Source organism: Phoenix dactylifera, chromosome 10 (genome assembly GCF_009389715.1).
Source record: "Phoenix dactylifera cultivar Barhee BC4 chromosome 10, palm_55x_up_171113_PBpolish2nd_filt_p, whole genome shotgun sequence".
Taxonomy (NCBI): Eukaryota; Viridiplantae; Streptophyta; class Magnoliopsida; order Arecales; family Arecaceae; genus Phoenix; species Phoenix dactylifera.
In genome coordinates, this window is record NC_052401.1 from 4333187 (window position 1) to 4470915 (window position 137729).

General features: G+C 39.3%; 9 protein-coding genes and 1 long non-coding RNA gene across 24 annotated transcripts; 4 read left to right on the forward strand and 6 right to left on the reverse strand.

Annotated features, from left to right (window-relative positions):
* Positions 1-9524: 9524 nt before the first annotated feature.
* Positions 9525-10706, forward strand: LOC120112228 (putative clathrin assembly protein At1g33340). Its single transcript, XM_039131090.1, has one exon. The coding sequence runs from the start codon at positions 9525-9527 to the stop codon at positions 10704-10706; it is 1182 nt and encodes a 393-aa protein (XP_038987018.1).
* Positions 10707-13625: 2919 nt separating this feature from the next.
* On the reverse strand, positions 13626-25891 carry LOC103701610 (PHD finger protein ALFIN-LIKE 8-like). The gene is made up of 5 exons (XM_008783745.3): positions 25489-25891; positions 25331-25363; positions 24367-24595; positions 14302-14422; positions 13626-14201 (listed from the first exon to the last, which is right to left on the reverse strand). Exons 1-5 carry the CDS (start codon positions 25586-25588, stop codon positions 13923-13925), a joined length of 762 nt encoding a protein of 253 aa, XP_008781967.1. The 5' UTR covers positions 25589-25891; the 3' UTR covers positions 13626-13922.
* Positions 25892-27676: 1785 nt separating this feature from the next.
* Positions 27677-32129, reverse strand: LOC120112151. 4 transcript variants are annotated; one of them, XR_005513649.1, is made up of 3 exons: positions 31530-32129; positions 28891-30913; positions 27677-28712 (listed from the first exon to the last, which is right to left on the reverse strand). It is a non-coding gene; the product is annotated as an uncharacterized LOC120112151 (long non-coding RNA). The 4 variants fall into 4 exon arrangements; XR_005513651.1 differs by having other exon boundaries at positions 28891-28951; positions 31530-32096; XR_005513650.1 differs by lacking the exon at positions 31530-32129 and having other exon boundaries at positions 28891-28951; positions 30787-31523.
* A 5323-nt stretch (positions 32130-37452) lies between these two features.
* On the forward strand, positions 37453-43925 carry LOC103701608 (E3 ubiquitin-protein ligase CHIP-like). 2 transcript variants are annotated; one of them, XR_003384592.2, is made up of 9 exons: positions 37453-37738; positions 39631-39698; positions 39797-39860; positions 40647-40718; positions 41910-42043; positions 42166-42319; positions 42398-42508; positions 42599-42808; positions 43424-43925. XR_003384592.2 is itself a non-coding variant. In XM_008783744.4 (8 exons), the coding sequence occupies exons 1-8, from the start codon at positions 37622-37624 to the stop codon at positions 42722-42724; spliced, it is 846 nt and encodes a 281-aa protein (XP_008781966.1). In that variant the 5' UTR covers positions 37453-37621; the 3' UTR covers positions 42725-42988. The 2 variants fall into 2 exon arrangements, 1 of the variants encoding a protein (XP_008781966.1); XM_008783744.4 differs by lacking the exon at positions 43424-43925 and having other exon boundaries at positions 42599-42988.
* Positions 37745-48248, reverse strand: LOC103701607 (START domain-containing protein 10-like). Of its 4 annotated transcripts, none has more exons than XM_026802433.2 (5): positions 47736-48248; positions 47384-47636; positions 46351-46509; positions 46105-46251; positions 37745-38706 (listed from the first exon to the last, which is right to left on the reverse strand). In XM_026802433.2, the coding sequence occupies exons 1-5, from the start codon at positions 47777-47779 to the stop codon at positions 38683-38685; spliced, it is 627 nt and encodes a 208-aa protein (XP_026658234.1). In that variant the 5' UTR covers positions 47780-48248; the 3' UTR covers positions 37745-38682. The 4 variants fall into 4 exon arrangements, with proteins under 4 accessions (XP_026658234.1, XP_038986750.1, XP_038986751.1 ...); XM_039130822.1 differs by lacking the exon at positions 37745-38706 and adding an exon at positions 42822-43529; XM_039130823.1 differs by lacking the exon at positions 37745-38706 and adding an exon at positions 43875-44176.
* LOC120103856 (cinnamoyl-CoA reductase 1-like) lies at positions 44715-54518 on the reverse strand. Of its 2 annotated transcripts, XR_005513652.1 has the most exons (8): positions 53876-54518; positions 50968-51130; positions 50696-50882; positions 48729-48896; positions 47384-47636; positions 46351-46509; positions 46105-46266; positions 44715-44931 (listed from the first exon to the last, which is right to left on the reverse strand). XR_005513652.1 is itself a non-coding variant. In XM_039130820.1 (4 exons), the coding sequence occupies exons 1-4, from the start codon at positions 54503-54505 to the stop codon at positions 48734-48736; spliced, it is 1143 nt and encodes a 380-aa protein (XP_038986748.1). In that variant the 5' UTR covers positions 54506-54516; the 3' UTR covers positions 48573-48733. The 2 variants fall into 2 exon arrangements, 1 of the variants encoding a protein (XP_038986748.1); XM_039130820.1 differs by lacking the exons at positions 44715-44931; positions 46105-46266; positions 46351-46509; positions 47384-47636 and having other exon boundaries at positions 48573-48896; positions 53876-54516.
* Positions 54519-70403: 15885 nt separating this feature from the next.
* On the forward strand, positions 70404-72517 carry LOC103701605 (NAC domain-containing protein 35-like). Its single transcript, XM_017841469.3, has 3 exons — positions 70404-70813; positions 70920-71188; positions 71819-72517. Exons 1-3 carry the CDS (start codon positions 70606-70608, stop codon positions 72350-72352), a joined length of 1011 nt encoding a protein of 336 aa, XP_017696958.1. The 5' UTR covers positions 70404-70605; the 3' UTR covers positions 72353-72517.
* A 6290-nt stretch (positions 72518-78807) lies between these two features.
* On the reverse strand, positions 78808-84528 carry LOC120112152 (heparan-alpha-glucosaminide N-acetyltransferase-like). Of its 6 annotated transcripts, none has more exons than XM_039130827.1 (14): positions 83817-84528; positions 82591-82815; positions 82378-82515; positions 81961-82042; positions 81456-81532; positions 81240-81355; positions 80628-80745; positions 80365-80481; positions 80179-80270; positions 80000-80066; positions 79705-79786; positions 79524-79615; positions 79209-79352; positions 78808-79120 (listed from the first exon to the last, which is right to left on the reverse strand). In XM_039130827.1, the coding sequence occupies exons 2-14, from the start codon at positions 82795-82797 to the stop codon at positions 78974-78976; spliced, it is 1479 nt and encodes a 492-aa protein (XP_038986755.1). In that variant the 5' UTR covers positions 82798-82815; positions 83817-84528; the 3' UTR covers positions 78808-78973. The 6 variants fall into 6 exon arrangements, with proteins under 6 accessions (XP_038986755.1, XP_038986752.1, XP_038986753.1 ...); XM_039130824.1 differs by having other exon boundaries at positions 82591-83135; XM_039130825.1 differs by having other exon boundaries at positions 82591-83141.
* A 6687-nt stretch (positions 84529-91215) lies between these two features.
* Positions 91216-99337, reverse strand: LOC103701602 (probable phosphoribosylformylglycinamidine synthase, chloroplastic/mitochondrial). The gene is made up of 5 exons (XM_008783733.4): positions 99148-99337; positions 96011-96065; positions 91642-95840; positions 91478-91527; positions 91216-91395 (listed from the first exon to the last, which is right to left on the reverse strand). Exons 2-3 carry the CDS (start codon positions 96056-96058, stop codon positions 91647-91649), a joined length of 4242 nt encoding a protein of 1413 aa, XP_008781955.1. The 5' UTR covers positions 96059-96065; positions 99148-99337; the 3' UTR covers positions 91216-91395; positions 91478-91527; positions 91642-91646.
* A 24095-nt stretch (positions 99338-123432) lies between these two features.
* LOC120112153 lies at positions 123433-131004 on the forward strand. 2 transcript variants are annotated; one of them, XM_039130830.1, is made up of 6 exons: positions 123433-123542; positions 124110-124531; positions 126678-126988; positions 127078-127134; positions 129298-129749; positions 130328-131004. In XM_039130830.1, the coding sequence occupies exons 2-6, from the start codon at positions 124113-124115 to the stop codon at positions 130664-130666; spliced, it is 1578 nt and encodes a 525-aa protein (XP_038986758.1). In that variant the 5' UTR covers positions 123433-123542; positions 124110-124112; the 3' UTR covers positions 130667-131004. The 2 variants fall into 2 exon arrangements, with proteins under 2 accessions (XP_038986758.1, XP_038986759.1); XM_039130831.1 differs by having other exon boundaries at positions 129301-129749; positions 130328-130798.
* The last annotated feature ends 6725 nt before the right edge of the window (positions 131005-137729 follow it).

Consider the following 137729-nt stretch of genomic DNA (forward strand, 5'->3'; position numbering starts at 1 on the left):
AGAATTCCCGCGAGGTGCCGTTTAGTATGTAGATGTGAGATGGATTTCTGTTCTGGATACTGGCCAGCATTTATATGATCAGTGTGGTGTCTTATCCTCCATATGCATGTGACAGTAGGGAGTTGTTGCTGGTTCGCCTGGGGCGTAAAACCCACCTCCCGATAGCTGTCTAGCATTTATGTTATCGGTATGGTGTCTTATCCTGCATATGCATGTGACAGTAGGGAGTTGTTGCTGGTTCGCTTGGGGCGTAAAACCCACCTCCCGACAGCTGTCTAGTGATGATTTACATATTTGTGTGGTGTCATATTCGATGTATGCATATGGCAGTAGGGAGTTGTTGCTGGTTCGCCTGGGGCGTAAAACCCACCTCCCGATAGCTGTCTTGTTGATAATTCAGCCTATTGACACCTGATTTATATGATTCAGTACTATGACCTGTTGAGCATATTCATGAGTAGCATATATGTTGACTTGATTATTCCATATATGCTTCAGATGAGTTGATATTGATTGTGGTGATATTGATGACTTACTCCATATTCTCTATGTTGAGATCATGTTCATCTTATTATTGATCTTGAGATTTCACCTCGAGCCATGATTATATCTGGTCTCATGTGCATAGTACTCTCTACTCCACTCACTGAGTATTTATATACTCACTCCCCAGTTTTGTGTTTTTGATTGCAGGAAAGGTATTGTATAGAGAGGAGCAGGATTAGTGGTTGCCTGCTAGCTGTGCCGCTCCATAGTATAGTATAGTATAATGTAGATAGAGGTTTATCCCCTTTTGGTGTATTATAAACCTTCTATTATATATAGTGCATAGTTACAGTCATAGATCCTGTTGTGGATATGGGTTTGACCATGGATGGATTGGGAAGCAGGTATATATATGTGTGCAGATCAGTTGTGTGCCTGTGATAATGTATTGCTATATATTGTCCAGGTTTATATGTGACAGATTATGTGATTGCTGCTCTGACAGGTAGTGTGTTGTATGTATTGAGATAATCCTGACAGGTCACTATAGGAAAAGTGATCATTTTGTGCATGCATCATGCCAAATTTTTCAAGATTTATTGATGATTGATAGGTAGTAGGGTTCTACGCGGTGGCTGGTGGCCTTATGCCTACCCGCACCCTAGGACCGTCGCGGCGGCCCGCCGGGAACGGGGCGGGGGTCGTGACAAAGCTTGGTATCAGAGCAAAGGTTAAGAAGAGTCCTGTCAGAGCAATAGGGTGAGTCAGGATTAAGTATAGGATTATACTATGGAGCATAGGATTTTTCTATATGTTATTTTATGAGTTATTTACAACTCAGTAAAATATATCATGACTCAGTGTGTAACGACTGTCCTCTCTTTTTGACTCTTTTAGAGACATATAAAGAATACTTCCAAGGAGAATGGAGCCAGATATAGCATTGGATGCGGGTTCCGCACATGTCGAGCCCCAAAGAGAAAAATCTCCTCCTGCTGATAGACGGAGGGTTGATGATCAAGGAGATGTAGGAAGTAGAGATGCATTGATGGAACAGTTACTGGCGGAGAATCAGGCTCTGAGGGAGCAGATTGCTCGGGGGAAATCTCCTGCCCCGTCAGTAGTATCTATCCCACCTCCTGTACCTGTGCCAAGAAGTTTGGCCAGGCGGGCTCTAGATAATGAGGGGATTACTGTACAGGAGTTTCTGAGGCTCAGAACCCCGGAGTTTAAGGGGGAAGAAGGTGAAGATCCTCAGAGATTTCTGAAGGAGACTGAAAAGATGATACGGAGACTGCCCTGTTCTGATGCAAGAGCTATAGAACTTGTAGGGCTTACAATGAAGGAAGATGCCTGGGACTGGTACCAGAGGCATATGGAAGATAGATTGTACAGTAGGAATCCTCCAACCTGGGAAGAGTTCAGGCAAGCAGTGATGGATGAGTTCTTGTCTCCGGCTGAGAGGCAGAATTGGGCTCTTCAGTTTGAGAGGCTGAAGCAGATGCCCGGAATGAGCGTATCTGAGTACGCTCGTGAGTTCACTAGATTGGGGAAGTATGCTCCTTACATCATCCCCACTGAAGCTGTCAGGATAGAAAGGTTCAGACGAGGTCTGATTTCCCCGCTTTATAATGCAGTACTGGCAGTAGAGGTCCCCACCTTGTCTAGGCTGATAGATAAAGCAAAACAGTGGGAGACCAGAAATAAAGAGGAAAGAGCTGAAAGAGAACAGAGGAAAATGAGTGTGGGGAAGGAGCAAAACAGTAGAGGTAGATCTGAGGGAGTAGATCTCTCGGAGGGCCCGACGGAGCAGTCTGTATGCTCAGCTCCACCTGCCCCACGTAAGAGGAAATGGAGGGAAAGAGGTCAATCACAAGATACTTTTCTACCATCAGTACCTCGTCCTCCAGTCACTATAGCCAGAACTGAATCTGGGTTCCAATCATGGCCAGTGTGTGGCATATGTGGGAAGCAGCACCCTGGCAGATGCAGAATGGGCCAGGGAGTGTGCTACAGATGTGGACAGCCGGGTCATTTTGCCAGAGAATGCCTGCAGGGTGCCACCCAGCAGTTTGTGCCTTTGGCATCCTACCCTTCTGTGCAGATGGACAGGCCTAGTAGTAGGGGGCCTGTAGGCAGAGGCAGAGGTCAGACACCAGCATCACAGCAGAGTGTTGGACCATCTCAGCCATCAGCTCCAGTAGGTAGAGGGCAAGGAAGGGTGTTCACGGTAAATCCACAAGAGGCACAGGCATTAAATGTAGCTGTGACAGGTATGCTCCTCATTGATAAGATTAAAGCTAGAGTATTATTTAATTCTGGAGCTACCCATTCATTTGTGTCCCCTTATTTTGCTAAAAAGTTAGCTAAGGATAAGATATTAATGCGTATTCCCTTAGCTATTAATACACCTGTAGGGGATAGTATAAAAGCGAAGTATGTATATCCTACCTATGTGGTAGAGATAGAAGGTAAAACACTCCTAATTTATTTGATTTCCAATACCACACTGAGCAGAATATGAAGAGCAGATACACTCACCCCTTTGAGTAATCAGGTAATTTACTCTTTTAAATTCGAGGACGAATTTTATATAAGGGGGGAGGATGTAATAACCCCAAAATATTTTTTTATATAAAAAAGGATAGAATAGTCCTTTAAAATTGATATGAGGGGTAAAATTGGAAGGAATGAAAAGATAATGGCATAGTTGTAGATGCATTGAAGTGGTAAGGGTAAAATTGGAAGGAATCAAAAGTTAATGGCATAACGGTAGATATGTTGAAGTGTTAGGGGCAAAATGGGAATTTAATAATATTAAACAAAGGGTGAATAGTGTTTTGATGTGATTTAATTGGAGGGTTTGAGCTGGTGAAACCGAGAGAAAGAGGGAGGGGGTTCTCAGGCGTGAAACAGAGGAAAGAAAGAAAGAAAAAGAGAAGAAGAAGAAGAAGAAAGAAAAAGAGGAAGGGGATTCGAGGAGGAAAGAGATCCCGGTTGCACTTCCAGCTGAAGGGAAAAACGTAGATCTCCTTCCCCTCTACGCAAGGACCTCGATTTCCAAAAAGAAAAAGGTAAATATCCATCCCTATCTAGTCTTTTGATGACATTAGGCTATACAAAGGGTGGATATAGTCTAGAGGGGTCGGATAAGGGTTGTAGAGGCGGTTAAAAGAGGAAGAATCGGATTTTGACAAATTTTTCCGGCACTACGGAAAAACTGTGTCGAAGTCCCAACTTCGGCGAATTATTTAGGGGGTCAAACGGCCTCCGATGATGATGCATGTTATCTCTTTGGAATTCTCTATGAGTGTAGAATGTTAGGTAAAAATTTCATCAAATTTGGAGTCCTGAAAGTGGATCAAAACCGGGATGAAGTAACCCACTGTCAGTTCGGATTACTGTTCATCCGGGTGGAAAATAGGGGATTTCATGCTATAATAGATATTAAGCCCAGATTAAGCTAAGGGGACCTTGTACTCGTGCAAGGGAGTCCCTAATACACATAAATGATGAGTTAATTAATAGAAAAAGAAAAAGAGAAAGAAAAGAAAAGATTTAGGGAACGGGGGAGTTGAATTAATTAAAGTTCTCTATATTATAATTGGCACGTAGATTATAGCCCTTGATACAAAACTAAATGTATTGTAAATGCATGTCACAGTTGGGCAAGAAGCTAGGGAACAAGAGGAAGAAGTTTCCTACTGCCAGCTGTAGATTTTTGGAGGCATATCAGGGCTGTGCCAGATTGACAGGTGAGTGGGAGTCATGTACTTTGCACTATGAGCATCCTTAATTCATTTTCATGAATGTCGCCAAGTGTGAATTGATTCCACTTGAGCATATTGATTGATATTGTAGTAGATTCCTCTATAATCTTGATTCTCCATGCTTGATTATTCTGTACATGCATTTGAGGGAACATTGAGAGGAATTACGAGGGGTTGATGAGTAATCAAATTGATTCCGAATTGTGAAATGATTTCTTTTGTAAATTGATTTCATTTCCTCTATTTCAAAGATTTGTAGAGCCCATTTCAGTGGTATATTGAGTTGCATTGTACATCCTTGACCCCTCACTCCCAACCCTGATGTTAGTTTATGATTGGGTCGGAGTCGAGTGAGCGGTAGTCTTGATCATACTCCTTTTTAGTAGAGTATTGGGAGGGTGCATTATGGCATTTATGCATGGCTTGGCAGTATCTGCAGGACACCTATAGTCGATGGGGGTTGAACATCGGCCTTTGTGCACATAGTAGCCTTCTAGGTGGGCGGAGCCCAGTCCCTTCCTAGGGGGGGACACGGCCCTAGGCGTAGGATCGGCCGGTCCTACGACTTATATTCTGCTTGCCGCCGGGCATAGTAAGACCCCGCGAGGTGCAGTATGGCTTTCCGCGGATGTAGAATTCCCGCGAGGTGCCGTTTAGTATGTAGATGTGAGATGGATTTCTGTTCTGGATACTGGCCAGCATTTATATGATCAGTGTGGTGTCTTATCCTCCATATGCATGTGACAGTAGGGAGTTGTTGCTGGTTCGCCTGGGGCGTAAAACCCACCTCCCGATAGCTGTCTAGCATTTATGTTATCGGTATGGTGTCTTATCCTGCATATGCATGTGACAGTAGGGAGTTGTTGCTGGTTCGCTTGGGGCGTAAAACCCACCTCCCGACAGCTGTCTAGTGATGATTTACATATTTGTGTGGTGTCATATTCGATGTATGCATATGGCAGTAGGGAGTTGTTGCTGGTTCGCCTGGGGCGTAAAACCCACCTCTCGATAGCTGTCTTGTTGATAATTCAGCCTATTGACACCTGATTTATATGATTCAGTACTATGACCTGTTGAGCATATTCATGAGTAGCATATATGTTGACTTGATTATTCCATATATGCTTCAGATGAGTTGATATTGATTGTGGTGATATTGATGACTTACTCCATATTCTCTATGTTGAGATCATGTTCATCTTATTATTGATCTTGAGATTTCACCTCGAGCCATGATTATATCTGGTCTCATGTGCATAGTACTCTCTACTCCACTCACTGAGTATTTATATACTCACTCCCCAGTTTTGTGTTTTTGATTGCAGGAAAGGTATTGTATAGAGAGGAGCAGGATTAGTGGTTGCCTGCTAGCTGTGCCGCTCCATAGTATAGTATAGTATAATGTAGATAGAGGTTTATCCCCTTTTGGTGTATTATAAACCTTCTATTATATATAGTGCATAGTTACAGTCATAGATCCTGTTGTGGATATGGGTTTGACCATGGATGGATTGGGAAGCAGGTATATATATGTGTGCAGATCAGTTGTGTGCCTGTGATAATGTATTGCTATATATTGTCCAGGTTTATATGTGACAGATTATGTGATTGCTGCTCTGACAGGTAGTGTGTTGTATGTATTGAGATAATCCTGACAGGTCACTATAGGAAAAGTGATCATTTTGTGCATGCATCATGCCAAATTTTTCAAGATTTATTGATGATTGATAGGTAGTAGGGTTCTACGCGGTGGCTGGTGGCCTTATGCCTACCCGCACCCTAGGACCGTCGCGGCGGCCCGCCGGGAACGGGGCGGGGGTCGTGACAGTGAGGCCCTCTAATGAAGCCTAATCTAGTATTGATGATGCTTAACTTTGCTGTGAGTATCTTAAAGATAGAATTGCAATATGGTTAATGGGTTTTATCCATCTGAATTTCCGCTGTTGCAGGTGATCATATGCCAACTTAAGTATGATTTGCATTATTTATCTAGCCAAACTGTGAGGATCCGTGGGGATGTATGTTTAGTCGAACATCGATTGTTCACTAGAAAGATCTTAAGTGCTTATACAGGACTAAGGAATCCAAAAAATAACTTCTGGCTAGCTTTATAGAGTAAGATTTTGGATTTTGTGATAATGGTATTAGAGCAGACTCGGCCCATAGTCCATGTAGACTAGAGGACACTGCAATACAGACTCATTAAAGTTGGCCATGGGCCGATCACGTTACTTATGATTAGATTTAAATGGATTTGGACCCTTAGTCTGACGAAGACGCCATGGCTTAAAAAAGGGGTATGTGAGGATCCATGCGAGCCTGTATTTAGTCCTATATCGGTTATTTGCTAGAGATATTTTGCATACTTTTGCAAGACTAAGAAACTGAAAATATATCTTTCAACTAGCCATTTTGGATGGGGTCCTTGGTTGTGACACAAACAATCATGTGTGATATATTCTTAGGACATCTCATTTGATGTCTATCCACTTATAATAATTTAGGGGGGGGGGAAGGAGGTGAACCATAGGCTAAGTGGACCGATAGTGGGGATGCACTATGTTGAATGATAAGAAACTTATGTCTTTTAACAATTTGACATCACAAATACTCTCAAGGAGATTGATCTAAGGACAGTGTGCTTATTTTTCTATTACTAGGGGCCTTCTTGAAATACATCAGATGACCAACCCAACCTTTATACAACCAGCATATATAATGTTTGTTACTCAATTGGCTTTGGTGACTCTTAGTACATTTAAACCCCAAAGAGACCTTCAACATATTAATATGATGTGGTATAGTGACGAAGTGGGTGTCCCTCAACTTCTATGGATTCACCTCAGTGCTCATTTGAGTGGGCCCTCAGAGCGTTCTCAGCCTCGAACGTTGTCCTATGCTCTTTTGGTGGATAGCATGCGTTTAGATGTCATGTCTAATGCTCCAAGAACATTCGAAGCAGTTACAAGAAATATGATTGACACGACCAAAAGCAGGAAGTTTCTATGTATGCGAGAACTCTAGAGCATCATTGGCATTGAAGCCATTTTTAACACCATCCTCCATTCCACTTAATATCCCCTCTCCATTACCTTGATGTATATACAATTACCCACAAGGAAGAACAAATTCTATCATCAGGACCCATCTACACGTCTCAATTGATGCAACCTAGCTTCTCATGGGTATAATACTTCAGGTTGATGCCACTTTTCTCGAGCATCTGATTCAAAGATAGCTGAAGTTTTACAAAATCCCTTTGAGCTATTAAGAAAAGAAGTATGTCCCTTTTTTGGCCTCAAGAGATGAATCAAAGATCACCATGGACATTTGAAATGGCTGAGGATAAACATATTTTTCTTTCTGTAGTTTTTTGTTTCCTTAGGTTAACAAAGGTGACTGAAAGTGTGACATTTCAAATCAATATTCTTTTTTTTTTTTTTTTTTTGGAGCAATCCACTGAAAATTTAATGCTGCAATGGCTTTTATTCTTATATCTTGCGTCATGACCCAAGATCTCATCTAAAAAGTCTAACCGGAAGGTATTATATGTGGGTTTCTTGATCTATGAGCTCATATTGAAATGTCTTGTAGTCCACATAGGATATGGGTCGAGTTCGTTCTGATACTATTTGTCACAACGTAAGACCTCACTCAAAAAGGCTAGCCGGAAGGTATTATTTGAATTTCTTGATCATGTATAAGTACCTAAAATTTTCTCAACGAATAACCGATATAGGACAAAACACACGCCCGCATGGTCCGCACGCCTTGCACCTCCCTACAGTTTATTTTTGATATTTCTCTTACATTTTTCATATTTTTCTCTTCTCAACGGTCCTTCTTGACTTCTCATGAACTCACACATTCTCCACTTGACAACTCAAGGATAGACAGCAGGCTTCAGGGAGAAAAACAAGTGAAGTACATAGAAGAAGAATCTGTCAAGAGGACAAGAAAAGAAGGAATTTTACTTGAACGATAAGCTACATTATAAGTGCAAAAGTTGTTTTTGCTTGCATACTAATGTGTTGAATGCATTCGGTCCTTCATACAAACTTAATCTCTCTCAGACTCCTTCAGGTTCCATATCAATCAACACCCGTTATCCTTTACCTAGCACATAACACATTGTGAAGAGCATGTCAGTCTTAATATGAGGAGCAACCGCACAAGCTGCAAAGGTGTTGTTTAATGGCAGGCATCCTACAACTTCCTCCTTTTCATCCCAACACCTTTTTAATTGAATCATTTGCTCAGACTGTTCAATATTTATATTCATATCCCACTTTTCGCTCCATTCAACAAAAAACAAAAAAGAAGTCCCAGTTTTCGCAATTCAATTGGTTCATCCATCCATATATAATGGACTTTGTTATGGCACCATGAGACAATGGAAAAGAAGAAAGAGAAAATGCATTAGTTATTCTTAAGCATCTTGTTAGAATATGTCGACATGATGCATTCTAAGCTAGTTATCAAGCTCGATCGTATCCCCCTCAAATGCTCTTCTTAAGCTGTCAGGGGATAAAGTTTGACAAGTTCTACGGGTCATAGTGTTATAGAAGCTCCCATGGCAGATGTCTGTGTGCGTATGTGTGCATGTGTTTGTGTGTCAATGAGAGAGAGAGGGAGGAAGAGAGGGGGAGGGATGGAGGGAAGAGAGAGAGAGAGAGAGAGAGAGAAAGGGAGAGAGCTAGTTAAGGATATTGTGGTATGGAATACCATGACCACCTTTGTTTCTACTTCTATTCAAGTGGGAACTAAACAACATCAAGTTTATTCTCTTTTCGTTCCCTACAAGATGCTGTCGATGTTGATGTAGGAATCCAGGGAGAGAAAGGGCAATAAGTCAAACCCATTGTGAGGTTGCCAATCGGGCAAGGGTTTGATGCATGGGAATCCTATTCGCAGAGGATGGGATTCTCCCACCAAGGTCACAAAAGCGTTGACCCAAGAATATATAACAAATAGCTAATTGGATACTTTTCGGCTCGGCGCCATCTTTTCTCTAGTCATAAGACACCACCATAGATTTCTTGGTCAGGAGAAAGAATTCATTCAAATTTCCTGTGAGGACGACATGAGTGTTTACTCCATAGAGTCAAGCGAGCATCAAAGGCCTTTGTGGTATATATGGGTGATATCCAAGTCTTCCTGTCAAAATCTCTCCTTCTCCATCCCTGTAAACTCTCTCTCCCCTATGAGTGCATGTATGTATAAATCTCCTGCAACTTCTTCCCACCTTTGGACACTGGCAAGATAGTGATGAAAGTGAAGGACAAGCTTTGGGCAGTTCTCGGGTCACTCAGAGACCATTGCACCAGTAATAGAGCTGTGATCTCTAATCAGAAGATTCTCTCCGACATAGAGGCTGCCATTGTACGGTGCACCGACCACCACGACGTACCCATCGATGAGAAGTATGTACATGAGATTCTCTTCATAGTCTCAAATGCTCCTGGGTCGATCACCTTCCTTGCAAGAAGGATGTCTATGAAGCTCGAGACTGCGCGAGACCCAGTGGAAGCTCTCAAGACCCTTGTTCTACTCCATCGTCTCCTTCGCGGGGGTGACCGCTACTTCGAGCAAGATTTACGCAGCTCATGGTCTTCCAGAGACCTCCGACTGGATTTATCATGGTGTGCAGGAGCTCCAGACTTCTCTCACACCTTTCTCCTTAACTACTCGTTGTTTCTCGAAGAAAGGTTGGGATGGATCATAAACCAAGCTGGTATGCTGGAGCCAGTTAGACCATCACGCTCCAGCTTCCAGTCTTATGAGGAGGAGGCAGCTGAATCGGTCTTGCGTAGATTGATGAAATGCCAAGTGTTTCTCGACCGGGTCATGGCCTGTTTGCCGGTGGACATTTCATGCATAAGCCGTGTGACGCAGTCAGCTGTCTGCATAATCTTGAGAGAGAGCTTCCGAGTCTATGACAGCTTCTGTGAGGGGGTACAGATTGTGGTGAGCTCCTTCTTTGATCTTGAGGAATCCGTAAGAGTCTTAGCTCTTGACATCCTTAAGAAAGCTTGCAGCCAAACCCCCCAACTTCATGAATTCTACGATAACTGCAAGAGAGCCATAGTGGGCAAGAACTTGGACTACCCTTCTGTTCGAATTATTACGGCCGCGCAGATTTCATCAATGGAAGAGTTCTTGCCCGCCAAGCACAATAAAACAGTTTCGGTTGCATTTGAGGATGCTAAGTTGACGGGAAGGAGCAGAGAAGAAGAGTGCGCAGTGCAAGAAACTAAGTTGCCTCTATTTTCTCAAAAACTAGAAACAAAGATAAGCACGGTGTGGGTCGAATTCGACGAAGAAGACTCGCAAGCTTCTTCTACCTTCTCCTTTGTGGGGCCTGACAACCGGTCAGCAACTGTCGCTGATGATTTGCCAACTGAAGGGGAGAGTTCGACAACAGGAAAGCCATGCATCTACTATAATTAACCTTATTGGATTCTTGGTCTAAACACGGCTATTTCATGAGGAGTAGGAAATTATGTAAATGGATACCTAAAAATGGTTTCCTGTTCCTCTTTAGCTTGTTTGGTTAATGGGCTAGCTATTGTGTCTTGCGAGTGGAAAGGTGGCTTTTGTTTAACTGATATTGTTATTGTTGCTGTTATTAATTTTCATTTTAACATAGCTAAGGAACTACTAGCTTCAGTTTGGATGGTTAGTGAGTACAACTTGTTTCTTCACCTGTCTGTAAATTGGGAACTTTTGATTAAAACAGATGAGGACACTTGAAACTTGGCTAATGACCTACTAATCTAGTTGGTTAATGCTTCTAATGAGGACAATAACGTAAACAAGGTGTGGTGCAGTTTTGTAGTAAGATAAAAGTCACCAGAATGAGTCATGGGAAGTGACTAGTGAGAGACCAAGAGAGATCAAGATTTATGTCATGCTGTCTGTGTCAATTGCTTGAAAAGTTTCCACCAGAGCTGCTAGAAACTTTTTTTTTTTTTTTGGTAAATGGGTGGCTCACACACAAAGGATGTAAGTAGGACCCAAAGAGTAGAAACATTTCTTCAAACAAGCATTGTACTAATAGACTAGGCTGTTTTAGGAGCCTTATTTGCCACTGCCTTCAGCAGTAGGTTTTAAGCTAAAGGGATTCAAGGAGGTCGACATTGGGGATCTAAGCTTCTTTGTTTTGAGGAGAGATAACAGGGACAATTGTCCTTGACTAGATGCACATCAAAGAGCTTGGAATGCAGCTTATTTATGAACAGAATCGCACCTTATGCTGAAATCATTTATACTGCATTGTACCCTAGCCATTCCTACTGTACTGCTCGATATTTTGTTTTCCAATTTTATTGGATGTATTTATACTAGGCATATATGATACATTCGCCTTATTAAAAAAAGGAAAAAGAGCTTGGAATGAAGCTTATCTATGAACTGAATCCCACCTTGTGCTGAAATCAGTTAAGCTTCATTTCAAAAGTCTGAACCATCTTCTGACTTCCATCATGCATCCACCAATTAGCAGATTGTTTAGCCCTATTGGCGAGAACTCATTTCCTCTGGTGGTACAAATTTTCAGGGAAGCAAAGAGCCTACTTTGTGCGAGCCAACATTCTAATTCCAAGGGCTCAAACCATACTTGAATTTGATTGGACTTCGGCCCTACCCAAGTAAGAATGGTTCCTAATCTCTTCTTTTGGTGACCTGACCAGGGGCCAGACCATCCATCAAATCAATTAAATTATTCTTGGTGGTAACTCAGGGACAGATGATAGAATTAGATGAAGGTAAGAACCAGGACAGACAACACTCAACTGTAAAGCTTTGTCCAACCATTTTGGCAGGGCTAGGCCATGCGAGGCCATATTCCATGCTTTAAGAGGGGACTCTAAAATCCAAATAAATAGCATGCTGAGGGTTGGGTCTCTTCCACATGTACAAATAAAACTCAATTCTACATTATCCAAGAAACGATGGAAAAAGAAAATCCTACTCGGAGTCTATTCGGATAATCTAACAGAATTAGACTGGATTTCCTACTGAATTCAAACATCGAGAAGCCTATTTGGTTGTGGCGCATGTTGAATCTTGTGGGAGTAATGATTCCTCCTGCAGACTTGGTCCACCGAACTGAGATTTAGATTGTGATCTGAGGATGGATGGTCTTTGGAAGATTGCAGGCTAAGTAGGCTTGCAGATCCGGTTTGTGCAGAATATTTCTGCAAGAATACGCAAACAACTGCTAGATGGATCAATTTTTCTGTTCAACCTTCCACTCAATCGATCTCAAAAGGTTAATAAAAGATGTTCATCGTTAAATTTCCTGTTGGTAATTGAGTCTAGTAGATGGATAAAGAGGCCAAATTAATATACCTGGTCCAACCCGAATTAGCTCGAGAGTCAAACAAATGCTTGCGCAGCAGCGTCTCAGATGGCAATCACTGGAGCATTCATGGCGGATTGGAAATTCTATAACTGCAAGAATTTATTACAATATAATTGCGCAAAGGAGGGGTGGCCTGATGCTGCAAACATGCTAAGTAACTCTCAGCGAGCAGGTGAGCGGAGGGGATGTAGAAAGGGGAACCAATTGGGTAAAGTAACTAATCTGAGGAGAATCTTGAAAGCCATATGCAATAAAAGTACTAACCATACATACATTGCTCTTTGAATTAAAGACCTACTTTTCAAGGTTCTCATTATTTTGATGGTGGTCTTGTGGCTTCTTTCTACCTTTAAAGAAAAAAGCACCTTCAATCAATTTGAAGAAACACATTCCATGCACGTTAAATAGATCGTTAATCAGCCGCGACATAGCATTGATAAAACTCGAACAGAAGTCAACATCTAGAGAAGCAAAAGCGAATACTATATCCTACATCGAAAATTACATTCTCAAAAATTTCAATCTGTCACAGTTGCATCCGGATGCCTTCATTCATCATGTGCCATACGCATGCCATCCTAGAACATTTTGCAATTAATTAAGTAGCAAATTTGCTTTTCATAATTTGTCACCTATTTTATTGGCTTGCATGAAGCTTATGAAAGGAAAAGCCTCATAAAGTTGTGCATGCTGATAAAAACTGGCTTAAAAGGCAATAGAACCAGTCTTGAAATTCGTCCACAATGAATTTCATTGGAAACAAATCTTGCAATACCTGGAGGTGATTAGTCGTACTCAACGATGAGAAGAAAAGAAACAACTTTTGAAACTCTCTAATAGTTTAAAGAATCATAGTAAAGGAGCGATCATTTATACAAACTTTACAGATTTAAGCTGGCCAACTCGGAGGCTGTCCCACCACATTGACTAAGATGCATTCCTTGGAACTCCTGATAACTGATGATTTTCCTTCCAAAAAAGCATGCAAAAGACTACTGATCAAATAGCCAAGAAAGAAATCAGAGGTCCTGAAGCAGTAGAAAAGGTCTGCCAAAGGAAGCACTCTACTAGATTAGCTAAGAAAGTGTTCGGTCATAAAAGAAACATCACCAATTACCGGCTGTTGACACTAAATAGACACCAATTATCAACAAGAACATGTCCAATATGACTAAATCAAGTCTAAACTGAGATCAAGACTCAAGCACGCAGGTTTGTTCACTGCTGCATCCAAAATGGTTCCCCCCCTTTGTATTTCTACCGCCCCTATCTCTAAAACAACCACAAGCTTTCCAGTTCCATCATGCTCTGGCCCTCTTATTGCTGCAAGCAGGGCATTTGTACTGCTTGATGTGTTCAGCCCTAGCAGGAGTGATCCTGACACACTTGCCATGAAACCATCTCTCGCAAATGTCACAGCAAATCCAGAATTCATCATTGGCATAGTTGTCCCCACATGCACCACACAACGTGTTCCCATGCTCTTCTTCATCCTCCTCATCTTCTCCTTCACTCTCGTCCTCGTCTTTTGGTGGAGGCATCTTTGGGGCCTTTGTATGGGGCTCAGACTGACGTGATGGCTGAAAGTAGAATAAAGAACCAATATGCCAAAAAGGAGGAAAAATAAATTGTGATGGTTTTGAGAAATGGACAACAATGATGCGAGACATTCATATTCACCTTTGAGCCAGACTTGCTCTTGCTGCTGCTGTTGGGCTTTTCTTTTGATTGCTTCTTGGCAGTTCCTGTCACAACCTCATATATAGTGGGGAGACCATTTATCATTTGGAAGAGTCGCTTCCTGTAATTTCAGCCCCGAAAGAAAAATATGTCAACTACCAGCAGTTTCCATCATAATTTGGAGTAGAAGTGTTTAGAATAGATACACCGTTTTTTTATTTAAATATCATCACATGAAGCTGGGTATAACAGAATTTCCTTCAGCAGACAATGCTATCTTCTAGAAGCAAGCATAGTACTTTCTATACAAGATCTAAATCTCCTATCAGCAGAGCCCTTGTGCACTCATTCCATGAGCTCATGAATAGTCAGACTTTAAGAAAAGTAACACCTAGAAATTAGAATGATGCGAGGCCATGGGCAAAATGGCTGTTTGGAGGTCAGTGTGGAGGGAAAATCCAACACCTTCATAGAGACTTCTATATACCTGTCTATATAGCTTAGTTGTCCAGCAGTCTAATATATATTAGAAACCAACTATATCCTATGCAAGTCGTAACAGAGAACTCCTCTAGTAGTTCATATACCGTGAAGCAATACTATTAGATGCAACAGTTAAAACAGAATTTCATCAGTCCACCCTAATGATATAAACAAATAAAATGCACCAAGACATGACAAGCAAAATAACAGGGTATAAAAAAAGAATTAGATTATATAAGAAGACCAAGAAATTATAAATGCTGTTCGCCAACATAAAAGTCAGTGTGGGAAGCTGAAGACTACTTCAAGATAAAAGATGAACAAAAAGGTAAAAGGACTATAGCAAGATTTAAAAGGTATAATCCACATGGCGATTTATGCTTGGAGCAACAATAGGAAGTGGGTCCACTAGCATGGTAAGGAGGATAGGGTGTAGAAAGTACAAGGATACCTAACATGCCATAAATTTGCACCTATAAATCTCCAACTAGAGACAACCTAGAATCTTTTTTTGGAAGGAAAATGAATATCACATCTCAGAAACTTTGATTTAATTTTCCCATCTTGTGAGCATGTTGCAATTGAGAATGAAGGTGGGCAAAAAAGCAATTGGGAAATACAAAAAAGGGGCATCATTTGTCAGATCAGACACCTTTATAATAAATCTCAGAAATGCGGGAGTCAAGGAGACAAGAAACTTACCAATCTAATTAGCAGATGGAACTGTATAGACAATTTCATCTAAAACATTTTTTAACCCATGAAATGTGTAATTCAATTAACCTGGCCTTGCACTTGAAGTCCAGAGTGGTGCAACTTAGGTGGCCCTTGAAATGAAACTGAAGGATTATAGGGCATCTAGGGCATTGAGAACTTTGGGTTAAGGGCAGATGAAAGGTTTCAATGTTTGCTGTTCTGCAACATATATAAAATTTGATTTTACATCACATAGCTAAGCTTCGAGGTTCCTGTGCTTAGACAGCACTCTCAAACATCGGATTATTGCGCCAAATATTTGAGCAATAACAGAAACAGAAAGGAAAACAAAGCAGTTGCTTCCTTAACTCTCTCTTTCCTTTTTCCTTTCCTCATTTTTCGTACGGACAGGTGGAATTGAGCCCTAAAAAATATATGACCTAAATAATGAGACAGCAAATCTGGAATCACTTCTTCCTTCTCCTTTAGGTATACTAACGATAAATAAGGCACTTAAATCCTCCACCACTTCAAGTATGCTCTTGAAAAGAGTAATTAGTAATCCTTCAAATTACTGAAAAGTCCTTTCATGTTTTGCTCCTATAAGAATCTTGCGATCTCATTTTCAAATTACAACAATCCTAAGTATGACACTACGTAGCTGCCTCCTTCCCTCTAGTAAAGAGCTCTTTGAGAAGCCCACCATATCCTGTCTTGTAGTACCATAATGAAATCAAGATTCAATTGGAGAGGATGCATGATGAAAGCGATCAGCATATTAAACAGAGACAAAGGTTGACTGAGGGCACGGTATTTCGGAGAAAAAGAAGATAATAAAAAGGTAAGGAATGGCAGATTACTCCTTGAGAAGGAAACTGTGTATACGGAATGTGAATCATGGAGGTAAAAAGTAAGAAAACTTATCAGAAAGATCTTTAATAGTTTGGTGTAGAGGAAGACTTGATGATATGGAGAAATTCTATTAGGGAATTTGACATCCATAGAAGAAAAATGGTTTCTGTAGTGTACCATAAGGACAGTGGAACGTAGGACACAAAAGCCTCATTCCATAAAAAGTCATATAAGAAGCCAATTTCATGACCATGTGTCTTAAAAGTCGTGTAGACTTCTTATCTGGCAGAGAAATACACAAACACATGCAAATATATATGTACATATAACGTACATATGTACGTTTATGGGGGATGCATACAAAATATATTAGTCTTATAAAGCCAATTTGGTTCTCAACATCATAACCACCTTTTGTATTGAAAAATCTGACAATGTTTAGTCAAATATTAAGGAATAGATGTTAATCAAATGTTTTACATTTCCAAAACATTGATTGTATGAAAGATCTTAAAATAGAAAATGAGCCCTCTAATAAAATTTTAGCTTGGAAGGAAGACATATAGTTTGCATGTCAGATTTCTCATAAGATTCAAGAAGGCACATAAGATATGAAGATAGATTTTATACAAGCAGAGGGTTAAGCATGGCAAGTCACACAAGAGTTTGTCATGAGCGCTGCAACCTCCCACGACCCCACCAGTGTTTTAAAATCTAATTAGATTAAGCTTTTAGTTCTCATATCACACATTCATTTAAACCTAACCCTTTCACTGTATGCACAATCAAATAAATAAAAAATCCAATCCTCTGCAGCCCCATAAAATCTACAAACACATTAAAAATCAAAGACTGTATTAAGCACCACATTACCACCAGATTCATTGACCATGATTTACTATATAGACTCAGCATCATCCATAACTTTGATAGATTGATCAGGAAAGCAGATTTATTTGCTTTGCAGAATCCAAAGTCTTGCGCCCTGCAACACTTTAAATGCCTCAACATTTCTAATATAATCCATAGACTTTCACTGGAACCTTCTAGCGTTCATCCAAGCCTAAATTTGCATAAGCATACTATGAAGTTGTATCTAATATCCACTGGAAAAGTCTCATCTCCTAACTTCTACTTCTGCTGGTATGTAAGATCTCATCATCTCTCTTATCAACTCTTTTCCATACACAAATATTATGCTACAAGGATCCCAACAATCCAAACTTCCTCACATTGTGGTAGGCTGCATCTTATCCAGTGCCCTAGTGCCAAAGCTCAACGCAGACAGTTGCAACATCTATTTTCAAAAGCCTGTCTCAAGCAATTATAGCTCCAACCATCAAAGTAGCTATACTGGAATTGTCTTTTTTTTTTTGAAGGTAATAGAGGAAGCAAATTGCTTCCATACTGAGATTATCAGTAACTCCTACATCATCATATTCCAAATAATGGCCTCCACACCTTCCATCACAAAAATTTCTTACTGTATACTGGGAACTCTTAAGCAACCATCAGTCGTCCGTTGGACATTCCATGGTTTCCTCAAGTGATAAGCATGAGGAAGAAAAATTCTCTCTTCAATTTCTTTCTTAGAGGACCAAGTTAGCAACAAAAGTTACTGCATGCTGAAGCCTAATGGGCATTTTTTATTTTTGGGGAAAAAAAGTTACTGCATGCATCTCCCAAATCCCCATACGGGTTAGAAGTCAAATCTCAGCAGCCACTTCCTCTCTTACCCTCTCATAAAATATGTATTTTCAAAAATAAATAAAAGAATTTTGATCATAGCTCTCCACGTGCATTGCACATGTCATTATCTATTATCCTAAACCCAAGCCGTTGTGCATCATAGTGAAACAAAGATTGCTAGAAAAGATGTACAGCAGTTGCAACATCATAAACAATGTCGTAAAAGGCACTTTGGCAATCGCCTAGGTGCTGCAGGAGGCAAATAGACCTTTGAGTGCCTCGACAATCCTTGGTCAAGGTGATTTTTGGTAAGGTGACACCTAGGTGAGCACAAGGGACAAAGTGAGAGGTGTCCAGGCGATGCAAATGCAATGTCCGGCATTATACTTCTTTTCCCTTTTTGCCTATTCTTTCTATTAGAGCCCTTATAAATAAAAGGTTACTCTAGGATGCTCTATGGTTTACTTTTTTATTTTGGTTATGTTTTGTTTAAAAACATCAAAAATGGTTTGGGAAGTGGTATTTTGTTGTCATATTTGAATTTTTAAGCTATTTTAGGATCTCCGGTAATCTATATTTGATACCTTTCGCTCAAAAGCATGGTATGGAAAGTGGTTTTTTGATGTGATGTCTTGAAAGATGTGGACCATTATATCCAATGTTACTTATGATTTAGATGTTGAAATAATGTTTGTGTTGCTTTGGATACAAATAGCAGGTACTTCTGGTGCACTTATTTAACTTTTCATGAACCGGTGTGCTACTTTCTTTAGGCAGGCGCCTTTTGGGCACCTTGTGCCTCAGGCAATATGGGTTCTATCACCTTAAGGGCGCCTTTTCCTTACCCTGATCATACAACAAAGAAATTGGTAATTCACCAAGATCACAGTACTAAAAATTTTACAAGGAGGAATCTTATCCATTTAATTACAAAGATCAATCACATGATGATTCAATCATTTGATCGATGCCTGTATTTCTATCTAATAATTCCACCCCCGCACAAGTTTTCAAGAATCTAAAAGCAGGTCATATTTTGTAAAATTTCTTATTTATTGTACTTCTTACATTGGCTAATAGGGTTAATAAAGTAGCCAACCAGCAGGAGTTTTCAAGCGATTATGCAACTCTTATAGGGAATAAGATCATGATCGTGTAAGTTATTTAGATTGTATGACTCCCATTTTGACTAGGTATAATGCCAAAAAGTTCATTTCAGTTACAAGTCCCAGAATTATGACCAATTACAGAGTGGTTTAAGTGCCTCAACATGTAAGGTTGCATGGGAATCTAAACTGCTACCAAAAACATTTTCTAGATTAGGCACCAGCTAAGCTTACTAGAGGTCACCAAAGCAATCAAACCTTTTTCTTTTCATTCTTCAAAATAAAGGATACATACTTATTATTGGATTCCAACAGGTTGGTGCCATGCAGGCCTGCATATATGAGGCCATTATTGTGAATCATATGAAACAATCAATTTTGCAAACAGATTTCTCAAGGGTTTCCACCTTTCTAAGTAAGGTGAAGATTTACTCCTCTCTTAATGATGACTCATAAGAGCCCTTGAGTGATGGCTTTCAAGATATGACAGAAGTAGCAACCCCTCTGATGTCCACAATCCTATTCTTTTGTTTTACATATTATTCTTTTTGTTTTACATACTTTTTTGAGTCTTCCCTAAAGCCAGTGAAAACCTGATCCAAGATATGTCTCAAAACCTTAATCATCCTCCTATCATACCCTACCAGAACTTCTAGGGCTTCTTCTGCTTTACAGTTCAAACTCTATTAATTTACAAGTATCCAAATTAAAAAAAACCTAAAAACGACATATTAGTCTCTTTCTTAAAGTCCTACTTATCCCAATGATCACCTGATAATCATCCCTTTCCCCATATCATATCCCAAAATCAACAAATCGATGACCTTCCTGTCATGGTTTTTTTTTAAAGCATTAGCCGTCAAACCTCTTCTCCAGAATCAAATCTACAGAAATCCATATCCATCCACTTCACCAGAATCAAATCATTAGAAATCCATATTCACTAACTTATCAATAAGATCAAGAATTAACACAATAAAGTTACAAAAAACCTCTCATGACCAGCATGAAACCTTTAAAAGCACAGAATGAAAACTCCCTATTTTAACATCTTAATAAATCTAAAAGAAGCCATAACTGAAGCATACAGAAATTATATGGTCTAAACCCATTAAATTAACTTACATGAAAAGGTAACTACACATCCATTATATATTATATGTACTTTCACTTTATAGTTTATACACAATAGCAAGAGGAGAGAAACTTAGCAAGTCTATCCAAATCATGCAATCATAAATGATATGTTTAACTTATAGTATAACATAACAAGTATATACATCTAAAATATGCCACACAAAAGATATGACACGGCGAGATTTTATATAATACGATTAAAGAAGGTAACATGAACTTGATATTTTAACATTTATTTAAGACATATATGTAAGGGATCAATATTACGGATTTGGCTTATGTTCTTCTCTTGGAAACAATGATTCGAAACAACATTTATATCAGGTGTGTGGATTGAAAGTTTGAAAGAAATGTGTCTATAATATGTAATAATACAATGGCCACATGAAATTTATACCAAAAACACATTACGTCAAACCTGATCAGTATCTTAAACTTGACCAATATCTCTAGAGATCAGGGGCATCATAACATTGGAAATATCCTTACGGAACATGGAGATTGTCACACATAAGGAATATTTTTTCACAATGAACACCATACATACAAAGCATCAAACCTGTCAATATTAGAATATTTGATAGTCATGCATGCAAACTTCATGCGTCATTTGCCAAGAAATTTATAAAAGTACATCCTGTGATCATGTTGATAGAGGACTCTTAAAGACAAGCTAGCATCATGTTGATAGTCATGCATGCAAACTTCATGTGTCATTTGCCAAGAAATTTATAAAAGTACATCCTGTGATCATGTTGATAGAGGACTCTTAAAGACAAGCTAGCATCAATGAGGTGAGTAGTGACATGTAGAAACTAAATACTCAATACATCAACAACAGAAAAAAAAAAAATCAAATGAGGCATTTAATAGGTGAAGAAATTATTGGCTGTGAAAGAAGAGCACATATGCATAAACAAATAAACAGTTCAACATGACTCATTGAATCTAAGCCTAAAGGGGCAACAAAAAATGCGATTGCATAAAGATTTACATACTGAGATTTCCTAGCCAAAAGCTATTGCATCAAGCATAAGGTCTTATAAGCAAAGGAAAAAAGAAAAGAAAGAAGATGTAATTTAGTCATGACTCAATAGGAAGTAGGAACTTTAGTCACCAGTAGTGAAACTAACCAATGTCAATGTGCTATCAACTACTGGCAATTCTAGTTACCAAGTCCTCACAGAAAATTACTATTTTTCCTATAAAATCAATTCCAACAACAAATGAAAATGTCAAACAATTTCTTCATGCGTAAGTTCAAAATGCTTCCCTACTAGTTTCCAAGTTAGAAGTAGTAGAAGAAAAAACCTTGCAGGACGTCAATAAAAGATAAATTATTGAAGAGATGTAGTAAAATGATATCCCTATTCAGCATAGATCAAGTCACCCATCACTTGCACATCAAAGTTAAGCAAAGTTTCAAGTTACTAGACAAGCAAAATGCACAAAAAAAAGGAAGCTAATGAAGGAGATATAAAGCATATGACTGAAAACCAACAGGATACAGAAAGGCATTACGTGCCACAAATTATTAATAGATACTCCAACCCAAAGGTCATTGCTAGAAGACCCAGCCATAGCCAACATATTTAACAGCTCCATTGCTTTACATCCAATGTGTTAAGATATCCATAACATCCATCAATCTCCATATTCCACTAAAGCAACTACTGCATGCAAGGAAATCTGTCTATCATTTTTTCTCTACAAAGATACTCCCTTGCTAGTGAATGAATGCCAGTTTCTGTTTATTGCTCAGAAGAGAACCTTTCTCGGTCTCATCTGGTCCATTTTTTTTTAAGAGTTAGAAGGAAGAATTCCTTCAAGTTATTCCAAAAAGTAAGAAGCCATCCCTGTAGATCAGGATAACAGGCATATGATTCTCACAAAACAATAAGCAAGGACTCCTTAACATTATGTCCAAAAAATGCAATTTTTCCATCTGCCACTGATCTGTCTTATTTCCTTCACCTACTACTGAAGATTCCAAGGGTTTCTCCGTTATTTCATCGCTTATATCAATTTCAAATGGTCTTCTTCCACACAGTTACCGTCACAGTCGAGTCCCATCTGATTGGCAAACGTTAATGCCTAAAGCATCTCTACAGACACAATTGTAAGAGAAGTGATTACTTAAATAGCCTCTACAGAAAAGATTTGATGGATGAACCCTGTCTCCCTTATGGCTACTCACACACCAGCAGATGCCAATTAAGCATCACAGAATTATAGAACCATTAGTATTAGTTTCACCCATCGCTTGACAAGCAAATCCCACTCAAACTGCAATTTTTCCTAGTCCCTTTCAACTTAAATCTGTAATTTTCTGTCATATAGACATTTCCAATCAGATTCCATGGAGATTACTGTCTTTACCATTTTCCCTTCTTTTAAAGACAGCAAACTTGCCTTTTTCACTGCATAGTCTACAACTTCACAGCTAATCCAGCCATCCTACTAGCCCTTTTTTTGCATGCCATTAAACTGGAAACCAATCTGATTTTTCGTAGTATCCAGCCACTGTATGCAAAAGCTGTCTAATTCCTTAATTATTCCTTCTCTAAAACCTTCTCCCATCAACCACTTAACCAAAGTTACTTATTTCTTGATTCTAAATTACTCCATCTTTTCATATAATTCCCAGACCTTGGATTATCAGAATATTTATCCCGAATTTACCAAAAAATATATAAAAACAACCCAAAATTAAAATGAGGCTTCCTAACATTTATGAGGCTATAGAACTCTCTAAACACAATATGTAACTAAAACAAGAGGCCACGCTACATAAAAGCAAAACTTACTAGACACATTCAAAGAGGCTCCAAATAATTCCAACAACAAGAGACCTTCTACAAAGCCAGTCATAGTCCTTCAACAAATCACAGTTGCCAGCTAATCAAAAAAGTAGATGGCTCCTACTTTGACTCAAACATCTAACTAAATCTTTAGTACAAGAACATATAAACATATACAGAACTCAAATCTAAATATATAATGAATTTAGATTCAAAATTTGCAGGCTCCCAATCATAACTGAGAAGAATGCTTTGGGACCCAAATTATTAGACTTCCACCATGAAGCCCTCTTTGGCACGTGGTTCATAATATGCCAATTAATTAACCAAATATATTATTGGTCAGAAATTGTTGTGAAATTTAATATCTACATCTGAATATGCTAAACATAAAAAGAGAACGAGGCTGCGAACAGGCAATAAAAATGTAACTTCACACAATGTTAAGACAATTTAGCAAGTTCAGACCAAAATGACAAATAATTACAAATAATCAAATTTCAAAAGTAGTATACCACAAAGAGGAAAGACAATGTAATCAAAAACTAAATACATAACAAATCAAGAATACCCAAAGAGAACACATGAAGGAATGCTTCATTTTCTACTTAAAATCAGTAAAAAAACATTAAGCATGGTGTCTAGGCTGCCAAGATGCTTATCTTTTTTTTTTGGTCTTCTATAACAGTTCATTTCTCACGAAAGTATCAATTAAAACTCTATATCAAATTAAGCATGGTTTTGGCTGCTGAAGTTTTTTCAGCTAGATGAACGATATCTATTACTTCATCCAAAAAAGGTCTCTTATTGGTAGGTAGCAAAACCAGTAGTCAATATATTAGCTGCACAAGGTGAATGTAGTGCAATCTCTATTGTAATACTTGCATATATAAGCAATTCTATGAAACATGAAGATCATTTAATCAAAAGTCAGCTATATCCAAATAAGTAGGATGAAGAAATGCAAATACAAAATTCCATAATCCAAAACATGAAAACATGATCAGATCAACAAAGAAACAAGAAAACTATTGGAAAATGATAAATATTAGTAATTATTCTGAAATATCTAGATCTTATGCATCATATCAATGTACTGGAAACAAGAGAACTAGGTTTAGCTACTAAAATTCTCTATTGAATGTACCCTAGAACTAGAAAATTCTCCTACTTCATGCACCTTTACATAAATCATTGATGCATAAATGTAGCAAGAACCAGGAAGGTACTATCTCCAAGAGTGAACAACTTAAAACAATCAAAACAGATACAAGAAAAAGATATGAAAACAAAATAATTACCTGGATTCTTTATCAAACCCAAAACGCGCACCAAAATAGAAGGCAACAGCCAATAACCATGAATCACTGTGGACTGCAACAAGTGACAACCAATCCTTCTCATCCATTCCATCTCGAGCAAAATTAATTCCTAATGCTGGTTCTGGAAGTTCAGGAGGAACTTCCTCGGCAGGCAAGGTTACTTCCCATGTTTCATTTGGAAGTCCATATAAGCATAAGTTTTCCTTTTCTGTACCCACAATATTATCATGGCATTAGCATGAAACATTCATCCCAAATAAATATCCACGAAACCCAATAGATTGAACCTTGTTCAACAATTTATATAACAACCCTTTTCTTTTAGTGTATAACCAACCAACCACCTGCCCACCCACCCCACCCCCCCACCCCCCAACAAAAAAAAAGATTCTGAATTCACAAATTACTTAAAAATTGGGAAGAGTTATGAAATTGTTCATTATACAGCAAAAAATAGCTTGCCAAAAAGAATAAAAAATAACGAGCGCTCAATTTGTTTGCTTTGAACAAACTTGATGCGCAAAAAGAACGAAGTCTTTAACTTAAAACTATATAAAAAAAAAGTAGTCCATTTAAGGGCAAGCCTCCTAAGTTATCAACAATACTGGAAGTTGTCCAACTGTTACCTAGTAAAGAACTCAGAGGCATAAGACATCAATATATAGAAAAATATCCTTCTGAAATTCATGGGAACACCAAAAACGAAACGAAATCCAAAAACAAAAAGCGTCGAACAAAAGCAACCAAGGGGGATGCTGGCGGTGCTTTCAAAAAATCTTTAATTTTCTTTTCCGGTCCAACAAATCTCCACAAAAACAAATACAAAGGGAAAAAAAGGCAGGCAAAGCCTTTTAAATGCCAAAACGGAACAACTCGAACAACACAACCCTAAAAGCCGGAAACCCTAGCGTGAGCGAATCAAAAATAGAAGTTGGAACCTCACCGGGGTCGCACTGCTGGTAGAACTTCTCAACGTCTGCAACACGTGAAAAAGAAACAAAAATTCGCAATAATCAACATACAGAACAAGAATCAGCTAATCAAGAAAACACCAAATCCTGCCAAGAATCGAAGGAGAGAGTGAGAGAGGGGTGGGGGGACCGGTGGTGAGAGCTTTAATCATTCCAGCCCGGCGGCCTCGGAAATCCCGGAAGACCTCCTCCGGCGTCCGCGGATTGTACGCCCCCGCGCCCCCTTCCATTTCGAGCAGACAAAGAGACCTTGCGAGTTCTTTAATGGCGATAACGATGAGGGATTTCGCCCAACAAATCCCGTAGACCGGAGCAAAGAGAGCGATAAAGAAGTCAGACAGAACAATTAGGGTTAGGGTTTCTAGTGGAGAGAGAGGGGGTTCAAATCCCTCCAATAAAGAGGGAAAGTGGAAAGAGCGGAGAAGAAGAGAGCGAAGAGAGGAGAAAAGGCGAGAGGGTTTTGAAGGGCTTTCTTCGTTGGCTTTGGTGTTGATTTGCTTTCTTTTTTTTTAGGGGGGGGGGGGGTTCCTGCATTCGTTCCCTCTCCTTCTACGAGCTGTTCTGGTTTTTTTATCGGTAGTGGTGGGGTGGGGTCAAGGCGTGGATGGTTTCTTAAGTTACCGGGAGGTTATGTGACCCACGGGTGTAACGTTTGGGTCCAGCGCGGACTCCAAAAAGTTTGAAATAACGGATAATTTCGATGAAATTAATATACGGATAATTTTAATCATTAAAATTTCTTAAATCTATGTGGCTTCTATGATGCAATTCAGTTTTTATAAGTTAGAGTTTTTTTCCCCTTTCGGAGAAGAGCAAGTCTATTTATTGAAAGGAGCGGCAATAGAGAGGCAAATGATACCGGAGCATCATAACTGTTAGAAGAACTATTTATTTGTATTTATAAATCTTCTCTCATAAATGATAATAGTATTTTTTTCATTAATTTCTAAAAATAACTTTACATTATCAAATTTTTATAGAAGATAATACGATAAAAATGAAAAGTCTGGTTTTGTTGGACTTCTTTTGTTGTCTCGTTTTTGTTCTCCTTCATTCTAATGATATCTTCTAATCATGGGAGATAAGGAGAAATTTGATAGAAAGAGCGGTGATATAAGTAAAAATTGATGAAGAATAAAAAAACATATATATATATATATAACCAAAATATTTTCTTTTCCAATCAAATTATTAGAATTTTATAATTATTTTTTATTTTTATGGTGATTGAAAATTTTAATTTTTATATTTTAGATAAGATTTCTCGTAAAAAGGCATCACTAGTGAATGCATCTATAGTAAATAATGCGTTCTTTCTTCTTGAGTCAACTCTTGATAAAAAAGTGTATCAAGTTGGATGGAAGAATATTTTTTTTAACATCAAACCTCTCAACTTGCACCTTTTTGGAATCTATATATTTTTAAACTATCACTTAACGGCACGTGATACAATTTTTTAACTCTTAGTTAATGGTTGTTTTACATCAAAAAACCTAAGATGAACGATTTGATTGCAAATTTGAAAGCAGAAGGGGCCACAGGAAAAGATAATGAACCTTGAAGGCCACAAAAAATTTCTACCCCTTATTAATTTATATAATTTATCAAATTATTATTAGAATTTGAGTTCAAATGAAAGTCTACTAAGATTGAAATCCAAAAGGAAACATCAATAAAAGCATGACACATATTGGGCCCCATGGATGGGGGACCACTCACCGGATGCAGAAGGGTTAAAACTTATTTCTTGGGATTGAAGTCAAACAAAACTTGAGGGCTTGTGAAAGGTTAAAAAATATAATAGTAATAATTATAAGAGAGGTTGAGGATAAATAATGACAACTATGTGGAAAGTATGATAAAATAAACATCACAATTATGTTAACTCTTGCTTCTGAGTTCTTTAGAAGGACTGGAGGAAGCATTCGAGGTTTCCCCCATCTTGCCAAGATTGATAAAGAAAATATATATCCTGCCACAAATATAGTTTGAATGAAATTCGAGTGAAGATAAGATTATATATACTTATTTCTTGTTTACAAAAATTAAATATTAAGAGTGGACTATTTGGATGTCTAGCTACACTGTTCTTGAGATATCATATACCAAATCAATGCCTTTCCACAACCACATTCGCCCAATATTAGTTTATCTAAAGATGATTTGTGTTATCTAAATATCCACAACATTGGAATACAGGATATCAAAATTTAGAGATGACTTATGATCTCATAAAGATTATAAGATGTCTATGACTTCTTACTAGTTAATATTATTTTCTATTTAGCAATCTTCATAATACCATACAAATAAGGATGTTATCCAGGCATCCTGAGAGGGAGTGCATGAAATTAACTGGGGAAATGCTGGGTAATGTTTTGTGCACATAAAAATTTCTCTTACCATGTGACATAAGAAAATTTTGATACAATTTGTAAGAGAAAATTTCTCTTACCATGGGATAGGTTGAATATAGACTCCCTAACCCAGCATTTGTTAGCTCAAAATCCTTCTGTGCCCAATAATCAGGATTAGCCTTTTTTTTATTTTTTTTGGGCAGAAGGCCTTGCTCTAAACCAAAATACCATGCAGGCAGTTAATATGGCGCTACCATATTTTGCTACATCAGCTCATCCAAGAACAATACCTAACTGAAATGCCATCTTCATACCATCAGCTGACCAGTAGATTTCCAAATCTCCGTGCGCGCGCAGAGAGAGAGAGAGAGAGAGGAGATTTATATGAGACTCTTTTAGTAAATCCAAGAAATTATATCATATACCATATGCACCACATGGCCATGCACCATGTCAATCACCACATCTTCTTCCTCTGGGCCAATTACTGAGAGGAGCGCATGATGAATGGAGCCCATAAGAAGGATGTGGGTGATTGGCGTGGTGCACAACCATATTGGTGCATGCTGTGTAGGGTATCATTTCTCACTAAATCTTCCAACTTCCTTGACCAAGTGTGGCACCAGCTCGGTCTACAGCATAGGTGGCGGCAAAATATTCGGTTCTTGTGCCTGTTCAAGCCAATGTGATTCAGTGCTGAGAGGCTTTGAATCTGTGTTGTCTCAACCTGCATTGCCTTGTTACCACAAACAAGCAAGCCAAAATGGATATAATAAAATGAAGCAGCAGCTTTACACTAAATGAATAAATTACAAGAAGAGAATTGTTCAAATAACACACACTCCAAACAAAAAAATTACATAGACAATGTGTAACTTTATTTTTGCTCCACTGTCAGATTCTGGAGGAAAGATTGAGACTTACCTGCCAGATTAGGCTTCCCAGGAAAAATTGTCAGGATTTTGCAGGAGACATGACCTAAATTTGCAATCTTAGCCTGTCCCATTTGCAGCATAAGCATAAAACAAATTTAGGGAGAAAACGTTTTCCAGTAGGACACATGAACGAAAAATAAATATTGAATTGTAACGCCATCCTAGTTCGAAGGTACATTAGCATAGAATATCAAGAAGCAACTAACAGAAATTTGGGAAAAGCTTTTCAATTAACAGTACCAGATATCTTATCCACACGGAAGTCCTGCGTATCCTACATTCTTGCATTACCAGATAGACCCTGCATCCAGAGAGCTAGGAGGCTCCTTAATTGAAACACAATAATATTCTTTGCCAATGAGCTTCATCACCACAAAAATCTGACCAAATCTATTATTTAAATCAAGAGAAATCTTACACAAAACCAGTCTATCAAGCCTGTAGAAGTTCATAGCAAAATTGAAATTCAACAAACAAAATGATTAATAGAATGAAACACTATTCCCTGGTTATATGTTATATTAGGGCACATACTATACCCTTTAACATCTCCATTAGACACGAAAAACATACAGCTACTGCTTCTTGATATGAGACAGTTATTTTGCCAGTTCACTGGCATCCTTCAGCAGTTGCATGAAACTTTAATCTTTCAATAGAAGAATGTTAGGCCAGTGCTTGAAGCTGAAGGAGTATGATGTGATCAATATCGAGGTTTGAAAGGTTTGCTAATTCTTCTATGCCCCCAAACGAGGAGCGATATCAAAATAGGCACCAAGGTCCTTAAGCAAAATGCAGAGACATCAATGAATAACCCTCAGATGCTCCCAAATTAAGTCAAAAGATGCTGTAGTACTAAGGCAAATTTAGCCAACACATCCTGATTGATATAAACTCAAAGAGAGGTTTTGCATTATTATGATAGACTGACTTTGTAACACAGATGCAAGATGCACTGGGATAAGTACAGTCATCATTGTTTAATATGTCAAACTATGGAATGAAGTCATGAAGATGCTTTCGTCAAGGAAAAATGAGTAGTCCTAATTCACTACCCAGCTACTGCTGAACAAAGACCACCATCTTCCAGACATTACAGCCTCTGCTGCCACTAATAGTAGGGGTATAGTTGCATCAAGTAGTAATGCATGAGTATACATGCAAATTTCAAGTGTACAAGGTTATCCAATGCAAAGAAGAGACGTATCTCGGAGTCTATATGAAATACTTCCATGTTTTAACAGTTTTAGTTGCAACCATGATGATGCATTGTGGTTTCCTAACTTACCAAGTAAACGTGACGCATGCTATAAGACAATAGAGACAAAAATTGTGATTGAAAATATATTACTGGGAAACCATATATAAAGATAATACCATGTAGCATACCTTGCATATGTTTATCAAATACTGGACATAGACTATAAGATTAAGGGTACAGATACTGAGATACATAAAAACTATTATAAGAAGATTTGATATAAAAAATGACAAATAATTCAAACTATTTATTTTAAAAATAGATTCCAACCAGCAACCTTTTTGACCCTTATGGATTGAGTAGCATCATTTTTTATCATCTCTGCAACTTGCACGATATGTATACAAACACCTTACCAAATACTATATAATTAAAATTTTCAAACTCCACGATACTAAAAAAATTTAAACATTAGTTGTTAACATAAGTTTTTGCTTGTCCCTTATCTCTGATTTTTTCACATCTGGCCATTACTAATGCTCGGATAAGCATTCAAGTCCAGCTCTATTGTCTATGCCCATGCAGCATTGTATTGACTACTGACATGTTTCAAAATGGTCATAAATCAAAACAATTCTAGCTCTAACCTAGCTGTTATGAGTTGATTGCTGTCGTTGATAAGTACCAAAATGATCGAATATAAAGCTGTAACCCTCTAGCTGAAAAGTAAGTATTTCATTGTTCAACGACTTTAGGAAGTGTAATAATGATTCCTGTAGTCATAAATTCAACTTTTCAAAATCATACATCAATTTTTTCTTCATGTCTCTAACACATTTTAGGTAGTAAAGAAAATACCAGCAGTCAAACTAATTGCAACTTATATTTTACCAAGAACTGTTAAACACAGAATACTTCAAAGAATTTGATCTTACCAATTTCCTGTATCCTGATGCACCTCTTGTCCTGTCTCTTGTAAATCTTCCTCCACCACATCTAGTATGACTTGAAAATATCTTTGGTGATCAGTCCAGTGTGTCACAGCTTAAAGGCTTTCAATATCTGATTATTCGTCCCCATCAATTGTTCTCAGCACCCAAACAACCAGCTAAATAATTTACAGAATGCCTCAAGATTTAAACAGGAGTCATCAAATCGTGTGATACATATTAGTTCAATGCCAGCTTCCCTGTACCTAGCACTAATAACTTCTCAAGTGCACCCTTCAGAACAAACAATATTTTGAATTCAACCATGTACATAACAAGTTTTTCAAAGCTATATGCACTGCAGCAAAGTGCATATAAAGCTTCCTATGGTTCAATGATCACCTCAACAGGATCCGAGTCCATCTATAAGTTGCATATGAGCCGAGCACTATTCTAACTGTAAACTTAATTGGTTTTGCTTCCTTTCTTTCAATTGAAGCATACAATTCTGCATGTGCAATACTTGGAGCCATATACAAATATGGTTGCCTATTCATCAGGATATGTTTACGACTTCAGAACATGCATAACTATTTACAGCTACATGCATTATCTCCCATAAATTAGCGTCCTCACAAATCAACAAAAAGCAATAAAGGATAAGTTGAATTCAATGACAACTTATCAGATGTTAACAAAAACAAAGAACAGAATATGATCTGGAATTGATCAAGCTGTTGATACTTTACCTTGTTCCATTAAATGATGTTCCCTTCTTTGCAGCAAAACTTCTAAAAAGGTCTTCTGCAATGTCCCTTTGCGACTTTATATATCACCATGGATGGAGGCATGTAGCCCCCTCTTCTGCAAATATAATGGCATCACGGCAGAAATCATTGCAACACCATGTCAAAGCTTTGTGACAGTTACTTTGAAGCAGACCACAATGATCATAAGACAAGATGTTACTCCCGGCATTCCTCCCTTCTCTTCCCACCGGGCTCTCCGGCGGGACGGGGAGAAGCACGGCATCGGAGCTGGGGACCTCAACAAATCTTACGAAAGAACCCTTTTATTTTGAAAAACTATTCCCCAAGGTCAGAAAAATGGATTCATTACCTCCCAAACCAGAATCGTAAGCAAAATACAACCGAAAAAAGGAGAAAAATATGGCAACAATGGTATCGATCGAGAGAGGAGAAACCCTAAAAATCGAATCTTGCTTCGTCTCCGTCTCTAAGTCTGTTCTTCTCGACCTTTCCTCCAATAATTTTGGTAAAGAGATTCCATCTTATATCTCTCCGGTTGGGCGGCGAGGCCTAAGGTCCTGTCTGGGGAGCTTTTGGAGGGCCAGAAAGCACTTTCTGGCCCTCCAAAAGTACTTTTAGATGAAAAACTGTGTTTGGTAAATTTTTTAGAAAACTGTTTCAGTTTTTGCGGGAAGCTGAAAACGGCTTTTGGAAGGAAGCTCCAATTTGGAGCTTTTGGGAGGAAGCTGTTTCAGATTTTTCGGAAAGCTGTATTTTTGACAAAAATGCCCATATTAAAATAACATAATTACATAGTTTGTCCTTTTATAAACCTAAAAATCTGCTGGAGCCAAGAACCCTAGTCGTCAGACTCCCTTCCATAAGAAAAGGTATTTTTCTTTTCAATTTTTGTATGCATCTCTGGAACCACATTTTAGAAGAAAAAAATTTTAATCCTTTTCCATACCTTCCAAAATCAATCTATTGTTTTTTTTTATCATCAACTTCGCGGCCTACGCTGAGGTCCTCCTCGAGCGTGGACCACGAAGAAGAGCCCCTGGACCACGGAAAATTATTTTATGAGAAATTATTTTATACTAATAATTATAATATTTTATACCTTTATTTTTGTGTTATACTATAAATATAATATCATATTATATTATATCATAATACATTAATATGTTATGTTAAATAATTTAATATTATGTTATATTATGAAAAATTATTTTATACTAATAATTATAATATTTTATACCTTTATTTTTGTGTTATACTATAAATATAATATTATATTATATTTTATCATAATACATTAATATGTTATGTTAAATAATTTAATATTATGTTATATTATGAAAAATTAATTTATACTAATAATTATAATATTTTATACCTTTATTTTTGTATTATACTATAAATATAATATCATATTATATTATATCATAATACATTAATATGTTATTTTAAATAATTTAATATTATGTTATATTAAGAAAAATTAATTTATAATAATAATTATAATATTTTATACCTTTATTATTGTATTATACTATAAATATTGTATTATATTACATTACATTAATACATTAATATGTTATTTTAAATAATTTAATATTATGTTATATTATGAGAAATTAATTTATACTAATAATTATAATATTTTATACTTTTATTATTATATTATACTATAAATATAATATATATCACATTATATCATAATACATTAATATGTTATGTTACATAATTTAATATTATGTTGTATTACCAAATATTAATTTACTCTAATAATTATATTACTATTATGCTATATCAACACAATATTATTTTATATTACAATAATATTATACTATATAGTATATTTATGTATTAATTTATGTTATGTTTTATTATGTTCTGTTGTATAATACTATGCAATGTCTTTTATGGTAATTTTGTCATACAAAAGTACTTTCTCAGTTTGTTTACCAAACACAAAACAAAGTAGCACAGCACTTTACGAATGTGGTTACCAAACAGCAAACGGCTTTTTATAACAGCTCTACTTCAGACAGCTCTATTTCCAACAGCTCTACTTCTAACAGCTCTACTGCCAACAGCTCCCCCAAACAGGGCCTAACCCTACTTTGTTCGCTCGCAGAGGCCGCCGCTGTTCCCTCACCACGTGATCCGCCCCCTGGAGTTAACTATCCAGCTCCGGCAACCAGGGGCCCACCCGATCTATCGATATTCACCGTCCAATTGATAAGCCCAACGTCAGACGTTCCTGATTAGTGACAAGGGTTTCATACGGCAGTAGCTGGCCAGTTTGCAGACTTGTTAGAAGACCATCAGATCGGCTTGTACAGCACATCAGATCTTGCTGGCAAGGAATACTTATACTTTCGACGAGCGCAGGGTATCACCAAGATTTGTTGCAGAGTTTGTTCGAGCACAGACCATGGAGATTAAGCCCACCTCCTCCTCAGATAGACCTTTGACAGCTCGGAACACCTGGAGTTCTCTCTCTGCCCGGGCAGCTCCTCAGACGGTATCTTTTACCTGGGAGCCCCCATCCCCGAACTTCCTCAAGGTCAATACTTCGATGGGTCGGTGTTGAATGGCGGTACGCGGGGCGGTGCAGACTTTATCATACGGGGCCCGCACTTTAGGATGGTGGCTGCCAGCTATTTGACACGTCGGTTCCAGGGGCAGAGCTGCGAGCTACCTGGGTGGGTCTTCAACATGCGCGGGTGGTGCTGTAAGCCAGTTCGATCATTCTGGAAGACGACTCGATCATGATTAACGGATAAATTCAAAGGGGTCAAGGGATGAGAGCACGGACCACTTCTTGATCCGCAACATAAGGATGATGATGAGAGATGGGGGGCCTTCTAAGCCAAGCATGTATTTAGAGAAGCTAATAGGGCGACCGATTGGGTGGCTGCCTACGCGGCCCACCACTCAGGGTACACCCTTTGGTCAGGGGAGGGGGAGCTGCCACTGGCACTCCGCGAGGTGTTATATGTTGACTTTATTGGGTGTATTCGTACATGCACTGTATGAAGCACCCGTTTTAAGCAAAAAAAAAAACAAGTAGCGTCGCCCGCCGGATCGCGCCATGCACAGATCAAGGAACTCCGAATATTTCCATTCATCCATCTGCACATATCTCGAAGTAACTATTGGACAATCCAACAGCAGATTTACAGAAAGATTAAGTGAATCTTTAGTTCACGCGAAAGGTACAACCCAATCCAATTTGGCAGCAACCAGAAGGTGTTGTTGCTGGGAGAAAGAGACCATCGATTTCGAAATATTTGGATAATGGTGAGTGACGGAATGATCTTTTGAGCTAAACATATATTTAGAGAGGCCAACAGAATTGCAGATTGAGTAGCTTCTTATGTGGCCTGCCACTTCGGAAGCATCCTGTGGATTAGAAAAGAAGAGTTGCCTAGAGCGCTCGTAATGTATGGAATGCTCGTTGTAGCGGAAAGAAAGAAAAAAAGGTCTATCCATCATACAGCTAAAGGGGAGGAAGAAGAGCAAGGGGCTGTTGAATCTAGAGGGGAAGATGCATCCTGATACTAGTTTATTTTATGAAGGAAAAAAAATATGTTAGCAGTAATTAAAAAAATAAAGTTTTGCTTCTGAATATATGTTCATGCCTAAAAGGGATCGATATGCACACAAAGTACTGCAAAAATGGCTGCAAATGACATTACTGAGGTCACTGCTTCTACACTGATTTGGCAGCATAATCATATGGAAGTTTTGTACCACAGGGACAAAACAGGTAGACAGGCAGCTGGTTTTGTTTTCATTGTTGAAATACATTAATTGGGAATAAACTGCTAAGGAGTAGTAGGAAACAAATGAATCAACAACAATAAAATAAATTATATCAATAAGATTATTTGGTGCTTATCAAGCTCTAGCTCTCAGAATATTTGTAATACCAAGCATAAAGCTTTTATCCTTTTTTATTATAAGAAAAATAAAGCTTTCATCTTTAAAGTAAATTTAAGGGAGTGCATGTAATGTAGATATGAAGATTTTCCAACATCCCAAGTAGAAACTCTAGTCATTAGTACCAACATTCATATGGCGAATGAAGAACTACATACAAGCTAAGACTCCATGCATGAACTCTCTTACATGTTGCGCAGCATACATTTTTTCCTCTTTTTTAATTATTTTTGAAATGTAATATGACAATAAAATAAATTACAATAATAGAAAGTTTCAATAGCTAAACTTTTGTTCCATATTAAACAATAAACTTTAATGATGATCAAGCATATTAACAACAATATTCTTACTATTTGTTGTATATTAAGCAACAAACTTTAATGATGGCCTAATTATTTTCTAAAATAAAATAAATAAATATAATAGAACTGATAAAATAAATAGAAAAGAATATAACACATGTAAGGGCCTACTTACTTTCTAAAATAAAATTTGATATTAATATTACGATACACTATCAGTATTCAAAATTTTAACATTTTATGTATATATCTATAATAAAATAATAAGATAATGATCGAAATTGTATGTAATAGGAAATAGAAAAGTATTGTATCTAGGAGATTTTTAAATACAATATAGTGAAATCATTAGTAATTGTACTTTCAGTTTTAAGTAAAATTATGATCATATAATTGTAATAGACATTAATAAAATATTAGTGTAATCAAACAACCTGTGTGGGATATATATAGGGTACAAAACTAATAAAAAATATTCTTACTAATATCAACATATATTAAGCAAACATGGTTATTAAAAGTATCAATAATTTTGTATTAATTTAGTAGTATTAGTGAAAAGTTTGTTGTTTAACATGGTTTAATAAGCTAATAAGCTTCTGACTAGTGATATCATATTATTAATTATGAACTCCGTTAAATAAGAGCCCTAGTTATTATCCAAATAAGAAGTATTAATAATAATATTATTAATATGGATATCTACATGACAAATCGAGAGCTTTGTGCAAGCAAAACCTTTATTTTATATATGTATATTAAGGTAGCATATAACCCGTGTGATGCAAGAGTTTGGAGTATGATTTTTTTTTTTCTCTTTACAGTTATTCTTAAAGGACAATATGGCAATGTAAAAGCTTATAAATAGAGGGCATCAATATCCAATTTTGTGTAAGCTTTAATAACAGCCAAATAGAAACTGTCATCATCAATACCACTCTTCACATGGTGAACAAAGAATGCTGCACAAGTTGAACTTCTGCTCAAGAACTCCTCTCACTAATACCAGCATTATTAATACCAATCCCCTATGATGCATAGAGAATGGCCTTTTCCCTCTTAAAATGCAATATTATAATGTAACAAATTGTAATAATCAGAAAGATTTAATAGCTAAATTTTTATTAAATATTAAGTAATGAACTTTAATGGTAACCGAGGGTATTAATATTAGCATTATTAATAAATATTACATTATTAAACATTAAACTTTAATAATAGCTGAACATATTAATACCGACATCTATATGGTAAATAGAACATTTTGTACCAGTTTAATCTCCATTTTTGATATATATATATATATATATATATATATATATATATATATATATATATATATATATATATATATATATATATATATATAATAGATAAGATAGTAGAAAATAGATAATACTATTCAGAATGTGCTCTGAGGTAGACCTTGCCCTTTTTTTAATTTTAGAACGAAATCTATGATTCTCTTTTCATCTATGTGTATTTTTTTTTTAAAATGTACTTCATATTATTTATGCAAAAATAACAAAGAAAATACAAAAAAAAAATTGCGGAGCATATTTATCAAATCTATGACGGATCATGGCCATTCATCAAGGTGTCATCTCTAATGAACAAGCACGTGCATGACACGTGCTCCTTTCTCTATTGATATGTGCCGGACATGACTCAAACCGTCCTCGCTCGGTTTGTAAGAAGAGGGAATACTTTTCCCTCTCCATCTCTCCTCTTTTCTTCGTTCCGTTAATACTTCCCAAAATTTCGACAACTATCCCTCCAAGAAGAAGAGGAGAGGGCGAGTAAATTAGAAAAAGAAGGAGAAGAGGGAGAAGGGAGATGGAGCTGAGACCGGTGCCGGCGAGCGTCGCCAAGCAAGCGGAGCTCCGGAGACTCGACGGCAACGCCTTCTTCAAGAAAGAACGCATCGGCGCCGCCATCGACGCCTACACCGAGGTATCCCTCAATTCCCCAACCGCTTCTTTCCTTCACTCTTCCAGTTTTCAATGATCCAGTTTTTGGTTCCTCTCGAACGGCCTTTTGATGCGATTTCGATGGCCTTGGGTCAAGTCAAAGGGAGTCAACCCCTTTGTTTCTTGGCAGGTGACGATTCAAATCACGGTCTCGAGCATCAAGATTGTCCCTCAATTCCCCAACCGCTTCTTCCTTCTCTCTTCCAGCTTTCAATGATCCAGTTCTTGGTTCCTCTCGAACGGCCTTTTGATTCGATTTCGGTGGCCTTGGGTCAAGTCAAAGGGAGTCGATCCCTTTGTTTCTTGGCAGGTGACGATTCAAATCACAGTCTCGAGCATCAAGATTGTCCATCAATTCCCCAACCGCTTCTTTACTTCTCTCTTCCAGTTTTCAATGACCCAGTTCTTGGTTCCTCTCGAACGGCCTTTTGATTCGATTTCGATGGCCTTGGGTCAAGTCAAAGGGAGTCAATCCCTTCGTTTCTTGGCAGGCGACGATTCAAATCATGGCCTCGAGCATCCAGATTCTATGTTTCTTTCCAAATCGAGTTCTTGATCTCGTTTTCCTTCAAAGTTTCGATGTTTATTTGTTCCCTGTTCTATTTCATTGATATTTCGTTGCAGAGATGTAACTGTTCCCCATCAGGCTAGTTAACACTTCACCTTTTAAAGTTTTTATGATCTCAAACTCAAACCTTGTTTCTTGTTTTGTGCCTGTAGTTATAGAAGTTGCACTATCTAGACAATTCCATTCATCTGCCAACTAATCAATAGTCGATGCTATGATTCTAGATGGGGATAGGCAAGTCTAGATTGCTGGAGGGATTGGGATTGGGGCAACCAACTTGGTTTCTTCTGGCTTTAAAATCTCCCTATGAGTACTGAAAAGTTCATGAACCTTCCCTTGGGCAAGCTGCAAGGCTTCTTCTAAATAAGGAAATGAAGGAAAAGCTGCAGTTGAAAAGAAAAGGTAAATGGCAATAAGGATAATTAATAGTGCTTGAATGAATGAATGATTGAAACATGAAAGTATTTATTTGAAAAGTGACTAGAGACAAGAAAGTTCATCCTCTGTTTTTATAACTTATATATAAATATCTAGAAATTTAGTGATTTTCTATAAATATCATGTATGCATGATCATTGTCATGTCTCGATCTAATTGCACGAGCCAGGTAGGTTGCAGACAACCGCACATTCCTTGGGTTTTATCCCATGCAACACCTACCCTTTTTAAATACATTTAACATATCAAAAATTCAGGCAGTGGTACAGCAACAATAATGCTAATTTAACATAATAATTCAAATTATTCTAACAATCTCATGAAACAAAAAAAACCTTACGAATGTCTTATCAATTCGTTATTTAAACAAGATACATAGAAAGAAAGTGGAAGAGAGAAAAGAGAAGGTGGGGAGGGTGATGGCATTGGTGCTGTGCCATCGAGAAAGCTAAGCTTCGGAGGCTTGATGGTAATGCCTTCTTCAAGAAAGAATGCATTGAAGCCGTCATCTACGCCAACACAGAGGAATCTGTAAACCTTGGTCACTTCTTTCCTTTCATCTTCTAAAATTCTAATGATTAGTTTCTTAATTGACTATGGTCTTTTGATTTGATTCAAAATGTCTTGGTTCGCTCTCCAACTCAAATGGAGTCAAATCCTTGAATTCTTGTTAGGTTATAACTCAAATCACATTTTTCTTTCTGATACCTTGGTCTTGATTATTACTATACGATTTTTCTCCCCACTTGGGGTTCTTGATGTTGCTTCTTCTAAAGTCCTTCTAAGGTTCTGTCTTTCTTTATTCCTACTAACCTGTTTTATTTCTTTGGTATCTCTTTATTTCTTCATTCAATTATTTGGGTTTTCAGGCAATTACTTTGTGCCCAAACATCGTGGTGTATCGGACAAACCGGGCACTCTGCTATCAGAAGCGGAAGTCTGTAAAAGCAATATATATATCTTGTTCTTCTTTTTCGATAATTTCTATTCATTATTTTGATGGGTTTTGCATTATGTTGCCTGTTGCGTTGGTAGAGAGTGGACAAAAGTTGAAGAGGATTGCAGAAAAGCTCTCGAGCTTGACAAGGATTCTGTTAAGGTAGGTGCAACCTCACTATTTATATGCATGTTAGTTGATAAGCTAAATTTTTGTTTTAAAGGTGGATTCCAGGTCCTGATTATTTATTTATTTATTTATTTTTGCAATGGTCTGAGTGTTCCCAATTGATTGGCGCCCTACTAGCTGTAATTGTGCTCAGTCATTACCTATTTTGCTCAAATGTAAATTGGATCTGTTAAGGCCTGTTGTACCAACCTGTACCACCCCGTATCGACCCTACCTTGCTGCAAAGGTAAGGTACTAGTATGGTACTAAGATTTGGTTTGGTATACAAGCCGAACGGTCCCGAACGGGTCCATACCGGTCCTAACCAAGCAGAACCATTCTGTTACTTGCACTTTAATCAAATGAAGATGTACAAGAAAATTGCTAAAATCTCGAAATATTGAAATAATATAGTAATAATGTAACTTTGCCTATCATAAGTCAGTACGGTTCTGTAACTTTCATATGTTTTAATATTATTATATCATATTATGGTCGGATCCAAATCTCTGGATGAGGTATAGTTCCTCCTTGTTCCCTTTTTTTGTGCCTCATCTGTGGCAAATATTGCGATGTAGCATCTGCCATGTCCTTTTGACAACCATTGAACCACAACTCGTGGTCACCTATATTTTTGATTTCCAATTTAATGAATATGATAGAATGTTGTTTCTTGGATGCTGCTGCAATTTCTTTTCCATATTTATGTCCTGATTTGTTTAAAAGATTTGCTACACCTTGTGTACATAACTGACCATAATTTCTCTGTTACATTTGAAGGCTCACTATATGCTAGGCCTTGCATTACTGGAAAGGCAAGAATATGTTGGGGGAATCAAAGAATTGGAGAAGGTTAGTACTTGTAATAACCACTGTAGTCCATCCTCTCTCCATTCTACATTTATATCACATTTCTTGAGTCAAGTTCATAATATTTTTTTTTCTTCTTTTGCATGGCTCAGACAATCAAGTTGGCTTTGTGTCTAAGGTTCTGTAAGCTTTTTTTTTTTTTGTCCTTCATGTACCTGTGATAATTGATATCATTTGAAGCAACGATGTTACGTTAGAATAGCCTTGTCTATATCTTACAGATATTGAATACTGATTTAATGCATGCTGCATATTCTTACTCCTTTTGAAAATGATATCACATATGACAAGAAAGAGCACCTTTCTGAAATAAGTGGAGAAACCTATAACTGTAGTAAGAAACTGAAAAAATTATATTTATAATGTATTACCAGTTATTAGATATATTGTATATATTACTCATTGTCCTTCCTCTAGTTTCATTCCTTTAAAAAAAAAACAGGATATGCCATATTAGTGTATTTGTATTTTGTTGATCAATTTATTGTATTGTGTATTTGTATTTGTATTAGTGTATTAGTGTATTATTGTATTGTTACCATGCTTCACACTTGATCACATTAAATCAAGAAAAGCCGAACCGAGCCGACTGGGTCTCCGACCGGGTCAGTTCGGCAGTAGAAACCTGATTGGCTCTGGAACCAGCCAGAATCAGACGGAATCGGACGGTTCCATCCGGTTCGAACCAGTTCTAATCCGTACCGGACGCCGACCGGTATGGGTCTCGATACCAGTTCGGCGAACATTGCATTAAATAATTACTTTTTTTTATAAAAAAAACAACCTCATATTTACCATTGGACTTTAGTGGAGACCTTTTCTATTGTCACTTGGAGAAGTGGCTGGTGAGATGCTAGATGGGCTGATTAAAGTTAATAGTCACTACTGCTCTGTGATATGGGATTTGTAGTTGTAGGATAAAAAAACTGTAATCCTTTTGGGTCATGCCAATGTAAAATCACATTAAAACTCTGATCTTTTTGCATTAAAATTGACCAATTATCAATCTCGAGACAGCATATCCATACACAAAGTCCTATTGGGTTTAGTTTTGTTCGAATCATGTTGTGTCATCCTAGTTTTAACTTTAATGCGTTCTGTGGCATCATATTTTAGTCATCTTTGAGCTACTCTTGAATCTTAATTAACTTGTCCCTATACCCCCTAAAACAGGCTTTTGATCTTGGGAGAGGGACAAACCCTGTGGGCTGTATGGTGGAGGAGATTTGGCAGTCTCTTGCCAAAGCCAAATACATGGAATGGGAACATTCATCCAGCAAGCGTGCATGGAGGCTGCAAAACTTGAAGTAGGTGACATCTTATCATTGGTTGTTTCCATTTCCATTTCTTATCTTTAATTTATGAAGCAATACAGGCATCAAGACCTATTATAGACTTAGTCTCACCAAAACGTGCACTGACAAATCAGGGAAACCTGTGAGAAAGCTTTGGCAGAGTATCACTTTCTTGATGATTCCCGAGCTGAACATGCCTCTAAAGATGCTGCACATGATCACTCTGTACAACTTGAATTCCTGCAGGCGATCTTTAGGAAAGCTGCACAAGCTGACACACTGACACAAGTGAGAAACTCACTCTTATGATCCCTACATATGTATCATCCGTTGGACCAGTAATATTTTCTATACTTGATATTATAGGTGCCTGACTACCTGTGCTGTAAGATTACACTTGATATCTTCCGGGATCCTGTTATCACTCCAAGTGGTGTTACCTATGAAAGGGCAGTGCTGCTTGAACATCTTAATCAGGTGTTTCATTTTTCTTGTTGTAGATTTGCCATTGTCTAACTTTTATGTTATTGCCTTCCGCATATTTATGCATCAAAGCCTCGACTGTAGGTGGGCAAGTTTGACCCAGTTACAAGGGAACCACTCGATCAACACCAGTTGGTACCAAATCTGGCCATCAAGCAAGCTGTGCAAGTGTATCTGAATGAGCATGGTTGGGCTTATAAGATGAGCTGATGCAGTCTGGAGCTGTCAAGCCAAACTGATATACATCATTTTATCCCTTTTGTATTATTGATGCCGTCATTGGCTTCAGCAGTGGTGAGGTGTTTTATTTTCTGTATTATTCCTTCCACCGTTATATTGAAAAGCTTTATTTCCTGAGATTGGTTGTATAAAGATTTATTAGTTTCTGGCGTAGAGTCTGATTGTTGTAGTGGTCTGGGAAACTCGTCAGTAGTATTTTATCAAAATACGCAAACTGATTCAGCCAGTGGTAAAGGTTGCCCAAGGGTGGTTTGTATTGATGGAATTTCTTTTTCACTTTCCAATTCAGTGAATTCTGTTATCTTAGAATAATGGAAAATCAGCCTGGAATGTGCAACAAGGAATCCAAATTCCTTTTCAGAATATGCATGCCAACATTCAAATTGTCTTGAATATGCAGTGTGGGACTGGAACATGTTTTGTTTATTGTTTCAATGGACTAGTTGTAAAGGAATTATCTTTTGGGCCTATGTAAACACCCCCACGCCTCCCCCCCTCTTTCCTTTTTTTTTTCTTTTCTTTTTAAGCAAAATAAGGTTTCCATGACTCTTCACTCTAAGAAAGTTGAGCATAATTTTGAAAAGGTAAGGTAACAAGGTGTCCGTGTCTTATTTCCTGCATTGTTCATGTAATAGGTGATTTTTCTGACATGCAAATTTTTGATTGTAGGGTTTGCAGCAAGACAAAGTTCTCAGGCAGTATGAGTTGGGATAAGAATGTTGAAGTTTACTCTGCCCTCCATCATCTCCAGCCTTTGCATTTGAGCACCACGGTACTGCAGAATGATATTGGAATTACAGGCATCCAAAATCAACAACTTCAAGAAGGCATTGTAGGACCAACAACTAAGGTAGTTTCCTGAAATATCAGAACCTAGTTGAGATATCTGAGGAACTAGGGTTTGGTTGGTTTAGGGAAAGAGAGACATGGACTATGGATATTTGATACCATAGGACAATAAGCGTGCAGCGGATCATTGACAATAATCATGCAAACATATCCTTTATAAACTTGCAATATGGATGGGTATGTGGATTGGATAATTAAGGAGGATGAATCTTAAAGGCCTATCTCAACAGGATCTAGAATGCATAAAAAAACTGCTCTTCATTCACATATGTGATTGAAATGGTGTATTCTTCATCATCATATGCTCATTCAAGGATTTAAATATTGGTGCCCGCTAGTCCATACTGGTCACTTGGATCGCACTAGTAAGATACTGGTATTGGTATTCCCCCTACATCGGTATCATATAAATAAATAATAAATCACCTCTGTTTTGCTGTCCAGGTACCAAGAGGATTCCTTGTATTGGTACCAAATCATTGTGATTATTGGTATTTTAAACTGTTTTCACTTTTTGGAAGAAGAGGTTGCAGATGGCGATGCCAACCTCCTTGTGTGAATTCAACTCTGAATCTGGAATGCTCATGAGAAGGACAAATTAGCTGCAATGATTGAGTTACATATATTGATGACAGTTTATTGAGACTTGTTGAGACAATCAACTGTATTAGGATAATGAGATGCAATTAGACTGCAAATCAGCTGAGGATGAGATAGGTCTATAAATTTATCACTGATTCATCTGAAAATCGACTGAATTTACATTTATTTGAAAGTGAGAGTTTTTATTTTGAAAAAGAAAAGAATTAAAGTATGATCGTTTTAAAGTGTCATTAACTAGGAGTTACAGTAGTTGGTGATATAATTTTCCTAGAGTCAGTTGCCCTAGACCGTAACTGATCTGGTCTTTTGCTGTTGACATACATTGTCCGAAAAAGGATTTTTAATAAAAAAAGGCCATTGTAATGGCTTCAAGGGTGCTTCTACAGTTATCATCTTATACGAAAAGTACATTTTAGATAACAGCTGAGGATGAGAATTCGTTTCCAGAATAACCTCTGTATATCACTGATTCATTTCTTGGATAATAAAAAAGGGTAAAATACGAGAATGAGACGAAGAAATAAGCTGTTTTCATTACCATCTTATATGTATATTTAGTTACACATATATTATCGTTGCACCTTTTTTCTTCTCTAGTAACGTAATCACATCGCACCATTCATAGGACATGTTTGAACTAATTTTTTAAGATTTTCGATGATCATAACCAGCTTCGTGTTGAGTCTGTTTACAAAACATTTGGGCAACCATCCAGCCGGATCTAACTGCAACATAACAACAACCGAAAAATAAAAAAGATGAGACTTCTTTCTCCACAAACTAGGAGGAGAAGCAGCTCCTCATCAACATCGCACGGCAGTCATGATAATATGAACAAAATGAAACTTGAGATGGAAGTGGAAATATGACTAGATATTGCAGCTGGAGTCAGGTCTGTCCTGGACCTGACCAATGAACGGTTTCACAGAGACCAGGCCCGATCCAAAGACATCTAAGTACCTAAAACTTACACTACTTTGGAATACAGTCCAGCCAAATAAAATTCAACAGGGCCAACCTCGACGACGAGTCTAACCCTATTTGTGATGCAGATTTTGCGATCCAACTGACCAAGTAGATTGACCTAGGGGAATATCAAATGCTGCAAATTTTCTAAACCACCCACATATCCTAACAGCAAAATGCATAATTTTGTCATAATATGTCATATATGTTGTTTGCAAGGTTAAACATGTTACATGACATTTAAAAGTGAGAGTATAATTCTCACTAACATATTTCTATCCATGCAGAAGAGGCCCAGTGGGATTGCACCCAAGTTTAACCTGATAGATCTAAATTATAGACCTGTTTTAACTTGTGGGGTTCTATTCAAAATTCTAATTCCCAAATTTGACCAAGATAGGTTGGGCTTTGTGTTTGTGTTTGTGTGTGTGTGTTTCCGTGTATACGGCGAATATATGTGTGCATGCACATACAAATGCATTGTGCATAAATCCATGAATGAATGTAGTTATTACTATGGATTATGCATGTGTGCACACATGTGCATGCTTGTGTATGCAGAAAGCAATTTTGAACAGGAAAGATTGCAAAATACAAAAAAATACTGCTTAATTTTAGGAAAATTGGAAACTACACTTTATAAACAAATAAAAAAACAAATAAATAACCATCGGCACATGTATTATATACGAATATTATATGCGAAGTAACCTCCATGTTACTCTCTCCCTACTACCATATGTATGAGACCCTGACAGATAATACAGGTGCTAGCAGAGTAAAATGGATATGCTTATTTCTTGCTTACCAATAGTTTGTATTGTATTTTTGGATATTTCCTATTTCAAGCCTTTTACATCAGTTTTGTTAACTCAATCGGTTTCTTAGAAAACACTTCATTGCATGAGAAACGCTATAAAAAATATTGTTACCTGAACGACGTAAGTCACCATGCAGGAGTCATCCTCAAGCTTCTCAACCACCCATCCAGACTGCAGCAATAGCCCTCTAATGGAATTATTCTTCTTAGGCTGCAATCCTGCAGCGATCTCCTTCGGTAGAGATGCCACAGCAACCACCTAAACCAAAACCAACTGGTTTCTTATTTACTTACATGGAGCAAGGCAATAAGAAAGAACATTGGTTTTGGCATTGGGAAGTTTTAAGAGTGTACTTACAAGAGTTCCATCATCCATTGTCTCCCGTCGCTCGTAAACTATAAATTCTCTGTTCTTGAAGAGTGGTTTCGAGGCATCACCAAACCTTAGGCGAATAATGCTGAGATTATCGTTAAGGTCCTTTATATATTTGGCTTCCACTAGATCGGGATCCCATTGCTGGTGCAGAAATATAGACGTTATGTTAATATAAATGCTCCAAGCAATGCCACCTTGGATGAATAAATATGTTTTAGATGAATTTCTCTACTGATAAGTTAGGATTTTAGAATGCAGTTATGAAAGTAACAAAAAGAAAAAGGTATGAATATAACAAGCATGTTTGACTTGAAATATCAAACCATTCTTCATTTGAGTCTAACAACTAAACATAACATGAATATTTATGCCGTTTTTTTAAACTACTGTATGTCTCAATGACTGGAAGCAGGATGCTAGTGATGATTCTAAATGGTAATATGGTAAACAAGGAGATAGTTTTGGCATTTAGCAAAGTATAATTTTGGAATCAATAAAAAAGTGGAGGCAGCTTAAAAAAAGAGTAAAGAAAAATTAAAGGAGGAAACGGTCAGAAACATGCAATGGAAGATACAGATATATATATATATATATATATATATATATATATATATATATATATATAGGGAGGGGGAGATGGAAAGGGAGTTAAAGGAAGGGGAAGGCGGAGGTAGAGGGAGTTGGGAGGGGATGGACGAGGAGGAGGGGAAGGGTTTGGGTAGAAGGAAGACAGTGGAGAAAAGCCTTTCATTTCCAATTTAACTTGGTTTATTCTACATCATTTTCATCTTATTATTGTTATTTTCTATGTCATTTCTGTGGAAGTACTTTAATGGCAAAATTATATGCTGGTTGATGACATGCCAACATTGCAACACTTTATAATCTACCCATACTCAATTGCAAAAATTGGAACGATATGTTAAAATCAAAAAACATGCTTAACTACAGAATTTTTTCAGTAATTAAGCCTTCATAAAAAGCATTAGAAAACACAACCAAGTGTTTGAATCACCTTAGCAGCGTCAATAGCAGTGGCGACGGTGATGAACTGCTGTGGCGAGACTGAACGGAGCAGCCACCTGCCACGGAAGACATGCGGTGAGCCTGAGCACCGCTTCGATATCTCAACACCATTTTCAAATGCCAACACTTTCCATCCATCACCACCTTCGGCCCGGCTTGAGTCTGATGCAGATAGCAGCTCCTGAATGCAGCTCTCGCTTGCGTACGATACATACCTTCTCAATGAATCCTCACTAACAGACCTTCAAACAAAGCAAGTAGCAATAAAGGAGAAGAGAAATGCAAGATATGGAGTAGAAAGGAACAGTACATCTCATAAGGAAAGAGTTCTAGATTGTTACCAAGAGCGAGAAGTTGCAGTCGTAGTACCTGAGGAAGTGCTCATTGTGTCATTGGTTTAAGAGGGTTAAGAGAGTGGTTGATATATGGGGAATTTGAAAGGGAAGAGGTGGAGGCAAAGAAGGGGGTGGGAGTGGCTTGCAGTGATTGAGTCACATGCAATGCCAGTAGAAGAACCTCCATGATTGGACTTGCATGTGCTCTCTCTCACTCACACAGTAAAGCAAGATTCTTTTCTTTAAAGAAGAGGAGGGCAAAGGGTGGGGGAGTTGAAGCACATGGTGTTGATGAGAACCGGAAGAAAAGAATGGGATGGAGAGCAGGAGGATGAACTGAGAGCCATGCCAAAGGGGCATAGCTCATGTTTTTTTTAGACGTTTGCCTGCTTTGAGGGGCACAAAGCCACCTCAGAACAGGCATATGACCCTAGCACATAGTGGCTTCTGATGCTGCCATGTCAGCAGGGACCCACAATCATCGGGCCCCACAGCTCATCCACCCATGTCAGTGCGTGTTTCCTTCACTACTCACCCATATCCAATACCCCATCACTTAAAAATATGTTGGAGGATTTTGATGATGGGTGGGATCTACCATGCATTTCTTTTAAAATGTGGTTTCTTGTGGGGAAGTGATTGGTAAAAGGATAGCCAGAAAGTGGATGCCAAGTTCAATGCTCTTTGGAAGCTTTTACTTCTAAAGCTATTACATTGAGCTTTAATGGGACTGGTGATCTACAATAATAGAGCGACCACCCCACTTTATAAAACATTTATGGCATTCTACAGCACATGAAACATGGAATATATCTCCATAGCACAGAAAAAAGGATAGCACTGTTCAGTGGAAAAGAAGTTATTGAGAAGGTATCAGATTCTTACATAGAGGTTAGAGACATGATCGAAACATATCACAAAGAAAAGGACTTTATTGGATAATTACAAGATTTATTAGCCGATAAACATAGTGAATCTCAATCTTAATATAGAGATTACTCGTATTAAATTTGTAGCTGATGCTGACCCAGGAAGCCCTTCGCGTTCAGGCTTGCCTCGGCGTCCTTGATTGCTTCTTCTCTTGGCCTGAAGACCAGGCCAAGATCAATCAGCTTCTTTGCTGCATCTTTGCATGCCACAAGTCCCGGTTGAGTTTCTTCAGTAAAACTGTTTAACATCGGTGTTAACAACTGACACAAAGATCTTCTAAATAATGCAAACTGATAGCAATGCTTCCTGAGTGGAAAGTATAAAATTAGCTGAAGCATGGAAGGGTAAACAATCCAGAAAATATCTTAGAGGCTGCATACATTGCACTGTGGACAGGACAAGATGGCTCTTAGATAAAACATGAGGCCAAGTTCAAGTGCGTAAGTTGCCAGATAGGGTGGATGCAGTTGCCTCGAAAGCAAATTGTAGGGGCAAAAACAAACATCAGGATCAATTTAAGATCTTGACTGATCATTAAAAAAGAGTACAACAAGAAATCTTGATAAAGTATTAGCACGAAAGACGGAACAGAGGCAATTACATGCCAGTGCAGGATGCATAACATATAATTATATAAGAGATGATAAATGATGCGTATCATCCTCAACATCAATGTGGGTAAAATTTCAATGTGAGATCTAATTAAAGTAATGTCAGCTGCTGTTGCTCTTATTGCTGCAACTTCTCATTTTGGATTTATAAAAGCAGAAAAATAGAAGGAAAAACCAATAACTTGGGACAAGATCAGAAGGATTTCACTCTCTAAGGTCAAGGCTGAAAATCCTAGTACTTAACTGACTAGGCAAGATAAGTGGAAACATGTTGAAGTGTAACAGTGAGATCTCATTATGCAACAAAGAAGAAATTTTACTTCAAAATGACATCTGCGATCAAAGCATATGGTCATCCTCAAAAAATAGACAATAAATGGATAAAAAGAAGCTTGTGGACCATGAGCAATATCTAAGCAAAACATAGATGTCTTTATTCTCTCAGATATAACTAACTGTGGCCCCATCAAAGAAGAATGTCACCCTTATCTGTCACTTGCTTTCCTTAACCCCGAGAACTAGCCAAAGTTCAGAATGGATGCCCACCATTCTGGCTAAAAACATGGACAATCATAAAGGGGCAAGGGGACAACAGATATGATAAGCAGAATTTTTTGCATGCCACTGTAGAGGCATCCCAGTGCATGAGGCCCTGCTACTGCAGGTCTGAGGAGAGTTAGATGTAAGTAATCTTACCCTTGCATGTGGAGAGGGTATTTCCATATTTCAACTCTGCTGCACTCAGATCATAATAGAGCAATATTACCGTTCCTTGCCATTGGAGGGTTCAAGCCAATGTCTTGACGGGTGGAAATGGATAACTGGACCTTGTACTTATACCGGCCAAAGCTATCCAAGTCCTCATTCCAAACTAACTAAGGTGTCTTCACATGAATCTTTAAGCATATTGCAATTTAAAAATGATCCCCAATCTTGCATAAGATTACAATCTTCTTACTGGAAAGTTCCTGTCAGACCAGAATGTTCTGACAGAGGAAAAGAATACCATCTCTCCATTTTCACAACTCCCCTAGGATTACTGCTGCACTACTGTAGCTTATTATTAGCAGCTCCAGGCTGGCTGCTACAAGACCATGATAAGCCTTTTGTTAAAAAAAAAAAAAATCAGAGAAAGGAATTAAAGCAGGGTAAGATTTATTTGCCCCATGCAATAACGATAATCATGACTACAAATGTGCTATTTTCAGATAAAAATTGTGTACTACTATAATGATGCAGATCTATTTAATAATTTTAAAACACAAATTAGGAACTACACTCCATTAGAATCGAGTAGCAAGTGAGGTTTTGCAATCCTCCTGCATTAGAATACTATAATTTGACCTTTTTCATATTTTCTAATACCTACTACATCAATGGAAGATACTGTGGTTTAAGAAAGACAAGCTAGTCAAAGCTAGTTACCTTTCTACGTTGTACCCAGGGCAAAGCTTAGCGACAGTTTCGGCAAAGTCCTTGAACTGATATATTCCATTTGTGCATAGGTACCTCCCAGATGCATTAGGCGTCTCTAAGAGCAAGACCTGAGCAGCAGCAACATCACACACATGCACACAGCCCAGCCAGTGATACTCATGAGTGTCTTTTGATCCTGTTTAACAAAATAACATGATCACAATGTACGTATGCATGTAACAAAAACAAAGAGTTATAATTTAAATGTTAATTATGTGAACCTTGTAAGAGTTGTTGGAGGACAGCGGAGCTGGCATTGAGACCAGGCTGCAAGAGGGGACCAAGGCATGTAGATGGGTTGATGGTCACTACATCCAACTTGTGCTTTTCTGCGTATTCCCAAGCTGCTTTCTCTGCCATCGTCTTGGACACTGGGTACCATTTCTAGGGGAAAAATCAATTTAACCAGTATAAAAATAGTACCTAAATTTGAGGGAAGAACATTAACATCATGATTATGGAGTTTTCAAATTTCATATTTGCTTGAACACAACGTGCTAGAACTAGTGACAATAAATTCAATAAAAATCATAGATAAGCGTATTTGAAGATTGTAGGAATTGATCATTGATCATTTTGAGCATGATTAGATTTCTTGGTCTTTTACGGGATTGGCACATCTAAGACTCTAAATATATTTCTTCCTGTTAGTAATAACAGAATTAGAAATATGTCTTAGCAAGATCATACCTCTAACATTTTTGGAATTCTATATAGATGATGAAACTAGAGTTCTAAAGATAAATCACCACAATTTTAATAGAGATGCATGTAAAAATTAAAATCATCCCGAAATTCCTCTAAATATCCTAAGACACAAATGTAAAGTTGATGAAAACTAGAACTTATAGCATGCAGTGTCTCTCCAGTTTTGTTTTTATCCTAAAGGTTGGATCATCTTTTGGCAGCAAGGATTACAGACCTGGTCCTCCCCGGCAGTACTGTACCAGATAAAAGAGAGTCCGTGTGATAGATCCACAACACCGGACATACATACCTAGTCCATCGCAGTGGTACCAATTATCAATTTCAATTTTCACTGTTCAGCAAAATAATGCATTTTTAAATTAAACCTGCACACGAAATGTAAATATTTTTTTTATTTGGTGAACAATGATTTGAGCAGAAAATACTTTTTTCACATTTTTGTCCTTTATTTCCTGTTATATTTGCTAATAATGGATATTATTTCCATTACGACAGAAAATAAAAGGTTCAGTGGGGTTCCATTATTTGGGGATATAGACATCATTGAAATCTTGGTTCTGCATTCCTTATTGCTGACATCAAGCCTAGACATCATATTAATAAGATTAGGGTCTCTAGCTGTTGCCATCTTGCAAATATTTTGTTCTCCCAAATTAAAGCATTATCATCTTAAAAAATTTGTGATATATGTATTGCTGTTTTGTCTAGTTTTTGGTTTTGAGAAGAATTATTAAGAAACATGTATTTCTCTCAAGAAAAATATAATTCTTCTAGATAAAAATGCGCTTGAACATGTTAGTTTTTCTTAACATGCTTGGTGAACGTATTTTTGTCTCTCTTACTTATAAACATGGTTTCAAATCAATTTCTTTTTTTTCTATTATAAAGGAAGAGGTAAGCTCATACTATCTAAACAACAGTATCCTATTACCCTACCATTTCATTTCTTCCTGATTCACCAGCGAGACATTCTTTACCAGCACCACTTATAGTTATTTCATTATCACTTTCTTGATATCTACCTTCCTCCTACCCCCGTAATATGTACATATTTCAGTACATTCATGTATTCACATGTTAAAATGATTTCCTTTTATGAGAACACCATTTGAAGAATTTCATTTCTTTTAAGCTGGATTTGGTACTTTATTTTTGATAATTTAACTTTTTACAAGTAGAAATTACCTATTATCTTGGTTTTAACACTAAGAATTATCAATCTCTCTAGTTAAGGGTTTTTAATACCAGAAATGTTTATTAACACTGTGATTGGGAACATGCAATCTTTTATACAGATAGAGCTAATACATTACCTTTTTCTTGAATAGAACAAAACTCTCTACTCGAAATCAGGTGCCAGAGCTAAGAATATTTATATGAGAACAAGTCTCTTTGTGTTAGATGACTGTCCCTTCCAATTCATGAATCATGTAGGATCTCCATGTTATCCTACACGAGGAACTTTACACATGTAGGTGAAATTTTGAACAACATGACAGAAGCACCCTGATGTTCTTCTTCAGTACAGTTGTAAAGCTGTGGAGTTCTATTTGCACATTATATGCAAAGATTTCGCTGGGTAATATGCTCTGGATGTTATAACATAATTTGCCAAGAATGTCAATTTCTAGGTCTCAATTTTACATTCAGGCATACTCCATTCCAAGCATCTTCCACTGAAAAACCGAACATGATAAGTACACTCAGAATCTGGTCTAAACTTTCATCAAAAAATAAAAAATGGTCATCCGTCATCTGTGATTTATTATAGTTAAGGACTTAATGCCACCATCATGAAGTTAAAAGCATTGGATTCTTACTTGTCTTATTGGACATCCAAATAGGCGAAAGATGGTTAATTATTACCAAACATGGTGAGATCATGATTCACCATAGTCCATAACACACATGATCATATATACCAGCAAACTAAACCATCTAACTAGTCACATATAATTTTAAGAACCACCCTCAAAGCAAGCCTCCTATAATCAAACTTTGGCAGCCATTACCAAGCACAAGCAATTTTATCTAAACATAATGATAAGTAATCAACTATGGCAACCATGGCCGTAATTGTTCAAACAGCAGTCTAACATATGGAATTGTTATCGATTACTTCAGCCATTTGTGGTCATTCTTAGACAACTAAGAATTCGAGAAAAAAATAAACCTAATCATGCACGATCAGCCAGTTTATAATATAGTCAGTGTGGACAACCGATGATCAATTATAAAAATCTGGTAACCCTATGCTTCTCCCATTTAAGCGGTGACCAGATCTATCCACTTACACCCAGCAAAGGAACCAGACTAACATCATTAAGCGCATTAAAGAAACAAGCCTCTCCGGCTTCTACAAGAGAGAAACCCTAACCCTGGAAATTTTGGGAGGGAAGAGAGGACAGAGAAAAACCTCACCTTGCGAGCCTTACAGTAATCGAGCTCGGTCCAGCACTCCTCGTCGACCGGCCGCCCCGGATGGTCCCGGGCCCAGCGGGGATTGGGAACCATGGCGGAGATCGAGGATGTGATCACCACCCGCCGGACTCCGGCCGCACGCGCCGCCTCCAGCACGTTGAGCGTCCCCTGCACCGCCGGCAGAACGAGCTCCCGCTGAGGGTCCGCCGGGTCCTCGAGGGTGCAGGGGGACGCCACGTGGAAGACGCCGGCGCGGCAGCCGGCGACGGCGGCGGCGAGGGCTGGGGCGTCGAGGAGGTCGGCCTCGTGGATGAGGAGGAGACGCGAGGGGTCGCCGCCGCCGCCTGGGAGGGAGCGCAGGTGGGCGGCATCGGCGCCAGGCTGGATGGTGGCGGTGACGGCGTAACCCTTCTCGAGGAGGGCGCGGACCAGCCAACTGCCAATGAAGCCGTTGCCGCCGGTGACGCACACACGCCGCTCCTCCGTCGCCGCCGCCGCCGCCGCCGCCGCCGTTCCTGCCATTGTGTCGATTCTCGCTCTAAGCTCCGTGGTGATTTTGTGGGGCGTTTGGGGGGAAATGAAAGGCGGTTGGAGTTCGCAGCTGATTGCGAGACCATTAAAGCGAAGCATCTTTAAAGCTCCGGTCAGCCACCCCACGAGTTCTCCGGGTGACCTTGTGTGATGGTCCTACGTGGAATAATATGGAATGCCACGTAGATTTATCATTCCGGGCCGGCTCTTTATTCTGGGCCTGCTCAATATCCGGATGCCTACCCGAGCCCAACGCGTTTTAGATAGATCAGGACTTGCCTTTTCCAGCCTATTGGCCCGGATCGGGCCAGAAATTGCAGCTCATTCTTCAAACGGGCCAAGCTCAGGCATGTTATTGAAATTAATAAAGATACCATACATAAAGGATTTGCATACTTCGTGAAAAAAAGAGAGAAAAAAGTGTGATCAACAAAAAAAAAGAACAAAAACTTATAGAAAAGAGAAACCCATGAAGGATATGGAAAAGCTACGTTCCCACTGGTTGGGAATTAGATTTTTTTCTCTAAAACCACTCTTAAGCCATCAAAATACATGAATAAGATCGTTTCCTTTATTAAAGGTATAATAGTTATTTCACATAACTTTTCTAGAAAAGAAGTTGCTCAACTAAACATTAACCACTATGAAATGTGCCACTTTTTTATGGTCAACTAAACATGCCAAACTTATTTTCTTATGCATCATTTTTCAGAAATCAGCTTTTCAAAAAAAATATTTTAGTAAGAAAATTTTTTTTCCGCAAACCAAATGAGTCGAAAATATATGTGACATTTTTTAAATATCCTTAGAGTCTTACAAAATTATATCCTTAACCTACAACTCTTAAATTCCTAATCCCATGCCCTCCTCACCTCACCATGCCTCCTTGTCGCATCATCCACGCTTCCTCTTGCCGCGATTGCATCGTTTGCTCCGCCTCTTGCCGCTATCGCATGATCTCCTTGTGAGGACCTGTGTGGGCGTGTGTTTAGTCCCATATCGGTTATTCGTTGGGTAGATCTTGGGTACTTATACAGGATCAAGGAACCCAAATAATACCTTCCGGCTAGCCATTTTGGGTGAGGTTCTGGGTTGTTACAAATGGTATCAGAGCCGATGACGGCTCTTGTCCGATGGTGGGAAGGGTGTGAGACCCAATAGTCCCATATCGGAAAGACTCGTTCCAGAGCCCGGGTATATGAGGTGGGTGTCTCCTAATCCTGCAGACGCGTTTTGGGTGGAAAACAAAACCGGGGAGGGGTGAAGGACGCTTGCGTGAAGCCCCAGAACTGGACAATATCTGGCAGGGGAGCCCCGTGTTCCCCCCTCATGTGGCCCCCAGTGGGCACTAGGTGCCTCACGTGCCTCACAGAGGCGGGGGCGTGACATTTGGTATAGAGCCGAGGACGGCTCTTGTCCGATGGTGGGAAGGGTATGAGGCCGAATAGTCCCACATCGAAAAGACTCGTTTCAGAGCCTGGGCATATGAGGCGGGTGTCTCCTAATCCTGCAGACGCGTTTTGGGTGGAAAACAAAACCGGGGAGGGGTGAAGAACACTTGCGTGAAGCCCCAGAACCGGACAATATCTGGCAGGGGAGCCCCATGTTCCCCCCTCATGTGGCCCCCACGTGGGCACTAGGTGCCTCACGTGCCTCGCAGAGGCGGGGGCGTGACATTTGGTATCAGAGCCGAGGATGGCTCTTGTCCGATGGTGGGAAGGGTGTGAGGCCCAATAGTCCTACATCGGAAAGACTCGTTCCAGAGCCTGGGCATATGAGGTGGCTGTCTCCTAATCCTGCAGACGCGTTTTGGGTGGAAAACAAAACCGGAGAGGGGTGAAGGACGCTTGCGTGAAGCCCCAGAACCGGACAATATCTGGCAGGGGAGCTCCGTGTTCCCCCCTCATGTGGCCCCCACGTGGGCACTAGGTGCCTCACGTGCCTCGCAGAGGCGGGGGCGTGACATTAGGTGTGAGGCCCAATAGTCCCACATCGGAAAGACTCGTTCCAAAGCCTGGGCATATGAGGTGGGTGTCTCCTAATCCTGCAGACGCGTTTTGGGTGGAAAACAAAACCGGGGAGGGGTGAAGGACGCTTGCGTGAAGCCCCAGAACCGGACAATATCTGGTAGGGGAGCCCTGTGTTCCCCCCTCATATGGCCCCCACGTGGGCACTAGGTGCCTCACGTGCCCCGCAGAGGCGGGGGCGTGACATTTGGTATCAGAGCGGACCCGGCCCATAACTTATGTGGACTAGGGGACACTGCAGCACGGATCCATTGGGGTTGACACGGACCGATCGTAGTGTTTGTGATTAGATTTGAATGGATTTGAACCCTTAGCCTGACGAGGACGTCAGGGCTTGAACGGAGAGAGTATGTGAGGACCTGTGTGGGCGTGTGTTTAGTCCCATATCGGTTATTCGCTGGGTAGATCTTGGGTACTCATACAGGATCAATGAACCTAAATAATACCTTCCGGCTAGCCATTTTGGGTGAGGTCCTAGGTTGTTACACTCCTCCTTACCCTCTCGCCACCACCATATCATCCCCTCCTTATCTTACCATTGTTGCAATCCAAAAAGCCTAAGGCTCGACCCGACGTCTGAAGCTACCAAGCTCGAGCTTGGCTAATTTTCGTCATGTATGGGGCTAAGCCCAACTTGTACTCAGCCCGGCCCTCTTGATAAGAAAGTCTACTTTATTCATTGATTTGAGCATTTAGGCTATGAGTCATCCTGACATTGATATATATATCTGAAGGGAAAATATCCCGCAAAATCCGATAAAATTGGATGCCAGGTCAGAAAATCAGTTTTAAAATTTTATCTATTTATTTATAACAGGTATAAATAAATAACATAACTATATTATGTTTACCATACCTCGATCCCGCAGCGGAAGATGGTCAAGGTACTCAGGAACAGAATCTGGTACGGGGCCAAGTGCTGGATCAGATACTGGATCAGATGCTAGATCTGGTACTGGATCGGAAACTGGATCTGGAACTGGATCTGGTGCCGGATCTGGTACTGATGGATCTGGTGCAATGCAAGGCCCGGATGTACGGACCCTCTACTTCACACGCACGCCAAGAAATGCAGGAAGGTAGGATGATGTCTGTATAGTGCAAAAACCCTTTTGCAAATAAGCCCCTGGAAGAAAAGAATTTCAAAAATTCTTTCTTCCCCTTTTTTTTTTTTCCCTTTCTTTTCCTCTTTCTTCCTGTGTCCTTTTCCTCTTTCTTCCCGTTTCCTTTTCCTCTCTTTTCAAGCTACTCAAAAGATCACGAATCTCCCCTCTCCCCAGATCAAATCTCTAGCCAAGAATGAAGAGAACCCCAGCCTATTTATAGGCAAAGAAAAGGCTGAACCAGGGAAGATAAAACGGCAAAAGGGAAGAGTGAACGCCAAACGTTTCACGATTTTATTGAATTTTTTTGAACTGTTTGATTTCAATTAAATCAGTCCTATGTTAAAGAGGTTTCAAAACCGAAGAGACACGTCTCTTCGGATCTTCAAATGGTAGCCGAAAGAGGGAAGATCAAGCGCCCTATGATGTGTTCGGAAGAAGAAGGAAAAAGCGGTCCACGGGAGATGATATGCAGAGAAATCGGTCCATGGACCGAGGAAGAAACCAGAACAACCCGTGTCATTAAATTTGAGGGGCAAAAACGTAAATTTTCAGACTTGACTTAAATGGGTTAATTCAAATGGGCTGAATCAAATGGGTTTGGGTCCATCATTGGTTCTAAACCAAATTGAAGACCAATTTGAAAGATTTTGGATCCGGAAAAATTCCACATGAATCTGATTCATGTGAACTCCAATTAGTTCAATTTTCGGATCAATCCAAGTCACACTTGGACTAGAATAAATATGGAATAAATTCTAATAAAATCATCATGAAACCCAATTACATTCATTTGAATCCAATTCAAAACAAACTCAACAAATGAGTCCAAATCAATTTCAATTACATTAATTGAAACTTGATTAAGCCAGAATACAGACATAATTAAATACACATCCATGAAATTCAGTATGTACCTCATGTTCAGTGCTAGCTGAACATAGACAAAATCAAATCTCAAATGATCCACAATTTAATTCTCAATTAAATTGGATCAAGTCCTTCCTACTTAACTTGACTTATGTGCGTGACTCCGATAGGTTCGAACACTAAGCCGGTAGTACATGGACTACTCCATACACTAATCGAGGTGACCATCTAGCAATGATACCCGACGTCCGGATAGGTCGAATATGCAAAGCAACATTCAAGAACCTAGACGTATGGTTGTTGCATAATTCATCCCTATGACCTTCGATGCTCAAGATGACCTCAGAGAGGACTGTCGACCTCTGGGTCCGGTCATCCATAGTGTATTTCAAATAATCAAATCAAGTGACCTATCACTTGGTTTACCCTGGCCAAGGTTTTACTGAATTGAAATACAGTGAGACATCAACTCCTAAAATCTGGAGCGGTCAATCCCATCTTGACTCATACACAGACTTCGCGAGTACTTGACTGCACCCAGCATCCTTCCGATCCCTGAATTAGAAATTCAGGTCATCCAGTGCCTAAGTACAGTGAGTTGCTTGCAAGTCACCGTGACAGTCTCAGGTCTAAGGGGTACTTATGCCCATACGTTTTACGAGCTAACTCCCGACAGTGGAGTGCTACGCAGGTGAGTCACTATTCAGTGACGATGTACTCCTACATCTCACCTGTATGCCATACAGTGTCTCCACACTCCTTGGTTTAAGAGGACAACCAACTAAATGGCACACAACGACCTATACTTGACATAGCTATCGTCCAATTGACAGCTCGTCATTTGGTCGCGAACTGGTTTAAGGACTAAATGATAAAACCTCTTTTATCCACTAAATTAGTCCTAAGGACTTCATCACAATACACAGGAGTTCAATTTGAAGATGCAACACTTGTGATGAATAGAAAATTGCCAGAATAAATTTTTATTCATTTTAATAAAACATATACATAATTCAATTTCTTACAATTAAAAAATTGGCTTTGGGACACAATTCCCAACAATATCTATATAAAGAGAGAGAGAGAGAGGGAGAGAGAGAGAAAGAGAGATTTGGCTATACTTGAGTGGATCTCCATTTGGATTTGGTTAGATCTGTATTGGACATAGAGGTCCCATATTAATAATTCGAGCATTGAATGTGATCTATCATCTTAAAGTACTTACTCATTAAAAATTATGTGATTTAAAGACTCCTATCTTATACATCAAATGGTCAAAAAAATTGACAATCTAAATAAAATTAAACTATATATATATTTTGATCATAGCTAGAAGTCTAAAAATTATTTAATTTTTGGTGTATAAGTAGTTTAGAGATAGTAGATCACATCCAATAATCTAGATCATTAATGTAGGACCCTCATTATTCAATATAAACTTAAGCAAATCTGAGCGGCGTTCATTGAATGTAGCCAAATCCAGTTCTCTCTCTTAAGTTATTATTATCATTAGATTAGTATCTAGATTTTATTCTTATTAGTATATCCATATTATATTTATATTAGTAATTAGATATATAATTTTTTTTTTTTTGTTGTAATGGCTGCTTTACAAAGTCCTTAAGTATTTATAACCACAAGCTTCAATCATTACAGTATCATGGAAGTGTCGACTTAAATAGCATAAACTAGTGGGCATAAACCAATCCCTCCCACACAGCTCTTAACTTGCACTCAACTTCATTGAGATGCACATTACCCCGAGTTGATGTAGTCTACACACATAGCAAGAAAGTTTGAGAGAACCAGGTACATCTTGAGCATCAAAGTAGGTAGATTTTAATATGTATCCCTTATATCCCTTTTTCAAAATTAAACTAGCATAGAGGTACATAATATGTATTTCACAAAAAATTGATAAATAGTAAATAATATTAAATTGATACATAAGAAATGAAAAAAAAGGATATAGAGATTGAAGGCGAATAAGATTGCTAAAACAGAGAGACAGATAAAAAAAAATGATTTGGTAGAGCATAGGGTTAGGTTAGAGAGAAAACGATTGGAAGCATAGAAAAATCTCATGGGATGTGAGAATTGGATGCAGGAGAATGGATTGAGATTAGTTATGTATCCTATTTTGATTTCGAAGATGTTCATCTTGATGATTATTGTATAATAAAATTTGAATTGTAAATCAAATAATGTTTTATTCGTAGAAAAAAATGGCAAAACCGCAAAGTCCAACATATTTTTTAATATAGCGAAGAAATTTTCTCCTTCTAGTAATCAATTTTTTTTTGCATGGATTTCCCCTCCAAGAGAGATGGCACGATCATCCTTTCCCGCAAATTTTGATGGCAGTGTAGCTGATGATGGGAGAGGTGGAGGCACAGGCTTCATTATCAGAGATCATGATTCCAGACTAGTGGCGGTAGGGGCTCATGGATCTTCGACTCTTTGGTGGTGTGTGTTGAGCTCAGAGCCGCCTGGAAGAGCATCTCCTATGCCTGACGGACACTTGGTACGGACTGGCTCATTCTCGAGGGCGACTTGGCTACGGTGATCGACTGGATCCGAGGTCGGGATCATGCAAGTGAGGGTAGGCCGCTGCTCCTCGACATTCGTGGATTATTGCAGGGGTGTGGCGCCTATCAGGCCACATATATCTACAGAGAAGCAAATGATGCAGCCATACAACGAGACATATTGGGCGACGGGTCAGGGCCCAGTCCTGTCGGTTAATGTCAGAGTCAACGTCAGAGCTGTGCCATCATCATCCTCCACCCCCCATATCAATTGGATGAATCCAACGGCCCCTAGTCCGTTAAATGTTAAAACCGTAACATACGAGGGAATTCAATTCCATGGCCTATTCATTGAGGAGTGGTAAGTTTTTTTTTTTTTAACTTGACTCTTGGAAGCAGAGGAGAGCAATGTAATAAAGTGTGGCTTCCTTTCCTGTACAGTGTACATGTACATGCACATGTGTTCTTATTTAGTAATATTATTTTCAGAATATAAGTCTTTTTGTGCCCATGGACCGTGGGAGTTTCAACCTCACAAACATCTAGATCTTTATAAATCCTTGTGTTCTTCTTTGATTAATGTTTTAGAAGGAGTGTTGGACCAATTCAAACAAACAAAAAGAAAATGACGGTGACAAGTGTTGTATCAATTCGTCCAAACATATCAAATATTTCATTAATTGATGTAATCACAATCATCCATCATACAGTACTCCAAGGACTCTAAGTCACATGCATCATATATCGCGGTACAGTAGCCATATACATCAAATAGGTTGTAGCTCTTGAATTAGTCATGCCAAATAGGACGCATTAAAAAAAAAAAAACCAAGAAAAATGATCACAAAGAAGCTCAGTGTGCTTCAGAGATCTTCTTCTACTTAAATAATTTTGACAAGAAAATGATCGCAAAAAATATCGTCCCATTGTTGGATACTTGACTCCGCTATTCTCAGAAAAAATGATAAATAGTTCTACAATAAGATTAAAGAGCTTTCTGACCCGTTATTGGCTTCCTTTCTTAACTCCTTTTTATCTAAAATAGTTTCACAGGATAATATCAGAACTGTAAAAAGATATAAAATATATAAATAAAGTTACCTCATTCCAAAAAGCTTAAAATCACCATTTATTCCAAAAGCTTAAGCTTGTAGGATGAGATAGATTTATTTATATATTTTATATTTTTTTACTTCGAACTCAGGATGTCTACTTTTATACCATGTTAAAATCATCATTTGTCTCAAAAACTTTAACTTACAAAAAAAAATAAATTTATTTATATATTTTATATAATATTTTATCTATTGATATATATGAAATATGCATGTCTACTTTTTCAAGGCAGCTCATACTTTTTTGTTTTTTTTTTTTTTATGCCCGCACGTAGATAAATTGAAAGTTACATCGTCATGGTCGGCGTGATACAACTCATCTTGAATTGACCCAAATGTTTTTTTTTAGCTTTCACTAGGAATTGAATGAAAAAGAAATATATATATATTTTTTTCAAAAAACTGTGGCACCCCTTAGGCCTTTCCCGTCCCATCTCTAAATTTCTTTCTTATAAGTTATATCACAAGAATATAAGGGCTTGCGTGCCACCGCCCAAAAGAGTCCCCTACAGGAACCACATGATGGCAACAGGTCACCTAACCAAATTGGGCCACAGAACCTCAGAAACATACCAACAAAATTAGCTGCCAACAAAGTCAAATAATGATAATTATATTAAAATTAAATAGAGAATAGTATTATCAAAATAATTTTCTAATATTTCAATTTAACTGAGTTAAGATCTTAAATAAAACAAATTAACAATATAATTTGGACTTTCTTTTGACTTATTGATCCAACCGAATCATAATAGATTTGACGAGTCTCGGCACAATTTGATCATTTTTTTTAATAGATTTTTTTAAGTGTATGCAAAAGTACATAAATATTGTGAGGCCCAATAGTCCCACATCGGAAAGACTCGTTACAGAGCCTGGGCATATGAGGCGGGTATCTCATAATCCTGCAGACGCGTTTTGGGTGGAAAACAAAACCGGGAAGGGGTGAAGGACGCTTGCGTGAAGCCCCGGAACCGGATAATATCTGGCAGGGGAGCCCCGTGTTTCCCGCCTCCACGTGGGCACTAGGTGCCTCACGTGCTCCGCAGAAGCGGAGGCGTGACATTTGGTATCAGAGCCGAGGACGGCTCTTGTCCGATGGTGGGAAGGGTGTGAGGCCCAATAGTCCCACATTGGAAAGACTCGTTCTAGAGCCTGGGCATATGAGGCGGGTGCCTCCTAATCCTGCAGCTTGCGTGAAGCTCCAGAATCGGACAATATCTGGCAGGGGAGCCCCGTGTTTCCCCCTCATGTGGGCACTAGGTGCCTCACGTGCCTCGCAGAGGCGGGGGCGTAACAAATATTCTTATAAATTCTTTTTTTTTGCGTGTTTATCCGTAAGGATATTTCAATTATTTTGATTCTAAACTATTTATTTTTTAACAACTCAGACGATATGAGTATACTTGCAAAATAAGTATTTTATAATACTGCATATGCAAATAGTAATTTTACAACAATATTCATATAATTTTATATATTTAGAAGGAAATAAATGTAAAAAATCTTCCACAAAATTAACTACCAATGAGAGGGTAATCACAGGCAAAAATGAGCTCGGAATAGTGTGCCAGCGGCACATTATTAGAGTATGCGGACTATGCTTGCGAGATCACTTTATCAAGCTATATTTAACTTCTGTTTGCTTTGCAGATAGTTTATATTTGTTTTCTAAGAAAAAAAGTAGGGCAAAATCAAACCAACTTTATTAGGAAAAATGAAAGGTAACATGATGAGGGTTCTATTATATTTCTTTATATATAGAAAAACATGGGCATGCCATCAAGATTCCTTTCATTGAGAATATTACAAAAAATTATTTTTCAATTTTAATTGAAACTGAATAATCAAAAATTTTAAAAAATATTTTTGAGAACATAAATCTCATGTATTGGTCTATTATAGTGGATAAAAAAAATGAACTTAACATTTTTTTTGGCACAATAGCGGTTCACGCCCGACGAGTGTGTATGCGGACAACAAAATCAGAAAACAAAATACTGTATAAATCCTCTGGCAATGATACGTGGTCCACCCAGACAAAGCCTCCCAAGTGGTGAGCCGCAAAGAAGGTAACTCGATCAGTTGGCAGCACCATTCGCCTTCCTGTATACGTGGGTGGCCCGGTGGAAACTACACTCCTCCAAAAAAACTTAACATTCTTTCGGAGAGTGAGGAAGGGAGGGACACCCACCCATGGTGCATAATTTTAGATTTTTGAGGTTTCACCATCCAAGAATCAAATCCACAATCTTTGATTGCTGAACAGAAATCTCTTGGTACTAGTCTAAAAATTGTTTATCGATTAATTTAGAAGAAAAAGAGTTTTATCGATTCGTTTCGTTCCAAACTCTTCAATTGATCACTTTTAAAATTCAAACTAATTTTGACATAGTTTATTCGAGGGAGGACAAAAGGGCTTGCTACCTTGCAGGTGTTTGTGCCTCCAAAGGATGAGGCCCCTCGCACAAGTAGATATTTGGGTCACAAATAGATTGATGATTTAAGAATCTCGATCCAGGGATATAAATAGACAAGGTCAATCTGTTGATTGTTTGAAATGGTGGTGGAAATTATTGTTCACGTACTCTTTTTGGAAGGATGCGGAAATCTGTTCATACTATCGAAGAAGACTTTCTTTGGGTGCAGGCTTTTTTAATCAATCTTCGAAGAATAGATGGCTTTTGGATCATTATTTGATATTGCCTCTCCTCCTGTTGCTATCAAGAAAATGGGAATTTGGATTAATGACTTCTTCTGGTGGATTTGGAACTTCAGGCATTTGATTCAGTTGTCTTCAGTTAGACATGCTGATGTCAAGGATACTATTGAATGGAGATGGAGTAAAGATGATGCATTTTTAGTTAAATCTTTTCATGGCTTCTTGAATGTTGGAGGAGTTCTAGTTCCTGATTTCAAGCATATTTGGAGTTCGGTTGTTTATTTAGAGTTCAAATAAAAAGTAACCGAAGGTCGACGATTCTTACAGACAGAGATATCATGAAAGAGGAGCAAGAGATCTCAAACTAGACGGTGAAGGAGCTGGAGGTAGTAAATAAAATCAGATATAGAGAGAAAAAAAGCTGAGTGATGGTAAGGAGAGACAACCGAAGATCTGAAGCTGAGAAGAAAAATAGTGAAGAGAATATGCGGAGAAACAGAGGATCTGTGGATTCACCAAAAATAGAGGGTCTTTGGGTGCTAATTCACCAGAAAATAGAGATCGATAGATCAACAATGGGGGTCTTTAAAGCTTATAGATATAGCAATGACAATCACAGCAAAAGCGAGAGAGATGATGAAGATAGATTAGGTGATCGGTGGCTCTGATACATGATAAAATATTTACAAAAGAAGAAAAAAGAAAAAGAGAAAAAAATAGAATCTTGTTTTTCTGGTCCATCACATTCGGTACATCTCAGGGATTATATATACTAGTGTACAAACTCTAAATAAAAAAAATAATATAGGTTGATATAAGATCATGCTAATAAAGACAAATATTACTGGCTGATACAAATTGTTATATAATCCCTAAAATCACTCTAATAAGATCATACTAATTAAAAAAAAATAATATAGGTCGATACAGTATCATACTAATAAAGAAAAATAGTATGGGCTGATACATGTTGTTACGTGATTCCTAAAATTGCACTAATAAAAATTAGTATATCCAGCTCTTGAATTGAAGTCTTCTTACTAAATTAACTGCCAACTTTTCTAATGATTGTTTTACATTCCATTGCAACGCGAGGCATCGCATATTTTTTTACTATGGGTCACGAAAGTGAGAGAGGCCGAGCCATTCTTGAATATCTGCTCCATTATATTCCTCAATGAAACTAGCAAGACTTTTTGTCGAGAATTTATTTTCCATGTAAAGTGAACCCTTGAGTGTTTAAAGCATGAGTATGAAAGATTTGCCGAGGATGCGTTTTAAGTCTTCCAGACAGTATTAAATTTGTTACAAGTGGAGTGGTCTTTCTTCTAAGAAATGGTACCATACAAAAGATATGTTTTTTTTTTTTTTTTTTTTGTGTAACGGCGGCTCACACTATAGATGTAAATGCGGCTAACAAATCAGAAAATAAAATACTACGTAATGGCCCTAGAACAGACCCACTTCCAACCCAAACAAAACCACCAAAGTGGTGGGCTACATAGGAGACCACCTAGTCGGCCGTCCCGTTGATCTCCCTGAACACAATATGCTTCTTCTCTCGCTGGAAGTTTGACTATCCAATTTAACCTTTGCGTCATGTTGGTGTTGATGAAATGGATATGCACTTCCGCCATAGCCATTAGTTTTAATCTTAGAAATTCGGCAGGCAAAACCATCTTAAACCAGCAGAAAGAGACAAGAGAAAGTTGAGTTTGAAAATTACTTCTAATCTGATTCACAAGTAGTCTTTTGGGTCATTAATGGCGTAAAATGACCTTATATGCAAATCATGGTGACCGCAACAATTATGTCCAATAGAAGGCCACCCCTTGATGCTAGAATTGTCTTGAACTTTGAATTCAATGAAGTGAGACATGACACACAATACACCGATATATGGTCGGTCGAAGTTGTCCTCATTTCCCAAATTATCTTCAAGTTTACAGGATATGTTGGAATCATTCAGAGCTTGAGCGTGACATGCTTGAGTTATATATAGTTGATTTGATTCATCCTTATACTAGTTGCATTCATGGGCATGAGTAGGTGGTGCCAATAATTTCAAAAGACCACGTCGCTTGGTTTGATTTTAGATGTTCAAGTTTGATTTTATATGTACAAATTCCAAGTTACAGAGACTGCAAGATTTTTTTCCCCCCCTTTTTCTAAAGGGACACAAACTGCAAGATGCATCTTAAGATTCTTCTTTTCTTTCACTCTCCAAAAAGTTAACATTTTGTAAATATACACAATAGCGAGCTTGTTGAGGGATGCTTGTGGAACCTCACCTGTTTCCAAATACTTCTAAGCATAGCCAGTCACACCCATTATAGGATCTCAACATCCAATTCCTTCCTCTCATAGATGGATGTTCACATTAGAGAGAGAGAGAGAGAGAGAGAGAGAGGTTGCCATTGTAAGATGATAGGATGAGGTAGTTTTATTTACATATTTTATATTTTCTTGCACTCCCTCTCACATGTGGGCCGGACTTTCTTTTAATGGGCGAGCCCAACATGTGAAATTTTTAATAATGAGGTTAAAGAGTAAGAAGACAGGATTCGAACTCAGGACCTCTGCTCTGATACCATGTTAAAATCACCATTTGTCCCAAAGCTTAAGCTGATATGATGAGATAGATTTATTTATATATTTTATATTTTCTTACATTTGGAACCTCCCATGATTCCTTAATGGATACCTGTGCTTGTCTAGCATTCTAATGAGACATGGTCTAGCTTTTTCCCTAAGAAAGGGCCAAGTAGGATTGGCCATGAAGATGGAGGTTTGATGGATATATGAGTGGTAGAAAGGCAAGGAGATTGGGCTAGGTGAATGACCCCTGCAGCCAACTTGAATTGAGCCCATTAAATGCAAAAAGGTTCGTTAGGCAGGTTGTGAGGTGAGAAGAAGGAAGAAAACAAGATAAATAAGTAGGTGGTCCTCGTTGTCTTCATCAAAAGAAAGCGATCACACGTTTCACTTTGACTCCAAAACTTTCACCATGCCAAAGAAAAAATTTTTCCCCACCCCAGCCCCACATGCCTAACAGAAATGTCTCTCTCCTAGCCCCTGCTGATATATTATTACCCAAACCCCTTGCCCTTACACTTATATACCTCATTCTTGTGACCTCAGGAATTTTAAGAACTCAGAGACTTGCGAATACATTACAATAATAATCATGGTGTTTTCCAAATTATTGAAATTAATATCAAGTAATCATGTCCTTAATTGACCTAATTATGGTATGTCGAACCGGTACCAGGACCTGTACTGGTCGGCGGACGGATCGATATGGTACCGGTTCAGTACCGTACTGACACACAGTATGTTTGGGCATATATACCCGTTTCGTACCGGCATGCCCCTCCCATTTTTGAGTTTTTCAAGTATAATTAATTGGTAATCAATATTTTTCAACCTTTTCAATGATTTTAAGTCTAATTTGAAATTCTTTATAATTTTTTTTTTGATATTTTGATGTTTCTATGATTTTGATTTAACATCTTGTTGTTTTAAAATAATACAAAATATAAAATGATTATTGAGATGCTGCATGCTACAAAAAGCAACATGAAATATCCTCAAATCGAGTAGTGAGGTTAAAAATATAAAATAATACAATCAATTACATATATTTAAAGAATAACAACATACCGATATCTAAAATTTTGTCGAGTGGTGACGTCTCTCATAGAAATCCGGATCATTAGCATAGTCAGGAGGCACGCCAACCCACCCCTCTACCAAATGACGTTGTAGTCTTATATATTTATCCTATAAGGAATGCGGTTCGGGTTATAAGCATTATCGAATCTCTTGCCGAAGCTTTGGCTCTAAGAGGTGTCCTCTAACTGATAAAATAGTTATGAAGAAGTTTATTCGAATAAACCAACAGCAAAATCCAACCCCTAAGATGTTCTGGAAGATACCTTAGACGCACTATATCTATATCTGTATGAATCATAGGCTGCTTGTGGCTGCGAGTAATAGGTTCCAATATATGATTCTTAACTTGATATGTCTACGGATCCTACTTCACATGCGAGGTCAGCTGCAGCTGCATCGTATCCTCCTGAATGACCTCGAGGAGCATGTCTCCTATATATAATCGGATCCTCGTGGGCTCTACTAGATCGTGTACCGTGGTCTCTATCTTGTGTAGCATGCGTAAATTAGGACTCGTCGGTGAATCGAAGACCACCATGCAGCTGTGTCTTATAAATGGTGGTCTCATGTCCTCCACTCTCTCTTTGGCCAGTAGATCTATTACCACCAGAACTGCTACTTCTGGTCGCTGAATTTGAGCGAAGTGGTTCCTCCTCCACACTCTTCATTGGAGCTGTAATTGCCTTTGTTTTTCTCTTTTGGTGTGTTGGGTAGCTACTTTCTTACCCTTCGTGCCACTCGCTGCCTGTCTATCCTTTGTGCCCCTCTCTGGCTAGTTATGTTGGGAGAATGTATGTCATCCTCCTGACCGAGTCGATCGAGGAGCGTAGTGGCCTCGTCTAAGCATCTCTCGATCATATCTCTGAGAGAATGTTCTGGCAAAGAGTCATGTGGTGATCGGCTCCCTTTTAGTTGTAGCTGATCAATTGGAAAGATGTGTATAATATATCTCTCTGCCCATTGTCCTACATCGACCCGAGACTGCTGGCTACGAAATTGGCCGATCGTGGAGGCGATCCTCGTTCATCAAGCTTCAGCTCCTACTACTGGCCCATAAGCCATCTGATTATAGGATCATCCTCATCTTCAATGAAAGCACTATAGATCGGATCTGTGTACTTTAGATTTACTTCCTCCTGAATGTACTTCACCCTCAACCTCAGATTGTAGTGAACATATACAAAGTCGATGAGACGCTTTTGTGTCAAACGGTTCCTATACTTGCTGTAGATAAGGATGAAGGTGGACCAGTTACGCTTATAGCGACTCGAGGAGATTGTTTGGAAGAGGATCAGGATAGTTAGCCACTTAAGACAAACCAAAATGAATTCACCATTCGGTTGCAAAAATATTGAAGAAAATTATATATAAGATAGTATCATATTAGTAATCCTCTCCTTCGCTGCTCTGAAATCAGCGAGATGCTTCTTTATCCGCTGCCGAACTTCTTGTGGGCATTTTCAGTATATAGATAAGGTCGCATATAAAAATACCGTGCATGAGTGCACATACAAAATATATTTGCTGATAATTCGAATGAATAAGGTAAATGTGCATGGCCATATAGATGGTGATAAGTTCAAAGGCCTCACCAATGAGCCTGTTCCTTCTTATGCGGTTATGTTGGTTTTGTGGGCGCGTACTTGGAGAATGAAGAGAAAGAGATGAGAAATAAATGAGTAGAAAAGAGTTGAAGCAGTCAAAAAGAAGGAAGTAAAAAAAAAACTTGTAGAAATTCCAAGAGTTCCAGATCGTATCAGGGTAAAAGACAAGAGGACCCGAGAGAGCCAACCACCTCTAAGAGCTAGGTCGCCGCCAAGTTGTCCTTAACTTGGAGAGTCTCCTTCACATCTTTTCACAGCTCCATGCAGATCTCTCTCTCTCACTCTCTCTATTTCTCTTTCTCTCTCTCCCTCTCTCCCTCCATGTAGGCCCTCCCTGAAGTCGTGAAATCTTTCTACTAACCCTCCATTTTCTCTCTTTCTCTTCTCCTCTTCTTTTCTTCTCACCTCTTTATAGTGAAAAGAGGGATAAAATAGAGAACAGTCATAGTGCTACTAGTAATCTAGTAGAAATTACAATTAATAGTAACTCACCCTCCACATATATCTTCTCCACCACTTGCACCGGTCCATTCGATAGACTCCACTTGCAGGCAAGTATATAGGAGAGTATGGGTGAAGGGAGAAGACAATGAACATCACAGGCTGCTTCATTCTATGGTAATTCCAGCAGCAATGAGCGGCGGCGGCAACGGCGAAAAGGATGGTCATGAGCACGATCTAGTGATGCCTGGCTTTCGCTTCCACCCGACCGAGGAGGAGCTCATCGAGTTCTACCTCCGCCGCAAGGTCGAGGGGAAGCGCTTCAACATGGAACTTATCATCTTCCTCGACCTCTACCGCTATGACCCATGGGAGCTTCCCGGTTCGACAGCCTCCTTAATTTCCTTACAGCTCTCCATCTCTTCATGGATTTAGAACTTTAGACGCAAACTTCAGGCTACTGACTCGCAGATTCTTCTTCTTTTCAGCATTTGCTACGATAGGAGAGAAGGAATGGTTCTTTTACGTGCCTAGAGATCGGAAGTATCGGAATGGTGATAGGCCGAACCGGGTGACAACCTCAGGTTACTGGAAGGCTACTGGGGCTGACAAGATGATACGGTCCGAGAACTCTAGGCCAATTGGACTGAAGAAGACTCTTGTCTTCTATTCCGGGAAAGCTCCGAAAGGCGTTCGAACAAGTTGGATCATGAATGAATACCGTTTGCCACAGGAGGGAACTGATCGGAATCACAAGGTAAATTTCTACAAATTCTTGTATACATTATTGGGCCTGATGTTCGAAAAAAAGGAGAACAGGAAAGGTGTTTTTGTTTTTTTTTGTTTTGAATCCTCATGGTCTCATACAGTGGGGAAGAAAATTCTTAGCAAAACATGATTCATGATATAACCAAAAAAATGATCAGTAAACCTTCTCTAAGATTAAGTCATTCTTCTCTTGGCTTCTAATACTACAATTGAAAAAGTTTACAACACAAACACTGAAAGTAATTAGTCGGAAATATCATTTTCAATGTGGATGCACCAATCGTACTCCCACCACAAAATATTTATATTATTAGCGAGATTTTTGTACAGTACCCTGGACCTCTTTTTTCTGTTGAAGAAACCCGGTGCCTTCTTCAAGAGCAAGCCCTAACATTGTTTGGCTAATAATCATAAATACTATTGCTTCTTATTCCAGAAGCATTCATTGCTCATTGCTGTGGATATTTCTCTAATGAAAATTCTCTTCAGGTATCCAAAACACTCCTTAAAGAATTTGCTCTTCTTCTTCTTTACTCTTTTTTCCTTCTTTTTAAAGTGACTTTGTTGTTTCTGTTTCTATTTGGAGTTGAGTTAGGCAAGACCCTGTGTCTCTTTTCAGGCTGAAATCTCACTTTGCCGAGTGTACAAGAGAGGTGGGGTTGGAGACGAACTCTCCGGCATGCACAAGCCATTCTCCTCCAATGCTACCGGACCCGATAAAAAGCACAAGAACAATCACCATCCATCAACCTTCTTCACAACGCTCACTGCAGATTCCTCCTCATCAGAGTTAGAGAACATCCATGAAGTGGGAGTTTGCAGTGGCGCAAATGACATGTCGGTTTATGGCGCGACGGCTCCGGTGTTGAACATGACCACATCGCTCGAACAAGAAGGGACTTCACTGAACTCATCAGATACACTGGTACCAGCAGGCACCCTACTCCCTTCAACTTCTTCTACAGCCACCACAACAGCTGCTGAGTTCAGCAAAATGGTAGCTTACCACCAAGGCTACTTGAATCTAACCGACCAATTCGTACCGGTGCCACCGCATCTGCTTACGCCCAATTCACTGGCAACCATTTCAGACAAGCTCTGGTCATGGAATCCACTCCATGATGCAGGAAAAGACTTCACTACTTTCAAGTGAGTAACAGCATTGCACATAGAAATAATCCACCTACTATGCATATTTATCTTTTGTTTTTTGGTGTGTTAACTACAAGTTTAGATCGATGTGGATGGAACTGTGGTGTTAACTTGTAATTCATGAAGTTTTAGTTAATTTCATTGTATAATTTCTTGTTTCCTTTCATTGAAACCTCTGGTCTATATGGTGTAGCTAGCTTTAAGACAAGCTTGGAGAGAGAAGAGAGTCATCACATAAGATTGGATGTTTGGTTTCTAGCTTGTCGATGTTACACTTCTAGGTATCCAATAATAGTGTCAGAAGACTTGCAGAGACAGCTGCCAAGGGATATGGACATGGTATGTCAGTACCCTTGCAGGCATGTGATTGCCACATTGTCTTTTCTTCGGTTGGTGGGACTACTGCCCAATCCATATCGAGCATTCTTTTTGCCAATTTGTGTTTGTGATTTCAAGGAATGGAGGCTAGATGGTGGAAACTGGAAGGGGCTGAAGGGTTCAGGTGTCTATGAAGTTACCATTTCACTGGATTTCGTTTGTGGTAGTCTGTTATGGTGTTGGAGATCCTGAAACTTTGCAAACATGTGGAGCCCATTCTGTAAGAAAGATTTGAAAGAGCCTGCAATAAGCCCAGAGGCAGTCCTTACAAAGAATAATTGGAGAATGAAGAAAAAAAAGTGGCCTGAATAGTAGGGACAAAGCTTGATGGTTATGATTACAGAGCCATACTTCTCTCATCAAGGTGTTAGTTAGGGGAAAAGAAAAGTATAGCAGTATGGGTCAGTCCATGTCTATGTGTGAATGGATTGGCATCTTTCCATGAACATCAAGGATGACTTGGCAGTGAGGATGTGGTGTGCACCACCAATACTTCCTTCAATGTGGCCCCAATAATGATACCATGCCACTGCCATACCTTGAGTCATTGCAGTTCTATGTCAATACTGGTAACTATACTTTCTTAGATGATAGATGGTGTTTTAACATATGAAATGGGAGCTGGGCCATTCTAGGAGATGAGACCAATCATTTTTTAAATGAGGAAGAGTTACTGCTTATGGGCATGTCTTCTTTTTCGTGATCTCATGAAAGGCTTTTATGTCAGAAAGGTTTGGAAAAGAGCAGCAAATGTTGCCCAATTTGTTCAAGGAAACTAGTTTATTGCTTTTGTGCTTGATTGGATGGACTAGTAGAGATCCTCAGGCTCAGTTGCGTCAGCTGAAACTGAAAGCTCTCTCTCTCTCTCTCTCTCTCTCTCTCTCTCTCTCTCTCTCAATCAATGACCATATCACCACTCTAAAATCTATTTTTTAATCAAGATCAAGCAAGATAAGCTATTGTTTCAGAGAACTGTGGATTTTCCTTATGGAGTCAGATACCGCAAGTACTGTTTCTTCTTTTGTTTTCACTTTCATTGTTACTTTGCTCGCTCTTCCACCCTTTCTTTTTCTCTAATAAAATATGGAAGCCTTAGCTTTACACTCAATCCATCACCCCCCTCCCCAACCAAAAAAAATAAAAGTAAAAACATATGCAAATAGAATGGAGCACATATGCTACTGCTAAATACCTCGGGCAATCTTGCTCTCTTTTATCCATTCTATTATGTACGGCACGATAAGGAGAGATAAATGATGAGAACTGTAATGCTACTAGAACAATAGTAATTTCCCTAAATTGGACCCATTGAGTGAGTCCATGGGAATTCAGGTGATTCTTTTTTTTTTTTTGGAAGCAAAGCAGGGAACCCACCACTCATTTCATTGGTATGATAAAATGGGAGAAACCCTGAAATTATGTGTCTAAGATGGATTGAATCACATAGAGTGCATTTCCTTCAGAGTTGCAAACTAGACAATTTTCCTTTCAGACTACAAAATCTAGACAAGATAGGTACCACCAACATTATGGAACCACCTACAGAGCCATGTAAGGTATTCCCCTGATCCTGCAGCCATAATGCAAAACTACAATATGCTGAGGAAGATATCTTATCTTCAGTGGCTAACAATAAATCAATCCAACACTAACCAGATGACTATTGTTTCAGCACTTATCTACAACCTAAGATCTGATAGAATAACTCAGTCGTCTTTCCACCATTATTAGGCAAAGTAGCATTTAGTGTCCTGTTAACAGGTAATGCGCCATGGTTTATTTGTAAGCTCAGATATTTGATGAAATTAAATCTGAATTGAGAATACCGAAATGCTAGCTGGAGAGATATGGAGTCCTCTACATTCAATGTTTAAGACTCCACCGGACTGCTACTATGGAAGAATGTTTGCAGAGTAAAAAACTTAGGCAGAAAGGAGCCTCGGAACATTGCAAAAGTGCACAATCTGCCTCATCGAATATGAGATATCAAGCATCTGCTTCTTTGTTCGGTTCTTGCATGGCATCTGGCATCGTCAACTTCACTTTGGAGAAAACTGCTACTTTTCAACTTTATTTATATTATTTATGTGAGGCCCAATAGTTACACATCGGAAAGACTCGTTCCAGAGCTTGGGCATATGAGACGGGTATCTCCAAATCCTACAGACGCGTTTTAGGTGGAAAACAAAATCGAGGAGGGGTCTAAGCAGCGCATGCGGGCCCCAGAACTGGATAATATATGGTAAGGAGCCCCGTGTTCCCCTCTCATGTGGCCCCCATGTGGGCACTGGATGCCGCACGTGCTCTACGCAGGCGGGGTTATGACATTTGGTATCATAGTCGAGGACGGCTCTTGTCCGATGGTGAGAAAGGTGTGAGGCTCAATAGTCCCAAATTGGAAAAACTCATTCCAGAGCCTGAGCATATGAGGCGAGTGTCTCCAAATCCTGCAGACGCATTTTGGGTGGAAAACAAAACCGGGGAGAGGTCTGAGCGGCGCGTGCGGATCCCAAAACCGGACAATATCTGGCAGGGGAGCCTCGTGTTCCCCCCTCATGTGGCCCCCACATGGGCACTAGGTGCTGCACGTGCCTCATGACAATTTACTACTTTAAAATCTTGATAGTTGCTTACTTTTCTTCTACTTGTGTGGCCTGTAGAAGCCTAGAGAAGTGGGACATCATGCCAAACACCGCCTAGTAAAAGATGTGGCAGGATCAGAACAAAATAATGTTTCGCAAAGTCTAGTTGCTAATGAGTTTCATTCTCTGAAAAAATATTAATATGTTTTGGAAATACATCAAACAAATTGTTGCTTATGATCTAAGGAGGCTACATTACAACCTGAGAGTAACCATTTAAGAGCTTCTACCATGAAGTTTTTAACATAACCATCATGATAAGAGAAAAAAAATACCAGTAGCATAACTTCATTCTTTCAATGTAAGTAAAAAAAAAGGATGGGTGAATTTTTGTTCCTTTCAATTAATAAAAATATAATGTTTCTTTTTTAAGGAAACGTTAGGCACCAGAGTGCCTGACCTGTTTTCACTAGGATAATGAAAAGGAAACCAGAGCCAATTACAACATGAGCCCCATTTTTCTAGAGAATCCTCTCCTTCCTAACTTTGTGCTAGATGCCCAGAACTAGACAAAAAAGAATCTTGCTTAAGTTTAATCTTCTAAAGGAGTAGCAAACATAAAATTGTATAATATGGTTGTGATACGACCTGTAGTTTGGACTAGCATGAGCTACTTTCATCAATATGAAAGCCATTTTTCATATGTTTATGAATGATAAAAGCAGTCCTTTTGTGCTAAAATTTTACAGCAGAAAATAATAGTTAGATAATTAATTTTGGTTGTTGACTCTGCCATCGGAGATCTTATGTGTGTGTGAGAGAGAGAGCGAGAGAGTGAGAGGAGGAGGAAGGGAGGGAAAGAGATTTCCCTGATACATTCATAAATTCGCGCACATATATATATATCGATTGTAAAGCTTATGACTTAAAGGTGAACTGAATCTAGTGCAAGGATTTAATTTGTGCGGTTCCAACAGCAAATCACCATGCAAATGATTCCGACAATACAAGGGATATGCTCCATAATAGAAATAAAGAATTTTTTTGTTACCATAAGAGCTGCAATGCCATATGTAAGGATTTGTGCGGGCGTTTGTTTAGTCCTGAATCAGTTATTCATCGAGAAGATCATGGATATTTATATAGGACTAAGGAACTCAAAATATACCTTCCGGCTGACCATTTTGGGTGAAGTCCTTGATTGTTATAAATGGTATCAGAGCCATTTTAGGAACACTGCCGTCTGCAGCACAGATTCTTTGGAGCTGACCATGGATCGATCGTAGAGGATTATGGCCCTGTTTGGGGGAGCTGTTGGAAGTAGAGCTGTTGGAAGTAGAGCTGTCTGAAGTAGAGCTGTTATAAAAAGCTGTTTGCTGTTTGGTAACTACATTCGTAAAGTGCTGTGGTACTTTATTTTGTGTTTGGTAAACAAACTGAGAAAATACTTTTGTATGACAAAATTACCATAAAGGACATTGCATAGTATTATACAACATAACATAATAAAACAATAACATAAATTAATACATAAATATACGATATAGTATAATATTATTGTAATATAAAATAATATTATGTTAATATAGCATAATAGTAATATAATTATTAGAGTAAATTAATATTTGGTAATATAACATAATATTAAATTATTTAACATAACATATTAATGTATTATGATATAATGTAATATATATTATATTTATAGTATAATACAATAATAAAAGTATAAATTATTATAATTATTAGTATAAATTAATTTCTCATAATATAACATAATATTAAATTATTTAAAATAACATATTAATGTATTATAATGTAATGTAATATAATACAATATTTATAGTATAATACAATAATAAAGGTATAAAATATTATAATTATTATTATAAATTAATTTTCCATAATATAACATAATATTAAATTATTTAAAATAACATATTAATGTATTATAATGTAATGTAATATAATATAATATTTATAGTATAATACAATAATAAAGGTATAAAATATTATAATTATTAGTATAAATTAATTTCCTATAATATAACATAATATTAAATTATTTAACATAACATATTAATGTATTATGATATAATATAATATGATATTATATTTATAGTATAATACAAAAATAAAGGTATAAAATATTATAATTATTAGTATAAATTAATTTTCCATAATATAACATAATATTAAATTATTTAATATAACATATTAATGTATTATGATATAATATAATATGATATTATATTTATAGTATAATACAAAAATAAAGGTATAAAATATTATAATTATTAGTATAAAATAATTTTCCATAATAATTTCCCATAAAATAATTTTCCGCGGTCCAGGGGCTCTTCTTCGTGGTCCACGCTCGAGGAGAACCTCAGCGCGGGCCGCGAGGTTGATGATAAAAAAAAATAATAGATTAATTTTGGAAGGTATGGAAAAGGATTAAAATTTTTTTCTTCTAAAATGTGGTTCAAGAGATGCATATTGAAAAGAAAAATACCTTTTCTTACGGAAGGGAGTCTGACGGCTAGGGTTCTTAGCTACAGCAGATTTTTAGATTTATAAATGGAAAAACTATGTAATTATGTTATTTTAATATGGGTATTTTTGTCAAAAATATAGCTTTCCGAAAAAACTGAAACAACTTTCTCCCAAAAACTTCAAATTGGAGCTTCCTCCGAAAAGCTGTTTTCAGCTTCCCGCAAAAGCTGAAACAGCTTTTTGAAAAATTTACCAAATACAGTTTTTCATCTAAAAGTACTTTTGGAGGGCCAGAAAGTGCTTTCTGGCCCTCCAAAAGCTCCCCCAAACAGGGCCTAAGAAACCTAAATAATACCTTTCGACTAGCCATTTGGGATGAGGTCCTAAGTTGTTATAAATGCTTTCAGAGCGAACTCGGCCCATAGCTTATGTGGGCTAGGAAACACTATAAAATAGATTCATAGAGGCTACCCATAAGCCTATCGTGATGCTTGTGATTATATTTGAATGGATTTAAATTTTTACCCTGATGAGGATGTCCGGACTTGAACCTTCTGGCTAGTTATTTTGGGTGAACTCCTGAATTATTATACTATTAAAGTGATTAAAGTGATGGACATCAACACCTTTATTACTCTTTTTTCTCTTATTCTTACAACGAATCTTCGTTGTTTGTGAACCACTTGGTTGGCTGCTCTCACTTCAAGAAAATATTTGCTTGACAATATAAAAGAAATTTACGCATGGACTCACTTAATTTTGAAAGATTCCAAAACACAACCGAACATTTTCAAATGAACATGATTGACCAACCATGTGACAGATGAATCATTGGATCCCTCAAAAAAAAAAAAACAGAAAAAGAATAAAGAAATACAGATGAATCATTGAATGGAAAATGTTTAAGCATCATTTCATGAACTCAAACTAACGAGCCTATTTTGATTTCATGGCTTTCTCCCATTATAATCAATTTTAAGCCTGTAACAGCAAAACCACAAGACAATGAAATGATTTTTCTTCAGAGTATTAATTGTTGCAATTTCCTCGTAGACTATACGCAGTTACAGGTGAAGATAGCTTTCAATGACCCAAAATATAGAGTATTAAACAGAAGAAAAAGTAATTGTAACAAGTTCATCCAAATGATTTAAAAGTTACATTTTTCACAGTTTCCAGTAAATTCCCAGTCTGTGCAGGATGCCCGCCACAACTGCCCAGAAGACAATTTCAGCAAATATCACATAAAGAAGAGTACCCAACCTTTCTGAATGCCAAACATTAACAAATACATGTTCATGGATCCAATGGACCTGCAGATTGAATCAAATGCAATTAGGTTCGTGGATATGAAATAGATAAAATGTGTTCTTGAGGATCATAACATGAGACAATACGCACAAGAGATTTTTTTGGGGTTTCATAGTACCACCCATTTACAAATGCAGGAAAGATGCCCTCTGCTGCCATTACAAAAACAAGCATTGAATTCATTCCTATCCACTCAAGGAACAGGAATGGCATCCTTAAACTCCATAGGTCAATCTGTGCATCATAAAATCCATATGATATCAGAGGAAAGTTCAGAATTATTTGGAAATTTTCATGCCTGAAAATTCGGGTAAAATAATTTGAATAGATGATAATGACACTGAAACAGCTAGATCTTGGCATTTCATTTCAAGACACGTTATCATATGAGAGGTATCAACCTACCAGTATATAAAATGCCGAGAAAACAATCCCTGCTGCCCCAGCCGTGAAACAAACATAACTAAAGCTATATAGTTGTTTGTTGATAGGAATAGCTGTGTCCAATTAAAAGGATAACCAAGTCAAATATCAGGAATGCACAAAAGGGTCGACATTTATCAACCACAGATATAAAAAGGAGTACCATTTGTAAAATGAAGGATGATTCCACAAATAAGAAGACCAAACCCCATCAGCAGCCATTGCTTAAGCCGCTCCGAATGAACCTAAAGAGAATAACAGATTCAGTATATCATAAGTATATTAAGTGAAGTTGTCTGAAGTGTCATAAAAGGAATTGTTTTCAACATAAGTATATGGTTTTGCTTCACATTCTTTACTAGTGATTATTTAGTACCCCATTATCATTGCATAAGTTATTCAAATCTGTAAAAGCCACTGAGACATAAATTAATATGCCAAAAATAATAAGGAAGAACCTTAAAATGGATCAGAACATGCCCGTAATGAACTCCAATGACTCCTGAAAGGATGGCTGATATCGAACTGAAAACAACGATATGCAGCAGTTTCAGTCCACCAGGAAGTGGTAAAGATAGTGCTGGTGTATGCAAGTTCCAATTGAATTTGTTTGTTTGAGATAAGAGTTTAAACAAACCTGAGCAAGCCTTCTGGTTCAAAGGGAGCAAGACACCAACTTGGAGCATCTTTTCTCAGTGGCCCCATGCTTGAGGAACTGTCTGTACAGTCCTGGAACAGTTATCCAACAAAAGATGAAATAGAAAATAAACTTCCACAGGTGGTACTTCAATTGACCTAAAAGGCCAACTTAAATAAGGCCTACCTTTGATCGTATCCAAACAGGTTGTGAATAGAGGTGATTTATACCCCAAACTTGCCTGTCTACGTAACCAACTGCATTGCAAGCGGGACCTAAGTGCCCTCTCACACCACATTGGACCTGAAAACAAAATGCCAAAACTTTGCTCAAAGAATCCCTGCAAACTGGTTACTCTAAGAATTTGGACTTAATAGGGTTTAGTTTTTGGGAACAGAGACAAGTTTGATTTCCTTTGAGAGAAACAGAAACAAGTTTCCTTAACGTACTGTGAATCTCTTTCCATCATTTACATCGCCTGGGTTATGCAATACAAAGCTCCAGTCTGGTACATAGAGAGTGAATATCAAGACCATGTATAACACAAATGCAATGAGCCCACCAATCCTGTGCATCCATAAACAAAGAGACATAAATTCAATGCTTTTGTCAACAAAAACTCGAAGTAATTGTTGATAGGAGATGTCACGTATGTAGCAGTATTAGATATGCTTGAAGCAAGCCTTAACAGTTCAGTGAGAAGCTATTGTTATTCATGAAAGGAAAGGTGAAATTTCTGCTTGCTATTACTAGATCATTGGCCAAGCATGAGAGTAAGTCTTTCTACCTGTTTCAAAACCATTGATTTAAAAGATGCTTAAAATAAGTTTGATGTGGATTACAGGAATGCAATAAAATCAGGATGATGTAATTAACCCATTGACTTGGTAAGATTTTCTGGTGAGAATTTCTAACTTGTTTACATACAACAAACTAACATTTGCAATGATAGGGTATTCATATTATAAGCCCAAATTCTAATTTTTGTTTTAGAGTTTCCCCATGTTTTCTCACAATCTTGAGTACTAAACTACTGTCAAAATGTCGATTGCATTTGTTACCATTGCCAATAATATGCGCTGAATATGGCAAAAGGGCCTGAGCCTATGATGGTTGGACGTAGTTTTGTAGTCAGAATCTCTATCAGAGCCACAACGAAGTAAACCAACGCTATTCTCTGTTCATGCCACACCAAGAAAAGAAATGAAATTACAAAATTGAGCAGAACCACCAATATTCTAATATCAAGTATAATGTGACAGATCTAAAGGAAGAACCTGAAGTATGCCACACCATCTGATGTGCTTCATGTCAACACCGTAGGAGAGGTCATCAGGAGCATGGGAGTATCCACCTTCAATGGACCCAGTAATCCACATTTAAAATGTTGTGTAGATTTTAAGAAAGCATTAGGGCAACCATAACACATCAAACAACCAACATAAGAAGATGCTGCAAATAACAAAGCACAACTATGAATGCATCAAATAACCTGCATTACAATATGGATTGAGAGAAAGTGCTATAAACTAACAAAGGAATCAAACAACTCATATATGGCATGTGTTAGAGATTGTAAGAAAGTGTAAAGCAACTACCAAATGCATCAAGAAGCTCATATTTGGAATGCGTTATGGATTTTAGTAAATCACTAGACCAACCACTCTCAAAATTACTAAACCAACCATCAGTATATCAAATAACTTACAATTACAGTGTTACATGGATTTTGACAGAAAAGCTTCAACTAGTGATAGAAGATAACAAATGATGAATGCTCACCTTGAAGAAGCAGACCCCAGAACAGAAGTTTCAGTGTTCTAATGACAACTTTCTTAATTGCTTCAGAGACCTTTGGGATCCTCTGCAATACACTGAAAGGGTTAGGAAGTTGGAACTGGTTCGGTACCGGGCCTAGGACCTACTACCAAACCACTCACTGATTGAAATATCGGATCCAGTCTTGCAAACTAAGTGGACTAGATGCGGATATCTACAGAAAATTAGATGCATCCTCTCTCCAATTGGTTTTCAAGTGGATCAAGTATGCCAAAAATTCTTTCCCTCGAAAAGCACGACAAAATTGTGCACCAGATTTCAGTAATGCAGTTCAGGAGAGCAGCAACCTGGTGGTTTCTTCCTTTTGTGTGCGTGTTTGTGTGTAGGGGTGGGGGGTTAGCAGCAGGGTTGGGTTGATACCTTGAGAGCAAGAGCTACGGCAACTCCAACAATGAAGAGGAAGAAGGGCATGACAAAGTCAGCAAGCGTGCATCCATTCCATGGCGAGTGATCGATCCGCTCATACGCTCCTCCAGCATCATCGACTAATATCATTAACTGAAAGCCACGCCTTCAAACCAAACTCTTTAATGAAAGAAAGAAAGAAAAAAGAAGGCAAAGAAGGTGACATACAACAATAGTTAGGCCTCTAAAAGCATCCAGTGCTGCCACCCTTTTACTCCTGGTCTTAACCTCAACCTGTGTCTCTTCTCCTGCAACATGCACAGCAGTCTCCACTTTCTTGGCACTGTCCTTGCCATCGCCGCCACCTTCCTCGACTCGAAGCATGACAGAATGCTCTCTTTCTCTCACTGCAATGATCTCCTTCTCCTGCTCCATTTTCCTCTTCACCTGTTACTGACCTATGGAAATGCTGACTTCTATATCATGAGGTTTTAAGTTGGAATGCGAACAAGCCACCAATAAAACTATTGCCAATGGCTTAACCGTCCTTCCAAATTCATCTCATTTGATACTTTCTTGATGAGAATGGAAAAAAATAAGGAGGGAGTGGGTGAGAGATGAGAGCGAGGACAGACACGGCCGGCAGCATGACATATGGACTGGTGGGAACATTTCGTTATTTAGGAGTTGGAAGCTTCCCAGTGTTTGGGAGCTGCAGCTCTTGGAAGCACTGCAAGGTTCTCCGTAGTTGATGATCCACGGCAGCAGATCCCCTACAACTAGGTTGTAGGAATTTTTTTTAACGATTTGAATGCATGGTACACCTTGCTAGTCTTAAAAAGATTAAATAAAAATTGCTCTACTTCTAAAACCATACTCCGTGGCTTAGATAAGGAATCATGTTGTTAGCTATATAACTTAGCTATACAACAATTGTATTTCTCTCTCTATATTTTTTTCATTCTCTCTCTTTTTTTTTTCTAACATGGTATCTGTCACGCCCCCGCCTACGCGGGGCACGTGAGGCATCCAGTGCCCACATGAGGCCACATAATGGAGAAAACACGGAGCTTTTCTGCCAAATATTGTCCGGTTTCAAGGCCCGCATGTGCACACACGCGGCTTAAGCTTTGAAACGAATCTAGCCGATGTGGGATCTTTCATTCACCCATCCTCGGACTAGAACCGTCCTTAGCTCTGATACCAAATGTCACGCTCCCAACTGCGCAGGGCATGTGAAGCACTTAGTGCCCATGTGGGAGATACATAAGGGGGAACATGGAGCTTTTCGGTCAGATATTGTCCGATTTCGAGATCCACACGCGTGCACATGCTGCTCTGACCCCTTTTCGATTTTGTTTTTCCTCTAAAATGTGTTTGCAGAATTTGAAGGACCTGCCTCATATGTGAAACGAAGCTAGCCAATATTGAATCTTTCGGTATCAAAGCCTCACCTTCTCTAGCCTGACGGGGCGAGACCTCCCCTCGCTGCCGAGAGCCTCCTTCTCCCAGTCTTCTAGCTCTTCCGGTTCCCCCACCTTCTCAAGCTGTCTCCGTCACCTCTACCCTTCTCCGTCGCCGGAAAACACCTCGGCCGGCTCAAGACCACGAGATCTTCCGGCTGCGCGTTGAGATCGAGGCACCACGGGGTCGCATTCTCCGTCACCCTCTCCACCGCCGACGCCTCCTCTGCCTCCGAGGGATTCTTTCCGCCGGCACCGCCGCCGGCGCCACTGATCCACGTTATAGTTGGTCCTCCCCGTGTCCTCTCCGGAGCTCGGCTATCTTGCAGCTGAGCGGGAGCGACGAGAAGGTGCCGACGACAGCGGATGACAAGCTCCTCCACCGACGAGGAGGTGCGGCCCACGCTATTCTCACAATAGCGGCCCACTCTTCACAGATCTGAGGAGGTGCCAGCAACCTCCCCCCTCTTCGCTTTCTCCCGTGTACAGAGGGAGATCTCGGTGGCTTGCTTGCAGAAGAGACGAGAGACCTCAAGGCGTATTAAAGGAGCCTTGCATGCAAGAAGATAGAGAAGCCTTGCTCTTGGCTCTCTTCTCTTTCTCTGACGGTGGGGATCCAGGGAAGATTTTGGCAGCGTGCTAGCTTTGCTTGAGCCATCTCTTCTTTGACGGTGGGATAAGATTTTGGTGGAGAGTAGCGTGCTTTCTGTGGATTTGTTTTTTTTTTTTTTTTGATTTGACATACAATGGCTGAGCCACGGCAGTTAGGGCTGGAAGTGGGCCGGGCCGGGCCGGGCCGGGCCCCTACCCAAGCCCGGCCTGAAATTTTTTTTCGGGCTTCGGACCGGGCCGAGGCCCGAACAATTTTAAAGGAACGAGGCCCGAGCACGGCCCGAGCCCGTTTGGGCCAGCCCTTGCATTAAACCTCTCTTTCCATGAGCAAATTGCTGGTGTCTCCTCAGGACCCGCATACCTAACTTGCAAGGGATAAGAAGTTTAACGATATTAAGCATCTTCAAAGTCATGAACTCCAACCAGGTCTTCTACCCAGCAGTTATAAGTCATTTCTCCTCGCTGAAAATCTTTAGTTCTCTAAACAAAGTAAAGAGACATACAGATAATATGATGCAGCAAAAAGGAGTCACCACTAAAAGAACCAGTAGCAATGTAAGTTCAAATAGAAATACTTGTTGACATATCCAAATGCAAAATTAGACTGGATTCATATCAATACTATCAAACTATGTGCAAATAGGCAGCAGACAAACCGTGCATTACACATTTGAAGCCAAGGATAAATATTTGTTGAATTAAAAAGTAAAAAAATCTTCTAGCTCAGATCTAAAATGGGTGAGAACGGTCGAGTACGGTCGTCGGTCGACGAGCTTGGACGGTCGAAGAGCCCTCAGATCTAGGGTTTCACCGCTTCGCCGAGTTTGGACGGTCGACGACGACGGCTGGCGACCGGCGACGAGCCGACAAGAAGAAGCGGAGAAACCCTAGCTCCAGCTGCTCCATGCCTCCGCCGCTCGTCCGCCCTGCGCCTCTGCAAATCCGAACCAAAACGAAGAAGATCATTCGTAATCGTACCTCAAAACCTAGCTTCGCCGACAATAGGGTGGTCGGGACTCCTCTTCACCACTTCGCCGAGCTTGGACAGTCGACGTCGATGACGACGACGACGACCGGAGAAACCCTAGCTCCAGGCAGACCACGCCTCGTCGCCTCCACTGCTCGTCCGCGACGCCTCTGCAAATCCCTCGGGCTGCAAATCCCTAATGGCAACTCGGGTTACTCGGCCGCGATTCGGGTCATTAAGGCATTCGGCAGACTGATGGGCTCGGGCTTGGAAATGGGCTCGGGCTTGGACGGGCCCGGGCCGAGCCAATGAAATACCCGAGCCCGGCCTGAAATAGAAATAGGCTGAATGATGAAGCCCGAGCCCGGCTCGAAAGGCAGTGAGCCTAGCCCATAGCCCGGCCCGCGGGCGGCCCGACCCGATGGGCTTCGGGCCGGCCCGAGCCCACTTCTAGCCCTAACGGCAGTAGGCTTCCGCGTCTTGCGTACCGTTATGGTAAAACTTTTTCCTCTCCATAGTGAGATAAGACTCTTGATTTGATAGAGAGGCTTTTCTTCCTCCACAAACATTTTGAGTTTGGGACAATTATAATAAGACCGTTATAGTAAAACTTTTCCCTCTCTATAGTGAGATAAGACTCTTGATTTGATAGATAGAGATCCTCAAACATTTTAAGTTTGAAATAATTATAATAAAAATAATAATAAAAAAGTACCGAAGAAACATGATTTTGTCCAACAATAACATACGTCCGATTAAAGTTGTTTTGGACAATAACATATGTCCGATTAAAGTTGTTTTGGACGAGACCAATTATAATATTTCGTCCAACTTATATCTGTTTTTTCCATTTGACATAGGTTATGGTGATTTGTCACTGGATACAAAAAAATTTCTAAAAAGAGCTATGCAGAGTTCGATGTTGATTTTGAAGAGCAACAGGATGAGTGGGATAGTACACATGGTAAGATTTTATCTTGGTTTATTAATATATTTGTGCCTTCTATTTAGACTTTTCTTCCAAAATTTCGAAATGCCAAGCTTGAATGGAATTTCTTGGCAAATTGTTATAATTATTCGAATGACTTAACTCTTCAGTTCCAGTTGGAATCAAAGATTCATCAGTTACGTCAAACATCTGGTCAATCTATTCTTGACTTCCATTCACAGATTAATAGTCTTTGGGATCAGCTTTTTCAGGCTGATTCTAATTTTACAGATGAGGACTGTGCCCAGAAGTTTCAGAAATATAGGGATCGTCGGCAATTTATTCAGCTTATGATGGGCATTCGGGATGAATTTAAGAATACCAGGGCTTCTTTACTTCATAGATCTCCCCGACCAACTGTTGAGGTAGCTCTCATTGAGCTTATCTCTGAGAAGATTCGTCAGGCTACTCGGTGAGGTGTCTCTGCTGATATGGTTCTGACCACATCAATTGGTATTTTACCTACTCCCCTTATTCCCGCTGCTTCTGTTTCAGTGGTTGCAACTACTCCTTCGAAGTCAAATAAGGAAAAATCTAATAAATTTTAGAGATAGTGTTTTTATTGTGGCAAAATAGGACATAAATATCAGAGTATAGGAAGAAACAGGCTGAAGAGAAAGCAGCTCAGAAAGCCCAAGTGGCCTCGTCACACCGATTTGCAGCTGTTGCTTCTACTGGTTCATCAGCATCTGTGTCTTCTTCGATGCCCGCTTCATCCATTACTACCGCTGATATTGAGGCAATAGTTCATCAGGTTCTAACTCGTACTGTCCTCTCTGCCATCTCAAGTAAACCTTCTTTTTGGTTCATTGACTTCGCTTGTTGTAATCATATGATCTCTAATTCCTCCTTAATTTCCTTGAAAACACACTTAAATTCTGTTCCCGTTATTTACACTCTGCTAACGACTTTCATATGGCTGTTAGCCACGTTGGTTCTGTTTCTACTTCTACTATTTTCCTACCTAATACATACCCTGTCTTGAAATTATCTTTTAACTTGCCATTTATTGGTCAACTTGTGGAACATGGCCTCACATTAACTTTTACTGACAAACGTTGTGATGTGCAGGATCAGAAGACTGGTCAGCTCGTTAGAACCGAGCGTAAAGTTGGTCGTCTGTTTGAGCTCACATTATTACACATACCCACCTCTAGTCCTTGCTCTAGTCCTATTCCACCAATTGTTGTTGTATCTTCGAGTCTGGCATTCTCGTTTGGGACATGTTTCTTTATCTCGTGTTCAGTCTTTGGCTTTGAGTGGTCATTTAGGAAAAGTTAAGTTTCAACCTTTTGATTGTATTTCTTATCAATTAGGAAAACAAAATGCTTTATCCTTTAAAAGTGTTTCTTTCTTCACTGCACCTTTTAATTTGATACACTCTGATATTTGGAGACCTGCTCCTGTTACAACTAAGGAATGATCACGATATTTTGTGGTATTTATTGATGATTACTCACGATATACATGGCTCTATCTTTTGCGTGATCGCTCTGAGTTGCTTGCCATTTTTCGTAATATTCAGCAGATGGTCAAAACTCAGTTTGGTCGGCCCATAAAAATTTTTCGTAGTGACAACACCATGGAATATACCCCTACCTCATTAATGGAAGCCCTGAATTAAGATGGAACAGTATCCAATCATTCTTCCCTTACACCTCTCCGCAAAATGGTCATGCCGAATGAAAGTATCAACACATCTTGGACACTGTCAGGTCCTTTCTTCTTTCTGCTGCCTTACCTGAGTCTTTTTGGGGAGAGGCTGCTCTTATAGCAGTCTATACCATCAATCGGGTACGTTCTTCTACGATCTCAAATAAATCACAATATGAGATTCTTTATGAGAAGGTTCCAGATTACTCTTTCTTAAAAGTTTTTGGTTGTATCTGTTTTGTTCTGCTTCCATCACATGAACATACTAAACTCGAACCACGCTCACATCTCTGTTGTTTCCTTGGTTATAGTATGGAACATAAAGGTTATTATTGTTATGATCCTATAGCTAAGCGATTTCATATATCCCGACATGTTCAATTTTAGGAACATAAAATGTTTACTAGCGTCTCTCCACTCTTTATAGGCCCTCCTCAGTATTCTCCTATCTTTAATAACTTCACTGTTGATCTCTTCCCAGACTTCTTTTCTACTGCAAGTGATATGAGCTCATCAGGTAATCCCTTAACGTTCGACTCCATCGGGTCTGGATCATCCACTGATCCAATCATCACAACCGGATCATCCGAGCCTACCCTCAATACTACCCTTCACCGCTCTAATAGGGTAAGATTTATTCCATCTCATCTTAGTGATTACCACTGCTTTTTGCTCTTGCTACCCTCTATGAGCCTCGCAATTATCGCGAGGCCAATCCTAATCTTCTTTGGCAGAAAGCCATGACTGATGAACTCCAAGCTCTTCAAGATACTCATACATACGATCTAACTCACTTGCCTCCTGAAAAGACTGCAGTAAGATGCAAGTGGGTGTAACAGTTCTGTGGAACGCTACAAGGCTCGACATATGGCTTGAGGGTTTACACAGGAGTATGGTATTGATTATGAGGAGACTTTTGCTCTAGTAACACGTCTTACCATATTTCGTTCTTTGCTTGCAGTTGTAGTCGTTCAGAGATGGAAGATGTATCAGATGGATATTAAAAAAGCTTTTCTCAATGGTGATTTAGCTGAAGAAGTATATCTATAGTCTCTTCCAAGTTTTGCTCATCCGTCTGGGAAGGTCTATCGTCTTCGTAAGGTGCTCTATAGCCTTAAGCAGTCTCCTCGAGCTTTGTTTTCTAAGTTCAGCTCAATCCTGACTCAGCAGGACTTCACTCCTAGTGCATATGATTCTGCATTATTTCTTCGGCGATTTGAGGCTGGTATTGTTCTTCTCTTGTTATATATGGATGATATGGTTATTACTGGAGATGACGTCTCAGGAATTCATGCACTTTAGCAGTTTCTTGGACAATAGTTTGAGATGAAGGATTTAGAATCCCTCAGCTACTTTTTTGATCTTGAGGTGACATCCAGCTCAGATGGCTACTATCTTTTCCAAGCTAAGTATGCCTCTAAGTTGCTATCTCGTGCTGGGTTGACAGACAGCAAGACTGTGGATAGTCCTTTGGAAGTGAATATTAACCTTCTTCCCACTAATGATGAACCATTGACAGATGCGACTCTGTATCGGCAGTTGGTTGGTAGTTTCATTTATCTGACCGTTACATGTCCTGATATCTCTTATGCAGTCATCCTAGTTAGTCACTTTATGCATGCACCACGTTCTACACACTATGCAACAGTTCTATGTATCCTTCGGTATGTTAAGGGTATATTATTTTATGGCCTTTATTTTTCAGTCCACTCCACTTTGGATATTTAGGCATATTTTGATGTTGATTAGGCAGGCGACCCTACAGATCGTCATTCTACCACTGGCTATTGTTTCTTGCTTGGTTCTTCTCTTATCTTTTGAAAAATCAAGAAGCAGATAGTTGTCTCTCACTCCAGGACAGAAGTTGAGTATCGTGCACTAGCAGATGCTACCTTTGAGTTCTTATGGCTTCGATGTCTACTGTATAACATAGGCATTCCTTTGACCAGAAGTTCTTCTTTTTATTGTGATAATATGAGTGCCATGCAGATTGCTCATAATGATGTGTTTCATAAGCGAATAAAGCATATTGAGATAGATTGTCACTTCATTCAGCATCATATCAAGCAAGACACTCTTCAGTTGATACATGTTGCTTCTGCAGATCAGCTTGCTGACATTTTTACGAAGGCACATCCATCGGGGTGTCATCGTGATCTGGTTAACAAACTTAAGTTGGCATCTTCACTACCATCTTGAGGGAGGATGTTAGCTGTATAACTTAGCTGTACAATAATTATATATGAGCTGTATATAGCCTCCTAAGGGCTGTGACACTATTTGTATAGATATTGAAAAGGATTGTATTCCTCTCTCTACGTTTCTCTCCTTCTTTCTCTCTTTCTTTAACACGTCACATATCGCAATTGCAAGATATTGTTTCTAGAGATGACTCAACATGTCACATATCGCAACTGCAAGATATTGTTTCCAGAGATGACTCGATCCAAAGATGAACAATAATTTTCCTTCACCTCTTCAATATGTTCAAGAAGTAGAGAGAATGTTTCTATTCATCTGTGGCCAATTCCAGGCATGGAATTTATAGCTCATAACAAGAACTGATAGATGGTAGCTCTTTGGATATTGTACTGCCCCAAACATACCAGTGTGAGCTTAATTTTATTTGCAGCAACCCAACATCAAGGTTGAGGGACCTATAAGCTGAAAACGAGTTCAATCTAACATGATTTGCCTTGGTCCATATGGTTTTCTCAAAGGAATAGTGGTTCCATTTCCGCAACAGCAAAGGATTCTGTCTGCAATTAGGTGAGAAATATGGGTTAACTACTGTTTCTAGAGCAGAAGAACGCAAAGCACTCTGGAGCCGGGAGCAATAGAAAGATCTGGATATCCTTTTCTTTTGGTACAGAAGAGGAGTCTTTAGGACATTATGGAGTGTAAACACACACAAACGTGCACAGAGACAGAGAGAGATCAGAGCTCCATGCCATGAATGATAGTTTTTAACTATATCACGCTTCTCAAAGCATATAATAACTTAGAACCTCATCCAAAAAGATTAGCTGGTTTGAATTCCTTGATCCTATATAAGTATCTAAGATCTACCTAGCGAATAACCGATATGGGACTAAACACATGTCCGCACGGTCCTCACAAAGCATATAAAAAAAAATGAAAGGTTGATCATGTATGTCGCACATATATGGTTTGAGCCACTTGAAGTATATATGATCTTGAAACTTCAACCATGTTTCTGTATGCTCATATGTTTCAGTCATACAAAAGTTTAACCCACAAGAAAAAATATTTTTAGGGAAACTAAGCGAAAAACAAAAAAACAGAGTTCAGTCTTAGACCAGCCCATCTGATTTTATTTTCCAGAAAATCTGTAAACAAAGGATTAAAAAATATATATCAGTTTGCAAGAAAATCAATGAAATAAGACGAGAAACAGGATATTCTCTTGACCTTTTAAGGTATAGGAGAGCATAGCTACACTGTTTGCTGAGAATGCAAACCTGAGAAAAACATGACAAGATTAACAATTAATCATCCCAAGAATTAATACAAGAAAAAGTAATTTAGCTCAAAAATATGAAGATTCAAAGATGCAATGACTGATGTTGCACCACCTGTTTCAGTCACACCATTCCCGAGCATTCTGAAACATTTTTAACCAAGGACTTGGGCCCTTCTTGTCGACTTCCCATTCCATTGGATACCATGGGAATTGCCACATCATGAAGCAGCGTTCAGGATGCGGCATCATAGCAAGGTGCCTTCCATCAGGAGAACAAAGGGCTGCAATGCCTAGTGGAGAACCATTTGGATTAAAGGGATAAACCTCTGTTTCCATACCTGCATCATCACAATACCGTAAAGGGGCCAGACTAGATTTAAGAACACGATCATAAACGTCGTCATCTGGGAAGTACGCTCTCCCCTCGCCATGAGCAACCCAAACACCCAATGTGCTGCCCTCCATGCCTTTAAACATTATGGCTGGAGAATTCCCTATCGTTACACCTGTAAAACGGCATTCAAAGCGGCCAGATTCATTGTGAATAAACCTGGGCTGTGATATATCTCCACCTGCACCAAGGGCACCCCCAACATCAGCCCCTGGTACCCATCCAAGCAGAGCCATAAGCTGACACCCATTGCAAACACCGAGGCTGAAAGTGTCTTTTCGATTATAGAAAGCTTGAAATTGTTGAAGAAGAGGATGGTTGAACCTTATAGATGCAGACCAACCTTTCGCAGAATCAAGAACATCAGCGTAGCTGAAACCTCCAACAAAAGCTATCCCACGAAACTCGTCCAAGGAAACGAGCCCATTCAATAGGTCAGACATTGTTATATCCCAGGGTTCAAATCCTGCGGCATAAAATGCTGCAGACATTTCCCTATCGCCATTGCTCCCTTCCTCACGAATAATGGCTACTTTTGGCTTCAGTTTTGCATTCATGAATTCCTCATTTGTAATTTTGGGAGTAAAAGATAATGCCCAAGAAGGTTTCTGTCTATGCTTTAAGCCTTCTTTCTCAAGTTTTACACAAGAAGCCAGTCTCTGGAGCCCCTCAAGCTGAAAGCTAGTGTCCTCCCATAAGTCCCGAAGATAAGGCATTTCTTCCATCAGCTGTGATGTTCCATCAACTGATAACTCTATCATTGGCGTTGTAGTAACTTTTCCAACAAGCTCAGCAAATACTCCAGCTGCTTCTAGGTTTTGCCTGATCAAATCTACATTCTGCATACTGACCTCGAAGATAAATCCAAGCTCTTCTGCAAATAGTAAATGGAGAAGGCTCTCACCTCTCGAGGTCAAGTTCAACTGCACCCCACAGTTCCCAGCAAAAGCCATTTCAAGAATACAGACAAGAATCCCACCATCACTGATGTCATGACCAGCAGAAATCAATCGCCGGCCAAGCAGTTCCTGAACAGCCTCAAAAGCCTTCTTCAGGTATGGAACATCATCAACATCAGGGCACTCATCACCAATTTGGTCAAATGCCTGCAAAAGAGCAGAACCCCCGAGGCGCCGTTTTCCCTTTGCTAGATCAATATGCAACAAAACACCATTATCTCCCAGCTTCAGATCGGGAGTCACAGTCAATGTTATATCTGGACAGGTAACATAGGCACTGATGACCAGATTTCCAGGAGCCTTGACAACCTCACCACCAGCATGAGCTGCCATTGAAAGACTGTCTTTTCCCCCATCTATAGCTATACCCAACTCAATCATGGACTCTGAAAGTGCTATAGCGGCATCATACATAGCAGCTCCTTCTCCATCAAGCTTGGCAGCATACATCCAGTTACCACTTGCTTTAACATCGCTGAGAGATGTAACTTTAGCCCACACAAGATTTGTCAAAGCTTCTCCAACAGCCAATCGTGCCATTGATTTTGGGTTCAGCAGACCTTTGACTGGCTGCTCCCCTATAGCACAAGCACCGCCTGTCAGGTCTGCGTATGACTGTGCAATAACAGCTACATCAGAAAGGGGAAGTTGCAAGGGCCCAACTGTCTGCTGCTGTGACACAAGACCTGTAACACACCTATCAACTTTTGTTGTCAAAAAGCGTTTTGAACAAACTGAAGGAAGCCTCAAAACTCTCTTTAAACATTCCATTAAAGTGGTCCCAGGAGCAATATCAAGTGGCTCATTCATCTGAGGCATCCGCTTGAACTCAAAGCATTTCTGAGGCATGTCTCCCAGCAATTTTTCGAGCTCAAGATCCACTATAGGAGGGGGATGAGGGAGTCCACTCGACTGACAATGCTCAATAGCCAAGCTGTCTTTCAGTATAATTCGTCCCTTGCCATTAATGGTACCAATCACTGCCATAGACACCCTTTCCCTATTACATATTGATTGCAGCAAACTCAGACTTTCTGGCCTGACCAATAGAGCATCCTGCTCCTGATACTCAGCACCCCATATCTCTAACACTGACATGGTATGATCACCAACTACTATAGCACGGATATCAATCTCAGCTCCCTGAGGATAGATGATCTCCTTAACGACATTGCAGTTTCCCCCAGCACCCTGATCATGAATGCTTATGATAGGGTTGTTTTCCCCCATTTCGGCACAAGCTCGGACGACGCGGTAAAGCTTCTGTGCCATCTCTGCATCTCCTCTTTGGACAGCATTAAAATCTAAGTCGGCATCATTCTGTCCACTTACCATACTCGAAGCAGCACCACCACCCATTCCAATTCGATATGCTGGACCTCCAATTTTCACAACTAGCATTCCTACCTCTGGCTCTCCTTTTGCTATATGAACATGATCAATCTGCCCAATGCCACCACTGAACATTATTGGCTTTAACCATTCACGCCTTTCCCCATTTGACAGTCTCATTCCAAATGTTCTTGTAAAACCCTGAATCATAGGCTCTCCAAACTTGTTCCCATAGTCTGATGCCCCATCACTTGCATCAATTAGAATCTGCAAAGGAGGTGATAGGTTCGATGGATACACATAAGACAAATCTTCCCAAGGAGCATATGACCCTTCCATGAGAAGATTACCCACACAGTAACCTGCTGTGGAAGCAACAACAAAAGATCCCTTTCCTGTTGCATGTGTGTCCCTTATGCGACCCCCAGCACCTGTTTCTGCACCAGGATAAGGAGCCACAGCGCATGGAAAATTATGTGTCTCTGCCGTGAATAAAATATCAAGGTCACAGTTGAATCTACATAAAGGTGACATAGAACCAGGTGACAGTGGTCGTAACAAATTCACTGCAAATCCCTTAATTGCACTTGAGTTGTCTTTGAAGCCAATAACAGAATTATTAGGATTTGCCTTTAAAGTACTCTTCACAATCTGCATCAATGTTCTACTCATTGGCTGTCCATCTATAACAAGTTTTCCATTAAAAAACCAGTGTCTACTATGTTCGCTGTTTGACTGTGCAATATCAAAGAGTTCAACAGTTGTTGGGTTACGTTTAATATCATCCCCAAAGAGACTTGTGTAATACTGAATGTCATGGTCATCAAATGCAAGGCCCATTTTCACATTTATCTCTTCCAATGCTTCCCTGCCTCTCTCAATAACTGGGACTGAGCTAACAGCCTCTGGTACAACAGTTGACTGAAATGAAGTGAGCTTGCGAGGATAAATACATTCTGTCATCCTATCATGAACCATAGATGCAAACTCATTAATATGGCTCTCCTCTAATGGTTTAGTCCCAGGCTTTAAATACAGCAGATATCGTCTTGACCTCTCCATCCGGGTCACTTCAGTCAATGTGCATGCTTGGCAAATTGATACAACATTAGCTGACCAAGCTGTTGTAAAGGATAGGCGCGGGCCCACCTCAACTAACACAGCTGATGCCCCTTGCAAGATCTCCTTATCTAAAAAACTGTGTGCGTTCAAATTCTCAGGTTCATAGGTCTCTTGCAGAATCCATTTGAGAATTCTGAGCTTTTCACTTGATAGCACAACATTCACCCCAATGTTGAAACACTGCTCAGTCTTTATATCAATAATCTGACAAGAAATCTTCAGCTGAATCTGCCTAAGAAGCTCTGCAGCTGCACTCTCTTGAATCATTGGACACCGATAGAAGTGTATAATCTCATCTGGCTGTTTCAGTTCATCAGGTCTTTCACTCACTGAACTGTGTAAACCACTTGAAACTGCAGCTCTAGGCTTTAGAAAAAGTGATGCTTTTCTTGCTGTACCTCCATAATATAAAGATATTGGGCTTCTGCAGCCAAAGCTATTTTGACGCACATTGCACCTCCGTAGATGAGAAAATCTATGCAATACATTACTCCATCTATCCAATCCCTGAAGAAGCAGATGAGAACATATAAACAATAAAGCATACACATGTACAAGAAACAAGAATAGTGATCCATGTCAAACAATGTTTGGACCTGATAAAACAAAATGGACATAGAATGCTAAAAGGGCCCTATCAAGCAATCCAACATGCAAACTTCAGTTCAACTAGATACCTTCAACTGCAAAAATTCTGTCACTGGAGCCTCTCTGAGAGTCGACATTAGCTTACTGCACAAATACATAAAAAAATTAAGACACATTTCCAGCATGTCAAAAATCATGGGATAAGTTAAAAAAGTCACAGGTGCCATCAACAAATGCAAAGACAATGAGACAAATAATGGAGAACAATTTAATGGATTTGATAGCTGTCACAGTGATGGTATGAAACATACAATCTCACTGGTGTGAATGCAGTGATCACTATCTTTCCCTGCAATAGCAATCTATACGAACAAAAGTACAAAAAGGATAGTTAAAGAAAAAAATGAAGTCTTGTAGATATCAAATATACACTACAATATATGCCACAATTCTGCAAGAAGAATATTGAAATAGCGTTATGACATTACATAACAAATCATATCAGCCTATACCAAGGCATTTCACAGTAATACATGAAAATGCAAGCCAACATAGATAGCACATGGTCAGACAGCACATAAGATTAATAAATATATCCAAAGTTAAATATTCATCCACCTAAGGTAGTTTCTTCCTCCCACCCTTCTTCTCTCAAACTTTCCAATCGCTTCGCTTCACTTTTTTTTTTTTTTAGGTGTAATGTTTGAACGTTCTAGACAGCTTTGGCATCTTAAGTCATATGTAAGATGCAATATTGTTGCTGTGGCAACATAAGCATTCAAAACATGTCTACTTGCCACTGCAAGGAGAAATCAAAATTATCTTATAGTGACGATCTTCGTAATGTATCTTGCATCCCTTTGGTATATATTTTGTCAGTAGCGTGCCTTTATGGATCAAATCACTAACTGATCTTGTGCATGGAATCGCACATGTCAAACAACTGATGTAAAGAGGGAATAAGAAGTTCAACCAATTGTTGACAACTTTCTGACAGAGCACCATGATTCTATCAGGTGATACATGAGAATGATGTGAGAAACAAGATATTTTGACTACATGAGTTGCTTAACAAAATCAGGTGATGAGTTATAAATTGAGAATATGACAAAGCTAGACTTCATGATCTAAACAAGTACTACATAAGTCAAAAGTTAATGAAATATTGTTATAGACAAAACATAAGGTGTAGAGATGTTGATATTTGCAAAAGTCACAGAAACATGCCAGCTAAAGATCCCTAAGTCATTACAATGCAATTAGATATGAAGACTTAGATATTGCACTACTAGAAGGCTATGATTCATAAGATATTAAGATAGAAGCCCTTAACATAGCAGGAAGCAAAATGGAAGTTTACATTGAGAGAACGTCCACAAAGATCTTGTTCAGATGGGCTAACTCTGTTGCTGAAGTCTTTGGATAGGTAGTGGGCCCCAAGATGTGATATGATGAGTTGTATATTAGCTGAGTTCTAATATAACAGGCTACTTGATCTAGAAAGATCTCCAGACTCGATGTGGACCACATTGGCCCTACGGTAGCGCTAGACAGGGTCCAGGGGCAAGATCCGTCCCATCAAGAAGCCAAGTTGCAAGTCAAACTTTCAAATGCCATAACTTGATCATACAACGTCCGATTGAGATGATTTTTTTTAAAAAAATCGGACAGTTTTTTGAGATCTACGACGTGACGCTACACCCTTTAGGGAGAAGTGCCTCTAGCGATCAGTTTTAGATTCTATATTTGGAGCCTGAAACAAGCCAATCAAACCGAAAGTTTCCTTTTCAAGTAAGAATTTGACCGAGCGTATCTCTCCATCGGAGAAGAATCAGGTGGAGCGATAGAAGGCAAGTTGATATATAAGTCGAGATCTACCTTTTAAAGAATTTTTTAGCTTTTTCCACTTTATTCTATTAATGATGTCTATTTTAGAAAAAAGAGTCCTGTTAAAATTAGAAAGAGAAATCCGATTCGAATTGTACAATGACAGATCTCACCATTATAAATAGAGACCATGTACCTCGATTTTTTGATCATCAATAAAAGAAAAGAAAACTTAAGCCCTACTTTCACAATTGTTCCAACTTTTTCTAATTTTCTTTTGAGAGATTCGCATTGAGCGGGTTGAGGGCGATCTTCCTTCTTTCCGATTGGATCACTACTCTCATTGCACTTCCAGGTGATACAAAAGATAATAGTATGTCGTGATTATTCATAATAAAAGAAGCTCCCACATAATATAATCTGGGAAATAAATGCATGCATAATATAAATTAGCAGGAAGCAAGTTAGCAGTTTTCATTAAGATCGTATCAAAAGAATACGGCAACTGAAGAATTCAAATGCTTACCAGGCTTTGCAAAGTGCAAGCTAAACAGTTAAATATTTGCAGGCAAATTTTCGGCAATTTCACACTTTGGCCAAAAAAAAGAAGAAAGAAAAAGTTCTAGCATTCGTTTTAAGAATTTTCGAAAACACCATCCACCCCTGATTTATATATGTAACTAAGAATTAATAAATGGTGATCTTTGAGTTTCATCATAGTGGACATTATCTATTTTTCCTCCTAAATAATTACATACCTCGGAAGTTCATAAATAAAGCACACTTTTTAGCCAAATATTACATTTGTTTAGAAAAAAGAAATTCTGTTTTCCAATTAATAGATCAAAATATATCATATGCCGGCCATTAGAAGAGAAATTTCCTATCGTATTATGACCTTCGCATAACAATATTATAGAATCACTGTGACATTTTATCCACTGCACGAATAGTAAAACTACTGCTGCTGAATTCACTAAAAAAGCCTACACCGAATGCTAGTTTCACACAATCAAAGCCTTTCTTACATAGTTGCAACATCCCATTTGCATGTTCTAGATGAAAAATTAGATCCAGATAAGCAAAGAATCTCTGACCATTTTATAATTGAAAATTTCATATTTTGGTTTTCCAAAAGGCATTAACAAGATTAAATTTTAGAAATGATAAATCAAGAGCAGGACTTTTTACTACAGCTACCTAATGGATTCACATCAAATATACCAAAATTTCACCCCAGATATCCGAAAAACGAAAAAAAAACTTCATGATTTCGCCCATTATTTGGGTCCCATGCACCAGAAGAAAACAAAACAACAAAAAGAGAAATCTTTTCCTTTGATCGCTCACCATTTGTGGTACTAAACAGATAATAATAACAGCTAAGAAGGGAACGAACCTTTGCTGCGATCGCCGACCAGGAAACCAAGATCATCGGGCTCGGGTTTTCGTCGAACGAGTGGTGGGCAATTCGTGGAACAGGGAGAGACGAAGAGAGAAAGGAGCGCTGTCAGTCAGCGCGGATGCAACCAAAAATCTCTCCAGATATAGAAGAGAGGAATGGAGGGGTGGTGATGGAGACGAATGGAAGGGGCTTAGTTTACTGCAGTGGAATTCCATTGAATTCTAGTGTGGGGCCCGCTATTAGCATTAGTGGGAAAAGCAAGATTACTTCTATCGTGATAATCACGCAATTATTAAACTTTTTTTAAAGACTATTCGGCAAGAATGATTCTTTCTTTAGTTTTTGTTGATAAAGATTATTGGATTTCATTTTAGAACCCTTAATTTTCAAATATAATCTGTTTGCGTTCTAATTTTATGAATTTCTCATAGCTAACTCAAGAAATGCGTGTAGAGGAGCATAGATTATTGACAACCTATGTTGCTACTAGTAGTAATGTTTTTCTTGCCTCTCTCAACCCAAATCAAAAAATAAATATTTTTATTTAAACTTTGCACATAAACAAACAAAAAAGGTGTGTAGAAATAAGTCTCATTTTTTTTTCTTTTAAATAAATCAACTTCAAACTTTTGAATAGTTCTCCATATACAATCAACTTGTATTCAAATGTTGTGCTCCTGACTATGCCTCTAAATGCATTAGCATAAAACAAATGAAGAGATTTAATAGTATACTCTATCCTTCAATGGACAAAACATGTAGCTTTTAGTGTTAGGATTGACACCTTTGAGCATAGTTTTGGAAGCACTTATCCATCTTAAATTGTAGAAATCTTGAATGAAAAATGCTTAGTAAACCCTAATATGGGATTGCTATGTGGGACAGCTTACATGGTATTGCGATTGGTTGCCATCCTAGCATTAAAAGGGCATTGATGTAATATTAAAACTTTTGAGTTGTTAACAAAATAATGAAAAAGCCTACAATATAAATACTCGTGCTTTCTCTCTCTCTCTCCGAACAATTGAGGCAAGGCCAAAGCCATTGAGGGTAAGGAAAATAAGGTGGTGGTGAACTAGCTAATAATGATGTATGCAACTAGCCTTAGCCTTTGTAATGGAGTTGGTGTTGAAAAATCTTGCACGATCCTCAGTTGATCTAATTTTCCTAAGATATTCACGAACTTTTCATTTATCTCTCTCGTGATCAATAGTTGAAATTAGGGCATAGAAAATAAGTATTTGATCCATTAAAATATTTAGATCTAGGACTTTTTTTCTCAAAAAGAATATATTGCAACTTTAAATTAAAGTATATTCTTTCCTTCTTCCTTCTACCCCCCCTCTATTTTGTTTGGGAGAAAGGCAAACAAAACTATCAAATCCTCTATATTCCCTTACAAAGTCCCTTTCTTGATAATCATCTTTAGCACTCTTCCTTAAATCAAGTGAGATAAATCTAGAAGGAATGGAGAGGGAAAGATTGATCTAGGGAGAGTATAGAGGGGAATCTGATGACTGTGAATGTGTGGTGTTTTGATTGTTGCTTTTAGTGGAAGAAGAGAAAGGAGAACCTCCTCATGGAGTAGAGATTGAAGAAGATGAAGGGAAGAAAAAGAGTTTTCTTAAATTTCAAAAATTTTCTTCTTTCTTTGTTTTACATAAGGTATACCGTCTCATACCGAGTCTCGTACTGGTGCCACCTCGATATTGTGTTGATATGCCTGATATGGAAGCCGAATCGATATATCGACACTCGGTACACCCTCTGTATCTTGTACTTATACCAAACTGATATTCGATATGGTACGCCCATACCATCCAATTCGGAATGGTCTGGCATACCTTGGTTTTATATATCAAGTTGGATCTCTATCTTATGATGCCAACTCAGTTATCCCACTATTCTGTCCCATAAATGGGTGTGGCTAGTAGTGCTCATCTTGAATACTGCTGCACTCACATATAGATTATAGTCATTAAAAGATGAGTTTACATGGCAATGATTCAAACATTTCCTATAACTTTCAGAAAAACCACATTATATTATGTTAATCCCTTCTACTAAGAATTGATCTCTCTTGATTCTCTATCTACAAAGAGAATGAAGCAATAAAGGAACATTAAAAAAAATGAAAATGAGCTCGCTTATCCATGTTAGAATATAAATTCTATGCTATCTTATTGACCAATAGAGTTACCCATTGATTATACCTTTCTCTTAAAACTAGTCATGTGTAAACCATGCATGCATCAAAAATAGGCAAATAGAGATGGAAAATGGGTGGTAGGTAGTTTATGCATCTGTCCACCTTAACACATCGAGATCACAGATATCTAAACCCTAGAGAAATATTCTTTATGTAAAAAAGATTTGGAAGCAAGGACATGAGTGGAAAATTTGTTACACATTTATGATTTAACTTCCTCATTTCTCTTACAATATTTGAATACTTGTTTTGAAATTTTTTTCCAGTTCTCAGAAATTATAATAATTAAAAAAGATTTCATGAACATATATGTATCTATTCTACTTAGGAATGGAAAGTTATGTAAACCCAAGGAAACATGTATCTACTTAGACTTGCAAATGAAAAAAAAAACAGTGTAAGCAAGAAAAAGAACAAATTTAACATTCAATACTTGTTTGGTATGTCTTGCACTTACTAGTTACTTGAAACATCAAGTTGTTGTTTGGTTGACAATTTTTACTAAAACAAGTTTATAAAAAATTACTAATGAATGAGTTTTACAAAATTGAGTACTTAGTTGTTTTCTATAAAATTCATTTTGCCAAAAATAACAAGTCATAATACCTGAAAATTGGCTTATGAAAAACAGATACCCTTATTTTTCATTAATCATATTTCACAAAAATCATATTTTATATTTATTTATTTTAAAGAAATTTCACGGATAACCAAACAACCTCAAGTGAAGCAAAACTAGCAATTATTAAATGTTGGACATTCTTCTAATTTGTGGAAGCACTAGAATTTCAAAGAAGTGCTCTCAAGATTTTTGACCAAATGAACCAAAGAAATCTGAGTTAGTTTTAATTGGTAAACTACTAGGTTAGGACATTTTGGCATGGAGTAATTCTTGATAAAGCTTGTTATTGAGTGGCAAATTTTGTTGTCGACCATATATGCGATATTCTTCGAGTATCGCGCATTTGGTTTGCTTAAGATAACTATTTGTAAAGAATTAGCTTTGGGAATATTTACTTCTTTCTTGAATCATTTTTTTCTTATTTTGATGTATTTCTTTGTACTTCTAGGGCCAATTTAGAAATAAATTTGGCTCCTAATCTTGGTGTTATACCATGTCTATTTAGAGATTAATGCCAAACAGTCATTTTTAATGGTGGAAATTGAAGATCTCCTATAGTTCATTCCAAACTATGATTAAATAGGGATCCGAGCACCTAGAATCCTTTGGAACGAGCTTTATCCCCATTTCTTGTCTCCATCTTTCTTCTTCATGGAACTAAACTACTCTCCTTCATACTATGATGTCACTTCATCCCCTCCTGCTCTATGGCTTATTCTCTTTTGCTTCTCTCTTGTCTTTTCTTTGCTCCTCTCTTGCCTCTTCTCTAGTCCAGTGTCTCTTTATTCCATTCTACTATCTTACCCTTCCGCTCTTCATCTCCATTGCACCGATCTTTGCCATTGATTACTCTCAATCATGTCGATTTCCTCTCTCGAGTCCTCTTTACTCCTCTCTACTCTCTTCTTTTGCCTCTTCTGTGCTGTCTTCACCCACTTTGCAGTTCTCTCCATCTTGTTCTAGTTGATCTTCATCATCCAATCCTCCCAATCTTGTCTATTTGCTCTCTAATCTCCATTGAGTCCCATCTTTGGAGTCATGATGAAGGGTTTGCATGATGTTTATCCCCCCTTCTTTTTTTTTACAAGTGGGTGATGGAAGGTCATGGAGGACGAGGGTTCGGTGGTTTAATAGGTAGGGACTCTGGTTCTCTCAAGTGAGGTCCAACTACACTATAATTCCTTTTTTGCGACATATTATTAATTTTTTTATTCCCAATCTTGTCTATTTACTCTCCAATCTCCATCAAATCTCATCTTTAGGGTAGATGAAGGGTTTGCATGAGGTATATTCCCTCTTTTATTTTTATTGTAGGTGAATGGTGGATGTGAGAAAATATCACAAGTAAATAATTTTATGCAACGACAATATTAGTGATGCATACCTCCAACCATCCTTTTTCAAGTATTTAATCAAAGTCTATCCACAAGGATATTTTAAGAATAAGGAGTCTTCTAACCTATGCCTCTATAAACACCATAAAACCAATGGGATATCACAAGCTTAAAAATAGCTAGGCTAGGGACCTTTATCAGATAACCAAAATCTTATCAATTTACAATATAGTTTGTCAAATCTCTACTATGCTAGAATAAGCATACGAGTATGGCATACAAAAAATTAACCAATGTAATGTCAAGATCATATATGATTAAGATATAAATACTAAACAATAAGGCTAGAAGGAGGTTATGATACCACAATTTTAGAAAATATCATAAATAAATAATTTTATGCTACGGTAATATTAGTGATGCGTACCTCCAACCATCCTTGTTTAAATATTTGATCAAAATCTATGTGATGACCCAAAGATTGATTTAAAGATTGATTTTGATGATCACAAAACCTTGAAGTATAAATACTAATGTTTGTGTTGCAAGGAGAAAGATATTTATTTTGCAAGGAACATAGCAAGTTGGAAGAACACAAGAAGGCCTCCAAAGCTCTCAAGAAAAGTTGGAAGAAAGCTACAATTTATTGGCCCAAGTCTCAAGTTCAAAGGATTCAATTTAGAAGAGCAAGTTTTAAGAAAAATTCAAAGGAAAGGCACTCGAGTTGACTCCTACAGTTCCGAGTCGACTCCAAGGAGCAACAGACAGACGGACAGAAAGATTCATCTCAGAACCTGTCAACGAGTCGACTCCTGAAGAGCGCGAGTCGACTCCGATGTTCACCGAGTCGACTCCAGGGTAGTATGAGTCGACTCCTAGGAGTCACAGGCAGAAAAGTCAGAGAGCAGTTTTTGGGTCTGAGATTCGAGTCGACTCCAGTGGAACGCGAGTCGACTCCGATGGTTGGCAAGTCGACTCCAAAGAAAGTGAGAGTCGACTCTCAGAGGAACACAAGGAAAAAGACAGAAGACCAATTTACTGACTCTGAGATTCGAGTCGACTCCCGCAATACGCGAGTCGACTCCTAGACACCGCAACCCAAAGACAGAAGACGGTATTTTCGTCTCTGAGAGGCGAGTCGACTCCAAGACAGTTCGAGTCGACTCCAAGGCAGCGCGACCCCAAAAATGCAGAGGATCAGTTTTCGGGCTCTGAGAGCCGAGTCGACTTCAAGAGAATCCGAGTCGACTCGAGGAAGAAAATCAGAAAATATGTCCTTTGGATTCCTGAGAATGAGCCGACCCCTAAGCGCCCGAGTCGTCTCCAGCTATTGGCGAGTCGACTCCAGTTTTAGTCCGAGTCGACTCTAGGACAAAGCAAGCACATTAATTCAAATTTGGAACAGTGGCCGAGTCGTCTCCAGGAAAACACGAGTCGACTCCTGCAACAGGCGAGTCGACTCCTGATCGCGCGAGTCGACTCCGATCCCAACGGTAATATTGTCAGGAAGTGCAGACTGTGTCCAACGGCTCTATTTTTGTCTCTAACGGCTATATTCTTGTTTCCACGCCATCAAAAGCTATAAAAACAAGAGGAGAGCTAGGGAAGAAGTTATGGAAGTGGGAGAAAACATTTAGGAAAGAGATTACAAGGAAAATCTCCCATAAGCACAAAAAGGGCCATCCAAAGTGAAATAGAGAGAAGAAGAGCATCCAAGTGAATCCCAAAGCTTCCTCTTCATCCGTGTGCTGCCTCGGTGATCCTCTACTTCGTGCCAAATCAGAAGAGGGTCAAGTAAAGAAGAAGCCGAGCTCCTTCATCTTCAAAACTCGGTTGAGGGCTTCTCTTTACACTATTTTGTTTATATTGTTATATTTGCTTGTTTAAGAAGCTTTGATTTGTTTTAAACTTTGTTTTTAATATCTTGTAACTTGATTCAATCAAGGGATTGAATCAAGGGGTTAAGGTTTGTTGGTGAGCCAAAGGGAAAACCAACGGTGAGAGGTTTGTTGGTGAGCCTAGGTTGAAACCAACGGTGTAAGGGTTTGATTGTGATCCCGGAAAAACAATCGGGGTGGTTCTAGTCGGTGAGCCTGGAAAAACCGACCGAGTTCGTTGTGCGCTCGTAAAACAACAAGTTGGGTTGTGAGCTTGTAAAACAACCGGCTGTAATCTGTAGGATTATAGTGAAATTCCCAAGAGGTCTTGGGGAGTGGATGTAGGTGCTGGGGTGCACCGAACCACTATATGTTTGTTGTGTTTGTAATGCCTCTTGTCATTGTCTAACTAACACACTTACTTACTTAGATAGAGTGCTTGCTTAACTGTTATCCGCGCATCCTTTAGTTGCAAGCATATTCAATCAAGTCACATTCTAAACATCAAACTGTTGCTAAGTTTGACTTTCACTGTGCTTCCATACAACTTAGCATAATTAATCAAAAACTTTCAGAAGTAGGTTAAAAGTTTTAAAAGACCCAATTCACCCCCCTCTCTTGGGTTGTATCTACTGGGCAACAAGTGGTATCAGAGCAGGTGCTCAAATATTATTTGTAGTCTTAACCGACTAGAGCCAAAGATCATGACAACCCCACATAACGTATTACTTGCTGAGGGACTTTCCACAAACAGACCTCCACTGTTTGATGGATCTAACTATATTCAATGGAAAGCTAGAATGAAAATCTTTACTCAATCACAAAACTATGAGTTATGGAATGTCATAACAAATGGCCTACACACACCCACGAAATTAATTGAAAGTATGTTCGATAAAAATTTGGCTGAACTAAATGCTAAGGCTATGAACCTTCTCTACTGTGCATTTAATAAAAATATTTTCAACCAAATTTGTATATGTTCATCTGCCAAACAAATATGGGATACTCTTGAAGCAACTTATGATATTTCCGAAGAACCCCATGTTAGTTTACTTGAGGATAATTGCAAGACTAACATTGAGCATGCAGGAAACACTCTAAATCAGGAAGAAAGATTCAAAAGCTTCCTAAAGACAAAGAAGAAGAGGAAGCTAGAAGAAAGGAAGAAAGAGATAAAAAGGAAGAAAGCCTTGACCAAGAAAGAGTCAAGCAAGAAATTAAAAGTTAGGAGCAACAATGATGATATTAGCTCCAAGGAACTACAAGAGGTAACTAACTCGTGCTTTATGGCACAAGAAGACAAGGTAAAATCTGAATCTACTCTTACCTCAAATGATTTTCAAGAAGAATTCTCTTATGATGAATTATTAAATGCTTTTCATGATTTGTATGGTGAATGTAGAAAATTAGCTGTGAAGAATAAAAATCTTAAGAAACTAAATCTGAAAATTTCAAAAGAAAGAAATTCTAATAATGAAATACAAGATAAACTAAATTCTGAAAATAAAATTTTAAGGTTAAATTCAGAACAATTAATTCAGAAAAATCAGAATTTAATTAAAGAAAATCAAAACTTAAGTAAAGAAATTAACCAATTGAAGTCTTTTATTAACAATTTTACTGTAAGTTCAGCAAGATTAAAAATGATGTTTGAAAGCCAACATGTAGATTTTGATAAATCAAAATTTGGCTTAACTCCTTCACTTAGCAATGAATCCCTAAAGAAAAAGGTTATCAATTCACCAAGCAATCCATTAAATAAGATAACTTATTTCAAACATGAAAAGAATGGGCATAACAACTTTACCTATCGTTCTAACATAATTAAATCAAGTAGTAAAGTTATTACAATTAAACAAATTTGGGTTCCAAAAGGAGCAATAATAGCTAACCTGCAAGGACCCAAAAGAGTTTGGGTTTCTAAGTTGAAAATCTGATTATTTTTCAGTAGGTGTGTCTAGCTCTCCAAGGTTCTAATAAAAGATATTATCTGAACAATGGATATTCTAGACACATGCTGAAGAATGGAACTTAAATGTAATCAAGAAAAATAATTAAAATAGAATAAATAACTTCAAATTTCTCCATCTTTCTATATTATACTTTACTTATTGTTGGATAAGTTGCTAGATGATTAATCAATTTATTAAGAATAACTCTATGAATTCTCTATATGCTTGATTGAGAGCTTTTATCCATGGCATTATTGTTTATTGATCGTAGATATGATAATGTGTACTTGGTGTGCTTTTGAATATATGCACTATGAATATCAAGATTAAAGAAACCATCCTTGGCATATAAAATCAACTCATGCTAGTATGTACTTAATCTCAAAAGACCTTGTCATTAACTTACTTAGATTATCTTCTGAAAGGTCCAAATTTGCTATGCATGCTAACCAAGGAAACAAACAAGAATCAATTTCTAAATCTAAAGATGTTGTTTCCATCACTAAGTTTTCAAAAGCTTATATTGGATTTGTTCTTGGCAAATAAAATTAAAGTATTTTCTGTATTTGCTAAATCTTGTAAAAGTATTTCAAATGAAAAAGGTTTCCAAACTGTGAAGATAAAGAGTTCAAGGCACAGTGTTGAAAACCAAAATCCTGATAAAGTTTATACAGAAAATAATATTAAATCCAATTATTTCAGCACCAAGGACACCATAAGTAAAATAGTGTTAATGGAACTCTTGAAGAAATGAAAAGGACAATGGTGTATGATAGTCTACTTAAATGATTTCTGTTAAAAGCTATCATCACTGCTTGTCATACATATGATTTCTATTATATCTATTTTTGATGAAAACTCCTTTTGATCTTCTGAAAAATAGAAAATAAACTATTGCATATCTTTCATATTTTTCAGTCGTACATGTTATGCTTGATATGTTTTTTATGAAAATAATGCCAAATCTGATGGAGATATGTCTATCCTTGGATATCATTCATCAAGCAATGCATATAGAATATTCAATGAAAAGATTTTAGTTGCAGAAATATCAAGTCATTTTATTCTTTATGAGACTAATGATTTATTATCAAGATACTAAAATCAAATTATGTATGTATATGGTTAATCTTTTACATATAACAATCTGAAAACATGTTAATAATTAGAACCAAATTGAGTTTTTCAGAAATGCACTTAATGAAGAAAAATTGATGACCACTAAAAGACTAAATCAAGAAAAGATGAAATAGATCTTGATGAAATTCTTGCATGATTAAAAGTAAAGATCACCATTATCATCTGCTTGCCTTATGAGCTTTATATTCTGTCAAATGAATGTGTAGAATACACTCCTATATGGTTATTTCATTAAAAAGGGATCTATGTAAAATAACCACCTTATTTGAAAACATTCATTACAAATATGATAAAGCAATTTGTGATTTGGAACAAGCATCAAAAGCATGATAGAATAATTATTTTATCATATACCTAATAGACCAGATTGTGTGATCATTATGTGCCCTTGTGCAAGACTTCAATCTAACTCTAATGAATCATAATCTATTGATAACAAATGAATCATAATCTGAATTTTGATAGAAACAATTGTTTAAGGCAATTTGATCAAAACTTAGCTAGCATGCCTTATTGATAATTATCTTAAGCAAATAGAATCTAAGCTAAATTGATGTTGAAAATAAGAAATTAATTTGACCGTGATGAATCTTCCTATTGCTTCACATGCTTGTCCTTGAACAGTCTTGGTTAATGAAACTATTTCTTTAGTTCAAGTGATATGTGCTTGCTTATATTTAGGCAATCTCTTGAGTAAAGTGACTCAATATTCAACTATTATCTTATCTTAAATTGAGTCATCTAGTTAGAAATATGTTGGATGAATGGGTTGTATCTTAAAGAAACTAAAGACTTTCTTTCAAGAAAGAAAAAGAGTTTGGTAATAATGCAGAATCCTTGAGCAAGAAAATGAGTGATTTCAGCTTGAAGGACACCTCCACATAAGATACAATAAACATTCACATGCAAACAAGAGAGAGGATCTTCTTCAGCCAAAAGTTCACACATAAGAAATCTAGTTTGGCTTGAAGAACATATAATGAATAAGTAATTCTAAATATCTCTCTCATAAATTAGCTGAGCAAAGTCAATAACTTTAAATCTTATTATGACATGATTAAAATCATTAATTGTTAATCTTTTGATATCATGTCCATATATGTATTAATTGACTTATGCTTTTGGAAATTGTTTCATGGTTTGCTCAAACTAAAATATTTCTATGGATATATCATAACCATGAAATACACAAGTATATGATTAAAACTTTGATTTAGAATGACTTGTGAGAAGCTACGAATTCTTGGGCATAATGAAAATGTTGTTTACATGATATACCTCTATATGATACATTTGATTATTTCTTTATTCTGCTCTTTCATGTAAATTACTTGAGAATAACAAAATGAAAGAGAGATAAAGAAAAGAAAATGAACATTATTCAAGAGAAGTAAAGATCTAAGTAAAAGGCAAATACTTCAATCTTAAGGAAAAGCAAAACAAGTATAATATATTCGGCACATTTGGAAGGAATAAAATCCATAATTAATTACACTTAAACAGGGAGAGTTTGAAGAAAACATTTTAACATTTCTATATTGCTCATCATAGGGATGGTGCCAATGGGGAGGCTAGTGGTAGTACCCGGCACTATTTGACCCAACTATTCGGTGTAGGGCATATTAGGGACGGCACAAGAGGGAGGCTAGTGGTAGTACCTCGTGCCCCTTTCCAACTCCACCGGATAGGGAGCAAATAGAGTATAGAGCATAAGAAAGTTATAAATGAAAGACAAAGTAAATGAAAGTATATAAGAAGAATCAAGTCAAATTTTTTAATCACTTGAAAACACACTTTAAGGATGAAATCAGTGCAAAATTATATTTAAATAGGGGGAGTTTATTTGAAAAAGAATTGATTTTGATCCTTAACATTCTTACTCTTAATATTCTAATGCATGACTTAACACATAATATATTTTGCATATGGCATGATGCTTTAAATTATGGATTCTCAATATTTTGTAATGCTTCATGCTTGAACAATTTGATTGATTGTTTGAAATACTACATAAAATTTTGTTTGGTAAGAAAATTCAGATTTGTCATTCACAATCATCGTTAAAATGTGAAAGTTGAAATGAGAAGAGAAAGATATCTCTATTTAGGCAAAATGAATTGATCTTGATCTATCTTTCTACTTGCCTAACTTTGATACATAATATCCTAATACTTGTTAAAATATCCTCCATTTTGTATCGAAACTCAATACTAAATATAAAGATTCTGAAAGTGCTCTAATGTTATTGAAATATGTGTTTTCAATCTTAGTTTTTAAGATGAGCTACAAAGTAGAAGATACATATCTCAAATTTTGAGAGCCTTCTTGGAAATTCTTATGAAAATTCAGAATCTGATTTTGTATAAAAGTTTAAACTCAATATGATTTCTAAATAAAATCTTAATTTAAGAAAAACAGAATTAATTTTGATGCCTTGTCTGATTGCTCCGATACGCATCCGAAACATATCTTTTCATATCATTAAAATCTACTAATATTGGTCTAAATGATCAATGATCTTGATTGCAAGCAAATATTTTTTAAATATATGATTTTATTTTGATATTAAAAAGATTTATTGTGCTTCATGTATACATTGCTGAAAAACTATAATTAAGAAATTGAGTTCTATAAATATATATACTTCAATGATCATCTATATGTTTTTCTCTCCTACATTATTAAAGACAGAATAGAGTGCATGATCTTAAAGCAAGAAATATTTCAGCTCACTCGAATGATTCTAAAAGAAAGAAAATGTAAATGCCTTTGAAAGAAACTGAGCTTCAAATGAATCATTTTCTGATTAATATTTCTATACATTTTTCTCTAAGATTAGGAGAAAGCATAACTTGTTCTTAAAGGATTAGAAAGAGTGATTACTATAAATTTTGAATAATTCTAGATCACTCTACATTCTTGATATCATAAAGTTTCAGGTTTATTCACGTTTAACATTAAAATCTGAAATTCAACAAAAGAAAAGAATGATTAAAGAAGTATGCATCTTTTGAGGGGGAGCTTTAGATATCTTATCCTAAAGTTACTTCAATTTGAAGCATACCTTGTTTTTTATGGATTGATTTTGATGAACCTCCTTATATTGCAAGACATGCTTTAATTACCTTGAGATGAATTCTATAAAGGTTGTCTTATCTCATACCTTGAGTCTTATGAAAATAAGCTGAAACTTATGGAAAACATATTTTTGAGATTGACAATTTTATTGAACATTATCTTCAAACTCTAAACTGTTAAATGGAATAATCAATTGAGGGGGAGAAAGAAAATTTCAGAAGGAGAGGTATTATGGAACTTAACCGCAAAAATCTTTATGATACATCTTGAGGATTGTTATTTGGTTAATATTTCTTATGCATACATCATGAACCAAATTGCAAGTCAAACAGTTGATCTTAAGAGCCTCTAACTTAATGAAAAAGGGGGAGAATAACGTGTTGAATTTTTTTTTTTTAGTATCTCTTAGAAAATCTATTTTGAAATTTACTAATGAGTCCAAATTGGCTTGCTCTTTAGAACTTAAATTGTGTGCCAATTCCTATTTTTATGTATCAAATTGTGCTTATTTTCTAAAGGAATAAAAGAAAGTCTTTAAGAGAGCTCTAAGATATATCAAAAATTGCATGAATCCATATTTTGGTATTTGTGCCCCAATGCTCTTATTATCATTAAAGAACTTTGAAGTCATTAAGAATTAATGATCCAACGTGATGATATGTTTTTCAAGTATATGAGTTTTGATCTTATACTCTGAAAATTAATTAAATTGCTCTCATGTTGATAAAATACTTAATATTTTGGGCAAAAGTTCTTAAATGAACAAGCTTTCATACTTATTATTGAAGAGAGGTTAGATTTCCATTCGTGTTTTCCTTGAATATCATTTGTGGGACTTCTTGAATTAACTTAAGAAAGATTCCACCTACACTTGATTAGAAAACTATCTGTGGTATCAAATTAGAAAACTTCTTGAAATCACATTCGATGTGTTCTGCTCTGAAATTATCTTAATTGTCTCTGATCTATGCTCATTAATCTGATTCTAATATTATTGCCTTGAGTTAGATGATTCATATCCTTGCAATAATTTGACATGCAAATCAGAGTACAATAAGAAAAAGAAATATTTGAGTATTCTTATTGTTACGGGGGAACTTAGCCACCATGCCCCACGTGACCGGCACGCGCGCCCAGGAAGACTACGGCAGCCCCTTGATCCAGCAATCCGACCCCGAGTCGGACATCTTCGGCTCCGCAGCCCGACCCCGAGTCGGCTGCCCCTTGATCCAGCAATCCGACCCCGAGTCGGACATCTTCGTCTCCGCAGCCCGACCCCGAGTCGGCTGCCCCTTGATCCAGCAATCCGACCCCGAGTCGGACATCTTCGTCTCCGCAGCCCGACCCCGAGTCGGACATCTCTCGACAACGACAGGCTATTCCCCAGAGGCACGCCGCGGCCCTCTGCTCCACTACACCCAGCAACGGTCGTATCCGGCGCTGCTCCACGATCCCCTGTAACAGCCGTACAAAGCGGAGCTCCACTACGCCCTGTCATGGCCGTACCCAGCGCTGCCCCACGACGCCCTGTAACGGCCATGTCAGTGGCAGCTCCATCGTGCTACACGATGACCAACCCCCCAAAAGGACCCCCCAGCCTGGTATATATGCGGCTGGGGGGAGAAGGGGGGAGGTAAGCAAGAACTTCCAGAGCATTCTCTTACTTGCTACTATTATCTCTCCTTCTCCTCCAATCTCCTCTGACTTGATCGTCGGAGGGCCCCCACTACCCCAGTGGTGGTGCGAGGCTTGCTTGCAGGTTTCCCGGTGGAAGGTGGAGCGCAATCAACACCAACCAAGGCAACTCAAACGGAACCCCGTTCACACCGCTGTGCCAATCGTTCTCGGTTTGGACCACCAGCAACAGTTGGCGCTAGAGGAAGGGCCGAATCTCAGAGCGATCGTAATGGCACGGCGAGGTGGTCGTGGAGCTTCCAATGCCTTCGGTCGCGGGGCCTCTCGCGCCTCCGGCCGGGAGGCCGCTGCGTCTCCAACACATTCTCAGCAACACTCCACCGCTCCACCTCCCATTCAGATGGTCGAAGCCGCTCAGTTCGACCAGTTAGCCCAGCAGGTTCGCACCCTCGCGGAGGCAGTGCAGAACCTGCAGGGTGTGATGTCTCGGGCGCCGCAGCGGGCCTAGGAGCCGCTGCTCCCTGAGCGCTCACCTGTCCTCCTCAACCCGCGCTCCTTCCTCTCCCATGGGGAGGAGCGCCGGCGCGAGGAAGATTCTCGAGCACGGTCCATTCTGCCGGGACCTTCCCATCGGAGCTGCGCGGGGTACGAGAGGCGGGCCCGGGCGCGTTCCCAGACCCCCCAGTCCTCAAGGAACCCGCGCTCCAGTCGGTCCCCCTCTCGGTGCTCCTTGTCTCCCACCCATCGGTCGCGCTCCCTGGACCGGCGGGTGGACGATCTCCACCGACAACTCCAGGTCCTGAAGGGCCACTCCAAAGATCCCTTCGCCGACTTGGAGATCTCCTCCCAGCCGGCGCTTGCCTCGAGGATCCTGCGGACCCCGAATCCGCCGGGGTTTAAAATGCCGGCGATCGAGCCCTATGACGGGGCGGCGGACCCGCGGGATCACGTCGAGAGTTTCAAGACCCTTATGCTCCTCCACGGAGCATCAGATCCTCTCCTCTGCAAGGCCTTCCCGGCGACCCTCCGTGGCCCGGCAAGGGCGTGGTTTGCCGGCTTGGAGGCTAACTCAATCCAGTCCTTCGACCAGTTTACTCGCCTCTTCATCACCCATTTCGCCGTCAGTAGCCGGCGGCGACTGGTCTCCGACTCCCTCTTTGATGTCCGGCAAAACGAGGGAGAAAGCTTGCGGGATTATCTTACCCGCTTCAACAAGGCTACGCTGGAAGTCCGGAACCTGAGCCAGGAGGTGGCTCTTTCAGCCCTGAAGCGTGGCTTCCGAAAGGGCAGACTCACCTTCTCCCTGGACAAACGCCTGCCGCGGAGCTTCCCGGAGCTGTTGTCCCGGGCGAACCAGTATGCGGACGCCGAGGAGGCGGCCGCCCACCGGAGCAAGGAGGCCGCCGAGATCCCTCCAAAGCTCGGGAAGAAAAGGCGAAAAGAGGCACGCCAGAGGAGGAGCCCGACGCCTCAACGTCGGCGCAGAAGCCTGTCGCCGGCGAGGAACCACGGCGCCCTACGCCCTCGTTCTCCGCCCCGACGTTTCAACCGGTACACTCCTCTCCTGACTCCCCGGGCCCAGATCCTCATGGAAATCAAGGGGCGGGAGGACCTTCCGGTCCCGAGACAGATGAAGAAGATTCCTGGGAGGAGGCCCTCTCGGGCGTACTGTGAGTACCACCGGGACCACGGCCACGACACCGAAGACTGCTTCCAGCTTCGGGACGAGATCGAGGCTCTCATCCGCCGAGGGCGTCTCGGTCGATATGTGAACGACCGACGTCCCCCCGCTGACCCGCGTCCGGCCGACCCGGCCCCTCAGGAGCCTCGGGAGCAGAATCGACCCGTCGCGGGCGTGATCCACACTATCACTGGGGGCTGCCCCCGGCCCGAGAGGAACGCAGGGGGCTCGACTGAAGCGTCAGGGGCAGCCGTCGCAAAGAGGCAGAGGGTCGGTAATGTAATCACTTTTTGTGATGAAGATGTAAAGGGGGTTCAGACCCCCCACGATGACGCCATGGTGATCTCCCTCACTATGGCAAACTATGATGTAAGGCGTGTTCTTGTGGATAGTGGAAGCTCAGCTGATATTTTGTTTTACGAGGCCCCCCGGTCGTTCCGATGCGGGTGGCTCCAATAAAGGCGGGCGCACCGAATCCGGAGCCGTTCCGGCTCTCGAGGCGTATCCTCCCACGATCTCCTAAGCATCGTTCTCCTTAATTGCATTCTTTGTGCAGGACACTCCGGGCGGCATGTATCCCTCGGTCCACGTATCTCCGCTCGCGCCCAGGCCGCATCCGCCTCGAAGAACGCGCGTATCGCGGCCGCTTAACTGACACTCCTTGCAAGCAGCAACTGGCGGTCCGATTTCTCAGGTAACGCTTCAATTAGCATTTAATGCCCTTCTGGTGTTCCCCAGGCGACGCTTGGAGAGGAGGAGAAACACGATCGTAGCTGGACACGGAGAAATCCTGTCGAGTGGCAAGCGACAGGCGCGTGGCCAACGAGCGGAATTTTCCGAGGCTCGGCCCTCGGATGCCAGGCTAACCCGATGACCATCCCGGGAGCAGACTAGCCTGAAGCCCCGACCGGTCGCCTCGGCTTGCGCCAGCCTTGGCCGACCAACGAGCGGAATTTCCCCGAGGCCTAACAACCCTCAGATGCCAGGCTAACCCGATGATCATCCCGGGAGCAGACTAGCCTGAAGCCCCGACCGGTCGCCTCGGCTTGCGCCAACCTTGGCCGACCAACGAGCGGAATTTCCCGAGGCTCGGCCCTCGGATGCCAGGCTAACCCGATGATCATCCCGGGAGCAGACTAGCCTGAAGCCCCGACCGGTCGCCTCGGCTTGCGCCAGCCTTGGCCGACCAACGAGCGGAATTTCCCGAGGCTCGGCCCTCGGATGCCAGGCTAACCCGATGATCATCCCGGGAGCAGACTAGCCTGAAGCCCCGACCGGTCGCCTCGGCTTGCGCCAGCCTTGGCCGACCAACGAGCGGAATTTCCCGAGGCTCGACCCTCGGATGCCAGGCTAACCCGATGATCATCCCGGGAGCAGACTAGCCTGAAGCCCCGACCGGTCGCCTCGGCTTGCGCCAGCCTTGGCCGACCAACGAGCGGAATTTTCCGAGGCTCGGCCCTCGGATGCCAGGCTAACCCGATGATCATCCCGGGAGCAGACTAGCCTGAAGCCCCGACCGGTCGCCTCGGCTTGCGCCAGCCTTGGCCGACCAACGAGCGGAATTTTTCGAGGCTCGGCCCTCGGATGCCAGGCTAACCCGATGATCATCCCGGGAGCAGACTAGCCTGAAGCCCCGACCGGTCGCCTCGGCTTGCGCCAGCCTTGGCCGACCAACGAGCGGAATTTCCTGAGGCTCGGCCCTCGGATGCCAGGCTAACCCGATGATCATCCCGGGAGCAGACTAGCCTGAAGCCCCGACCGGTCGCCTCGGCTTGCGCCAGCCTTGGCCGACCAACGAGCGGAATTTTCCGAGGCTCGGCCCTCGGATGCCAGGCTAACCCGATGATCATCCCGGGAGCAGACTAGCCTGAAGCCCCGACCGGTCGCCTCGGCTTGCGTCAGCCTTGGCCGACCAACGAGCGGAATTTCCCGAGGCTCGGCCCTCGGATGCCAGGCTAACCCGATGATCATCCCGGGAGCAGACTAGCCTGAAGCCCCGACCGGTCGCCTCGGCTTACGCCAGCCTTGGCCGACCAACGAGCGGAATTTCCCGAGGCTCGGCCCTCGGATGCCAGGCTAACCCGATGATCATCCCGGGAGCAGACTAGCCTGAAGCCCCGACCGGTCGCCTCGGCTTGCGCCAGCCTTGGCCGACCAACGAGCGGAATTTTCCGAGGCTCGGCCCTCGGATGCCAGGCTAACCCGATGATCATCCCGGGAGCAGACTAGCCTGAAGCCCCGACCGGTCGCCTCGGCTTGCGCCAGCCTTGGCCGATCAACGAGCGGAATTTCTCGAGGCTCGGCCCTCGGATGCCAGGCTAACCCGATGATCATCCCGGGAGCAGACTAGCCTGAAGCCCCGACCGGTCGCCTCGGCTTGCGCCAGCCTTGGCCGACCAACGAGCGGAATTTCCTGAGGCTCGGCCCTCGGATGCCAGGCTAACCCGATGATCATCCCGGGAGCAGACTAGCCTGAAGCCCCGACCGGTCGCCTCGGCTTGCGCCAGCCTTGGCCGACCAACGAGCGGAATCTCCCGAGGCTTGGCCCTCGGATGCCAGGCTAACCCGATGATCATCCCGGGAGCAAACTAGCCTGAAGCCCCGACCGGTCGCCTCGGCTTGCGCCAGCCTTGGCCGACCAACGAGCGGAATTTCCTGAGGCCTAACCCTCGGATGCCTGGCTTAGCGCCGGAAGAAGTTCCTGAGGCCTAACCCTCGGATGCCTGGCTTAGCGCCGGAAGAAGTTCCTGAGGCCTAACCCTCGGATGCCTGGCTTAGCGCCGGAAGAAGTTCCTGGGGCCTAACCCTCGGATGCCTGGCTTAGCGCCGGAAGAATTTCCTGAGGCCTAACCCTCGGATGCCTGGCTTAGTGCCGGAAGAATTTCCTGAGGCCTAACCCTCGGATGCCTGGCTTAGTGCCGGAAGAATTTCCTGAGGCCTAACCCTCGGATGCCTGGCCTAGTGCCGGAAGAATTTCCTGAGGCCCAACCCTCGGATGCCTGGCTTAGTGCCGGAAGAATTTCCTGAGGCCTAACCCTCGGATGCCTGGCTTAGTGCCGGAAGAATTTCCTGAGGCCTAACCCTCGGATGCCCGGCTTAGCGCCGGAAGAAGTTCCTGAGGCCTAACCCTCGGATGCCTGGCTTAGCGCCGGAAGAATTTCCTGAGGCCTAACCCTCAGATACCTGGCCTAGCGCCAGAAGAATTTCAAGAGTCGGGAGTCAGCGAGACGCTACCAAGAGTTAAAAAGAAGAAGGACGAAAGTGAAATGAAGAAACTCTATTTGCATTAACTTTCATTGTTTCAGGACCGAGACCCATACAACTTGGCAAAACGCCAACACACAAAGAAAAGAACAAAAATACAGAAGGTCAGCTTGGAGGAACCCCCGGGTCGGGAACGCCGGGCACGTCCGCAGGGGGTAGGGAGGCGGTTGGAGAATCAGCAGGCAATGGCGCCGGAGAGGAGTCTAGAAGAGAGATCCCACTCAGGTCAATTTCGGGGTACTTAGCCGACACCCTTGTCAGGCCTTCCTCGAAGCCTAAGATAAAGAAGTCGGACCCCGCGTCCGACATGTCACGGACGAACTCGTCAGACTGACGATAGGCCTGTACCGCCTCCGACATATCACGGGTGAACTCGGCGGACTGACGATAAGCCTGTACCGCCTGACGCCCGATTTCCGCACTCTTCTCGGTCAGCGCCGCCTCTGCCCGCTCCATAATCTGAGCTTTCGCCTCCAAGACCTTCGCCACAATCCGGTCGTCCGCCTCGGAGGAGACCCTCAGCAGATCAGCCTGAGCCTCCTTGTGCTTCGCCTCGGCAACCAACCCCTTCAAGACGGCGACGCCATCGGATTCCTCCCTCGACAACCTCGATAGGCCAATCGGGGACTTCATCGGCGTCTCCCAGGTTGCCCTGATTCCCCAAGAGGGATCTGCGTCAACGAAAAAGAAGCGCCCCTTCCAGCCGTGAATGGAGGTAGGAGCCTCCTTGACGAGGCCGCACCCTCGCCGCGCCGCAAAGCACTACCACCCTTTGTCCTGGGGGTGGCCGCTCAGGCCGTAGCATTCCCAAAAGACATTCAGGGTGGCGGGAACCTCGTGCATGCGGCAGAGAACCTGAAAGGCCGTCAGGGCGCGCCATGAGTTCGGCACCAGTTGCGTCGGCGCCACTCTTAAACCCCGAAGCACCTGAACGACTAAGTCCGAGGGGGGAAAGCGGAACCCGGCCTGAAGAATGCCCTCATTGATGGCAACCTTCCCTGGAGGAGGATGGGACATCCTCTCCTCAGGCCCCGGGAGCGTAACATTGCAGGCCTCGGGAAGGTGGTATCGAGCCACGAACCTATCTAGGTCTTCGGCGACCAGCTCCGACTTAATGCGGTCTGCTCTCACTTCGCCCATCCCTAATGGCCAGTGAATCTACGGTCAGGACGGGGTCAAGAAGGGGGAAAGGACCGGAACGACTGGAGTACACTAATACAAAAGGAGAAAGTATGGAGAGCCTTAAATTGAAGAATGGGGCAACTCACCGGAAGAGAAGGAAGAACGGCTCTGAGAGCGTCAAAGGAGGAGCAAGCGAACAGTCCGACGGCAATGACGGCAGCGCAAAGGAGAAACTCGAAGATGTCTGTAAAGAGAAAGGCGGACGGAGGAGGGCCCCCGGTTAAATAGGCGGAAAGGTGGGTGACGCCTCGGTGACGCCAGAGGACGCCTGGCTGCCGAAGGGTCGCTCGCGCCCCAAAGGCGAATCGACGCCATTAAGGAAGGATGTCCGCCGAAATCCTCAGACTGCCAGGTCAGCAACAACCGCCATACGCCATAAAGAAGGCGGGGAGCTCGAAGCGCGCGCGCCTCTCCGAGGGATGGCGGCAATCTCGAAGCATCACTCCCTTCACCCGTTCCCCTTCTGGTTCCAGGCTCGGAAGTGGGGGGCTACTGTTACGGGGGAACTTAGCCACCATGCCCCACGTGACCGGCACGCGCGCCCAGGAAGACTACGGCAGCCCCTTGATCCAGCAATCCGACCCCGAGTCGGACATCTCTCGACAACGACAGGCTATTCCCCAGAGGCACGCTGCGGCCCTCTGCTCCACTACACCCAGCAACGGTCGTATCCGGCGCTGCTCCACGATCCCCTGTAACAGCCGTACAAAGCGGAGCTCCACTACGCCCTGTCATGGCCGTACCCAGCGCTGCCCCACGACGCCCTGTAACGGCCATGTCAGTGGCAGCTCCATCGTGCTACACGATGACCAACCCCCCAAAAGGACCCCCCAGCCTGGTATATATGCGGCTGGGGGGAGAAGGGGGGAGGTAAGCAAGAACTTCCAGAGCATTCTCTTACTTGCTACTATTATCTCTCCTTCTCCTCCAATCTCCTCTGACTTGATCGTCGGAGGGCCCCCACTATCCCAGTGGTGGTGCGAGGCTTGCTTGCAGGTTTCCCGGTGGAAGGTGGAGCGCAATCAACACCAACCAAGGCAACTCAAACGGAACTCCGTTCACACCGCTGTGCCAATCGTTCTCGGTTTGGACCACCAGCAACACTTATCTTTGTGCTTAATGTTTCACTATCTTTTTGATGTTGTCAAAAAAGGGGAGAAATATCTAAGTATATGCTCAATGCTTTCTGTTTTGAATTGAATACAAATCAGCTTAAATTGAAATATGTTGATTGTGTTAGGCTGATTAAATCTAAAGCATTATCATGAAGTATGTTCTTAAATATATATATTTTTACTTCATGCAACTTAGCTATGCATTACTTCTAGAACACAATATATCTTATATTGCATATACTCCAAGTTTTGTCATCATCAAAAAGGGGGAGACTGATGACCCAAAGATTAATTTAAAGATTGATTTTGATGATCACAAAATCTTGAAGTATAAATACTAATGTTTGTGTTGCAAGGAGAAAGATATTTATTTTGCAAGGAACATAGCAAGTTGGAAGAACACAAGAAGGCCTCCAAAGCTCTCAAGAAAAGTTGGAAGAAAGCTACAATTTATTGGCCCAAGTCTCAAGTTCAAAGGATTCAATTTAGAAGAGCAAGTTTTAAGAAAAATTCAAAGGAAAGGCACTCGAGTTGACTCCTACAGTTCCGAGTCGACTCCAAGGAGCAACAGACAGACGGACAGAAAGATTCATCTCAGAACCTGTCAACGAGTCGACTCCTGAAGAGCGCGAGTCGACTCCGATGTTCACCGAGTCGACTCCAGGGTAGTATGAGTCGACTCCTAGGAGTCATAGGCAGAAAAGTCAGAGAGCAGTTTTTGGGTCTGAGATTCGAGTCGACTCCAGTGGAACGCGAGTCGACTCCGATGGTTGGCAAGTCGACTCCAAAGAAAGTGAGAGTCGACTCTCAGAGGAACATAAGGAAAAAGACAGAAGACCAATTTACTGACTCTGAGATTCGAGTCGACTCCCGCAATACGCGAGTCGACTCCTAGACACCGCAACCCAAAGACAGAAGACGGTATTTTCGTCTCTGAGAGGCGAGTCGACTCCAAGACAGTTCGAGTCGACTCCAAGGCAGCGCGACCCCAAAAATGCAGAGGATCAGTTTTCGGGCTCTGAGAGCCGAGTCGACTCCAAGAGAATCCGAGTCGACTCGAGGAAGAAAATCAGAAAATATGTCCTCTGGATTCCTGAGAATGAGCCGACCCCTAAGCGCCCGAGTTGTCTCCAGCTATTGGCGAGTCGACTCCAGTTTTAGTCCGAGTCGACTCTAGGACAAAGCAAGCACATTAATTCAAATTTGGAACAGTGGCCGAGTCGTCTCCAGTAAAACACGAGTCGACTCCTGCAACAGGCGAGTCGACTCCTGATCGCGCGAGTCGACTCCGATCCCAACGGTAATATTGTCAGGAAGTGCAGACTGTGTCCAACGGCTCTATTTTTGTCTCTAACGGCTATATTCTTGTTTCCACGCCATCAAAAGCTATAAAAACAAGAGGAGAGCTAGGGGAGAAGTTATGGAAGTGGGAGAAAACATTTAGGAAAGAGATTACAAGGAAAATCTCCCATAAGCACAAAAAGGGCCATCCAAAGTGAAATAGAGAGAAGAAGAGCATCCAAGTGAATCCCAAAGCTTCCTCTTCATCCGTGTGCTGCCTCGGTGATCCTCTACTTCGTGCCAAATCAGAAGAGGGTCAAGTAAAGAAGAAGCCGAGCTCCTTCATCTTCAAAACTCGGTTGAGGGCTTCTCTTTACACTATTTTGTTTATATTGTTATATTTGCTTGTTTAAGAAGCTTTGATTTGTTTTAAACTTTGTTTTTAATATCTTGTAACTTGATTCAATCAAGGGATTGAATCAAGGGGTTAAGGTTTGTTGGTGAGCCAAAGGGAAAACCAACGGTGAGAGGTTTGTTGGTGAGCCTAGGTTGAAACCAACGGTGTAAGGGTTTGATTGTGATCCCGGAAAAACAATCGGGGTGGTTCTAGTCGGTGAGCCGGGGAAAACCGACCGAGTTCGTTGTGCGCTCGTAAAACAACAAGTTGGATTGTGAGCTTGTAAAACAACCGGCTGTAATCTGTAGGATTATAGTGAAATTCTCAAGAGGTCTTGGGGAGTGGATGTAGGTGCTGGGGTGCACCGAACCACTATATGTTTGTTGTGTTTGTAATGCCTCTTGTCATTGTCTAACTAACACACTTACTTACTTAGATAGAGTGCTTGCTTAACTGTTATCCGCGCATCCTTTAGTTGCAAGCATATTCAATCAAGTCACATTCTAAACATCAAACTGTTGCTAAGTTTGACTTTCACTGTGCTTCCATACAACTTAGCATAATTAATCAAAAACTTTCAGAAGTAGGTTAAAAGTTTTAAAAGACCCAATTCACCCCCCCCTCTTGGGTTGTATCTACTGGGCAACACTATGTATAAGGATACTTTAAGAATAAGGAGTCTTCTGATCTATATCTTCATAAAAGCCATAAAACCATATTACAAGCTTAATAATATTCTAGGCTCGAAACCCTTATTAGATAACTAAAACTTTGTCTGTTTCTTTAATCAGAGAAACTATCTTAGCCATAACTAGAGATAGTGGATAGCTACTTACCATTTATAATTATTCGACAATTAAACCATATGTATGTGGGCCATATAATATCTCATAAAGATGTGGCCGATAGTGGAAGGTTATGTAGGAGTAGGGCTGGATGATTCCCAATAGGATCTCTATTTGCGCTGTACTTGTTTGATGAAAGGCCTCTTTGGTAGGTGCCTTTGTTTGGTTTCAATGTTGTTAAATATGATGCTTTGTATGACTTGCTATTAATTTTTATTGATACCATCATAATGTTTGTCGTAGTAAGCATGAATACAATAAAGTGAAACAATTAAGCTTGATTTTACCTTATGGAGAGCTAGCCTTTATGAATTGCTTGAGGAAAACAAGGCAAAGAAAAAAAGTCTCGGCCTCACTCCATAATGCTAAGGCTAGTCCGCACTTGAGTCCAACATCCCGTGGTTTATAAGTCGAATCACACTGTGCTAGATTCAACAAAGTTGGCTCTCTCTTTCTAAACCCCCTCAAAAAACCACTCTACAATCTTTTGTTTCAAAAAATTATATTATACACTATATACACCATATAGTGGTATACCATGTTAATCATAGACGCCCGTTTCTAGGAATCAATTAGTGTTTGATAAACTGACCTAGTGGGCACGATGGTCCAGGGTCATTTTGAACCCGGTTCAGAGCCGATATCTCAGTCCTGACCTGACCCGGCCCTCTTGCCCCCCAACCCAATTTCACCCGTCACCGCTCTTTGTAAGTGCGGCTTCCTGTTTTAACCTCCCAATGCCGAAGTCGCGGCCGAGGGCCTCCCCTTTTCAAGGTGAGGATTTCCCCCAGATAAAATTGAAATCATCAATCTAGGATTTTGGATTTTGAGACGCAAACAAACGGGTTTTTTTAATTGTATTCTTTCTGGTGGATTAAGTGGGGTTTTTAACACGTTAGAGGATTTCTGTATTAGGGTTTTGAGATTCCTTTTTTCTTCTTTTCTAGGGTTTTAATGATTTTTTGGAGCATTAAACCCGCTTGTTAGAATCAAGAACATAATGTTTGTCGAGGATCAAATTGAGGGTTCTGGGCCTTCACAACATCTCTTTTAAAAACGACAAAATAATTTGGTAGATTCTAGGGTTTTAACGAGTTAGGGCGTTGTACTAGTGTTTTACAGTTCCCCGTTGTATTTTCGATTTTTTTTTATTAAATAATGGTTGAGTTCTCCTGATAAAATCGACTCGATATTTTAATTGTCTTTTAATCGTACTAGATTCAATCTGGACTCATCAAATCCGGTTCAAATCGACATTTTTTCCCGTTTTTCTCCTTTTGTTTTTTGGGCAGATTGTGGTAATCAAGAATTTAAACCTCACTACCAATTGTGATTTTCCAGGACATGGTTCCTGCCCAAGAATTGGCAGATGTTGATGAAGAAAGAATGCCTGATACCATTGTTAAATCTGAATCTGAGGAGGTAAGCAGAGAAAAAATGATGACGAGTGATGCAGCCTGCTCGGTGTCAGCGAATAACTGTGAGGACAATGGCTTCTATGCCGAGTCATCATGTGACCCGCAATATGTGGATGATAACATGGATCAGGATATTGATATTCTTGATTGCAATGATGTTGTTGCTATTGATAAGGTTAAAGATGAAGACCCTGATGCCCCAGAGTCCTCGAGCTCGTTTGGGGACACGTCCTCAGGGTCTGACCATGAGTCAAAGCTGAACCAGAGTGATGTTGAAATGGACTCAGGGTTTGGTGTGATGAATGACAATCCTGCTGTTTTCGATGGGTTTCACAAGGTTTTTAAGTAAGTGTCTTATCAGGAAGATATATATGTTTCTTTTTGCAAAGCTATGTGATTTGTGTTAAAATTATGTTATTAATTTCATGTCCTTTGCAACTTGATGTGCCAATTGCACTATCTTTTGCCCCAATGCCTAGTGGAATTTATCATTATCAGGAATGCACAAGGGAATGGTGATTATGAGAGTATACTCAGCATATCTCTTTTTTATCTGGAGAGAAAAAAGAAATATCTAGTCCGTGTGACTTGCTTAATGTTTGTTGTATTGCTCTTTCGTATGTTTTATATATGAGTTACAGTAGTTTGTGCAAATTTGATTTATGTTGTTTTGAAACAAACTTGTAGAAGTATGGTGATTTTTTTCTCGTCTATTGTTGTCTTTCTCATTATTCTAAAGAATTTGTTTATTATCCAAGTCAGCCAATCTATTTCATTATGCCTATACTCTAATTGGTTTCTTATTCAGTCCTTGAAAATTCTTGTTGTTTAATCTTCCTTTCTCATGCTTATATGCAGAGGGTTAAAGAAAGTCTATGTTACCCATAGCTTTGTTGTAGCCTTAGGTACTTGCACCAGTTAAAGAAATTTTACGTTACCCATTCCCTTTGATGTAGCCTAAGGTACTTGCACCTGATATTAATACAGGCATTGACTTGGCAGTCTGACATGGCTTTAGAAGAAGTTTTAGATATTGAAAGGTCCTGATGCTTAGACAGGCACCTTCATCTCACAAATGAACCTATATCTATGTAACTAAGAGATAAATACGGGATAGAGTTGAACTATATGTCAAATATATGTCGATCATACATGGTTTAAGTTCATCACATTAAAATTATAAGCACACATGAATCATTTGGATGGATGCCTTTGTCACACTAGTAAATTCCTACATCTTCACCTAATGGAAGCTTGGGAGAGTCCTCTGCTGAAAATTGGATGTTGATCCAACAACTTCAGGAAGAACCCCAGGTTCTTAAATAATTTTCCCAAGCAAAATAATGTTGAAGTTTGATATGTTATGTACTAGCATGGAGGACTTGATTAAGTGAAATGCAGATTGCCCTATGATTGTCATAATATGCAGAAACCAGGTGATCTATACAATAGTGGCAGTTTAAGCTCATGCAACCATGTAGCAACCCTCCAAATTCCCTTATATTTGGAAAGAATCTAGATGAAGGGGGGAACATGATGACTTTTAATTGTTTTTTAAAAGAGTGAAAGAGTTATGTTGCTTAGTGTTTTCAAATCTAGGTACCACAAGATTATGTTCAGTAGTAGACATGCTTGGTGCAAGCCAACACATGCAAGGTTGATATTTCATTGGAGAAAGGGAAGACTTGGCAACTTCTTGATAATGAAAATTAACACTTCTAAAGGGATGACATGTTACATTGGCTGCCATAGTTCTCTATTTCTCTTCAGTTACATTTGATGGAAACTATATCAATTAAAGTTTATCTATTTATTTTTCTTTGCTCCAAGAAAGGGTGTAGAGCTCCTTTTTAACATTGAGAATTTGGAATTACTGGTTCTAAACAGGACCTCTGTGACCAGATATGGTTCTAACAATTTTCTATTCATCATAGTTCAACCTGCTTCAGATTGTTAATTCAGAACTTAAATAAAACTTGTCTTTTATGTGCACCTCTTTATTCTTCCAATGGAGTAGAGGAATCTAGGATCGAGGATTTTCCTTAGTCGCGGTATTAAATTAATTTAAGAATGATGCTCTCAAATATGAATGTTCTGGGAAGAATATCATGATCGATTAGCTAGCTCTCTAGTACACTCGCAGGCCTTGGAAAGTTTGGAATAAGAAGGGGGAATGTGCGAATCCTCCAAACGTAGAGCTTGTAGGGCTTTGAAACCAAATACATTACCCACAATGGAAGTAAACATGTTAGGAATAGAACCTTCATCAAAAGGGTTTAAAGGATAAGCTACATAAGCAATATATTGATTTTCTAAGCTACATAAGCAATATATTGATTTTCCTTCCTGGCAATGGTAGCATCATCTATTTGCCATATCTTGACCCATCATTTTGCATTTTGCTTTCAAGTTTAAGTGGAGGTAATTAAGGATTGGATCACGTGCTTTATCATCTTATGTGTTCATATAAATTCAACACCTAATTTTGCAGGAAGAAAAAGGTGACTGCTCATTGGAGAAAATTTATCAGCCCTCTAATGTGGAGGTGCCAGTGGTTAGAATTGCGGATAAAGGAACTGCGGTTGCAGGCATTAAAATATGATAAAGAACTTGGAGCATACAAGAATGAAAAAGAGTTGCAGTCAAAAATGGTTGAGTTGGATGGTTGTGTGTCTAGATCAGTGCCTCTGACTGGTAGAAGCCCCCCAAAACAAGTCATGAAGAGGAGAAAAAGAAAAAGAAATGAAGATATAGCTGACATATCGTCATATATGTCAAACCACCATATATTCTCTTACAATGGTAATATATCTTATTTTACGTGTATACATTCACCCTGCTTTTTATGCATAGAATTTCTTATTGTTAACTGCTCGTTCAATCTTCCACAGAAAATAAGAAAACTGAAACAGATGGTCGCTCAGTTGATGATGATTATGGTGATCGAGGTAAGGATGATTTCTGCTTTTCTTTTTTTTGCTCTACAGCTGTATTAAGGTGTAAACATTATGATCAGTTGCAGTTATTGTATTTATAGAACATGGGATTTAACAATGCTCTACTATTTTCCCCCTGTGCAATTCTCTAAATGCAAGTTATATTGTACATTTATTTACTGGGAGTTAACAACGCTCTACTATTTTTTGGGGCATATAATACTCATTTCTGTTTATTCTTAATTGTGTTGTTATTCAATTTTGTAATAATATTTTAGTTGGTTCATTCAACATAGATCAGTGCTGAAATGAAGACATGCTTAACCAAGATATGCATGCTATGGTTGTTAACTTGTTACCGTTGTCACGTTGGTGTGTTACTGGATGTTGTACAATACATGAACACATGAGATTGAGTGGGATCTTGCATTTCTACAAGAAATCTTGGCAGAGAAAAATTTGGCATTCAAGTTATTTGCTTAATCCTTATGGTGTACAAGAGAAAAGATGTTTAATGGAATAATACCCAATTTGATGGTCTTGGTTGATCCTCTGTAGACTTCAAGGTGTAATATGATCTCGAGAACATCAACTTTGATCTTTAAATAACTGTCAGTTTTGTTAAAGATGCTTTAGCCATCCTATTGGTCCCAGTTGAATGGTAAAGGTGGAGTGTTGATGTCAGCTGTCCAGCTGGCTGCAAGTTTGTCAAGAAGAGGACAAATTGGTGAATGGATAAATAATATTTGCATGTGAATGAGAACCAAAGAAAGCTTTTAATGCCTTATCAAGGATGGTCTTGGGCTTGCATTGCAAGCTTCACCATTAGGTGACGAACATCTGAATTTTTTTCTGGAAGGAAGATACCTAGAAAGGACTTAAATCAGTTCTTGTTGATAGAAGATGAAACACTACAAAGTAGGATTCACATTGTCAACTGATGTTGGTATTGGACTTGCTTGTTATGGCTCAATTCAGTCATTTTTGCATCTGCAATTGTGGTAAGTTATCCACTTGGTATGTTATGAGATCTCTATCTGATGATAATAGCTCCCTTATTGAAACTGGTAGTTCAGGATAATCTGTTTTCGGTGATTGAATAAATACAAAAGCTGCTTTGTAAATCTGTCTCCATAGTCTTCAGTGCTGCTGTTTGCTCTCCATATAAACCGGAATAAACTTAAATAAAGTTTATTTTTTCAGATTTTTGCAAGTTTATTTAGCCAAGCAACTTTTTGGGTGTTTAAATACAGCCCTATAATGAGGGATACTTTGGGATTTCAGAAAAAATTGGAAAGCGCCTTTTTGATATATTTTTTTTTAACAGGTTAAAACTATTTGGGGGATGGTTCGGTAGTTTTAGCTAGTTAATAAATACCTTTTTGGATATTCAAAATATTCGTGTTAAAACTAATTGGGAACCAAACAGGTTATTTTGAAGAGTTTGTCAGAGCAAGATAACCATGACGCCATATTGGCATTATTTGCATATCATTGCTTTTGGCTAGTTTCTACATTGCTACATTGCCTGAAGCATTAAATCAACATATTATTATGTAAATGGCATATCTGTGGAAAAGATTATGTCAAAAAATTAAGTTAGCATAAACTATTCTTACACTAGCAGCCTGAACTAGTTCCAGTTCAATTAAATTATATATGAAAGGCATGATGATCATACTTAAAGAAGGGTCCAAGAATTTTTAAAATGCTAAATGCTCAGATTTATGCTTGCTACCCAACATAGAAAGTTCAATTTTATGAGCTGTTTGGACTGCTGCTGAATTTATGGAAATGTAAATACAAGGATTTATGGAGGGCTAGTATTTATATCTCTGCAGAATGTCTCCAGAGAAGATGGGAGAGGAAATTTGGATATTGTCATTATTCCTAGAAATTGCAATCTTCACAGAGCATTTACCATATAAAGCATATTCTAGTTGGTCTTCATTCAAACTTGATAGTGTACTTCCCAGCCAAGCTGAATATACATGTTACATGTTAGAATCTTTAGCATAGACAGAAGGAACCAATAAACAAAGCAAGTACTCTTTCTGTTGGCTTTATTTTCTATCAAATGTGTATAGTTGTACAGTTGGTTGAAAAGCATGCCTTTTTTTGCTCTTCTTTGCTTATCATATTTTTTTTTCCATGCACTGAGTTCTGTGACTGCAGCAGATGAGAATGTCAGAGGCGCCGAGGATAATGAGTGGTTACTTGGCACCAAGGGTCATGATAGTTTACTAGAGCAAATTCTTTTAAACATCGAAGCTGTTCAGTCCCGAGTTCTCAAGCTGAAGACTTCTCTCAACAAGGTTATGTGCAGAAATGCCATGGGGATCTCTTCATCTCCTGGCAATTTGTTCTCCAGTGGTCTGCCTCCTAGTTATGCCCAAAGTCATATTGGTTCCCCTGAAAATAATGGAGATGGATTGCCGGTTGGAGCTATAGGTACTCCACCCCACCTTGTAACTGAATATGAGATGGGAGATATGGTGATGCCCGAAAGTGCAGTCTCTAGCTATGGAGATGCTGCTGATGTGGATATTATTGAAAGCACAATGGGCCTACTATCTGCTGTTGATGGCCCCTTGGATCAGCATCAGATCAGAGACCTGTGCAAAGACGTAAGACTTTATATGCCTACTGATGATTTTGCATTAATTGTTTTTAACAAGAAATTATGACTGTATTTCTGAATAACATGTACATTCATTTAATACTGGAGTTATCTACGTGCCAATCCAGACCAAACCCTTACAATTTCTCTTGTTGACTGACTGATTGTAGAGAGATGGATCTTGGCAAAGTAAACTTGTTGCCATCACCAAACGAAATATTAATATTTTTTTAATAATTTCAGTTGTTTTAGTTGGCTTTTTACTTTTAAATATCTTTACAATCTTAGGTAATTGTAAAGTGGTACCAGGATCTATTTATCCGAGCTAAGTGGAACCGAAGGTCTTCTTGTCTTATGTTTCATGTCCCTAGGAGATCAAAATTTTATACTCCAACATCAAATTGGCTTTCCAATTACATATTCTGTATTTTGTTTACTGGTTGAAAGAGACGTTGCTGAACAGTGAGATTAGCCCCAAGTATGCACAAACCATCTGATATTACCGGCAACTCTTGAGAAATGGGAAACTTACCAAGTTATTTATTTTGAATAGTAATTACACCAATTTATTGTTTTGGTCTGCAGAGTGCTGATGATGTTCTGATAGACAACCAAGCTGCAGAGGAAGAGTTTCAGAAATTTGAGAAGGTCAGTCATCCAAGAGAGAGACCTCAAGAATTGGTTAAAGAAGCTGGGTCCCCCTCTGAGGAGGAGAGCATTGCCCCTAAAGTTTCAACGCCGGAGCCAGGTCCAGAAATAGAGAATGTGGAGTTGTCACAACAAACAGTTCTGAAGCCCTGCTGCTCGGGAAAACGCAGAGGGCGAAAGCCCAAGAGGAAGCAGCGAGGGGGTTCTGTAGCTGCTTTGAGTAATTTGAGGAGTGAGAGGCTTCGGAGACACAGAATTTTGGGAAGAAAAAGTTAGCCTGTAGATTTTTTTTTCTTGTGTTCGGCATTCCAGGTCTTATTATCAACAGTCTTGTAAAAGACATTGGGCAGGTCCTTTTGTTTTCTACTCTTCCCCTGTAATCCATTAAGTGCTGATCTGAGAGTTAATAGCTTTGTAAATTGGATTGACAAGATTAGAATTTACTAGAAACTGACTGAAACTCTCGTTTTTGGGGTCCAGATTTGTAACCAAATTCAATGCAGTTACAGAGTACTTAGTAATTCTTACAGACTAAGATTTTGGGTTTTATAGTTGTTTATATGGCCAATGACGGCCCTATGACCTGATCAGCCAGCAATAGCAAATCTCTTTGATATGCGGAACATCTTTTCTCATCATTCAGTGAATGCCGATGGTTGGATTTCATGAAGTTTCAGATGGCAGCAATTTTGTTACATGTGATGCTGTAAGATGTGGGAGCTCATGGAGCTAATATGAGCTGGGCATAATTTTTTGGATTTACTAGGGTTTGCATAATTTTTCCAAGGTAAACACAACGCTTTAATCATCAAGGCTCACTTACCCATGCAGATTCTTTTAAAGGTTATTTTGTTTGTCCAAGTTTTTAAATTTAAAAATCTTATTAGGAGTGTTCTTCTTGATTAAATTATCGTAATCCTAGGTGTAGTCTGGCTGGGAGCTTGTCAAAAAGTTCCACTCTAATTGGATCATACAATTGGTCCATTCTGGATTTACATGGGATCTCCAAGCAGAGAAGGACCTCCTAATGCCAGGAGCGCAGGTTAGGAGTTGCAGATCCTTTGATTCGCAGGATGGTACATGAGTTGCAGCAATTTAATCTTGTGTTTCTTTTATGCGGAAATGATTTGAATCTTGTTAAATGCTAATTTGTTCTTCTTAGCTTTAGATATTAATGTTGCACATGGTTGTTACTAGGTTCATCACCTTGTATAAAACTCAATGGCTGTTTAAACATCGGATGTTCTTTTTCCTTGTTATTTTAATTTTTGTTGCTAAATTAGTCGGCTTTAGCATCAGTCTCAAAACTATCCTCATCTTATTTGGTGAAGACCATTGTTATCAAGAATTATGGTTTGAGACGTCTCATCTCCGTCATTTGCATAGTTATCAGACTTTTTTTTTCTCTCCAACCTAAAAGTTCACTTGGCTTTGTTTATATAGGAAACATTGCATTGTAAGTTTTAGATCTTGAACCTTTTTTGTAGCCATTTCACTCAGTGATAACTTATTTTTTGTCTTGTTAGATCTCAAGGAGTACCCTCTTATTTAGCATCGACCTTCACCGTTATAATAGTTTTCATTTGCATACTGATTTTCCCAAACTCATGCCAAGTGTAATATGTCATATTATTTATGCTATCATACTTGGTTAATTATCCTTGTTCCTCTTGTAAGCACTAGCCTATGGCTTAGGGGCTCTAGGCTTGACCTATAAATTTGAATTTAGGATTTTTGTTCACCCAGTTTAAAAGGTCCCCTTTGGCTCTTGAATTCTGTGAAGTAAAAATTTACAAAATCCTTCACTCTTATTTGCCTATGCCTAGTTATTAAGATGGCCAAGGTGTCCATTGAGGAGTCTTATTGTAACCTGTTGATGAATTTTAAAGAGCTTTATGATGAAATTTGTATCAAAATCCTTCACTCTTTCGCATCTTTCCGCATGCGTCGCCTTTTGTAATGCAATTTTGATGCTTAGTAAAAAAAATTAGTTAAAGAGATTTTTTTGATTATTTTTAAACTAGGTTTTAGAGTCTTATTTTAAGTACGATTAGTGTGTAAAAATCATACTTTAGATATATTATGGGTTAGATAAATGTAAAAGTTATTAGGATTTAATATTTTTCATATTAGGTGTCTTTCTATATCAGGTTCTATGAAATTCCTAATTTTGTATCTTTAGGAAAAAAGCCTACAACATTGATTACTTGCTTCTCAAAAAGTTCTAATCTACTTCTATTATGAAGAGCCTATAAATGGGTCTATTAGGTCTGGATGAGAAATTCTTTTGCATGACTTGTTTTAAATGAAAGAGGGATATCTTTGGGCCAAGTTCAACCTCTCTCTCTCTCTCTCTCTCTCTCTCTCTCTCTTCCTCTCTCTCTCTCTCTTTCTCTCTTCTATTATCTCTACATAAATATAAAATCTGTGATCTGGATTTTTATTATAAGAACACTGTCAACCGTCACCTATTGATTTTTCTTTAAAAAAATCATTCTTTGGACCTATACCACATCTAAAAACCTAAAGTGTAAATTTTTAGACCATCTTAAATTTCATAATCTCTAAGAAAAAAATTTCTGGCTTATTTTTTTGTATCAAGACAGCGAGTATATTAAACCCTTCAGGATCTTGCACGCATTGCAGGCTCCAATTGCTCTACATCAACTTTCCAGGTATTAAACAAGCTTCTTTGCTTCAGTTTATGTTTTGTTGCATAGTTCCTATTGTCATATTCACCTGCAGTATCACTGTCACCATGCTTTGCACCAAAAGCTGCCATGCAGAAAATGTGTTGAGGAATCTCAACTTCTCCACTGTCTAGAAAACTTCCAGCAGATATTTTAAACACTAGCATGCAACTGGTAGGACAAAGGATTGAACAAAGCACTTAGCCTGTAGCACTTGTAAGGGCTGTTGTTCGTAAGGCCCCTGAGAAGAGAGATTTTTCTAAAAGACTGTATTCGCCATCTTCATAAAAAAATAAACTTCGTTTGATCCTACAAAATACAGGATAAAATATGTACTGCTATAACTAATGTTTGCTGAAATTTCTAATAATATATGTTGTTCTTTATTTTTTTCTCATAATGACTTGAATGACCATTGTCTATGCATAAATTTCCTCTTCTCCGTGCGCGTATATGCTTGTTAACATATGTTCAAGAAAATTATCTTGCAAAGATTGTTGTGTAAAGTAGTGTTTCATTGTTATGTCATTCCCCTGATGACTCTTTGATTATATTATGCAGTTTTTCAGCCAGGTGATATGGTCATTGTACTTGCAGTCTGCCTTCCTACCACTGAAATAATTTGAAGACAATGATATTTTCATAGTTTTTGCAGGAGGCTCTAAAAATCTTTGCTAATTTCTTTGTTACAGATTATTGATATCATGGGGGACAAGGTTGGGCAACCTCTGAAAGAGCTTGCCAACGAGAAAAGAACAGATTGGTGATTTCAGACTGTAGTGCCAGAAGAGGTCGCTTCAGATTTATGTGGAGTGGAGCCGAGTTGGGTTTGAAAATATTAAACTCTGAAATTACATGGAATGATGTATAGCTTTCATTGTGAATTAATCTGAGTTGAAGGATAATGATAAGGCTTGCTTGCTCACTGGTTTCATAGGATTAATGTAACGATTCGTGTAAGCATGTGTTTAGTCCCACATCAATTACATCGGTTAATTACAGAGAAGAACTTGGATACTTATACAGGGCTAGAAACTTAGAAATTATCTTCCGGCTAATCTTTTTGAGTGAAGTCCTAAGAGACAATGGGACCAATGCGGGCATGTGTTTAGTTCCACATTGGTTATTCGCTAAGAAGATCTTGAGTACTTATGCAGGACTAAGGAACTCAAAAATTACCTTCTGACTAGTCTTTTTGGGTGAGATCTTTGGTTGTAATAATTAATTTATGTGGTCAAGAACTTCAAACTCAATTACCATGTCTATATTATGTTGCAAATGGTTGAAGTCAAGGCCAAGCTGTTTCATAGTTTTATTTTTCTACCCTTCTTATGTGTCTTGCAAAACTTCTGACGTGAATAGGAAAATTAAAATGGTGCCCATCCCGTGGCCATAATCTTGACTTGAACTTATTTTGTTTGATATTCTAGTGGCAAAATCTTGCAGCCAATCTCCATGGGAAAGCCTGGAGTTATACTAAGTTAGGCTAAACTTGCAACGACTATATGGCTGCATTCAAGAAATGTCAGAGCTGATCACGGGCCAGGCGGCCTATTCAGCCCAGATCAAAATTTAGTGGGCATGGACTCTAACAATAGGCCCATGGAATGGGTTTGGGCAAAAAGTAGGCCCAATTTAAAAATAGGCCCGGGCTTGGAAAAAAAATGGCCTAACCCGGCCCAAAATTATACGTATATATAGAAAGAGAGAGAAAAAGAGAGAGAGAGAGACAGAGTACTTAGGGGTGTGAGATAATTATGTCCAAGAAACTCAATAAATAGACGTGTAACTTTGAGAGAAGGGGTGCTTTCTCACGAAAGGGGTTGCAGTGACCAGGCTCAGGCGATTGTTTATCAAAAACATAGGTCTCTGCAAAACCGTAAGACCATGTATGAGAATTAATGCTTGGCTAGTGTCTGAAGATCAAGAAAATTGATGACCTGATGAGAGGAGAGCCGACAACCGAAGCCTTGGGCAATGAAATTATCCTTGAAGCTAGCAAATAAAGCCTTGAACTAGCTAGTTGTTGCTTCTGAAGTACTGAAGGAGACCAATTTCGACTTCAGACCAATAGACAAGCTAGATGAAGAGATAAAATATGCGTGCACAATTCAGTAATCATATAACATCTTAATTGGTCATGTATAATTCTAGGTTTTCACAGTTTTAGCTTATAAATTCATAATGATACCATGAGCACTTTAGGGCGACCCCAAGATATGTTTTCAGATACCAATATACAATTACAATCCATCTTTTCTCAATGGGCTCTATTTATGGTGGTATCAAAATATCGTTGTGCCTAGATATCTTATCTGTTTCTAAAAAAAAATGAATCTCCTTCAAACCATTTCTAATAATGAATTTGGATCTAGGTCTCAAACTAAAACTACTGCTGAACGAGCAAGAATGTATGTATGTATGTGTGTGTGGGTGTGTGTGTGTGTATAATATGAAATAATATAATGTTAATAAACTAATTAATAGTGGGAGGAAGAGGAAATTGGGCTTGGTGAGCAGGACTAGAATTGGCTCTTCAAGATTGCGGCCAGGCTTAGGCAAAAATGTAAGCTTGATACTTGGTCCAAGCTAGACCTGGACATAGGTATCGGCCCTAATAGCTACTGTAGAGCCTGACCCAAGCTCGGCCCGGCCCGATGTTTGATCAGCTCTAACCTAGCGGTAGTTATTCCTCTTAATGAAGGTTATAATTATACTATTATAGTGACAAATGTTCTCCAAATTCTAAATTATTCTCAATTTTTTATCATTGGTTGAACAGTTCGCTGTATTGTTTTCACTCAACAAATTGGTTATGATTAATTCTTCAACCACAAGATTTCACAATTTGTTCATAAATTTTTTGCAACCAAATATATACCCGTGGATTACAAATAAATAAGAGTTTTTTTTTGGCAAGAATACCCTCTTAAAATTTATACTTATTTATGTATCCTCATAAAACAAATAAAAAACCCAATAAATAATGCCATCTCTTGATGATGGTCATGAACTATTTGTCATGCTTATAGTTGCCGCCTCTTCTATCCTTCACAACTCTCAAGTAATAGCCCATCTATTTTAGTTTCTCTTTATGATTTTGCCATGCATATGTAGGGCTATGTCTAATATATTGTTTTTGGGGGGCATTAAGAGTTGCATTTGCTATAAAAAATCCAAGTGCAATTAGACAATTTGGGTACTCATTAAACATGAACTGGTTCTGATCTTGGTTAAGTATGTGCTTATGATTTGAACCCATGCCCAGTCCATTTAACTGTTAATAGTTCAAGCAAGATTATTTCAAATTTTGGGGATAAGCTGTGCATTGTGTCTTAAGTAGGGGTGGCAATCAGGTCGGGTCGGGTCTTAAACGGGTCGGGTCACATGCAAGTCGGGTCAGAAAATCATAAACCTGAACCCGACCTGTTTATTAAACATGTCAGAAATTACAACATGAACCTGTCATGTTTAATAAACAGGTAACTCGACTCGACCCGTTTAACTAGTTTAATAAACAGGTAACTTGTTTGCCCAACTCGACCCGACCTGTTTAATCCGTTTGTCGAACCTGACCCGTTTAACTTATTTAGACTTGCTTAACCTGCCCAATCCAACTTGTTTAACTTGCCCAACCCGACCTGTTTAGACCCGTTTAACCTGTTTAGACCTGTTTAACCTGTTTAACCCGTTTAATCTATTTAGACCTGTTTAACTTGCCCAACAGTTAAACATGTTAAACGGTTTAAACGGGTCAGACATCTAAAACCCATATCCGACCCAATTAATAAACAGGTTAAACGAGTCGACATGTTTACGATCCGAACCTATTTAGGCCAAACTCAAATCTGTTTATGGCGGGTCGAACATGGATCGGGTTGGCGGGTCGGGTTATATTCTACCACCACTAATCTTAAGTCATTTGTAGCTGGTATGTTCAAATTTGCTTCAGTTTGAATCCATATGCAATTCTATCAAGTACAGATGTTGAGTCAGGTTTTAAGTGAGTTTAAGCCACATTCAAGCTCACGCCAATCTAATCCACTAGCATGATAGGTGCTCGACAAGCCTATGAAATTTAGGTTAAAATGGATGGTCCCAAGTGACTAATAGGACATGCAATTGAACACTCTATTGAAATAGCCATGATACTTAGAGTGAGTGGATTCTCTTGCTTGAATCATCCAATATGGTATGACATTGACATCTCTCAATATCATCATAGGAACCCTAACAATCATGCCAGCTCTAGCTTCATATATATTGTCGTTGACCATCACTACTACAATAACCGTCACATGTATTGTATCCTGGTTCCATTTATGGCTTTATCGATCAAGAAAGGAGAAAAAAAAAACTATCGATCGATTTACATAAACATCAAGGAACAAAAAGAGTCCTTCGAGCGAGTGATATCACAACTATTAATATCTCTCTCACATGCATTGTGCATTAATGCTCATAGCTGCCCTTTGTTTTTCTAGAAAAAATGCTTATGCCCTATGTTTTTTTTTGTTTTTTTTGGATCGTATGAAAAATGTCCATTAATGATGCAATTGATGTGTTTATTTGACTAAAATAGCATGCTCTATGCTTTCACCATCTACTACATTTCTATTGGTTGTTAGATAGGAGCATGTCACGTATCG

What these genes read in the sequence shown, in the direction of transcription:
- LOC120112228 (XM_039131090.1), top strand. Translation starts at nt 9,525, where the DNA reads ATGAAAGTGAAGGACAAGCTTTGGGCAGTTCTCGGGTCACTCAGAGAC.
- LOC103701610 (XM_008783745.3), bottom strand. Translation starts at nt 25,588, where the DNA reads ATGGAAGGGGGCGCGGGGGCGTACAATCCGCGGACGCCGGAGGAGGTC. An exon ending in CTACCAGCAGTGCGACCCCG is followed by an intron (nt 24,596 to 25,330) that starts GTGAGGTTCCAA and finishes TTGTGGGTACAG; the next exon opens with AAAAGGAAAACTTATGCTTA. An exon ending in GGGTTTGATAAAGAATCCAG is followed by an intron (nt 14,423 to 24,366) that starts GTAATTATTTTG and finishes CTGAAATTACAG; the next exon opens with GAAGCGACTCTTCCAAATGA.
- LOC103701608 (XM_008783744.4), top strand. Translation starts at nt 37,622, where the DNA reads ATGGAGCTGAGACCGGTGCCGGCGAGCGTCGCCAAGCAAGCGGAGCTC. An exon ending in CTCTGCTATCAGAAGCGGAA is followed by an intron (nt 39,699 to 39,796) that starts GTCTGTAAAAGC and finishes TTGCGTTGGTAG; the next exon opens with AGAGTGGACAAAAGTTGAAG. An exon ending in TGCTTGAACATCTTAATCAG is followed by an intron (nt 42,509 to 42,598) that starts GTGTTTCATTTT and finishes CCTCGACTGTAG; the next exon opens with GTGGGCAAGTTTGACCCAGT.
- LOC103701607 (XM_008783741.3), bottom strand. Translation starts at nt 47,779, where the DNA reads ATGAGCACTTCCTCAGGTACTACGACTGCAACTTCTCGCTCTTG. An exon ending in ACTGCAACTTCTCGCTCTTG is followed by an intron (nt 47,637 to 47,735) that starts GTAACAATCTAG and finishes CTTTGTTTGAAG; the next exon opens with GTCTGTTAGTGAGGATTCAT. An exon ending in CTGCTATTGACGCTGCTAAG is followed by an intron (nt 46,510 to 47,383) that starts GTGATTCAAACA and finishes TTTCTGCACCAG; the next exon opens with CAATGGGATCCCGATCTAGT.
- LOC120103856 (XM_039130820.1), bottom strand. Translation starts at nt 54,505, where the DNA reads ATGCTTCGCTTTAATGGTCTCGCAATCAGCTGCGAACTCCAACCGCCT. An exon ending in ATTACTGTAAGGCTCGCAAG is followed by an intron (nt 51,131 to 53,875) that starts GTGAGGTTTTTC and finishes TTTTTCCCCTAG; the next exon opens with AAATGGTACCCAGTGTCCAA. An exon ending in CCTCCAACAACTCTTACAAG is followed by an intron (nt 50,883 to 50,967) that starts GTTCACATAATT and finishes TTTGTTAAACAG; the next exon opens with GATCAAAAGACACTCATGAG.
- LOC103701605 (XM_017841469.3), top strand. Translation starts at nt 70,606, where the DNA reads ATGGTAATTCCAGCAGCAATGAGCGGCGGCGGCAACGGCGAAAAGGAT. An exon ending in TGACCCATGGGAGCTTCCCG is followed by an intron (nt 70,814 to 70,919) that starts GTTCGACAGCCT and finishes TCTTCTTTTCAG; the next exon opens with CATTTGCTACGATAGGAGAG. An exon ending in GAACTGATCGGAATCACAAG is followed by an intron (nt 71,189 to 71,818) that starts GTAAATTTCTAC and finishes GTCTCTTTTCAG; the next exon opens with GCTGAAATCTCACTTTGCCG.
- LOC120112152 (XM_039130827.1), bottom strand. Translation starts at nt 82,797, where the DNA reads ATGGAGCAGGAGAAGGAGATCATTGCAGTGAGAGAAAGAGAGCATTCT. An exon ending in CTGTTTGGATACGATCAAAG is followed by an intron (nt 80,271 to 80,364) that starts GTAGGCCTTATT and finishes TAACTGTTCCAG; the next exon opens with GACTGTACAGACAGTTCCTC. An exon ending in ATGTTCTGATCCATTTTAAG is followed by an intron (nt 79,787 to 79,999) that starts GTTCTTCCTTAT and finishes TATTCTCTTTAG; the next exon opens with GTTCATTCGGAGCGGCTTAA.
- LOC103701602 (XM_008783733.4), bottom strand. Translation starts at nt 96,058, where the DNA reads ATGTCGACTCTCAGAGAGGCTCCAGTGACAGAATTTTTGCAGTTGAAG. An exon ending in CAGAATTTTTGCAGTTGAAG is followed by an intron (nt 95,841 to 96,010) that starts GTATCTAGTTGA and finishes CTGCTTCTTCAG; the next exon opens with GGATTGGATAGATGGAGTAA.
- LOC120112153 (XM_039130830.1), top strand. Translation starts at nt 124,113, where the DNA reads ATGGTTCCTGCCCAAGAATTGGCAGATGTTGATGAAGAAAGAATGCCT. An exon ending in TGATGATTATGGTGATCGAG is followed by an intron (nt 127,135 to 129,297) that starts GTAAGGATGATT and finishes CTGTGACTGCAG; the next exon opens with CAGATGAGAATGTCAGAGGC. An exon ending in TCAGAGACCTGTGCAAAGAC is followed by an intron (nt 129,750 to 130,327) that starts GTAAGACTTTAT and finishes TTTGGTCTGCAG; the next exon opens with AGTGCTGATGATGTTCTGAT.